This window comes from Monomorium pharaonis, chromosome 4 (assembly GCF_013373865.1).
Source record: "Monomorium pharaonis isolate MP-MQ-018 chromosome 4, ASM1337386v2, whole genome shotgun sequence".
In the NCBI taxonomy this organism is placed as follows: domain Eukaryota; kingdom Metazoa; phylum Arthropoda; class Insecta; order Hymenoptera; family Formicidae; genus Monomorium; species Monomorium pharaonis.
The window spans coordinates 8,459,218-8,592,504 of NC_050470.1; the positions used below are offsets into that span (position 1 = coordinate 8,459,218).

At 41.1% G+C, this 133,287-nt stretch overlaps 5 protein-coding genes across 14 annotated transcripts; 3 read left to right on the plus strand and 2 right to left on the minus strand.

The window, feature by feature from the left end:
- Nucleotides 1-1,258: 1,258 nt before the first annotated feature.
- On the minus strand, nucleotides 1,259-53,225 carry LOC105835500 (unconventional myosin-XVIIIa). Of its 7 annotated transcripts, none has more exons than XM_012678843.3 (27): nucleotides 53,105-53,225; nucleotides 50,001-50,641; nucleotides 48,611-49,255; nucleotides 47,671-48,138; nucleotides 44,323-44,457; nucleotides 31,816-32,004; nucleotides 31,504-31,680; nucleotides 30,842-31,042; nucleotides 30,594-30,746; nucleotides 29,914-30,497; nucleotides 29,540-29,722; nucleotides 29,128-29,390; nucleotides 28,884-29,046; nucleotides 28,623-28,797; nucleotides 27,790-27,948; nucleotides 27,066-27,281; nucleotides 8,889-9,017; nucleotides 8,366-8,509; nucleotides 8,103-8,192; nucleotides 5,517-5,876; nucleotides 5,289-5,443; nucleotides 4,493-4,616; nucleotides 3,948-4,402; nucleotides 3,511-3,823; nucleotides 3,009-3,272; nucleotides 2,525-2,862; nucleotides 1,259-2,398 (listed from the first exon to the last, which is right to left on the minus strand). In XM_012678843.3, exons 2-27 carry the CDS (start codon nucleotides 50,133-50,135, stop codon nucleotides 2,392-2,394), a joined length of 6,225 nt encoding a protein of 2,074 aa, XP_012534297.1. In that variant the 5' UTR covers nucleotides 50,136-50,641; nucleotides 53,105-53,225; the 3' UTR covers nucleotides 1,259-2,391. The 7 variants fall into 7 exon arrangements, with proteins under 7 accessions (XP_012534297.1, XP_036142194.1, XP_012534298.1 ...); XM_036286301.1 differs by having other exon boundaries at nucleotides 53,093-53,180; XM_012678844.3 differs by lacking the exon at nucleotides 53,105-53,225 and adding an exon at nucleotides 52,536-52,671.
- Nucleotides 53,226-54,044: 819 nt separating this feature from the next.
- LOC105835504 (MTRF1L release factor glutamine methyltransferase) lies at nucleotides 54,045-56,045 on the plus strand. The gene is made up of 5 exons (XM_012678854.3): nucleotides 54,045-54,445; nucleotides 54,900-54,988; nucleotides 55,074-55,290; nucleotides 55,386-55,639; nucleotides 55,715-56,045. Exons 1-5 carry the CDS (start codon nucleotides 54,179-54,181, stop codon nucleotides 55,956-55,958), a joined length of 1,071 nt encoding a protein of 356 aa, XP_012534308.1. The 5' UTR covers nucleotides 54,045-54,178; the 3' UTR covers nucleotides 55,959-56,045.
- Nucleotides 56,046-56,081: 36 nt separating this feature from the next.
- Nucleotides 56,082-64,630, minus strand: LOC105835502. Of its 4 annotated transcripts, none has more exons than XM_012678850.3 (10): nucleotides 64,366-64,630; nucleotides 61,808-62,123; nucleotides 61,432-61,609; nucleotides 60,613-61,369; nucleotides 60,275-60,531; nucleotides 59,448-59,626; nucleotides 59,013-59,238; nucleotides 58,766-58,925; nucleotides 58,026-58,326; nucleotides 56,082-57,001 (listed from the first exon to the last, which is right to left on the minus strand). In XM_012678850.3, the coding sequence occupies exons 1-10, from the start codon at nucleotides 64,490-64,492 to the stop codon at nucleotides 56,719-56,721; spliced, it is 2,784 nt and encodes a 927-aa protein (XP_012534304.1). In that variant the 5' UTR covers nucleotides 64,493-64,630; the 3' UTR covers nucleotides 56,082-56,718. The 4 variants fall into 4 exon arrangements, with proteins under 4 accessions (XP_012534304.1, XP_012534305.1, XP_012534306.1 ...); XM_012678851.3 differs by having other exon boundaries at nucleotides 58,063-58,309; nucleotides 64,366-64,628; XM_012678852.3 differs by having other exon boundaries at nucleotides 56,865-57,001; nucleotides 58,026-58,309; nucleotides 64,366-64,629.
- A 40,515-nt stretch (nucleotides 64,631-105,145) lies between these two features.
- Nucleotides 105,146-118,005, plus strand: LOC105835480. Its single transcript, XM_028189345.2, has 7 exons — nucleotides 105,146-105,751; nucleotides 107,713-107,897; nucleotides 109,268-109,506; nucleotides 109,852-110,133; nucleotides 115,770-116,112; nucleotides 116,735-117,023; nucleotides 117,107-118,005. Exons 1-7 carry the CDS (start codon nucleotides 105,545-105,547, stop codon nucleotides 117,326-117,328), a joined length of 1,767 nt encoding a protein of 588 aa, XP_028045146.1. The 5' UTR covers nucleotides 105,146-105,544; the 3' UTR covers nucleotides 117,329-118,005.
- Nucleotides 118,006-123,728: 5,723 nt separating this feature from the next.
- LOC105835481 lies at nucleotides 123,729-131,972 on the plus strand. The gene has a single exon (XM_012678801.3). It carries the CDS (start codon nucleotides 126,362-126,364, stop codon nucleotides 128,057-128,059), a length of 1,698 nt encoding a protein of 565 aa, XP_012534255.1. The 5' UTR covers nucleotides 123,729-126,361; the 3' UTR covers nucleotides 128,060-131,972.
- The last annotated feature ends 1,315 nt before the right edge of the window (nucleotides 131,973-133,287 follow it).

Below are 133,287 nucleotides of genomic sequence, written 5' to 3' on the forward strand. Positions count from 1 at the left end.
TAGAAAACTTTTGAAGTATTCTATCACACTTGACAATGTGATATGGTAGGAACGAAAACTGTGCGTCGTGGTAATTTCCTCTTTTTCCGCATTTTCCTCTGACGAGCTCTACTAACTTTGCTTTTGCGTTTTTCCCTGACTCGCTAATAGCGACAATTATGTGGTTCTCGACGCACACGCTTATGCTTTAGATCCCGTATGGCGTGATAATTAATCAGAGCACACAGCGTGTCGCGAATGGAAGTCGTGTGCATAATGTAATCTCTAATGAAAAATCATGCCGGGACTGAATTTTGGCTCTACATGAAATATATTACATATGTATATGTGTGTGTGTGTGTGTATAAATGGCCCGATCAAAGCTACTATAATATACGTTATATGTATATACTAATAATCAACGAAATAAAAGGTAATAATTTTATGCGAAGCATTAATCGACATCACGCCGAAATGATCAAGTTACGCAAGTAGATAAAATTACATTGTTGCTTGAACTGCATTGACATGATAGATACATTCCGTATGCTTATTTTGTGTGTGAAAAAATTGATGAAATTATCAAAATTTGTTGCATTATTTTTAAAACTTATTTGCGATGTGAAAAATTTTCGATTACGTTCAATTCCTTCTGAAAATTTATTCGCAACGCGATGTTATCATATTCTAATTATTTTCACTTATTAGACTGGCTTAATAGACTGGCAAGGACTTACCTTACGTAGAGAATGATTTCGCAATCCAAATGCACATCCATCTTCACTTGTCCTCGCTGTTGTCATGGAGGTGACAGCAACTTAGTCGCAATTTAATTGCCGTCCTTCACTTTATTCATCTAACTGAGAGAGAGTCTGGCTACGGAGGTGATGAAGAAACAGAGTGCGATGGAGCGAGTGGGAACGGAGTGCGGTGAACAGAAGGAAAAGAGCTTAACTTTACTTTGGAACTTGGGCGAGCTAGGCTATCCCGTGGGAAATCAATGTCTGACGGTTCAAAGAAGAAAGTCGAAGAGGACGGGGCAGTGATCGCGTGTATGCGTGACTCGATTTATGTGTGATGGTTAATTTGATAGCCAACTCGTGCCGGCTATCTCATCTCTCATCTCTGTTTCTTCCTCTTTGACTTCTTCCTGCGAAACTTTTTGTCCGCCGCGCCGCTTTGCCGATTAAACTTCATGACGGAGAGTTTGGGGAGGATGGGAAGGTGAAGGAGGGGGGGGGGCGCAGGGAATGCAATACGACGAAGAAACACTCTCGAGTAATTAAATAGGAGATCTGCATTTTACAAAGCAATAAGTTACAGGGATTCTTACACGAAACCAAAGCCCCAATTCGAGTCGTGGCATGCGTTTCTTGTTCTCCTATCGTACCTTTCCTTTCTTTCTTTTTTTTTTTTTTTATACAAATGTCAAAACGTAATCGAGCCTGAAGGCAGTGATTGCAAGATTAAAAAGCACAATGTGTTGTCATCCTTTCCTATGTAGAAGATCGTTCTCGAGCTAATTCTGTATCAGAAAACATACGCGCGATATATGTATACGTGCTGTCAAAACAAAACAAAAGTATGAATATCTAAAATTTAAATTCAATTTTAGCATCGGTATTAAGAACCGAAAATAAGTTTCAGTTTATCACTTCGCAGAGCCCCCTGCGAAATTCTCATTTACACTTTTCTCACGAAAAGCCATGAAACATTTTGTTTACTTGTATCGAAAGTGTTATAATTTCGATTTTTTGTTTGTTCGATAGCACGGATGCGCGCAATTCTCATCAACATTCACATTCGCATTTGTGAAAAAAAGTGGCTCGAATTCTCGTGGAAGACTGGAAAAGGACGACGTCATTATCGTCAACGATTTTCCAAAAAAACGGATAATATTAATAGCACCGCGGACGCACGGCCAAACGAGGCGTGCAGATATTAGCCACGACATCGAGATTTTCAGGGAATTATACATAGTTAGCACCTAAAGAAGTTTATCATCGCTCGTAGAAAGTGGCCATGCAATTAATTATCGGCCATTATTTCGTAAGTTTGATTTCGTCAACCACTAGCTTCTGTGCTAGTTTAATTCGCCTCCGAAATGACTTTATTCCCTACACAAAGAGAGAGAGAGAGAGAGAGAGAGAAAAGAAAGACCACTAACTCTCTCAGTAGCGTTATTCAAGTAGCACAAAATTGATATCTATCGTCACCGCCCTTCTGCGCCAGTCTTTCGTCTCTTCGAACTCTGATTTTAGTCTATCGCTTTCAGTCATATGTGAAATATCCGGCGGCTATAAGTTTCTACTCTCGGATACGCGGGAGTTCATCTACGATCTGATTCATTGATCCCGATTCAGTCGTGCCTTCGTCATTTTGATCGGACTCGAGGTCCGATGATGGCTCGGATCAATCACTGAAAAAAGATGTTTTTTTTTTATTTTATAATCAAATCGAGCAAAACGATTCTTTAATAGACGGAACGTCAATATATTTAAAACACATTTGAAATTGTTAGTACTATATATATTGAATATATTACCTGTCACTATTTTCGCTGGTGGCTTCCTCGCTGCAGTCTAAGTCAAGCTCCCCTTGAATGGCGCTCTGTAAATCATCGATCCTCTGAAGCGCCAGTCTGAGGTCATCTCTGGCCACTTTGGTCTCAGCCTCCGCGGCCTCCAAAGATTTCTCTATGTCGCGACGAGCACGTAGGGCCTCCTGCTCTCGCGATATCGCCGCGCTAGCCTCGTCTCGCGCGTCGCGCAGAGATCGTTGCAGTCGTCTGGCCGCGTCCTGGGCGGTCTGCTCTTTTGTTCTGAGTAAGGCTGATTCAGTTTGTAACTTTTCGACGCTTTCCTTCAACCGTGCTATTTGCGTCTGTGAAAATAGAGCAAAGTATATTTAAAAAGAATTTTTTTTAAGATTTAATGCTTAATTGAAATTAAGAGGGATACAATAGGTTCTTGTACGGCTGCAATCAAAATAAATAATTTATAATTAATCGTGAAGAATTTCGACAATACCTCCAAACGCGCTCTCGTAGTTTGTTCCAGTTCGAGCTTGCTTTCGAGTTCCTTGGCACGGAACTCCAGACGTCTAGTGGCAAGGCTGTTTGCGGTTGGATCGCCGAGCTGCTCCACTGATTCTAATCGCTGCGTTAGTTCCGCCAGTTGGTCCTTCAGCGACGACTTCTCTGCCTCGAGTGCAGCGATTTGCACTTGTGCCTCTTGCAATTGGCCTTGCTCCGCGGACACTTGCTGTACTGCGGCTCGATATTTCTTTAAAACCTTTAATTGGAAAATACAGTCCACTTAAAATTATTTAATCTTTAACACAATTTTTATTTTATAAAAAAAATATATATGTAATTGCTACCAAATTGAAAGTTTGTGAAAACCATTGCGCACTTCGTAAGTGTCAGAAATTACACCCCGCGAAAATTAATCACAATGATGAATTATTTTATAATATAATGAATATTAATTTGTTGTTTTTGAAAGTGAAGGATAAAATAATCTAACGTACCTCGGCAAGCTCCTCTTCGTTTTCTTCTAACTGCGACAGCAGCTCAGAGCGTTCGCGATTGGCCGCGTTGGCTCGCTCCTCTGCCTCGGAACGATGTCGCATAGCTTCTTCCAGAGTTGCTTGCGTTTCGTTTAGCTCCTGTTCCAATGCCTGTTTCGCTTTAATCGCAACCGCCCGAGCGCATTCCGCGTCTTCCAACTGATTTTTCAGTTGACGCAGCGCGGCTTTACCCGTCGAATCGCCCTTAGATCTCTCGAGCATTGTTTGCGCATCCCTGAGTAACGCTTTCGTTCTCTTCAAGTCCCTCTTCAACCTGTTTAATTAGATACACATGAATTTAGTTTTTTTAAATTTTTATCACAGCGAAAAAAAGAATTTTTGATAAAAAAATGATAGAGCGGAATGGAAAAGAAGACATTCAGAATCCTGGTGATCACCTTTGCATGGTCTCAGCTTCCGCCGCGCGGTCAGCTCGATCTTGCTCCTCCAGAGCCACTAAGCGGCGCTCCAATTCGTGCTTTTCCCTTAAAAGAATCGTTCTCTCTTCGTGTTCGTTCTCCAGCTGCGACTCGAGAGCTTTAACTTTCTTGTGCGCGTTTCCGCGAACCTCCTCCAGCTCCTCGTCGCGTTGCTGCATTTCCTTGCGCATCTCTTTGCGCTGCTGCTCGATGCTCATCTCCAATCTGAGTTTCGCCTGCTCGAGCAACTGCACTTGGCCAGCCAGATCATCCAACTCTTCCTCCTGGTCCTTCGCGCGTTTCTCCAGCTCGTGCTTCGCTTTCTTCAATTGCGCAACTTCCTCCTCCGTTTTACCACCGAAGGTGAGTTCCTCCAATTCTTGCGTCAACGTACGAAGTCTTTCCTCCTTCAGCTCGATCTCTAATCTCGCGTCCTATTATAATAATACACTCGGATATATAATATTGTATTCAACTTTCTTAAGCTGAGAAAACGCGTGGAACGAGAAGTAAAATGTACTCACGCTCAGATTCTGTTCCACCGTGAATTTTTCCGCGATCGCAATCTCCTTTTCCCTCGCTAATCTTTCACGTTGTGCTTTCTCTTGTCTAAGGTCGTTCATCAAATTCTGAGTTTCCGAATCAAACCTAAATGTAATCATTAGCATAATAAATAAAAAGTGTTTATTTTGTCATTGTGCACTAATTTTACGTGTCGTTAAAACTTGCACATGCAAATTTAATATTTTGTATATAAAAAAAATAGAGATATGAATACATACATATTTATAAAATTTAGAATTTTAATAATATTCTGTACAAAAGAAAAACGAAAATATTCTCGAATATTTACGATGCACAAATATCCCGTTGGGGGTAACAAATTAATTTATATTTGAATGTAAATCAATGATAGAAAGTGTATTGGAGAATGAACTGACAGGGGCAGAGATTTCGGGAACAAATCCAATCTCGCTGTTGTAGCGAGATCGGGTTTAACCACCAGCGAGCGCGTGCTGCATTTAGATTAACAGGAAGCTATCTTCGCAAACGGTCAATCGTGATTTACAGGCGCACCGGACGCGTCGCCAAACGCTGGCAATGTGCATTGGGTGGCGTCACCGGCCTGGCGAAGTGCCAGAGACACTTGTTGCCGCGAGTGAAATGAGAATAGAGCGAGCTACCATTCGATACCGACTCGCCGACCATTAGCCGTGGATTAAATGCGCGAGTGCGAGGTCTCGAAAGCATGACGGAGCGTGCAATTTGCGCATAGTCAATGTAATTTCGTTGATTTATTCGCGTTACTACGAGACTCACTTGCGCTGCTTCTTCTCGAGGAGGTTGTTCCTAGCGGTCTGTTCCTCCAACAGCAATCTTAGATCGTGCATCTCGCCGTTCAGTTTCTGAACTCGTCGCTTCCACTGGCCGACGACTTGCCGTTGCTCCTCCACTTCTTCGTAAGCATCGGCCAACTGCCCGGCGAAACGAGAAGAGCAACGATGAAGACGATAATTCGTCGTGATAATAGGAATAAACTTGACGTACCTTTTTCTCTAACTGTTTCTTCAATCCGACCAACTGCTCCAGATCGTCCTCGTGCTGTTGTGCCATTTTTCTCTTTGTGAATTCGAGCTCCCGGATAGCGTGCTCGTACCGTTGCCTGTAAACGCCGCCGTCCTCGCCCTCCTCGCCATCGGAAGCGACCCCGTTCAAGTCGGCGGCCCTCGCGTACAGCAGTTCCATCTCCAGCCGTTCGGTCGTTTGCTGGAGACTCTTGTTAGCCTCAGTTACATCCTGCAACTCACGCTCGAGCCGCAGCCGCTCCGAGGTCTCGGCGTCGATCCTCTCCGCCGCCAGCGTCGACGTAGAATGCTCCTCCGCAAAGTCCGCGGTCATCTCGCTCAACTGAAACAGTAAGACCACACGTTGCGTAAGGAAATTGAATACGACACGTTATACGGGAACCACGGGATCAACATTACTTGCGCCTCGCATTGTCCTCTGCATCTGTTTTAGTTTGAGATATTTCTAAAGTTGATGTAAAGTAAATCGCATACTTTATTGCATGAAAATTATTTTTCACCTTCAAAGGTTTTCGATAAAAACAATCGAAACCATCTGTTTCGCGCAGCTGTATACGTTACGTTACCTCCTGCATGCCGTCCGAGGTGCGGTCCTCCGAAGCGCGAGACAAGGAGCGCCTCGAAGAACTCTTCGCTACGCTGTTCGATCTGCTGTAATATTGATAGCCGCGTATCATGATATTCGTAGCGCTCTGACTCCTTCCTATCACGCCGCGAGATTTATCTCGCGCATACGGCAAACTCATCGGCTCGTCGTCCATGTCGTCCTTGTGGCCGAGGCTCCGCCACTCGTCCATGATGTGATCGGTACGTTTCAAAAATTGCGAGATCTTCGACGAGAGATACGACGAGGCGGTGGACGAGTCTAAGTGGGACGCGGTAGGTCTGAAGGACTGCTTCACCCTCTGCCGTTCGCAGCCCATTACGAAGTTGAGACTCGCGTCGAAGACGACCGGTGCTTGCTCCTTGATCAGAACATCATCTATCGACGGTGAACGCGTACTCTCGCGGGGATACGTTCTCCGCGGCGGAGTCGAGAAGGTCGGCGACTCCAGCTGCCGGCTTCGCGAGGAGGAAACTGATGGTGATCTCATCCCGGTAGACAGGGATTTCGTGCGATAAGAAACGCTGGAGGAGATGCTGCACGGGGAAGGACTCCGCACGGTGTGACTCGCGCTAGCAGCAATGTGTCCTCTGCCGGACGGTCTCCTCTGATGGTTAAAGTGCGGTGGTAAGGGTGGTCTTTTCGCCAGGCCCTTCGCGGAGCTGAGTAAATTATGGGATAGGCCATTGCTTATCGAATCGTTTCTCTCAAGCGTTTCGTCGGAACTGGTGGTTGTCAAGGCGTTCAGATGCCGATTACTGTGAGAGGGTGGAGGAGTACCTGGGTACCTCGTCGGTACGGAGGGCATCTTGAGCGAGTTGATGCAGGGATGTTAAAATCAAGATTATCGATTCGACGTGCGATTAATCCGATCATGGAAGCGAGAGATGGATTGGCTGAACTTTCCGAGTCCTGATGCCGTCGCGGTTGGCATTTCATCAGTCGGCTGGTTTCTTTCGCAGCTTCATTCGCGAAGCTGAACTCAACGGCCGAGATGCCGAAAACTCGTTACATTACTACGGCGAATTGCGTAACTCCGAGTGACGACGAGGATGTCCGTGTCGGCAAGGAGTCGCGATGCAACTGCCTCTTCCTGGGTCGGCCGATCCGTCGCCGGAGGCGTCCGGCAGTGGAGGCGGTCACCTCCGAGTTATTCTAAGGGGAGGACGGGCGAGAAGGAGAGGTCCAACGAGAGAGATGAAGACGGAGAGAAACGTGCGAGACGGTGATTCTGGCTGTTCGCCAGGTTCCCCGTAAATTTCGTGAGAAAAATATCGAGAAAGAGAGGCATAGAACTAGCGTTTCGCTAGAAAATCTAGCAACTATCGCGCTGCATTTGTAAAAATAGAATGAATGGAAAGAAAAATTACCGCAACCTAGAACGGTTTGACTAGATTTCAGTGCGCTAATAAAAATTAGCACGCGAGATTTATTGTTGTTCATTAGTTACTGACTAATAAAGGATGGTGATTTTATATAATCATTTATTGTTAAGAAGGTACGAAGTAAATATTTTTTCGAGCAACCGTCTCTCTTTATGAAGACGCGTTGATCGCCAGGCGTTTTTTGTGTATCAGAATGGTAATGTAACGCATAGTCTAATGGTCGAGTCACGATAATAGTTGCGCACGCTCGACACGAGCCGTCTGGCATGCTTAACCCAATTGCGCGGCGTGCGTGCCGCGAATGCCTAATCGGGCAGTTTGAGCTTAATGTATCCTTCGAGAGTGCCTCTATTAAGTTCATCATGCGGTCACACGCGAAATCGTTGTGGTAGATAGCAGAACGGGGAGGGGGAGGTGCAATTTGCAGCACGGGTCCCGGTTCAAGTAACGGGCGTTCAAACTACTTTAAGGTTTTTTTCAACCGTCGCGAGAACAAAAGATATTGCGCAATTAAAATCGAATATCTACATTGGATAGTAATCTCGTCGCGTTGACTCACCTTCGCCTCCAGCTTGTCGTTGTCATGCTTCAAGTGATTGCGTTCCTGTTCCAGGCGTTCCACTTTTGCCCTGAGAAGCTCGAGCTCTTCCTATTGGAAATGGAAAAGAAAGGTGTTTGAGATCAATCGTACGGGGAACGTGTGTGTGTATATATATATATATATATATATATGTGTGTGTGTGTGTGTGTCTGTGTGTGTGTGTGTGTGTGTGTGTGTGTGTGTAAAAATTTTACATTATATTATGAAAAATATTCTCTCACCGTTCGCGCCTTTAGCTGATCTTCGGTCCGATGAACATTCAACAAGGGCGCGACTTTCACGTACAATCTCCACCAAGGCCATTCGCGTACGGACATTAGCTTCCTCACGTTCCTTTGGATGCATCGCACTGCAAGATCTTGCAGCTGTAAGAGAATTTAATTTACAATTCGATCCGGATTGCCATTATATTTTATGAACTGCCGCTAAATTGTTATTATTAAAAATGAGACGCGAAGATATCTACTGGGCGATCTATCTTTCTTTCCGTTACTTAGCGGATTAAAAACACGAGAGATCTCTATAAACGCGCCGCAAATCCTTTACAGATTTGGAGCCATTAGCGCGAATGAGATTGCAATTTTTGCAACGACAGCTGTGATTTCAGTATTAATCGAGCAAAACAAGGGAAAGTGTTCGCTTGCAATTTTCTACGTGCATGCGCTAACAACTCCTTTCCTTCTAAATCTTAACGCGGTCATGTTTGCGGCGTGTTTCAATTTGGAAGGAGCATAGGCGACCCACTTTCAAAGTGTTGAGTTTGCGCCGCGCTAAATAGCCTCTGCATCTCGCCTGCAGCAGAATGATATGGCCCGTGAGCTTCTCGTCCCTCTGAGCTTCCAGCCGTTCCAAGGTGCCCGATCTGAAGAATATCTGCGAACAAGAATAGACGTCCGTCGATTTATTCGTCGATTAATATTAATTAGCGCTTAGAATAGCAGTCCGTCATTAAGTTCGTCTCAATTAAACGCGGTACTTTGCCTACATTTGCGTACAAACGGATAAGAAGAAAAAAAAAACCGCATGTCGAACCCGAGTTCAGGGGCGGCGGTAAATGTTAAAATATGCATGGCATAGTTTTCAGCTGCTTTCATCTCGTATGGTAATGAAGGACGAGCACGCATAGCTTCTGGAGCGTAAAGATATATTGTGTGCGATATCGCGATATTGCATTAGAGACGATGTGTTTTTACATAAGAGTATGCAACGAATATACGCGTATGGTGTAGGTACATTAACAGTTACGTTGACAGAGTCACTTTCAGTTTTTCATCTGTTATGCATCGTTACGAATTATTAATAATCGGCATGCTTCGAAAGAAACTCTAATCGTTCAAAGATATTTAGACAGTGTGATAATCGCTTTCTGGATGTATAAATAAAATTAAAATATCAATTGAAGAAAAATTTAATTCCAACGACTCAGGCAATTAATTCGGATCTCTTAATATTATGACCATCTTTTAGTTATTATCACAAAATCGCGATTCGTCCCGCGGCATATGTGATGAACGATACTCGACACGCACAGTACTCAACGTGTCCTAATTATCTAGTCAACCTATTAATTGTTACCTGTTACCGAGCGCTATCAATATTTAAAGCTAATGATTGCGTAATATCTACTTAGGACGAACCTGTCGTCCATTTTCCAAGCATTTGTCATCGATTTGACAACAATCGATATTGTTATCATCGCAAGACGTCAAACGATCCTCCTGTTTAAGGATGGCGCTCTTCTTTTCCGGCTTGGCTAGTCTATGAACGATCGTCGCGTCGAAAAGCTTCACATCGTCATCTCGATCGATCCTATCGAAGTATTGCTGTCCCTTGAAATCATTCGTCTCTTTTTGACTTTGATTCTCCATAGTTTCCTTCCACTCCACGTCGTTCTCGTTGCTTATGTGGCCGCTGTCCTCCGAACAGTTTCCGTCCGACGTGTAACCGCTGTAATCGTTCGCGCCTTTAGATTCCTTCTTTTTCAAGGTAGAAGTTTCGATAACAGGAATATCCGCGGGTCGCGGCTTGATCGGAACTTCCCGAGGAGATTCCTTGGAGGATTTGACGTTCTTGCAATTGAAGAAGTTGACCAGGTGCTCGATATCGTTGGCTCTCTTACCGATACACTGCTTCCTCTTCGTCTCCTGCGCGTTATTGACGATATCGTTTCCAATTCGAGTCGACTGATTGACGGCTTTTCCGGAATTTGCAACGTAGACCGTCTTCACGTCTTCAGAATTCTGGTTACCTTTGCTCTGTCTTTCCCAGTTACGTCTAAGTTCCTGAATGGAAGAGTCCTTACCTCTTCTCGATTTATCGGTTTCAATTTCTTCCGATTTCTTAGAATTCTTGATCTGATTAGGTGTATAATCTTTTACAACGCATTCCTTTTGCTTCGACTCTTCTTCCGTCTCCGTATTATCTTTAAAAATATCCACTGCCTTTCTCCTCTTCAGTTCTTCGTCCGGACTTCTCGGACTTCTCGGACTTTTCTTGCTTTCGTTATCGTCAGAGTTATATTTCTCTACAATAATATTAGTCTTGCTGTCGTGCAGGGCCTCTCGATCTTCGTAGACAATTTCCGTTCTACGGGGAGGAGCGACATCCACGACATCCACAGACACGACCGTCTCTTTAGGTTCCAAGTCGTCTTCTAGCTGCGCCATTAATCGTGCTGCTCTCTCTTCCAGATTACTCGTCGACGTTGAGATCCTCGAGGCGCTCAGCTTCGAAACATGCTCAAGGGTCTCGCGACAATTTTCGTAGATACGCTCATCCGATGCGACGTCGAGATCGAGTTCGAAGCTAATTATCTGGCCAGTTGGCTCTCCGACGCGATCTACTTGCGATAGATCGGCGAGAGATCGGCCGAGACCGGTAGATCGAGCCGCCGGAAGCGGTATCTTGCTTGGCCTGAAGACCGAGTTCAGCCTCGCGGGTGCACCGTAATTCTTCCTGCATTGATTGTAATCCACTTTCGGTGTCTGAACGTTCCAGAGACTGGTAGACCTGTTGATGAGCGATAAACTTTTTCGCGACGTCGGTTCCGCCTTCTTTCCTTTCTCCACCGAGCTTCTTTCCAACGGGATTGGAATCCATCGTAAGGATGCTGCGGGATTCGTTTGATTGTCCGCGGACACGGAGTTCAAACTGACTGAACGATCCAGAGTGCTCTTTCGCTGCAGCGCCTCGGGCTTAGCCGGCATCTTGTCGGGCGCGTAAGTGAGACCCTTTTTCAGCAACGCTCTGTCTTCTAATATCGTGCACGAGGACGACGAGCTGACCGACTTGCAAACCTTCTTCTTGTCGTTGCTGCGCGCAGGAGATGGGACAGTTTTTGCCGTATCCGGTCGGCTCTCGGTCGGGGATCGTTTTACAGGCTTCGAGGGCGAAGTGAGCCGGGGCTTCGAGGAATCCGAATTGTTGGAGCCACGACGGGGCGAGTTAATCGCGTCATTGGTCATCTTGATGGATATCCTCGAGGTTACCGACGATTTTATAGAACGAGTCGATTGGACCGGAGTAATCGTGGGATTCGCCGCCCGGTTTGATTGGTTCTGTTTTTTGGCGGATGAAAGTGATGCCTTTGAGACATTTGGGCTGCTCTTGGCCTTAACTAAAGGCGCACCACCGCCGCCGACCGCGCATTTAGATACGTTATCGAACATGATGGAAAACCTGAGGTCAAATTCAATAAGGGAAAAGAACAAATCGTTATCGCGGGGATAACGTATTCAATTTTAGTATCTTCTAATATAGTAATGTTATTATAACATCTGTTGTTATTATTAAGTTGTTCGTCGTATTGTAGTTTGTATACATTACTGAGTCAAATTTCTGATGTATTGGAAATAAATCAGTGCTTGACGCTTATTAGACGTGTAAACGCGTTTCGTATGTTTTCTTCAATAAAAATTAACTTTGAGGCTTCTTCGTGTTGCCTTACTTTTTCAATGCAAGTATCATGATTTTTAATGTGCCATTTTATTGAAATTTTTCTCATTATATATTTAATACAATTTTCCATAAAGAAATTGGAATGCACAAACTTTTTCCAATATTATCACGACTTCTAATTACATATTAATTAAACATAGTCTTGAATAGATCAATTTTGAAGCATCACCACTTAAAAATTAATCGTATTTTCTTGAGCGTTTGACTTAATTAGATATTGTACAAGCTAATTAGACAAAAATCAATTACAGTAAACACTGTTTCGAAAAAACATTGTTTATAAGCTTTAAGTGAATTACTTTAAATACTACTTATAGATTGTTTGTTTATAAACTATTAGTTTTTGTTTATAAACATGTATTCATATTTATTATTTTCACCTCTGTGATACTACAGCACTGTTTCAAATCGTGTTCTTCACATTCTTTTCGTACAGTCTAAAGCACGATATAAAGCAATATATTATTTCGTAAATTTCATATTACGAAATGAATGTGCTTCCGTACGTGCACGAACGATATGTGGCCGGACACTCGAAATTCATAAAGTATTGTAAAATCTGTAAAATACAGACGGTATATAATATATATAAATCACACGCGATATGGGATCTCGATACATTAAAAATTTAACGTCAATGCCAGATCGTTCACCGCACTTGTCGTCAACTCGAGATCGCACCCTCGATCACTGACACCAACGAGATCGCGATAATTCTCGCACTTGCTGACGCTGCGGGATGAATGGCTGTTGGAGAGGAGAGCTTTTTCTCTCCTCTGCCGCGCGCAGAACGAGCCGCGACTAAGTGCCGTAAAAGAGCCGCGTAAAAGTGTATACGCACCCGACTGCGAGAGCAGAAGAGCGAAGAAGCGAAAGAGAGAACGGCAGACAAGATACGGAGAGGCAGGAGTGAGGGAAATAAAGGGGAGAGGATTGAGGGCCCGGGCGAGGGGGAAAGGAACAGATTATCTTGAAGCCGGTTGAACGCAGCGGCCTGCAACTCTCAACTGGCAGGAAGATACAGCCGGTTAATGCTCGGGTTTGCCAGCTTATCATTTTCATTGAAGGGAGTACACGTCGAATTTTTTTGCTTTAACAAACTCGAAGACGCGGGAGACAAACCGGAAGGCGTAACAGCTAGAGAGAGAAAGAGAGAGAAAAATTCTCTTAATGTTTCGTTATGTCGAGAGGTTTTCGGGGCAAGCGATATCGGCGAGATTACGACGGAAGAAAGTTTTCAGAGTGCATTATATACCTTTGAAGATATATGATGACGAAACAAATATTTGTTTGTTGAGATGTTAAAGTTTCACCAAAATTATTGAGAATTTTTGAAAACGTGATTTAAAATCTTTTATTTTTCACATTATTTGTCATAATTATATTACTATTATTAAACCTTTTGTCATTTAATCTTTGTCATGAAGAAATCAATTAAGAAAATTATTTCAATATGGCTTGCGATTTGTTAGAATTAACTTTCCTTTTTATATGACGTACACTGATAGATTACGTGTCTTATAGCGAAATAAATGGCTTCTGAAGAAATGCATAATAGGTGCAACAGCCGCACGTTAAGTGTACTGTAATACTTGGTTAATTAAACACGCGCAACAGAGATATTGTGTAAAGCACATTTGGCAATTTCCGACCCTGTCTTCCTTTCATTAATTACACGGCGGGACGACTCGTTCCCGAGATAAAACACCCGTTAAACGAATGTCTGTACTAAAGTCGACAGAAACGAAACATTTGAGGTCTTTAGATGTTACACGCGCTGAAGCTTTAAAAGAAGTTACACGGTTTTGCAACGTATATTCTTACTCTCGAGTTAATTTCGAGTGAAACGATATTTCCTGCGTCGAGATAAAGTAACCGTTACGCGAATAAGCCAATCAGTGAATAAGGAAACGGTGTACTGAGAATTCTTTTAGATCTCTTACTTTGGTAAGAGAATCTTGTTATATTAATTACGTCGACTGCGCGTCCTTCCTCCCGTCTCTCTTTCATCTCTCAAATCGAAAACACGGTCGCTTTGTATGTAGATAAAAAGTCCATTCAGAACGGGGTTCGTTGATTAGCAATATAGACGACTAAAAGCAGTGATGATTTGATTGTAGCCGTTGACCAGATGTGAGAACGCTATAAGCCGACATTCAGAATTATGAAAGGAAAATTATGATTTACGTGTCGGGTAACGCTTGCTTTTATCATTTGCATCTTTTTACATAATAATATAATTTTTACGTTTACAGAAACAATTTCTTTGGCAAGTTTTTCAAAGAATTATTTATTGTACAATTTTTATTTGTGGACGGCTAAAATTGTAAAATATCGAGCAAAAAATTGCAAAATGTTACCAAGCTGTAAAATATTGACAGGTCAAAACGCCCATTTCAATCGGTTGCGTTCGAATAAGGCAAAGGCCAAACCGCAAAGTAAAGGCCGTCGATCTTCGCGTGGGTCAATTCGGCTGCATTCCCGGTAACGATCGTGCTAAGATCGTCCGTAATACCGGCGTCTCCATCGTTCGGCAATGAGAAAGCACTCGAGCGGCTCGGTGCTTTACTTACAAGCCGATGACGTTTACCGTTATCGAAGCTAACAGGTACCGGTGGCTATAGACTTTCTCCCTCTCTTTCTCTCGCAGGTTAATTAAGAAATCGACGACTTTCTCTCTTTTTCTTTCTCTCTCTTTCTCTCCCTTCTCCCCTCGACTGCGAACTTTGTTTTTGAAACGCGAAACGAACCTGTACCTCTCTGCCCCGCCGATCTTTACTTTTGCTAAGATTATAATGAACCGTATTCACCGAAATGAAGGAATTCCTCCGAGGTAACGTTCTCTTGAGAAATAATTACTAGAACAAGGCGTATAAAATTTACAATTAATTTCGAGCAGATTCCAAGTAGTTTTATTATTCCCGTTGCCGAAAGTTCAACGACACGAATCAAACAAATCGTGCTTCAATAATGCGAATCACAGCAGGTTTGGGAATATTCTCTTTAAATTTCCTAGAGTGAAATATCACTCTAAAAGAGTGAAAATCGAACATATCCATGTTCGAGTGATTTGTCACTCTAATAAAGTGAAAATGCACTCTATAAGAGTGAATTTTTACTCTTATAGAGTGCATTTTCACTCTAATTAGAGTGACAAATCACTCGAACATGGATATGTTCGATTTTCACTCTTTTAGAATAATATTTCACTCTAGGAAATTTAGAGAGTTCGGGCCGCATTTTACGTTCTCGTAGTTCGATGAAACGCGAGGGCTGTAATAGCTCGTGCAGTGCGTCGGCACCTTGTTTTCTCCTTCCTAAGACAGTCCTGAACAATTGACTATTTATCCCAGGCAAACATATCCACCCTCCGGAACGAACCGGAATCCCCGGATCGATCGGGATTTACGCGCTCGCACTTGTGGAAACCGCGTACGCGCGCACTCCGCGAACAATCCCGCGGCAAAAAGCGAACTCCTTCGCGTTCGCGTAATGTCAAGGCCGAAGGATCTGTGGTCGTCGCCCGGCGACCGACGACGTCTCGATCTCGACCGAGATCAACCGCGAACTGAGGTGTGCAGGAGTGGCCGTGCTACAGTCGTCGTCGTCCTCGTCGTCGCATCGTCGGAAAGCTCGTTCCGCATCAGGTGCGCGTCCCTCCATTTCGTTCCCCACCACCACGCAGGTGATGTGTCACCGACACATGCATAAATCTCGCACATTCGAATCTCCGCGTACCTTCGCGTCTCACTCCCCCGTCAACGCGACCGTTCGTACCGCGAGAGTTCGTACACAGAGAGAATTTTCTCTTAAAATTTACCCTTGAAATATAGTTTTTATTTGTGGGGTAATGTGTGACCCCAGGAATTTTATTATACTTTTTAGTAAATTTTACTAAAAGAGTGTAGTAAATTTTACTATACTTTTAATAAATTTTACTAAAAAGTATAGTAAAATTTCTCGAGTTCACACATTATCTCACAATTACCAAATTTTGAAGATAAATTTTAAGAGAAAATTCTCTTCGTGTACGTAAATCTCGTGTCGGAAGAGGCAGCAACTCAATTAATCAAAATCAATAAACGCGATTACGCGAATAATAAATGATAATAATTCTCTACACTGAGAGAAAAAATAGTTGCATTAACCATAATTTATAGTTATTTTTGGCCGTAACAATATTTTTATGGTTAAATTAACAATATAAATTATAGTTAACTTAACACTACATTATTGTTACAATAGCTATAGCATGCGTTTATACAACCATATGTTTGGTTAAACGTGCCATAATTGTGATTTATGTATGGTAGAATATGTATGGTAGAAATTATTATAATTTATAGTAAACTTTTTAGTTTATAGTAAAATTTTTATCCTGTTTGGCACAACTATATAGTTATTTACACTAACATTATAGCAATAATAACTATAAAAATGATATTTGCAACTATAATTATTTTACTATGCAATTATAGTTGCAAATACTAAACACTTTTCTCTCAGTGTAATGTATTCCGATTACATGTTTCCGAGTCTATCGACTCCGAGAGTTACTTCATTGTCATTACGATTTCCTCGTAGCCAGGCCGTGGACGTGCGCGTTTCGTTTTTGAATATGCATGAGAGATATGAGTATCGAGAAAATTTCACGGATTCGAAAGTGCAAGGGAAAGGTATCGGAGATTTGGAGTATCGTGACAGGTGGACCTTGAATGGAGGAGCATCGGTGCACCCCGCCAAATGGACTCAGGACCGGTCCGGACCGGCGGAGCCCTCCCCTCTCTCTCTCTCTCTCTCTCTCTTGTTTTCTTATCTACCCGAATAAGGCACTCGACGATTCCCCATTTCGCCCGTTCGCTTTTTGCCTTTCCGGCCCCCGCTCCTCCACTCGACGAAACGCGTTCGCTCTAGAGCCTCGCGTAATAGAAATTCAGGTAGCATAATTCACGGAGGAGAAGATCTCGCACATCTCACACATGATGCACACGTGGAGGATTTACGGCTTTACACGCGAGAAATCCAGGAAGCCCGGCTCTACTGTTCGCCGGCGCTTCGCTCGGCGCCGGCCTCGGCGCGAATTTTTCGAGCGTATTGCGGAAACGGGGACGCGGGGCCGTTCGCCTCGCTCGGACACGTAGAAAAGGTCCCACTGCATCTCTCGCCGCGCTCTCGTCCGTGCCGCGTCGGATCGATAGATCCTTCATCGCGGGGATGGCCGCCGCGATGAAATTCGAAGCAGACGCGCGCTTTGGAAAGCGGCGAGAATGTCCGCTGGCCTACTGACAGAGCGGGAGAAAGGGGAGACGAGACGGCGGGAGAAGGGAGCCGCATAAGAGGAGAAAAGACGGCTCTGGCCGCGTTACGAAATCGCGAACTTCTTCCCGAGACCACTACCAGACGTGCGTATACGTATTTCCACGTATTTCTTTTTTTTTTTTTTTTGCTTTAATGGAACGGACACCCGCCGTCTGCGCTCGAGTGTCCATTTTGTCGTAAAGTTTATCGGCGGCCACCGGCGGCGACTGCGTCTTATCGGGTCCATTCCGCGCGTAACGCGTCTCCCGTAAGAGTGAGGTAAGGACGGGCTTATAAAAAGTTTGCGACGCCCGAACGATCGAATTTTGCCTGAAGCATAGAGAGTAAAGAAGAAAGTAAAAAAGAACTCGTTTTCGTGCATTATGCTCGTCGCACGTCTGATTTCGATCGTGTTGTGATTTTCTTAACCGGCAATTATCTCTTAGAAAGTAGGAAAGCGTTACGTTTATTTGGAAAAATTTTGATAAAACGTCACTCGAAAAGTTCTCTACTAAATATCTAATACAATATATCAAACCCTAGTATATAATTTTGTTACAAATATACAAATAAATATACCTATATCACATTTCGCGTTAATCTTATCATGTCATTGGGAAAGTAGATAATTAGAAAATTATGCCGCAAAACACCCATAATGTGCGCCCGTACGCGTACGGAAAGTGAAAAAGAACCCGCTCCGCGCGCTGTACTTACGACCGGCGTCTGATTTAACGTAATGATCTTCTTAACGAGCAATTAGTCTTCTAGAAAGTAGAGAACGAGATCCAGATCCCTTTCGTAAACGACTATGCGAGGCGAGTCTTATCAGAGAAGGACATCGAGCACCTACGCGCGATAACCCGGTCCAATTAACGGCCGGGTGCCACCGTGCGGTGCTTCTCGCAACCGCGCTTCCTCTCGGGAGTATTACGGCCGAAAGAAAAGCACGAGGAAGTGCTTACGTCTGGCTTGTCGCAATTAACCGCGAGGTGGGTAGAAATGAGGAATCTGACCCCGAGCCCGGGGCTCGCGCAGACGACGCCGTGGTTGAGCGATACCGAGGAGCGCGGTATGCAGCGTTTCCGCTTCCCGGACAAAAGGAAAATAGCGCCTTGTGAGAAACTCGACGGCACAATGCACGCCCGACGTTTAGCTCCACTGGCAGCTCGTTCGGCCATCCTTTTGTTTCTACATGATATACATTTAACAGAATTCTTAAATTAATTAAATTCGGAAAAACTGTGAAAATGACTCTTAAAAAATTAAAAGGAACATAATTGGGGTCGAGTACAAGATTTATAATTTTGCATAATGTTAATGTTTTGGAAAAAATCGAAAAAAAAAATGAATGTGGTGCACATCACGAAAACGTATTGTGAGAACGAAATTAGCGTCCGGAAAGCTTGTTGAAGATACACGGACTGATAGTCATATATTGTGTGACACGTCAGATTCAATTTGTAACTCCTCCGCATTAAGGCGCCGATCGTGGGTGGCAGGGTAGATTCCGCGATCTCGATCTGGCTCGTTGCCGGGATTGTCGTGCGAACCTGACCTAGGCGCGCAGGCTTGTTGGATAACTAATCGCGTTTCTTCATCATGATTAGTAGTCTACCGTCACTCAAATCAGCAACTTAGCACCGCCGAGTGCGAATTGGTTGAAGTGCGCTCCAGGAGTAACATGAGATTTGTATGCACGTCCGTATCTTACTGTAATTTGCGATACCTCAGATAAGCCGTGATACATAAATATGAAGGCGCTCTTTCTCTTACACCGCGAAAATTAACAAAAGATTTAAAAGAATTTTATCCTAACAATAGCCCTCTGTTAATAAATTATCTTCGAACAATTCTGTTTTCTTTAAACGTTACAGACTAACTTGCCAATTTATTTAGATCAAGTGGCTTGTTTTTATTTATAACCCAATAGGGTAGGTGGTACAATTACTGTGCCCCTTAAGCCAGCTACTACCGCTTTTGGTCTTTTAAAAAATTAAAATTTTATTTTTTTATGTTTAAATAAGTCTTATTTATAATTTAAAATTTTTTCTCATAAACTAAATTTTTTTTCACTTGGAATATTAAGAAATCTTTGAATAATAATGAAATTAAAAAGGGAATGTTGATGCTATAGTTACTGTGGGTCTGAAAATGCCCATTTATAATTGCTGTGCTGTATATACTGAATATCCACACTGATTACTGTACCATAGAAACTGTGATTTATGTTAGTTTTTGTGCTTGAAATACTGTATACCATCTTAAAACTGTGCTATAGTTATTAACAGGATAGATTATGTTTAAGGTTAACTTGTTGCCGCGAGGGGGCACAGTAATTGCAAATTAGTCCGTAGATTAAGCTTAGATATTGTGCACAGTAATAAATACAAGACTTAAATTATCGTTTAGTTACTGAAATAAATAAATATAAATAAAAATATGTAAAAAATCAATTATGTTTATAATTTAATATAACATAGACGGTATTTGAAAACAGATAGAAAATTTTTTTCAATGTATAACATATTATCATGTATAATCCTTAGCCGTATGTTACCTACTTTTCCTTAAGGTTTCTGCTAAGCATTGTGAATAAGTCTCATAAAATCTATGTGAAAAATTTCAGTTATTTATTTTTACATTTGCAGCACTAAATTGTATTCTGCTTTCAGTTTAAAAATATTAATTGATACGTAAAGTTTATTTTAAAAAATTATAATTACCGATTCAACAATTACACATTCTTCAAAAAGTAGAAATAAGCAAAGGGACACAGTAACTGATCAGGGCACAGTAATTGTATCACCTACCCTACACGTTCTATTTTGTGTATTTTTATAATCGGCCAGTTTGCTCGGTACCTCAATTAAGTCTTCTAATTCAGATCACGTTGTAATACGATCGTTACGGCGTGGACGCGCATAATGAGGATCATTAATTGTACGGTACCTGCTCGGAAGAATCAATATTCTAATGAAGTTGGGGCACGCTCGCGCCGTTTTCCACTTGGCGCCTCGCGGAATTATTTGGCATGGTCGATCGCTCGTGATGCGGGACGCGCAGTTAATCGAAGGCACGCGCGTCCAGCAACGGTTTGCACTTCCGCCGTGGAATCATTGGCGCCGAATATTTCGGTAACTATGACGGCACCGTACGTTTAAACGGCCGACTCGAATAACGCTATGTCCGAAAATACGTCGACGTTCGTCGTAAAATCTATATAGCTCGAAAAATTCGACGAGAAACACGTTTGGAAATACCGCTTATGTTTCCTTTTCATTTTTAAACGAAAAGCCAGGAAATGATACCCACACAACAAGATATATCACAGAGATATCTTGAAAATATCTTTATGTCAGAATATCTGTTACATAGCATTGTCAGGATATCTTAAGAATGCTTCTTTAATTCTTATATTTAAAATAGTCTGAAGTTTATCTTAAGATATGTTGTTTAAATTATCGTGTTAGTTACGAAATATATATCTCAAAATAAACACGAAACAAAAATTTGACTAAAATAAAAAGTTCAACTGTTAATACCGACCATATTATACCCAAATATTGCAGAAATATCCTTTTACGAACAATACGTGATATCAAGTCATGATGTCCCGCAGAATTCTATGAATGTCTGGCAATAAGATGCTTCAAAATTGATTTAAAATTGCAAGTACAAAGATACCTGATTGTATACTGAAAAAAATGTAATACATCCAATTATGTAGTTGCGAGCTACCAACTACAGATATACTCAATACAATAATATATACTATCGCAGTATCAACATTGTACTTGCATTAATAGCAAATATTATTGTATCGAGTATTTTATGTAGTTGGCAGCCCGCAATCACATATGTTATTGGCTATATTACTTTGTTTTCTGTGTATCTAAGATATATATTTTGCTGCTGCACGGTTAAAAAAAAAAAAAGAGGATCGTGGACGATCTTAGGGACGGAAAACGTAGTTCATCGTGATTGCAAGGCTGCCGTGACCGACGGCACGCAATTACAGCCCCCGGACCAGAATGGAAAACAAGATGCGTACTGCGAACCAGATATACAGGAAAGAGCCGCGGTTTAGCGCAACGACGTTGCGCGGAGCATATTAATTCGCGGAGCTTTGCAGAGCTTCTTCGCGGAGACCACCGTGACTTCCCTCGCCTCGCGCGAAGAGGAACCGGCCGCGCTACGCGTGATTTAGTGCAGAGAGGCGGCTTATATCGAGACGGAAGTGAAGTTACCGTTTCCCCGGGCGATATACGCAACTCCGGGGAAAGACGTGGAAAAACCTCGTTCTCCCGGTCATTCTGGTTTCCTTTTTTTTTTTCCTTTCCTTCGCTTGCGTGGCGATAAGACGCCGCGAGCGCGGACCAGACGATTGCGCCGGCAACGACGGGAAGTGACGAAGGCAACCGTGGCGTCGCGCAAGACGGAAAGACGGCGCGCGGACACCCTCTCGAGGATGACGGAAGATTCATTTGACGGTCGTGTAATTTACACTTCGTAATTATAACGTTCCAGGAAGTGTCACCACCACGCGCGAACGTTGTTATGTCACGGATAGAGTAATGCGTGTAATTTGATCCTCGTATCGTGTTATTTTAGATTTTTAACGACTTCCGTGTCTCCGTGCGAGGTTCCCACTTCTCCCCCCCCTCCCCCCCCGGAGGGATTTTATTTTTCATCAATTACTCATTCCGAGAAGCTTTCGCGAGGTACCTCGGTTACGTGCGAGGGGTCACGTTTTGAAGCTCCCGCATCTCGTCCCGCAGGTGTATCTAGGTAATAGAAGAAATGAAAGGCCGAACGAGATGTAAACGAGGCTGATACATCCTCGCGGTGCGAAACTGCGAAACGGATCGGCGAATCAGTAAGGCCCAAGTACAGCGATTCGTATGTGGGCCACGAGAAAGTTACACAGGCGCGCTTTTTTTCCCTTTCTCGGGATATAACCCACGGTCGAGCGATCGGTGTATTGTCGATTTTTTTTTTTTTTTTTTACAACGAAAGCAAAAACTCAATTACCTTTGGAATTGAAACGGAAAATGAGGCTAACGTGGTGGAGTTTCATCAGTTCTGATAGTAAAATTCTGCTCGCTGTGTCTGCTGTAAAAATATGGAGGCAATGCGTATTGCAAATCACGCTCGTCGAACATCGGATATTATAGATCAGGCGTTACGGCGACTCGCCCGACGGCGCGGCGCGGCGATGCACAGCTTGGCCATGACGTCGATAGTTTGCAGCTGTCCCGATTGAGCTTCTGCTGCATCAGGAAGCGCCGGCGAAAACGCGGTGCGTACGCGTCGCCACGTGAAATGGCGCGATGACTATCCATTTGGATTACAAAACGTAGGATGCGCGAGAGAAATGGTCGCGCGTAAGACCTTTTATTATGTTAGAGATGGGGGATGACTACGGTCTTATAACGTCGCCAAACATTTAATTCGCATTTCTTACGGCACGCAGCGTGACCGTGACTTCACGCGGAGACACCTAATGTAGGCTTCCAAGTAGACTTATTTATAACCATTAGTGTGTAAACGTCTTGATGCGTCTCTTCTCTGGGCCTTTTTTTCCTTTTCAATAAGCGCGCTCTCCATTCTTTCTTTCTGTCTGTCTGTCTGTCTCTCTCTCAGTGGAACACACGGTTTCCGAGACACTTTATATGTCGCCGTCGTCATTGAAATTCCAGGCTACTAGGTACGCTTACACGTCCGTTGATTTCGATTTCCTCTGCGAGATTTAATTCGATAAACTCTTTAGAATTCCGCTCGCGAAGGCATTTAAATAATTATCAACAAATTTATATCTCATTGCATGGATGAGAGACTTATGATATTTAGCTTTCTATACTATTCTATGGATCTTCAAAATTTCCAAATATGAAAACCAAAGGAATAACTAATTAACTTATTAATTCGAGTAATTTTTTCTGTAAATATATCTTTCCGAATTATACATAACTGTATGACTTTTTCAAATAATTAATTTCTCACTGAATCTTATCATTTGCAAATATAGTAAATGTTTTAACAAATTCCGGGGAACAGGTGGTACCGATCGAAGGTGTGCTTTGCAAATCTCTCGTTTCTTTAGGGAAGACGGGGTGAATTTCGTGTAGTGGCGGCAAAGGTGAAACGAGGCATCAGGCAAGGCCAAGGTAAAGGTAAAAGGTAAAGGAGGGATACGGGAAATGCGGGACTGGAAGAGAAACCATGCGCGGCGAGCCACGTACATAAGTCAACGAACCTAAATCGGCGTGTACGTGATAATGCGTATAATTCACGGACTATTTCCCCCCCGTAAATTTCAATAAGTGAGATCCACGCTACATTTTTAATTGTGAAAACGTACATTTTAACGCGACGCTACATGCATAATCCTGACGTTTAGAGATAACTTACACTTGCGATAAATAATGTTTTTGGAGCACACGTATATTTAAATTATTTACATTATATGGAAAAGAAAATAATATCAATTTAACAATCATTGTTCATATAAGCGAGAATATAAAATATTATTTAGAGAGTTTGATAATTTTAAACTTTAATAGAATATATTTTATTTCAATATTATAATAATCATCTAAAGAGCACAGTATATATGCAATGATTGTTTTGATAATATGAGTACTAAAAAATCAGCACTAAATTCTAATTCTTTGTTTGAAGATATCGTTTTTTTTCTATTATCTTTTCTTCTTAATTTGATGAAAATTATTATTAAATAATGAAAATATGGGCAAAATTCTTCATGTGAGCAAGTTATGTGTGTTGAACAAATTCTTCGAAGAAGATTTTACATCTTTGCTTATGTACGAAACAATGATTGTAGATTTGAGGCTAATTTTGTCTGCGTATCAAGTGAAAATTGATAAATATATTTAAACAAAATACTTGAGCAATCTACAAATAATCGAGAAGTGGCTTAAAAAAAAAAAAACCACATACACTTCGCGTCGATTTTCATACAAATATGATCTTGCAATCTGTTTGAATTCCTGCACGTGGAGCGGAAATCTAACTTATATCTTTCGCTGTTAAAAATCTTGATAGCTTGAGAAGAATGATCGTATTTATGTAACATATGCACGGACGTCACAGGGAGCCTCGCTGTGAGCTTCTGGCCGTGTATGGTTTATCACAGACGGAGGCAAACGACCGCCGCATAACTTACAGCATGTACCGAGTCGTCCGCGAATAAACGGAGTTAACGGTTGATCGTTTCGCGTAAGGATTGCACGCAGGATTCAGTTTTAGATTTCGCTTTGTGACTGCTTCGCGTGACGACCGTCGTGTACTCCACCTTCTTAAAATAATATCGCAAGTCACTGTTGTGACACGTTCTTCCATTTAAACAGCATTCCCTCGCTAATAATGATACGATATAAAACGCGCGGGTCATGTTTCTGAAAAGTTCCAGCGCAATATTGACTGCGAATTCTTACGTACTTAAATTCATCCAACGTTAACTGTGCAGTAAAACGACGATTTCGTTCTAGAATAAACGCCATTTCCCGGGTAACGACTTTTTTTTTTCGACACGTGTACATGAATAACGTATCAGCACGGCGGAGAACATCCCGCGAAACGGGGAAGTGCGTTTCCTCGGAACGACGAATTTGAGGCGCTGACACGAACGGAAAAAGAAATCTCGACCAACATTGTTTCTCTCGGGTGAGAAGTGGTGCACTTGGATCGCGTGCCAAGTGCGTATGCCAATGTGTACCGCTTAATTCGTAGTCATGCGTAAAATTTGCATAAAGGCCGCCTTCCGGCGCGGCGACCCGTCGCGCCGCAAGCTACGAGCAAAGTGCAAAGTGAAAGCCGCGAAGCTCCGCCGGCGAAGCTGGTTCTGCCTGTCCAAGTACAGCTGGAGAAATGCACCGACCGACAGATCGCTTCGTTTGTGATCTTTTTCCGTAAAAATACACGAACCCAACAGGTGCGACAAGAGGCTATTACCTATTGCCGATCTGCGACAAGAAATATCGTAAAACTTTTAGGCATAAATGAGAGAAATTTACAACGATAAATGTCTTTCTTTCTTCTTAGCTAATTCTATAAAATCTCAAGGATAGAGTGACGAAGAAATAAAATCTTAAACCTCAATTACGAAAGTTAAATAGAAAATAATAATATTTGTTCAACAATTATTGTCTCATATATAAACAAGAATACAAAAATTTTTAAAAATTTGATAATCATTTCAATAAAATATTATATTTTTACATTTTTATATCTCAACATTGTAATAATCATCTAATATATATTATTTGATAATAATAAAATTTACAAAATCTAATTTTTAGTTGAGGATATTGTTAGTCTATGTTTTTCTCTCCCTAAATTACGGCATCCATAAGACAGAATACGATTTGCCGGCGCGTCATCAATCTTTGGAAAGTGTATTTCCGTGGGCGAAACCTACCGAAAGAATAAACGCGCGCGACCCCGTTGAACGATTCCATCGTCGCGCGATCTTGTTTCCATTTCTCCTGTTTTTTTACTCGGCACAAATCTTCCACTTGGCATCTTGTTCGATTTGACATGGTATCTTTATACCTCGTCAATCAATCTCCTGCGATTCTGATTCGCGAATAATAAGAATCGGAACATGAATTTAGAGTCACGATTGAGACAAAAAGTGATTCCTGTTCAAATATAAAGATCGCGACTAACGACGTGTTGCATGTTTTTAAAAACAGAAATATAGCCCTTTGAGAAGATAATGTGCCCTCTATGAATATATTGTATAAGTCATAGGTCTGAGCGTTTAGTCATGTTCCGCGGAACGTATGTTGATGGGCTGCGCCGCGAGTGGCGATGCCCGATCGTGACGAGAACAATTATAGGCTCGCGGAAGCGTCGGACGCGCCGATGATTTGCACAACGCCCGTCGCCGGACCGACTCGGACGGCCGTCATTTTCCCTTCTGAATTCCATTAACGACTTCTTGGTCAGCGAAAGTGCGTTGACACGTCTCTCGAGCCGCGAGACGACGAGCGCGTTTTCTGCGCGCGCGTCGCGTCGCAAAACGACGTTCGCTTCTTCGCCGAGCGAAAGAAAAAAAAGCCAACGACTATTTACGGTCGGTGTGCGGTTGTAAAAAACGTATAAGCTTCCCGGGACGTAAAAACTATTAGAAAGTGGGTATTATACTCCCGCGGTCGGGAAAAGAGCCGTGTGAGCGCGGCATGCGGGACGTCACGATTTCGTGAATAATACGACTATAGGATTATGGGGTACAGGGCGCATCCATAGCTTTCTAACGATCCTCGAGTGTTATGTATATAACTCGTTAGCATGCCACTTCTCGTCGTCTTCCGACATAAGCGTTTGATAAATTATTTATTAGTCCCCGCTAATTCTCCCGCTCGACCTTATTTCACCCGCTCGATCCTTTCATATTAAGTAACCTGACTAGCCATACCTTAATTTTTTTTTTTCTTCAGAGATCGCGTGTACTCGACACGAGGCGACATTTCGCACTTGATGAATTTCCTAACAAACTTTCTCGCAACGGATATATGTTTTAGAATTCTATAGGGTGATTAATGACGCGTTTTCGCTATTTTTGATAGCGCATCCACTTTCTACGGTTACACTGGAAGTTCGAGTTGCATGTTCCTCGAGAAAACGTTGTTTACTCACCTGGCTTTGACCGACTCTGTAGGACGCGGGATCGACGTCGACGGTGAGCAGCATGTCTTCCACGGCGCGACGTTCGTCGGTCACGGGACTTCCAGGTCGTGCGTTCACGTCACTTGACAGCAATCCGAACCGGCGTCTGAATTCGCCTAAGGCCATATACTTAGGGAATCCGACTTTGTGTAAACGAATAGCATCGATTATCTGGCTCCCGCGAATCTGTACGAAAATATTAGAATGTATGCATTAGACTTGCTATTAGGTCTTTTCTGAAAAATAATTATATAACTGGTAAAAAAGCATTTGTAGAAAATATTTCTAATGGCATGAAACTCATAGATTTTATTATTTCCGTAAGATTTTGTGTTTTATACATTTTTTAAAGGATTTTGTAGCAAAAATTTTTCTCATAATCCTGTATACAACTTTTTAGAATTTCTCTATATAATTTTATATATAAAATTTCTTTTTAAAAGTTTTCACAAAAGATTTTTCAATATAAATTAGAACATTTTCCAAAAGTGCTAAAAAAATCTTTTCCAGAATTTTTTTATATGAATTCCGAAATATTTCAAGATCTTTCTTAAAAAATATTTAAAGTTTCCTATTTTTTAATTTTCGAAGAAAACTTATAAAATCTGAAGAAGTTAAATTTAAGATATTTTTAAAAAAATCTATTTAAGTTTGAAATATAAAAAAATCTTATGAAGTATGAGAATTTGTTTACCTGTGACCGTAGAAGAGGCACATTAATGACGTTGTCCTCGCTCTGATTCGATTTCACAGAGAGGAGACTCTTATTGTCGGTACAGCCGGCGTTGTGTTGAGGCAGAAGGCAGTGCACAAACTTCACGCGAGTTCTCCGCAGTGTCTCCACGAGGCCATCCTGGAGACAATTAACGCTTATACTCTTTCGCTTGATGAGTCGTACGGGACGTATAAATAAACCGAGATAAATAAAGAATCGCCGTATTGTTCTTGCTAGATAAAGAGCGAGGAAGAGAAAAATGAACAGCAACAACGCAAGGTAGTATTCGAACATCGTAACGCAGATTTCACCGAGCATTTTCAGCGAGTATCTCGCATCTCGCTCAGGGCGAAGGTCAATTCGCCTTAAGCTAGCTTGCACGACGTCTGTGCGGCCTTGCGATAATGTTTTATGGAACACGCGATAATAGCTTGATCTCTGACACCGCGTCGACCAATCGCAAATAGCGGCAAGGGAACAGATCAACAATCGATTCGTCGCTCTTGAACGTTTCAAGAGTGATGCGAGAGAAATCGGAAATTTGACAACGAAAGAGCAAAAATTCAAAACGCTACACTGGGAAAAAAAAATTGTTGTTGATTTGACTAAATTTTACAACTTGATTAAATTTCTTTAATTCAACTATTTGTGTACTTAAGTCAAATATATAAATACTTAAATTGAAGTTCAAGTATTTAAGTTAATTGCATAAATACTTGACCTGAAGAGATTTAATCTAGTTGAAAAATTTAGTCAAATCAACATTTTTTTCTCAGTGTTCTTTGCCGGATCAGAAAGGGATTGATACGTACTACTGTGAATTTCACTTGCAGGCAAACGTTCTTTCTTTTTACGGCCGTGAATGTCCTTCGGATGCTCGAGGCTCGCCTCAGTGACTGCGAGCCTTCGAGTCCCGGCAGGGAACTGCATAGGGCACCGGAAACTCCAGCACCTCGTGCACTTACGAACAACATGCTTACATGTTCTCTAGAATTTTAATCACATAAAGATAAAAATTGATTTAGCTTATTATAGTTATTAAAGAATTTAGGTAAACGAGTCTGCGACATTACCGTGTGCTTTCTTGAAGTATCGTAATGGCACTCTTGGCGACGGGATTCTCGCGTGTAGCCTTAAGCCAACCGGTCGCGGTGTAAAGCACAGGATTCGTTCCCAACAGATGTTGCAGAACGAATTGATTGTTGCCCGGCGCTTTTCGCAGAAGCATTTGGTGATCTACAGCATCGATGTATCTCGTGTACATTAAATTTTTTTACAAAATTTATAATCAGCATAAATGTCGATCTTGAATCCTACCACGGTCTCCATAATGAGAAAAGAGACGATCCAAGAAGGTTTCGTCGCTGCCTCCGGGACACACGGTCTCCTCGTCCAGCAGCCAGAGCAAACCTTTTCGTTCCATCTGCCTGCTACCGCTAAGATCACTTTGACTAGTTCGCAACATCGTCGCGCTTTGCGAGCTTCCACGGTCCAGGAGAGAGACCAGACCTTGAGGTGACCCAATGCCCTCCTCATCATAATCGTCCTCGTAATCTACATCGATCCCTTCCTGGACGTATCTGATAAATTGAATAATCGTAATATAATTTTTTACGTAGTAACGATATAAAGAATATTTAAAAATTAATTTTATAAAGCATTATATGAAAATTTTACGAAAAGAAATTCATGATTAGAAATTGAAGAATCCATTTCTCATGTTTTGTACCTATCCTTCGGGGCTACCAACGTAGTGTGGTGGAACAATAATTGCAGACGTTCCTGCAGATAATTGTGACAAAGATCTTCGAAGGTTGCACCGGTTTGTCGGCCGCACGAGGCAGGATTTTGAAAACCTGGCGAATCACACAGCAGCAGTGATGAGACTGTATGTACAGCGGATGATATGGATCTAGAAAGTAACGAGGGCACTGCTAACAAGATATTCCGGATAAAAAGTAACGTAAATGCTGAGCGGAAAGCCTTTGTACAGTTTGATTTTTATGAAATAATATGTGAAATTTATTATAAAACATAAATATAATTTAAAAAATCTTTTGAAAATATTATTTAACAAGCAAAATTTATTTGTTATTCATTTACTTGTTAATAAGAGCCGCGACACAGTGGAAGACTTCGGAGTAGAGTCCGACCAGAAGTCCCTCCAGCGCGTCAAGCCCCGTGACGTCCTTGCCCTGTTCCGTTGGACTGGGTGTCCTCAGAGCAGCCCTCGGTGTGCTCGGTGTTCCGGCCCCCCCTCCATTAGTGGAGAACACCACTCGACTCAGTTCCTCCACCGTTGTGCCCAAAAGATTGGCGGCCTTCTCCGCGCATTCAACCCTCGTAAACTGCCACCTGCTCTGCGAGCTGGTACCAGCTTTCACGGCGCCGGCGCAACTCAAATGATAAATGCCAGCCAGCACCAGCCAGATAACCTTCTCGTCGGCCTCGGAGATACCAAGTATCCTGAACGCGGCGACGATACGGTTAAACTCGACCATGGCCCGCTGTTTGTCCTCGTGCTTTTGCAGAGGCGTGACGAAGGAGTTGTTCTCGGCGACTAGATTTGTGAGGTGTAACTCTTTCCTCAGCGCACCCTCCGCGCCCGCCAGCAGACGGTAAACGGCGTGAAACGTCGGATCCCCGTTCGCTCGTCGGCCTATTCTCGACTTCTCCAGCAGCAGCACCTTGCGAGAAAAGATGAAATGTCATTCGTTTTGCGAATTTTTCGCAAGAGAAGAATAGGTGGGACGAGGGATAAAAAATTCTATTCTTCTTCTTACCTGTAGAGAAGCCGATGCTATTTGACCCGACTGGTCGAAATCGAGGCTGAAAAGCTGTGTGAAACGCGTCGCATTCGAATTCATATGCGTTCTACTGTTTCCGAAGGCCTCAAGAACTGTGAATAGCGCATTCAGTTTCTCGATCGTCAATATCTGTAGAAAAAAAAAAAAATAAAGAGAACGACATTCGTTCAGAAACGTTCTACACAGAAAGTGCTGGCGCGTCGTATTTTCACGTTTTTACTCGCCTTGTTAACTGTACCAGCAGTCAGCACGAGATAATGAAGGGCGTGTTTGAAGTTCGTAGTTTTTCCCGCTCCACTACGCCCGAGGAAAACCAGAGAATGGTCCCTGCGTGTTGCCAGCATTCCTCTGAAAGCCGACTGCGCTACGGCATAAATATGCGGCGGCATGTCCTCGCTTTTGCAACCTCGGAACATGTGCGCGACCTAAAATAAGGGAAGTGGAAAGAATTTTAATTTAAAGATAAAGACAAGATACAGACCTATATAACGCCTATATAATTTTAATTCAGATAAGAATCTTAAATATGAAGAACATAATAAACACAGAAATTAATTGAACTAGAATCGATGCGAGATTCCGTCAAGTTCTTTCGTGGAGTATAAATACAATAATATTACGCGGAAAAAAATGTAATATATCCAATAAGATATGTAGTTGCGGGCTACTCAATACAATAATATATGCTATCGCAGTATCAACATTGTACTTGCATTAACAACAAGTATTATTGTATTGATTATTATCTGTAGTTGGCAGCCTGCAACTACATACTATGTTACCGGCTATATTACTTTTTTATGTACACTTTTAGAATTTAGTCGATTTATTACGCCGGAAGACTGTGTGTAATGTAAGTTTACGTAAACTTTTAAAACGGCCTTGCCTTTTCGGAGTAAATTGCCAATGGTGCGACCGGATTGATAACGATCATGCTGTCTCCCGCGTACGTGTGTATCAAGTTACTAGCGTAACGTTGCCGCAGCGTGTGGAGCACGGATGATTCATTCAGAAATCGCAGCTGGGAAAGTTCCTCGGCCTTATCGAACTGAGGTGGATTGGCCTAAACAGATGCAAACAGCGATAAATTATAATGATGAATGGAACGCAATTATCGAATCGCTTAGCTCGATTGGTCAGTAAGTACGCTTAATAAGCATGCGGCCGTGAGCTAATTGCAGGAAACGATCATAAATACCTTCTCCACGTCTTCCTCGTCCACGAGCAGCTCCTCACCGGAGGTGGTCAGTCGGATTCTCAGCTTTCCTGTGTCGGGATCGGCGGAACCGCATCTTGTGGCTGGTGTAAAACCTCCGCGATGCAATAACCAGACCCTCTCGGAAGTTAACCACGCTTGTTCCTGAGCCAGATGCTCCTCCGATCGCGCCTGTGCAAAAGGAGAAACGAAAGAGTGAAAAATATCAGCGCACGCAGATTATCTGCGTAATGCGTTCTCGAAATAAGAGCAAATGAAGCGTATCTCTTATATTGAGTTGAATATCGCCATAACAGAAATGAAGAGCTTGCTCTGAAGCCGTATGAAAAGTCCAACGTTCCTTTTACGTATGCCGATTCAGACAAATAAGTTCCTTTAGAGTGTAATTGAGGGCTATCGTCAAATATTTTCAATTCTCGAGCGCATCTTATTCGCGGAAAGATTCAACGTGCGTTACGTATAATGGAATCGTTTACGTTCTCCGAGACGTCGTCGAGTTTTGCAGTCACGTGAGCTCCTCGCCCTTTTTTTCTCTTCCACCGACGCGGATCATCGAGAACCACGTAGTCTCGAGCTTTATATTGAAGTTTCTGCCGCCGGCAGTTTAGTAAGCACGGTCTAACCGAGGACAACTCACACCTACACGATAAAGTTGAATCGGCGACGCGTCCTCGACGCGAGCTCGCTACCGGCGGCGGGGTCTGTCGTTGTGTGAATCGTTATGAAACGTCTTATTGCGTGGCTACGCGGCGTATTACGACTACAGACGAACCGGCCTGCGTACCATTAACTGCGGTAACTCATTAACATCCAAATGGCATTCGCTTGATCCTTTCTATTTCTATCTTCCCTCATTTCACGTGTCCTTCTATCCCCCTTCAGGATGAAATGACTACTATCTCGAAGATACGGAGAATAAGCTTCGTCAATTTGTTACTTTGCTATCCAAGCAACGTTTACATTGAGATTGAATAGAATACAAATGATCTTATTAGCAAAGGTTGAGAATTTTTACTATTGGCATATTTTATTATCGATTGCTTGTATTATAATTATGAGGGACTAATTGAAGTTACAAAATTATTTGCATGGTTTAGTTACTTTGGATTTTACACGAACGAAAGTTAAACGTATTCCGCGTACTTTCCATAAGCTCGTGAATCACTGTGTCGGTGCAGCTGTAAGTTCTCGCGTATCGATTTCCGCATCGAGCAACCGCGAAGCGCGGTGACTCGTACGGTTCCACCAGGTAAGGAAGACAAACAGTGAGTTTCCTGGTATATATATTACTATGCATCGAGTCTCGGGGCTCATTGGTACAGCGTACAACGCGCCATTGTTTTGCGGAATAAGCGACAAACGCCGCTCCTACAACGGCCTAAACGAGAGGGATTGTTTGAATATTACGGAGTTTGCCCTTTAAACGCGTTTCCCGCGCTCTCACGCGATGACAATTTGCCAGAGGTTTCCTGAATTCTCTGAAGACACATATTACATCAATGATGAAGCTTTATACTTTAATCGCGAGATTACACGGAACGTCTCAATTCGTTTGATCGAAATTAGTAGTTTGGTAAAGAATGACGTGACTGCTAAGGTAAATTAACAGAAGGAAAGTAACTTTTCTTTTATATCTCGTATTATTTCGAAATCCCTTGTATTTCGTAAAAATTATTGATATTTTTTTCAATCGTTTTCTATTGGCAAAAGTTATTTTCCATTGGTCCAGACCTTTACCATCTTGGATAAGTCATCAATCTCTTCCGAGTCTTTTTTTTTTCTTTTCGTAAAACGTACCTCTTCCGTCTGCGGCGTCACTCTGTTTTCCAAAAGAACCTCGAGAGGCTTCATGCACTCTCCTTCGTCCTTCGCGCGACCACTTTCTCCGCCACGTTTCACACTCTTCATTATATTTGATTCTACTTGTCCATTCTCCCGTATTTTCCGTCTTATCTTCCTGGCCAGGGCCATCTCGAACAGCTCTTTCCACTCGATAATGTCCTGAATCGGTTTCGCGCATCTTTGGTGACCTGGCCGATGAATTCGCTTCGCCACTTTCTTCGAATTATTGGCCCAGCTACCCTTGAGACCGAACATCCGTAGTCCATTGTCCGTGTTCGGCATTCGCTGTTCTATTTCCGCCGTGATTCTATGCCACTTACGTTCCTTTAGCCTGATGACATTACTGTCGTCCCAGCCCCTTTCCATTTTCCTAAACTTGTCGCTTATGTTTCCTACACGCAAGGTGTCCTCCCAGTTCTCCTTTCTGAAGTTTCTGGTTGCCCGTGGCGACGGCGAGCACTGATTGCCCCCTTTGATTCTCTCTTTGGCATTGGATCTGACGCTCGGCGTTCGTTCGAGGCCGCGATTTGCGTTGATCAGTCGATTTTCCGGGGAGCCGTTCTGCCCGATCTCGGAGGAGTGCATGCTGTCGCTGTCGCTGCACTCCCACGAGCTCGTGCTATTTCTGCTGTGCTTCCTGTCGAGGATGACGCCGTTGCTCGAAACACCGAACTCGTGCTGCTGTTGCTGCTTCGAGAAATCCTGCGCCGGTGACTTCGGCACCTTTTGCGAGGAAACATCTTGACGATTGTGTTTCTTAGCTATCCCGCTGGCATGAGCCTTGCCTTTGCAAGATCTGTGAAGAAGGTGATGCGCGCCGAGCGACATATTGTCAATCTCATCTCTGCCGCGCGGCATCTTTTTGATGTATCTCTCTCTGTCTGGTCTCAAGAAGCAGGTTTCACGTTGTCACTTTCCCAAAATAATTATCACTAATCCCGACGAGGTAGCCCGCAGGCTTTCTGAAGTTTGCTTGAGAATTCACATGTATAGAATTCTTCATTAACTGTCGAAAGTCGAATATTTCTTCATCACTTAGCGCGATAACGTGAGATTATTTCCTTAATGTGAGTTGTTTGATAATCATGATACTTCGTCCAGTGTCGTACCACTATATATATCCTCCTCGATTAGTTTGTCGTTAATGATTCATTATTCTTTTATTTGCTCCGCATTTTTCTTGCATTAGACACTCGATAGGGAAAAAAAAAACGCCAATCAGTCAGTTTCCACTCGCGATTCACCGCATGACAGATCTTTCCGCGCAGCGCCGCCGATTACCGTCATATCGAACTCCGTCGATCAAGATGTATCAAGATTTATAAAGACGCAAATGTCATCGCGCGAGTGCCTGTTCAATTCCCCGACGCGTTTCTCTCGGTGATTTTAAAGCGCTCCGGCGAATGGCTCGCATCCGCGAGAACTGAGGCGCGACTTCCTCCAGGTGGTCCTTTCATCGAGACGGCGGCGACGGTCACGCGGGCAGGACTCGATCACGAGGAGGAGCATCACGGGGGTCTCCCGAGTGTCGACTGAGGCAACGCTCCGTGCTCCGAGACAGAGACAGGTCCTCTCGTTGAGGAGAACCGAGGAGAACGAGAGAGGCGTGTGCCCACGAGAGCCGCCCGGGAGTTCTTTCTCTCCATCACGAAACGTAATTCTCCCGCTCGCTCTCCACGTTCCTCGTCTCCCGCTTCCGTCGTGCAGATGTCCCCCTCTCTGCCCCCCCCCTCTCCTATCGGTCGGCCGACCATACGCTCGGCTTCGGTTACTTCAACGTCCTTCCTCCGCGATTTGTGCGACAGACGGCAAACAGTCGGCTAGTAGGCCGATCCGAATTCTGGGGCGATTGCAGATCGAGATGCAATTAGCGCAAAATTCGAAGGTCCGAAGAGCGGACATCGGAAACCGCGTGTTTCTCGGTGACTTTATGTTTGAAGCGTTTTGTTGTGAGGAGACAGAGTCCAAAATTCTCTGTCTTTCAAAATAAAATATTTGACTATAATGTTGCCGTTTAACATGTCATTAAACATGAAAATGTTTTAATGTATTCATCCCCCGTTTAATCTACATAAAAAATTCAATTTGAAGCTAATGATATACATAGATGCGTTCATTGTCTGAAGTTAAATGGCAAGCTTCCTCTTAGAGGCCGCGGAACCCCAACCTACGGAAGCGTAACATGAGTACGAGAATTGTTTCTGAGAAATACTCGACTCGATCGTTCGCTTCAAATATATATGGCTGCCGTCTGCCGTGCAAAGCTCCCGCGCTTTCGAAAGCTTCGAACGCGAGAAGCGGAGGAAATGCCGGGTGTATTATAGAAGTGTTTATATATAGCTTTCCCCAGAAGGGAGTTCGGGCAGCCACGGGGAAATGTATTATTATTTGATTCCTCGGTCTCTGATCTCTTGCCTCCTAGCATGAAAATTGTACAACAAATCAAATTTTTTTTTCAATACTCTCGTGCTCCGCGTTTCGCATTTTTGCATTTTCTGAAAGATACGTTCGAGTTCTTCTTCAATTTATTTTACGTCCCGCGGCTATGGAGGATCGCATTCGACGCGACGTCTTTATTTTGCGCATGATTACAGTGTGGCGATAAGAAAATCGATCCTCTTCCCTCTCCTCCCCCCGAGGAGAAAGAACATCCGCGGATCGGTCACGTGCGGTGCGTCGAGGGCGACGACTACGGATGCGTGCCACCGCACGTGCTACACACGGGGAGAGGAGCGCATTCGTGAAGAGAGATTCGAGGGAGCACCGGACTGCTATTTTAAGAAACTCGTAACACGCGAGATTGCGTCCAAACCAAAGCGAGTTACCCGGGCGGGCATTGCCACAAGCATCTGTCTGCGCACGGAGAGACGTAATATAACGGCGCGGCCGGAGTTTAACTCTTTGCGGTTCGGGTATCAGCGCCGCGGCCATGTTGCTCGCCCAAGAAACAGCCGCAGAATTTCTCGACGTACGATAATTCGGTATCGATCAGCACGCACTATACGCACGCGGTGCGACGGCGGCGGCTGTAACGAGCCGTTAATTGATAAGACAAGTATTTTTTTTTTCTCCTCTTTTAGAGCTTCCTTCTTTCCTCATGTCGGACGGAACTCGCGTGGCGGACGAGAACTCGGGAGGAGATAATACCATTCAAGGACGTGCAGCGTTCGATTGACTGTTGAGGAAAGAGGCAATTAGTTTTCTGCACGCGTTATTCTAAGGTTTTAAATTATGCCAGGCCGATGACGCACCGCCGTTGTCATTACTGCCCGCGACAATGCGCATTCAATGCGGGGACGAGGAACGTCGTGAATCGATCGCGACGTGGGTGGATTGCTACACGACAATTTCTCCGTTACATTTTGTCGGCGGCGCGTGGGACGCGCCGGATCGGTGGATTAGACGGCAGGTAAAAAAGAAATTTACATGCCCGGAGCGTGCGTACCCCTGGGGCCAGATCTAAAAGGAAGAGCGATTCGGGCGCCGACGCGGGATCGTCGCGACTTCCAGTGACTTGGCACGATTTAATTAGACGGTTACACGGAAATATTTTTTTGCTTAGAATTTACCTTTGGAATCACGGCAGCTACCTGGACTTCGACAAAAATTTTACTACACAGAATTTTCTCTTAAAATTTACCTGCAAAATCTGGTAATTGTGGGATATTGTGTGAACTCGAGGAATTTTACGATATTTTTTAGTAAAATTTACTATACTTTTAGTAAATTTGACTAAAAGTATAGTAATTTCACTATGCTTTTAATCAATTTTACTAAAAGGTATAGTAAAATTCCTCGAGGTTACACATTATCCCACAATTACCAGATTTTGAGGGTAAATTTTAAGAGAAAATTCTCTCCGTGTATACCTTTAGTAAAATTTAACTATTTTAAAATATATTTTATTAAGTACTTATATTATAAAATAGTTTGATAAAATTATAACAAAATTATTTAACTGTCATAATTTTGAGAGACAGCCGGAAGGAAGCAAAAAATAGAAGCAAACGGCCGCGATTTATTTGCATGCGTAAGTAAATCGCTGATATAATCGGAGAGGCTGGAATTAGTAGCACGTTTAACGATGACGTAGGCATATCTGGTATGAATGTCTCGCGTAACAATATCGTAATTATCATCCTCAATTATCGTTCAGCAATATCGGCATTAGCCTCCTTCGTTGCGACATCCGTCGATCGAGGCTCGTTAGCGCTCGAAGCGCGTCTGCATAGCTGAGAAGTTTCCTGCCCGGAGTTAAGGTAGCTCTCCTGAGATCTCCCTCCCGTACGCGCGCCGTTTCTCACGGTTCTGCACGATGTGTGATCAGGCTTAGGCTTCACGGTTACATTGTTTCGTACGGCGGACTCGCGCTATGTGCCTTTTTACGCCGCGCGCTTTACCGGAGAGCGGAACGACCGGAGGAGAGATAGGTGGAACAACTGGAATTAAAGTGTAGGTCGAAACGGCCGGGTGATCCCTCGATGCGAATCGCGCGCATAACGTACGCGACAAACAAGGCAAACGTGATTAGACGCGCCGCATTCAACGCACAATTGGGTTTCAATAACCGTTACGTAGTCCTAGCGCAACGCGGCGCGCGGTTACCGTCCTGTTACGCTTTGATGCGAGCCCCGTCGCGTTACTGTCCCCCCGAAGAAATTACGATGCATTTTAGGGACTAATGAATCCGTCATTCTGCGTAATTAAACGTCGTAACGAAGGTAAATGCGGTCGTAAATCGCGTTGATATTTTGCGCTTGAGACTTACAGGGATAAATGCAGAACATAAATTTCGATGAGAAACTATCGAAAATGCCGATAGAATCCGGGGGAAGGTCGTTCGAGGCCGGCACCGGGTTCTCGGGAGAGGGAGAAAAAGAAGTGAAATGGAAAACGGGTCTTTTAGTCGCTCACGCTGCGCGAATTGCTAAACCGACCTTGTGTGTTGTAGCGATTGGCGTAGGCGTGGTTGCGGCCAATGAAGTCGTAAGTGGACTTGAGAAAGGCATTCAATTCGATACGAAGGAGAAAGAGAAAAAAGCTGAAGGAAAGAAAATTTAAAAAATTCACGAGAGTGAAGTCCAGAGAACAAGAAAACACTTTTTTTCTTCGAACGAAATGGCTGTTATTGATAATAACTTTTGGTCGGGCAGACTAAGTCCGAGAGAGGAAAGAAAAAAAAAACGGCGACAATGATTCGGTTCTGGCATTTGACCGAAAGCTGAATGTTGTTTTTGATCCGCGGCCAAAAAAAAAAAAACGTTCGACGACTCACGGATTGACGGACAGACCGGATTGACTGGTACGGTCATAGCAGACGCAGGTCGTAAATCTATAACAGCGCGCGCGTACTTGGAGCCGTACGGCGCGAGCGACATGCTTACATGCACGCGTCTAAACCATCTTGATCGGATTTGAAACAAGCCCTCGCATAGAATCCGTACATATATTCGTTTATATCTACTCGCGACATGGCTGCTTCATTTTCTGAGCGCCGTCCGTGCGTCATTTATCATTCCTCATCCGACAAAGCTGTGCTTTGTCAAATTCAAACTTGACCGCACGGTGCACAAGTTCCGTATAAACAATTACGTTTAAACACTATTTGTTTATACATGGGGTTTTTGTATACGAGAACGCTCGCCTCTTTTTTTTAGCAAGGAGAAAGAATTGAATTATGAAATAAGTGCTGGTTGGCTGATGCGTGGTACGAGCTTTATTTTTTTAAAAAGAAAAAAAGAAGAAATGACGGTGGTAAAGAAGTTGAAACTTTTTTCCTGTGTTATGCCCTGCATATTTTCTTCATCTAATTGTGTACAACAAACATCATTGCAAGCTCTTTTAGCTCAATATTGTAAAAAGTGAAAAAATTTGGTTACCGTTAACACGTCGTTAAAAAATCGCTCGATAAACTACATATGTCAAGTGTACACATACACTGAGAGAAAAGTGTCTAGTATTTGCAACTATAATTGCATAGTAAAATAATTATAGTTGCAAATATAATTTTTATAGTTATTATTGCTATAATGTTAGTGTAAATAACCATATATGTATAGTTGTGCCAAACAGGGTAAAAATTTTACTATAAACTAAAAAGTTTACTATAAATTATAATAATTTCTACCATACATATTCTACCATACATAAATCACAATTATGGCACGTTTAACCATACATATGGTTATATGAACGAATGCTATAGCTATTGTAACAATAATATAGTGTTAAGTTAACTATAATTTATATTGTTAATTTAACTGTAAAAATTGTTACGGCTAAAAATAACTATAAATTATGGTAAATGCAACTATTTTTTTCTCTCAGTGTAGTAAAATTGTGCTCGCGAAAAAAGAAAGACGAAAGTTTTTCGAAGATTCTTGAAAAAATTGGCCGTAATATAGGTATTTTCATAAATTTCGTGTAAAAGATAAATTATAATTCCGTAATTGAGAGATGAAAAGTTTTCAGTATGCGTCGTACGAGAAAATCTCGTTCATGTTAAGAATGATCATTTGCAATTCCTAAAAAGCGTCAAGTTTCAATTCAGAAAAAAAATGTTAATGCCAGCGTGTCACGAGGAGGATTAATTCCTCGTCGGAGTAAAAGAGAGCATCGGGAAGTAACCAACGCGGTGTCCACACGCGGGAGCGACGACGGAGGCAAAGAGGCAGTGTCAGAGAGGCGCCATGCACGGGAATCAGAGTCGGAGCGTAATGCACGCAGCATCTCTCTCTCTCTCATTTATCGCGATCGAGATGCCTCTCGCTGCGAGCCGCTGACGGCCGGCTCGCGCGGAGTGTAACGCGTTAACGCCGTGTCTCGCGTCAACGCGTGGGCAGATAAGAGGGCGGGTGCACGCATACGCGTGTACGTACGTGGACTTCCAAGTCACCGCGATTACGTGCATAAAATACGAATTACGCCTGCCGTGCTGCGCCGCGAACGCGGCGACCGACTTCGGCTCTTGTGCCCACCGATCGCAACTGCATGCTAATTTATTCGCAGCGGCTCGCACCGCCGCCGTTCGAGTGGCTTATTCATTTTTGCGAAATAGCGGGACGCCGATGTAAAGTTAAACGATTCGCGCTCACCGTTCCTACTCGGAGCTTACGTAAATTTTACGAGTTAAATCGGTAACGTTATTCGCCTCTCGAATTCATTAAATTTCGAGATGGCTCTGCAGTTATTCCCTCGATTAAAATTCAGCTCGCAGAAATCGTCGCCGACGTCCCACCCCAGATTTGGAAGCGAGGGAGAGGACGAAAGGTTTTGTTGTTTACGTTTTCGCTGCTGAAGCTCAATACGCCAGCAATAGCTCGCCAAATCGTAGACGACGCGTACGACGCGCGGGGCCGTTAAACTCGCCCGGCTCTCCGTTCGCGTGGGCAACCCACCTTTTTTCCCCGAACGCCCGATATTTATAGGCGATAAGAGCTGACGTCATCGCGAGACTGCAGCACGACGCTGCAGGTGCATGGTCTTTGGTGAGCCGCGTTTTCTTACCGCGAGGGAGAATTTCTCCTCCCCGAAATTCGACAACGACGAATTCCAAAGGATTCCAATCGGTCCGAAGAAAGATACGCGACGCGATAAATTTTTAATAAATCCGCAGACGCAATAAATTTACGGCGCAACGAGCCACTAACGAGTCGAAGGGGTTAACGACTCCGGCGGGCGCGGGCGATTTTCCGGATGGAAAAAGGAAACCCTCGCCCGTCCCGCTCGCACGCGGCCGCGGGGATATGATTATTGGCCTACATATCGCGATCGGCGCGGCGGCGCGCAGCGCGGGGATCCCCCGGCGATCGGCGATGTTATCGCCGCGCGTATACCCGGTACCTTCCTCGCGGGCGGGTAATAATAGTGCCGCGGCGGTAACGGCGTAATTACTCACCACGTAGCGCGTAACATGCAATTCTAATTACGTAATTTGACATTTACGTAGCCCGATACATCGAGGCAGAGCGAGCGAGCGAGCGAGCCGTCACGCCGAGCCGCGCCGCGCCGCGCCGTGAGAGAGCGGAGAGCTTGCACGAGGACGTTGCAAATCGTGTGCACCACCCCGAGCAACTGCCGACTTCGCGTTTTTGCAGCTGCGCGCACGTATCCGCGGTGTTCCCGCCGCGGTTTTCTTCGATTAATAAGATCGCAAGATTGTCGGCTCCGTGGTTTCGTTTTTTTTCCCTTGACCTGAGTCGACACCTCTCTCAGACCTTTAACATCCGCGCGAGTTGATCTCGGGAAATAAAAGTCCGCGAAACGACGAAAGGCAGAACGCCTGGGAAAATTTCATGTCCAATCCGTAAATTTAATTTTTCAATTAATATCGAGTGGAAATGTTTTTCAAAATGCACATCTTTCTACCATCTTTTCCCTCCCGTATAAAAATATAATACTAAGTGTTAAAAGTTTATTAAAAATACTAACGGCGATTTAAGATGAGTATTAATTACTCGCCAATTTAATACTGCTCAGTATTATATCTTTACAAGGCCGTGTAATCTATTTTCTTGTTGCGAACAGAACGAATTAAGAAAAAAAAAGCGTTGAATAGATGAATTCAAACAGAGTACTCAAATAGAGAAGGTCAGAATTTTTATTCAACGCTTTTACACGACGGACTTTTGCGAAAAGGCCGCTTTTACTGCAAGGCGGAAAAACTATACTATTGCCCGCCGCATTTCTCGATGTTCTCCACAACGGCAGCACGTTCCTTGCCGTGCCGTTGTATCGTCGGCTTTATCGACTGCCAGTAAGCGTTATCGCGCCCGTTCCGCGCTGCGCGTTTTAACACCAACGTAAGTCGCACTTTGTTAGAGCTAATTGCCAATTACGGCGCGTCGTTGCTCGCCGTCCGACATGCGTGCAAATTGCGCAGCGGGCAAAGACGCCCGTGTCGATCGTGCCCGTTTCGTTTCTCGGGATAATTGAATCTTCTTTCGCAATTACAATTGTACCTTTGTTATTCGAGCGAGACTGTCAGGCTGAGACTTGAAATCCCGAGATCGGGACAGAGAGGCGTAAACAACTGAATCAGAACTGAGATGATTACACAGAGAGCTCGCTATCGAAGTGAACCGTTTTGCGTTTACTGCATTAAGGCTTACGGGAGTATTTGGACACCTAACAGGTGCGTGTTATTCCTTCGCATCTCGCTGCTTCGAGTACACATTTAAATAGAACATTATCGAAGTCATTGTCGCCGAAGGGCGATTTAATAACGCACGAATGCAAATCCTATTACAGAGCGTTCCGTACGAAAGGATTTTGTACGAAAATATAGCTACGCGCTTAATTGTACAATGTTGTTTTGACGTAAACGCAATTCGCGTTTCACGCTTATCACGATGAATCCAGAAATGCGGATGCGATACCGCTCGTTCTTGACGGGCTCGTTTGCATTGGCGCCTCGATACTCCACTGCGATAAATGAACGCGTGGAATGCGCGTCGCGCGTCGCATGACAGTTTAATTTAATGAAGGCAGCTCGAAAGCCCGCAAGCTCGGGCGACGTGAGGCCGCGGAACGAAGGAGGACGGCGTCCAACGCATGCGGGAATAATGCGGCACACATGTTCATCTCTGCTGTAACAATGCAGGCGTCAATCACGGATCAATGTACGCGTCTACTCTCGTTCTGACGCACTTCTCTCTCCGTGATCTAGGCGCACAAAACTGTCGCCACGTTTATCAGTTAGCCGCAGCTTCGGCTGTCGCGAGAAATTTGTTTCCTCCGTCGAATAATAAAGTGAAATCCTTTTTGTTTTCCGTACGAGATTTAATCTCGCACGGTGCATTCCGTGTGCTCTGGTGAAAAATGTGACCGAACCGCCGCCTTTAAAGACATGCATTTTCTCGTAACGGGCTGCGCCCGTAGTTCAGATTACGGCTCCGAAGTTCGACGGAAACGAGGTATTACGGTGCGAGGCGGCGGTAGAGATGTACCGTTACGCGATTGCTATGCCACTGCATAGCTGGCTCTAGGGAATGTGGGTGGAAAGTGAGCGCCTCTCCGCTATTGTCTTCCCCTTTCCTCGCTGCCGCGTCGCTGCAACAGCCCTGTCGCATTCCGCTGCAATTTTGCGCCCCCTTTGTGGCGTCATCCTTTTATTTCTCCGCGTACCCTCCGCTAAGTCGATTACGTTTTATTTCATTACTCATGCTCTCTTTATTCCTCGGTCCTCGTTTCACGCTTGGCGCGCGCCGTTGTCGTAGAATTTATTCAAACTATAAGGCTGAGAATATACATATTGAAAGCGTATAAAAAAAAAAAACGAGCAGATAGGAACCTGAAGAAACCTGATGATGCGAATAATTTGACTCTGATGAATGAGATGATGGAAACTTAAATATTACAAGTCGAGAAATTTCTCATTTATATTTTCTAAAAATTTGAAAAAATAACTCGTGAAAAGGTTTTCATCTCAAGGATCAAATTATAGATCAAATTATATCAATCGAGTTAAATTAGATCTGCTCTGATAATTTGATCTGTAATTTAATCTCTATGATACAATTTAATCTATTTTGATACTTGAATATTTTTCCCTGAGAGTCTAAACTTCTCAATTTATTTCATTCGCGAAGAGAAATAAGCAAAGCTCGACTTATAGCATTTAAGCCGGGACGACGGGAGATGGCTTACTGTATTCTGATGAAACCGTAAACTGCCGGATCGCCGAAGCGTGCCGCCACGGATGTTCGCAGGTGCCAATTCGACTTGACGTCCGTCACAACTGCCGCGTCTCGATAATTCCGATAGCTCGGCGACCGGCTGCACCTGTAACGAAATTGACACGTTAATAATATTGTAATGCATGTGCGCCGCGCGCGGGCATGCCCTTGAGCTCGCCGACGATTGCGGTAAAATTCATTTATGTTCGCTTATATGATTATCCATGTCGTAAACGTTCGCGATAAATGAAGCGATGAAGGCATTCCCGCTTCCCCCGGAGAGATGGACGTGGATGGAAAATTATCCATAGGTACCTATGGATTAAAATTCCGTTGCGAGAATCTTCTTGGGAGTTTGGAATGGCATCTCGAGACTTTTATATCGAAAGACGATTCTCAGCTTGAATTGATTCCAATGGAAAGACTATTATTAATCATCCGTGTAACGGAAACGCAAAGTTTAACTCCCCCCCCCCCCTGGAGGATTTGTTTATATCTGAGGCCTTTTTTGGGGAAAAAATCGGGATTCTATCATCGGTACATCGATTCTATCTGGAATTCCAAAGACGGCATGTTAACTTCGCAGAAGTAATATTGAACCCACGCAGGTATCCCTAACTGTTGGTCTAATCCCGATTAATCACCGTTACGGACGGCTCCGCCTGTTATCGACGTGTCTGGGTGCCCCGATACGCACACACTACGTCTATCGCGAACGTGTGTATAACGGGGCACGCGTGCATACGCACGACGTAGCTCGTGCAGCGCACAGTGAACAGGAAGCAGGATGTTGACTAAGAGAGAGGGGCCTGTCGGCGCGGTTACCTATACATAAGTATGTAAATCACGTCACGTTCGTTTTGACGACGCGTCTGCCATGTCACGAAACGGGAGAGAGAGAGAGATGGGGGGAAGGGGAGGGGGAAGAGCGAGACCCGGTTCTTCACGAACATTGTGTTGGGACCAGGCGACACCCGGTAGATGTAGCCTTCCCCGCCGGTACTTCCCGCTCTTGCATCGTCGGCCATTCAGTTCCATGGAGTTACCGCGATGATAAATGAGAATTGCGAATTAAAGCGGCTATCTTCACGCTCTGATACGCCGGGACGGCTGCACGCGATATCTTCGGTTTCGAGAGATGCAATTTGTAAGGGAACGAGAGATACCTGTGCCGCGCGCACGCGCACGTTAAAGTTGCGAAAAATAACCATAATTCTGTAGATCCCACAAGAAGGAATCTCTAGCGAAGAGTATGTGAATTCTGGTACACCCTGTACATAGCGTATAATGCGCTCGATTTGTGAGTGAATTACATCCGGTTTCTCCCTCTCTGCGCGTCTCTCTCTCTCTCTCTCTCTCTCTCTCTCTCTCTCTCTCTCTCTCTTTCTCTCTCTCTCTCTCTTGTTCCTGTGCGCTCATTTCCTTTCTCTTCCTCTCATCCTCTCACGTCGTCCGGTATTTCCGGATATTTACGTACGTGTTTAAATTCTCTAACGATTGTGCTTGTGCTTCTTAATTTTTAGGCAAATAAACACTCGATCGCGCATACTATACGCGCGAGGTTATTACCGGGTTCTCTATAAATGCATCGCCGCGTTAGCTATTTCCATTTTCTCCGAGAAACGTTCCGTCATCGTTCTTCCGAAGAAATGCGTTTCTGTCACGGCAGTGACAAATACGGAGACGCGCGTTTCGATCGATCCTCGGGCGATTTTCTGATGCGCGCTGACGCACGAAATCCCCGGATTTAGCCCCGGCCATTCAATCACGGCCGCCACCACCCCCCGGAGATTACATTCTGTTCGCGTGAGGAAGCAGTGAAAGGGAGAACACGGTGCAACGGACACAACGGACGGAATTACACATTTCGTTTCGGGCCGCGGGAACGCGGTGGCATTTTTAGCATTCCGCGACTACGGGGCAAGGTCAGACACGCTTGGGCATCTTCTCCCCCTCTTCCTCCTGCGCCTTTTTACTTTTACATCTTCGCTCTCCGACTATGGGGCCCGCGCGGAGACGTTGGCCTCCTCTCTTTATGAGAGAGGGAGAAAGACACCCGGTCATAGTGGTCGATTTGGTTGGTGGTGACGATGAAAGAAGTTCGGATTCTTGGTAAGCCCGCTATTTTCACACGACAGTCCCCCGTGTCTCGTGTACAGTTTTATTAGTAGGGACCGTGACTCACGATCCCGCTATATTCGTATTGCCAGCAGTGGCAATGAACCGGCCGACACCGCACCGCAATCATTTGTCCCACCAAGCGTACCGGCCCGCACCTTTTGCACACCGTTCGCCACCGGTCAGTCATTTTCGATATGACGATAACAACATAACACGACGAGTGGTCGAACGTCAATAAAAAGTGTGTTGGTTGGCACGTGTCCATTGCTATTAAACATCGTATAATTGTTATCTATAAACAGTGCAAGAATACAGAGACTTTTGATCTTATCGGAAGAAACAAAAAAATATATTTATTCGGCCAAACGTTCAGTGTGTTGCGTCACATTTTATTTGGCAGAAAGAAATCGCGCGATAATCGCTGCTTCGTTGATTAGATCGCATTCTCGCCGACGCGACGTATCAAAGGTCTACGGAACGACGGTCGATCGACCCCTTTCTGTGACCTCCTGAAGAACCTAGGGATCCCTCGTCGCCTTTCACCACACGTTCGACGAATTTCCCAGTGCGACGCACAACAATTTCATTCAACATTCCCACACCCGTTTCCCAAACGATATTTTTACAGGCCCCCAAGGTTAGCTATGACGATAAAGAAACGTCCTAAGTGGTTGACAAAAGTGGATGATAAGGTGGAACTGATAGTCCAACGTAAGGTCGCTACAGCGTGGTGTCGTTATGTCTCGTCGCGTTCGATTATATTGGAGTATATTGGAGTGCCTGCCTTCTGGTAAATACCATCAGATTTATGCTAATAAGCTTGCCTCACGTTCGGCGGGAGAAAGGTTCGTTCACGGAGCACGAGGGGACACGACCGGTACGGTCTACAAAAGAGAAAAGTATAGAGAGTACTGTCGTCGATTGCGCAATGTTCAAATGTACTGCGCTCCGACTTAGCCGCATTGTGAAAACGAGCCGACACGAGAATCTAGGAAAGAATATACTCTCGGGCACTCTATGTAAAGTTATTTTTTAGACGTGGAAGAAGAAATAGTTGATTTTAATTCCAAAGTGTTTTTAATAAAATTGTGTATTTTGTTCGTCTCCTAAATTAATGTTATTATTATTGTTTTTTTTTTTAAGGGATGAGATATATGAATATTTCTTTCAACGATCGACTATTAATATCGAGGATTACCTTTACGGTGACGCTGCTACCGGAGCTTTTGATGAGATCGATGATCTCCTCGCGCGACTTGTCGTCCACATTGATCCCATTGACCTCGATCAGTCTGTCACCGGGCAATAGACCCGTGTCATTGTTGTGTTGCACCAGAGCGCCGGGTTCCGCGAAGATCACCGGTCTCATCTGCGTTACGCCGTTTGCCGCCCGCTCGACGATCACGGCGCGGCGGAGCGAGAAGCCGAAGTCGTTTCGCGGCGGAGGTTGCCTCTGAATGGTGAGCGCCCTAGGTTCGGGTAACTCGAGCGGCACGATCTCCGGAAGCTGCAGTTCAATCCCCTGTTCCTCGAAGGAGACCGACGATCGCCACCTCGAGAAACCCTGGGACTCGCCGACGGGCGACAGGCTGAATGGCGGCGTCGCGAAACTCGAATTCGTCGTGTCCGTCAAAGAATCCGCGGATGGACTAGCACTAGTGACAACCTGAGTGTAGTAGGAAAATATTTCGGTTACGCGTTAAAAATTTAATGCTCGTTAGTTATTTTTTATTTATGCGAAAAGTTCTTTAAAAAACTTGAATATATGAATGTGAAACAAATGGAATGGTGAATTATGAAATAACCATAATTTATTATCAGAGTTTCAATTAAAATAATAATTAATGAAAGTTACTTACATTCAGAGAGAATTTTTATTAATAAAGCTAATGAAATTTATGAAGATATTTGCAGAAATAGATTCTACAATTGCACGGAGAGAATTGCAAGATACATAATTCATTCTCGCTTACTTCATCATGCTGCCAACGGGATCTCAGTTGTCAGTGTCGATTCACGTCAAATTTTAAACAAACCACCCATCATTCAGCGTCTCATTACAAGTTTCGGAAACGATCCTAATAATTGGGTTTCGTCGCAAACGATGCGCGGAAGAGAAAGCGGAATTGTTATCTAACCTGGAGCAATTTGGCATCGATTTGATGCTGCTGCTGCTGCTGCTGCTGCTGGTGGTATTGTTGCTGAAGCGCCTGCTGTTGCATGGAGATGTGCCACGCGGTTTGACACACAGCTTCCTCCTCGCTGCAGTCGTTGTTCAAAACGTTGTTGAGAGGCAGATTCTGATAGGTGATCACCTCGTTCTGTAGGGTGTTCCTCACCAGCAGATTGCTGGCCTCCTGGTAACTGGTTTCGGTGCCGTTCGGCAACGTGCCCTCCTCCGAGAGAACGTTCACGGTGCAGCTGTTGACCGTCAGTCGTGGTCCTTTGAGGATTCCTCGCTTGGGCGGTTTTGGCGGTAGCGGCGGTAGACATTTGCCGCCGGACTGACTCGTTATCGTCGACGACGTGGTCGTGGTTACCGTTAAGGAAGTGAGTGACGCCTCCGACGAGTCGCTCTGCATCAAACCGTCAGGCGTTCTAGTGGCCCAACTGCTGCCACCGGCGCTGATCGCCGAACCCGGACCCGACCCCACGTTCTGCGTGGCATCTAGAAGATCGCGGTCCAGATGCGCGAAAAACGACGCGCTGTAATCCGCGGTGATGCCGCTCGGTAGTTTCTCCTTTTCCTTCCGACGACCGGGAATCTTCAGTGATCTACGAACCTGCAACGAAGCGCGTGAAGATGACAAGGTTTTCGCCAGGACGCGTTTTCAAGCCACCGAAAGTATATACCATGCAGAACCCTAGGAATTTTCTCAAGAAATTTCTCTTATCTTTTGAACAGTGTGATTGTGACGGCACGTTATCCATATTGACATAATTTTACAATTTTTATTTTACGTTTAATGTACAACGAGTGCGGCCAGCACCACTTATCGCGTGAAACCACATCCGACCGGCGATTGAATCTACAGAAAAGAAGGCTTTTCAAAATGCGAAATCTTATCGCATTTCTGTACTCTTTACGTCTATCTACAAGTTCTTTCATGACTGATTAGGTTCTAGTGTAGTCATTACCAATACAGACACGTTTTTTTTTCTCTCAACAGTTTATTAATAATTAATTTGTGAAACCAGCCACTGGAAAACGTTATCGCCTCGCGATATTGACAGTTCTGTTTACGTCGATAAGAAATGTAATCCGAACAAGATATCGGTAACATCGTGCAGCTCATGAATTCGTAAGCAGTATCGATATGTGTAACACCCATCTTGCTATCGGAGAATACGATAACCAAGTTTTTGCGCATTGTTTACGAGCTCGATATAAAAGATCAAACAACTGGCAGAATTCTCAAATAATGTAATTTGTAATAATCTGTTACAGCTTTGCAATTTATTTAAAGAAAATGGAGGAACAGGGCAGAGTAGTCAATGAAAGTTGCCGCAACGTTCCCGCATTTTTACCTCGTCCAATCGCAGAAGCTCCTCCGCGGACATGCTGCTGCGATCGCGCTTTTTGACATCCTTCCGCTCCTTCTTCTCGCGCTTCCGCTTCTCCTTGTCGTCCTTCTCCGCGGCCTTCTTCATAAAGTTAAACATCTTCCTCACTCGCTAAACGTCCCAAGAACGCGAACGCGAGAAAGAGATAACATACGATATCTCGTTTCTCGATTGCTCGATTGATCTTGTGATCTCGACGCGATCGCGGACAGTCTTGGCTTCTTCTCGCACTTCGTAGCATATATACGTGTACATATATGTGTGAATGTGTGTGTGTGTGTGTGTGTGTGTTATCTATCACCGTGATCACACAGAGCACCGCCCGTCAAAATAGCCGCGACTCGCGCGTGATCGACGCTATTGGTGTTGCGAGATACGCCGAGTCGCGCGCATCGCCTCGTCACCGCCGCCGTGATGCCCGGCACTCACGATGATTCGAAGAGGAGCGGCCGTCCGTCACAATTCGTTCCGTAGTAGGCCACGTCGTCTGTCCGGGTAGGAAGGGCTCTCCCAATGCTCGCCCCCGGCTCGCCCCGCAGCGCACCGGTGCACCCTATCGACCGGCAACGGCGCAGCATTCATCGAGTTGCCCTCGGGATCGTCCCCTAGAAAGTCCATCCAAGGAAACGTTAGTCGTGCTCTCGCTTAGGTTCAGTTCCACAATTTAATTTAACCGGTTAGTTTAACTAACCAATGTCCAATGGATAAATTTGCTTTATAATAAAACAAATTCTATTGGACAATGTTACCCTTACAATACACACACTGGAGTCCACAGTACCCCAACGATACCTGTTTCAGTATATGCCATCTAATATAATAGTCTGAGGCATACGGTTTTTTTTTTGTAAATAAATTTTTGTGCAAACACATTTCAAAGGGTTTAAAGTTTTAAATGGCACTTCAAAAACCGTTAGTGGGGTTTCCTAGACCCCAGTGTGTATAAATTAAAAAAAAAGATAAGTGTATATTTTAAGGGTTAATTAAATTCTGGGGTTAAACTAAATTGTGGAACTGGGCTTTAGCTTCAGTTTCACGGCTTATTGTTAATTTAAGCGGAGTTTAACCAGCGATGTCCAATAGAAGCATTTGTTTCGTATGTAACAAATCTTTCCATTGGACATTGGAATCCTAGGATTGCGTGCTCGACGCAATGATCAGTCTGATTGCGATCGAGTCTGCGGCACGGTGGTGCTTTGGCGTCGCTTCCGCGGAATAAAACGAGAGAATTCGCAGATTACACACTTCCGGGAAGTCTCCTCCACGTCTCCGTTTCTTCTCCTCCCCGCGCTGGAGGTCGCCCGCCGAAATTGGTGCGCGCGTACGCAAGGGCGTGAACCGAAACGCTTCCCCATGGTCACATAGCTTCCGGCACGAATGATTTGATACCGCGAGGAACGCGGAAACGGCGGCAGTAAAAGACTAAGAAGAAGCGACGATAACGCAACCGTTGTTCGGTGCTCGCGTTGTTCGGCAGCCGACTCACCGCGAAGGAGCGAAGGGGATTTCCTTTTTTGCTCTCTTTCTACCGCGAGGTGGAAATATACGTACGTATACGTATATACCGAGGCTCGCGCGGAACGCGCGAACGCGCTTCCCTCGTCGCGTGACGTAGCCGGGCCGCGCAGTCAGCAGAAATAAAGAAAGTTTCGCCGAAGCCGTGCATTATCGGGCGCCGATTACCTCAACGATTATCGACACGCGCGTTCCTCATTGAAGCGTGAAAACGGAGCTGACGAGCGAACGATCGGCCGTTTGATTTGTGGGATTCAATTAGGAGGAGGGCGCGATTTCTCACCCCCTTTTTTTCTCTTCATATGCACGAGCGAGATCCATCATTTGCACCCTCGTTACTCGTCCATTTACATGATCCCGCGGAGAACAATTAGGAAGTCATAACTGCGTCCTCCCCGGGGATTTGCGTAGAAAATTAGAAAGGCGACAATTAACCGCCGCTAATGAAAGCGGCGCGCACATTCTCGAGATTTAATTGCCGCACATGTGTGTGCGCGTGTTGTACGCGCACGCCAGTCGGGGAGGAGAGATAATTCCAATGTAATCGGGGCGACGCGGAAGTGCATTACGCAAACGCTGATCTTACATCATTGAACTATCACGCTCGCGTGGAAATGAGCGACGGATCTGTGACAGAAAAATATTTACACGAAGGACGTAGTGTATCGCACGCTCTATTCTCGCGCGTGACGCCCGGCGCGCTCTTACTTACTCGGCGCGTAACACGCTCCCTTTCCACCCCGCGCCTCACCCCGCCGCGCGCGTTTTCCCCGCTCCTCAAGGGCGGCCCGGAAAATCCCGTCGGAAAAGTACGCCGGCGAATCTACAGGCGTGACGAGATCGATCGGCACGGAGCCGGCGAAATTTTCGGAGCACGCGAACCGCTCCGGAAATCCCGACGGCGATCGATGCCCCGATTCGCGCCGATACGCGAACATATTCCGCATCGAGGAAACCTTATCGGTACACTCCGGTAAACTTTACCAGAAGGAGAAAAAGCATTCGGGACAAGGCTCTCTTGGGAAAATCCTAATCGTCTTTCTACAGTCGACTAGTCGTCCATGGTAGATCTGGCGATTCGACGGTGTGGGCTTCACCTTTATTTGATAAAGGCTATACTACCGATGAAGGCATGCGACCTTTTCAGCGAGCCGCGCTTCACCGCGATCGATGCCGCGCACTCCGCTGTGTGCTTCGCACCTCGCGCTTTACGAGTTCGCTTTTCACGGAACTGAAGATTCAAGGCCGGCCCCTAATCTAATCGGGCGTAAGCGCTCTATCTATGGGGTCCCATCTTTCGACGGTCGAATCCAGGTGCAGGAGGGCGGGAGCGTCTGCCTGTTGTCATACGTTCGCTTGTTATATACGCGTATCCGCGTACGCGGGCGTAGATCCTCGCGGTGTGAGCTCGCCGATAGCGGGCACGGGACACGCGTCGTCACATCAACGGCACCGCCACACCACAAACAACAACACCCGCCATTCGCACCACGCGCCGCTACTAGCCAGGAGGACGCGCGCGCTCGCGATGATCAACGCACCCAGGAAGGCACCCAGGAAGGCCGTGCCGTGGTGAACGACCTGGTAGTAGTAGGCGCGAGAGCTGGCCCGCCGCAGCTCCAGCACTGACGTGACAGCACGGCCGACAGGTCGGAACTCCTCGGTCGACCTCCTCGCGGTGGTGCAACGCGCGGCGACGCGAGGAGTACGCACAACATCAGTCGGGGTGGGGGGGGAGGAAACGGCGCTCTTTAAACGGCGTTAACCACGACTCGCACTCGCTGCTCCGACACGGACGAGGACTGTCATGGCAGTCATGAGTTGGGAGCGGGGCCGGTGGCGACTGCCAGCGCCTTCGGCCAGACAACGGCCTGTTAGCCAGCACCCTTCTTTTTCCAGACAGCTAGTCCAACGTCGGCGCATGCGTACCGCGCTCTTTAGACCTTTCGATCCACCGGCGGAGCACGGCGGCTTTAGCGGCATCTTCCACGGCGGTTCGGGTCTTTGACTCCTCGCCCAGCCGCCGCTTTACGAGTTACCGCACGGAGAAAGAGAGCGATTTCACCGTCAGTCGGTTGAAGAACCGACCACATATGGCTCTTTATGAGAAAAAGACTGAATCGGAGTATTTGTAGTTTCAATGAATATAGTATAGCGAATAAAAAGGACACAATAATTTTGATAATTTAATTAATTAATAGCATAATTGTATTTTTTTTTAAGATGAAAAATATATTGATAACATAAGAAATATGTTTTAGATTGTACGCGTATGTGTGTTACTTTAACGTACATCTATGTTCCGCACTCATATGTGAAAAATATAATTTGCACCAATCTGATTGATTCTCTATATTTGGAGCATCTCACTCCGATGTTCTTTTAAATCATTTAACTCCCATCTGTACCATATTATATCATCTTGGTTTATAATATTGTCGATAAACGTTCAATAGGACTCCGTTCCGCCAGCTGGCAGCAGTTTCTATATACAAATGCCGAGCATGAATTACAATACGTCTACAACGAGTTGTAGTTTAGTATCAGCTGATGACACAGACGACGACAACTAATTGATTGAATCTCTGTATCGTACACTTGCGTTCCAAAGTGCCTAATAAAGCGTCATGTGGTGTCGTAACATTTTGAGGACATGTACCACCCACGATAAGCCGACTACGTTTGCCTGCCTACATTTTTTGACGAATAACAATTTCAATGATGTCACGTTGAAATATCCAGCGGGGTATCCACGTTTGCTTGCTTTGAATGCATGTGAACGTACAATTGGCGATGTCATCGATCAGTGGAGTCGTCGATTCGAGAACGACGGCATACCGGAACCAATAGAATCGATAATGCATATAGTAGCGCATGTTATAGGCACTAAGAAGGTATCGGGCAATATCTTGCTATTTTCCAATTTATGACATCTCATGTTACATATAATATTTAGCGAATAATAATTATTAATAATTAAAAATTAATTTTATATTGTGTACGCGTCTTTCTTTTCAACGCAAACATGAAAATTTTCCGTTTATTAGAATTATTTGTTTGACCTATCAATTTTGCTTGTCATACACTTGGTGAGACTCTGTGGCTCGCTACTTATTTGCTAAATATTTTAGTACAATATATTAAATTAGAAAAAATATAGATAATGTATAGTGTATTATAAACAAAAGGATACAAACATACTTTGTAAAAGGATTTAAAAAAAAAATACTGAAGCTTGATCTAAGCAAATTCACAATTATTTCGTCGTGATTTATCGTGTTTGGGTTGAAAGTAAGATATAGGTCGCACGAACTAAACGTGTGATATAAACTAGACTATTATTTGCAGGTAATAGATGTCGAGAATGCTAAAAATAATCGGCTCAATGTAAGACAGATCGAGAAATTGGAGTCGTTATGCCAATGTCGATTGTGTAGGTAAGAGATCCTTGAAAGAGTCTTTACAGTCTACCGTGGATCGTATCGTCATTTGTACTTGCTTATGAATACCAAATTCTTGCAGAATGCCAGTTCAGTATATTATCGGCGAGTGGGATTTCCGGGACATTACCTTGAAGCTCGAACCACCGATTTTCATTCCTCGCCCGGAGACCGAAATACTGGTGGATTATTTGTTGAAAAGATTAAGTTCGTCGCATCAAACCGATAATTGTGAAGTTCTAGAAATTGGTTGCGGCTCAGGCGCAATATCGCTGGCTCTCGCTCACGCTTGTAAAATAGTATGTAAGATGATCGTTTTATTTTCAATTATTTTGTACTCTGCTGGAAGCAAGCGCTCACAATTAATGGAAGAAACGTGCCAATACTTTTACAGATCAAGTGCACGGCGGTTGATGCAAATCCGCACGCTTGCGATTTAACGGTGACAAATCGAAACAAGCTAAACTTAACGGAGCAAGTCACTGTAATAAACGCGATCCTGAACTCAGACGCGAGTATCGAAGTTTTGGGTAAATTGAATGGTGCCGGTGACACGGATTTGAATTCAAGACTGTTTGATTTTGTGGTCAGTAATCCACCGTATATAACATCGAAGGGAATATCCAAACTGCAACCTGAGATAAAGATGTAATGCTCACACTGTTACCGCGAACATTGAGTTATAAATACGTACTTAATTAATATATGACATATTATGTACAGTTATGAGGATCTCATAGCGTTGGATGGTGGCGACGATGGACTGAAGGTGATCAAACCGCTCTTAAAATACGCTGCCAAAGTATTAAAACCCGGCGGACGTCTCTTCATGGAAGTTGATTACGATCATCCGAAATATATACAATTTTTTACAAATAAGTATTCCGATTTGAAGCTTCATCACGAACATACTTACAAAGATTTTAATAATATTGATCGTTTTGTGGAAGTAGTGAAAGTCTCTTGAAAAGCAATTCTTAATGCCATATTCACTGTATTATTTTGTATAAATATGTATATTTTTTGTATATATTATATATTTTTATTTATAAAAGAGTCTTAATGAAACTGACACACACACACGTATATATTAGATTACACATATTATACGAGTTTATTGCATTTTATCTGATAATGAGTTACAGAGATATTCATATGTTGAACTAATCAGTTATAGAAGTTTTTCTCTTAATATTTTTATAGTTTAATCAGTCAAACCTTCTATGCATGATTTTATTGTATTAAGTTTGTAAATGCATTCTATGTTTAAAGTAATGATATATATACAGTGATTAATAAGTTAAACTTGCTGGCACAATTTTGATTTGTAACAAGAAAAAGTACGATATGAAAACTACGGCTTATTTTTCGTTTTTTTACTGTAATGCTTCTATTTTCGTGTAAATATGATATGTGTAAAATGTGTACAAGTAATATACTAGTACACATACATAAAAGTCGTAGTATTCTTACCCGTAAATCATGGGAGCGAAAATGAAAGGGTGTTAGAGCCCAAGAAGTGGCTTTTCACTCTTTCTTGAAGAGATATGTGTAAAATGTTTTGCTTCGTTATATTATAGTCCATGTATAATGGAAAACGTTGATATTGAGTTATAAAATTTTGTGGAAAAGATTGATTGAATATTTACACTGTTTTTCAACTTAAGATTAGTATATCACTTAGCGAGGATTTAAATTATTAATTCTATTGCACTTGCTGCTAGGCTCTACTGGGGTGAAAATTTTTCAAGTTCTTTTTTGATTGACGCGATTAATGGTACCGCGGGATCTTCCGGTGGAAGCCTGCTGTCCGCTAATATACGCCTGGTGTCCACTTCCGGTAAATTCGGTCTATGAAATGGACCCGCGCTGAGTGGCCTTGATCCCCATGCACCGCGAGGCTGAAGTGATTCAGTTTGGCCGGTTTCCGGGATATCCTCGTCCAGACCTTTACGTCGTACTGATGTACGGGGTCGCGTTTTCATTTCCATCGTTGGCGTTGCTACTGGGCTGCATAATTATACAATTATTTTTATTATTCGATTAATTTAATAACTTATTTAATACGTAGTGTACGTATATATAAAATGTCCAATAATAATCGCATTACTTGTCGTGGACAGGTAGAACAAATTAAGCTCAGCAAAAAACTCCTTTACCATTTTGCAAACTTCAACATAATTAATGAAAAATTCATTAATAAAGACATGTGAGTCGGCTTGCCTTCGCGCTATTCGATCAGAAAAGACAGCTCAGCGTTTACATGCGTTCATGGTTGCTAGGAGCGCTAAATGTTTGGATGTGTGTGTACGGACAGCACTGGCTATAGTAGGGGCGGCGTATAACTATAATTGCGCCGTTTGTAGAGCACACCTTCAAACATATCATAGCGCTCCTAGCAACTGTTAAAGTGTAAACGTATGGAAACGAGTTGTTTCTTATCGCGGAATCGGGCGGACGTACATTGATTGGCGAATTTTTATAAATTAATTTCTTATTAATTATTAAGAAAGTCGTAAAACGATAAAGGATTTTCTTTTCTATTCTTTTAATCTATTTACAAAAGAAGGTGCAATTATTATCGGACATCTGTATAATAAATAATAAAACATATCGTGAGGATTGTTTATTGCAAGCCTTACACGGAGAGAATTTTCTCTTAAAAATTACCATGAAAATTGTGGTAATTGTGAGACATGTAAACTTTGAAGAATTTTACCATACTTTTAACAAAATTTACTAAAATTTACTAAAATTTTAATAAAATTTGGCAAAGTTTTAGTAAATTTTGTTAGAAATATAGTAAAATTTACAAAATTTTGCCAAATTTTATTAAAATTTTAGTAAATTTTATTAAAAGTATAGTAAAATTCTTCAAGGTTTACATTGTCCTACAATTACCACGATTTTCAGGGTAATTTTTAAGAGAAAATTCTTTCCGTGATATGAAAGATATTTCTTGATTAAAATATAAATGAATGTGCATTCTTGATGTTATAGTAATAATTTAGCAACTTTTAATAACTGTAATTACCTGTTAGAAGAGGAGGAAGAAGAAGAAGGATATGTACCTGACGTGGGCGGATTTGCCTCTGGTTTCCGAAAGTATCGCGAGTGTGTCCGCTGTACGTGGAACGGGGATCGGCGGCTGCGGCGATCGGTGCGGCGATCGTTGCGGCTCTCTGATTTTGACGTCTCTACTTCCGAAGAGGCTGAAGGAGTCCTCGAGCAACTCGTGGAGTCGCCTCCTGGCGCGGCCCACGGGTCCGGATGGTAGATGGTACACTCCATCGACATCTGCTTCGGATGTACCATTACCTTTAGACAAGTGGAATCTTTCGAGAGATTGTGAAGAGACAGATATTCCTTGTAATCTTGCAACAGTCGATTGCGAACGAATAAGTTAGTGTAATTTTACCATTGTTTTGAATTAAAATAATTCGTACACTGAAAAAAAAATGCAATATATCCAACAAGATATGTAGTTGTGGGCTGCCAACTACAGATATACTCGATACAATAATATATGCTATTGCAGTGTCAACATTGTACTTGCATTAACAGTGAATATTATTGTATTGAGTATTTTATGTAGTTGGCAGCCCGCAATTAGATATGTTATTGACTATATTACTTTTTTTCTGTGTACAAACTTGTTACTGATTCGTTCGTAATCGATACTTAGAGAAATACGTTAGAGTCGCCAACGGAACATTTTTTATTAATTAATATTGACATTAAATACACGCCCACAGAGTTAGAGAAGTAATATACCTTCTGTCGAAAATATTTGCTTCCTGAGACTCCAAACAATCGGCCCTACAGCTCCGGGATCCTTTGAAGCACTCGACGTTCTTGCGAGGAACGTGTCGTCGGCATTGTCGTCTCTATCGTGACGCACTAACTCGGGAGAATCGATGTCTAAGTGCCTGACCTAGAGTACACGTTATCGTTAGTGCAGAAAGTGGCTAGGGATTTATGTCGATTGGCATGATTTGGCTTTCATTCCATCGGAAATTACCGTGACGGGTTCCAACACTCTTGACAGTGGTTCTACGCTACGCATACTAGGAAACTGCTTGCACGAGGGCATTGATAAATAAGATCGCGGTGAAGCGGTAGACTCTTCCTTGTGTTTTACATAACCATTCTCCAACGACTCCAGTGTCTCTATATGATCGGTTAACGAGTCCGGTGACCCGGTCCGATCCATCGCGTTCCTTCTCGTCATTCTTCCACGAGATACTCTATATTCCGTGTTTAAAATATACAATTATTACATTTATATTTTATCCCTTATTATATATAATTTAATATTAACTTTTCTCTATATCAATTTAATATTATTAAAATATTAATAGATTATTATTACTAATTCTCTTATAAAATCGTATAGCTTAGCGTATTAACGATTGATCCTGCATCTGATTCAGTTGCAGGAAACTTCGTAGATCACCTTGCTTTTTTAGCTGCGTGTTCAGTGTCCCAAGGGATCGACTCGCGGGTTCTCTTTGGTTCTTCGTCGTCGTCGCTGGAGATCTCGTGAATACCTAATTCCATACTGTCGGGCGTGTCGGGCGTGATCGGAGTACGGGATAAAGTATGCGGAGTCTGCCGCTGACTGGTACCATCGGTCTGCGAACAAGGGTGGGCCGCATAAGGAAACGCGATGATACGCGATCCGAAGAGTAACAATTTGCTCGACAAAGCGGGAGTAATATTTTGTTGGAATCGATATTATCCTGACGTCGTGGAACCGGAATTGTCTTCCCCGTAATTCCCGACGTCGTTCCGTTGATCGTTCGCGTGCCGTAATGGTTTTATTGCGTCGAGTTTGTTTCCCCATAGTACTCCGTAATCTTTATCACGCAAGCGAATAACTTTAAAAATTATGAAGTATCTCTCTTTACGAGAGAGACTTCCGCGATTCTACATGGTGTAATTTAGCAGTTGTCACTAAAAAAAAAAAACAGCCTTGTTACACATTAATTGGTAATCTGATAGATTTAACCAGTATGTCTGTCTAAAAGCAGACGAATCAGAAATCTTATAGGAATTACAGTAAAGTCTGTCAAAAGTTCTAGTTATAAAATCTCAAGCCTTATACCCAGACATTCTTCTTTCATCAAAACGCATTGAATCCTATATATCTTGTTGACGTAATTAAACCATTTTATAAACTGTAAATGTACAGTGATTTAAATCAACGCTGACTCGTACGAAAGCTCGCACTCTTACTTTGAAATGATTTTTTAGCTAAAAAGTAGGACTCGTATGGCGTACTTTAATTTCCGTTTCCGACGTTGAGAATGCAGCATTATCGAGACCGGACATCGCGCTTGCATGTTCACGTTCCTTTTTAAGAATACTTTTGTTAGGCGGTGCGACGGCAGCGCTGTGTGCCCTTTTCCTTTTGGCAGCCAAGATTAAGCCGGCGAGAACGAAGATTAACATAACGACGCCCGCGCTGGCAGCACCAATCAGCAGCCACGCGTCTCTCCTCCTCGACAGGGCCAGAGGTCTGCTCTCTTTCAGATAAGCTACGAGAGAATCCAATGCAATTTTTGTACATTCGCAGCTTTACGAATTTCTTCCTCGTGAGATTATTGTTATTTACTTACGTTCGCTTTGAATAATTACCGGTGCACCGAGCTCCAGAGCGACTTCCTGGGGCGAGATGAGCGCCATGTCTCTCGCGGCCGTTTCAGCTGGAACGGGCTTATCGTCGAGATGAACAGAATAAATCAATCTCGTTGCGCCACCCTCGATAACGCTCGTGTTCTGCATTCTGACCTTCACGACCCCCGGAATCGAACCGTCCGCTAAACGCAATCTTGAGCGTACACTCGCAACTTCGTTATCATTAGATCGATTTCTAGAGATGCTGTCAGCATTCGGTTTTGAGTTAGACGTGGGAGTCGGCGTTACCTCTGGCGTGGACTGCTTGCTGGAATTGTCAAGTGCATTGAGATCAGGATGCGCTGAATCGGCGGTTACAGATTCATCGTCCTGTGTAGACAAGGATTTCGTTTCCCCTTTCAACGTTTTTGCGAGCGTTTTTATCTTCTTCAGAGCGACATCGTCTTTCGTAGATTTTTCGTAATCGTCGTTTGCTGCGTCGACGTCCAACATCGGTAGCAGCATCTTTTTCGGCCTGGGGATTTCGATCATCCTCATAGACTGGACGTGCGAGACGTTCGAAGGGTATTTGTCGTCGACTACATTTGACACGCTCGCTTCGGTTCCTGCGTGAGTCGATGGGCTCTCGGCGGTGCCAATCGTTAATTCGGGTGATTGAACTTCGGTTGTATTTGCAGAAACCTCTTCCCGGAGCGGAGCTCTCACTTGGGACGAAGTTCCAAGATGTTCTTGTATATTCTGTGGACATTTTTTTGAAAGGAAATAAGACTGATAAAGGAAACGAAGATCTAAACTTTTACCTTTCGATTAATTAAGCTACGTAACAGGGCATCTCTTCGGGACCGTGGATCTGTCGACAGTAGACCAAGATGCCGTTGCTGCTGTCTGGAAAATGCAGCTCGATACAAACGAGCTAAACGAAGCTCGACTTTGGGTGGTACGGCTTCACCTGGTCGAAGAACCGTCAACAGCCAGTACCTATGAACATAAATTTACATTTCTTTGCTTTACCCTTAAACATTGCAGAGCGATATTTATGTTAGATTAATGTAGCAAGCGTATACTTAATCTTAATTTATATATTTAATCCATTTATCGAGATATTTATTACTTATTATTATATAAAATACTCTTTAATTTAAAAGTACGTATATTATTCGATAACAATTAATCTACCTTGGGCCCGGATCATCTCCGATAAGGACTCCGATGCTCTGATCGTCATCATCGTCTAACCTGGGTGTCGGTTCTATGCACGTAACGCATTCTGGATTGTAAGTGTCTGGGCGATGAGGAGATATAGGGTCTAACGGACTCTTCTCATCGGTCGGGGTGTGAACTGTGACGGTGTGAACGACTGTTTTCGTCTCGTAGAATGTTAAGCCCTGATTGGGATCCATCCACGGTGGAGCGTCTTCCAGGCCGGTCCAAAAGAAATCCTGAAGATGCACCCTCCGTCCCGGCAGATGTTCGATTAGGATAATCTCGTCTTCTGTACATAAACGAAAATCGATTTCCTTGCTTTCGATTTTATTGCGTGTATAGAGTCCGATGAAAGACGAATGTACGATGAATGTACAATGAAATAGTTATTATTGAAATTACAAAAATGACTTCGTTTACCATCTCTATACCTTTGTACATTGCATTATTCTTGCCAGTGTTGCCTTCGTAAGATATAAATTCTTGATGTCCTTCAATTACGATGAATACCAATTGTTATCAATGAGTTGTAAAACTCAAGGGTTTCATGTTCTATCGATGAAAACTCACGTGGGGGTTTTTCTGCGAGAAAAGAGGGGCAAGAAAACACGAGTGTTTGTACTCGGAAGCTTGTTCAGGTACCTCGTCGATGGGGCCAATGACCGGCCGTCATGCGACTTATCAGCGTTGTCACGACACCGCTGAGGATGAGCTGATCATAATAAATGCGACAATAAAGGCAGAGGGCTAAGATAGAGATTTCTTATCACGCGATCACGTGATTGAAGATAATGAAAGTTGTACAATCCATTCACATGCGTGAGCGAAACCTTCCTTGCAACTACAGATCAGAAATGTAGTCCCTGTTGTTTATTATGTCATTCTAAGAATCCCAGTAATTAGGGAGTAACGTACTCTTGAGTTGGAAGTTTTATATTTATTGTTTCATTAATGGTCGAATGGCCACGGCCGCGGGAGCAAGAAATTTACGTTTTAGCGAACGGCACGAGTTTCGCAGGGAAACTAATTCCGAACATTTTTCAACAATTTCAGATTTTACAACTGGCCATCGCTCAAATTACGAATCAATTATGACACTACGTGGAATGCGTGCGCGATCTATTCTTCGCGCGGAATTTTTTCACGTTGTTACGACGACCTGGTTTCACGCTTCGTTTGAATTTCCGGTACGGAAATATTGTTGAAGTTCCACGTATCCGATCGTTCGCAATTTCGCAGCTCCGTACCTACGAGCGAGTAATTTATCCCTATCTTCAAATTCATCCATTCAACCCATCAATGATTGGGGGAACGTAATGGTTCCGTACGTAAATACAGTATACGCCGCATTTAACGTAGATGTATATTCTTTTTTTATCGTTGGCGAACTTCATTCAATCATTCCATACGTATGCAGAGTTCACAGTCATGCGGCATACCTCAGGTATTTTTAGTATACGTGATGGTAGTGTTAAATCAATAGAAAACGGAGTTCCTATGGTGAGAATGAGTCGAATTGATCGCTATTAACCCCCGTACAGCCGCGCTGCTCATTCCATTGCAATCTCGTTAGGGTTACCAGTAAATTCACGCGTTCCGGTAAATATATCGCGTTAATATTTTCGCGATTTTAGTATCAAATATTAAATGTTTTCAATACAATGTGTTTTTAAGAAAAAAAAAAAAAAAAATTTCTTTAATGACAGAAATACTTGTAATATTGCAAACTGTCAATAAGTTTTGACAATCTTATTGAACGAATATCGATGACTTTCGACGATCAAAATAATAACGATAACCATATTCGCATACACATATAAGTATACTGATAGTAATATCGATTACTTGACGCGCATCTGCATGAGAACGCTGAATTACTTAAGCTGTCCCTTAGACTGAGAAAATCGCTTAATCGGCAACCAGCTTAATTTTAAATAACGCGATTCCATTGACAACAAGGTCATGGAAGAATGCACCCCGCGCGGAAATGAGATCACGGAGCGCGCAGCTTATGTTTTCACGTGCACGTGTATCACAATGTGAAAGAACGGTTTTGAATCGATCGAGCACGTGGGACCTTACATACATATACGCGATCTGCCACTGGCTGATTCACACACGCTACCTGTGTACGCGCGTAAAATTTACCGCGAGACATCAGCACTGAAGTAAAAATATGCGACTTAAGTTCACGGCAATAACGCAAGCTCGTAATTGATGTACATAATAATTTCGATAACTTATGAAAAAAAATTATCCCGATAATTCTGCAGTAAATTAAAAGGGATAACAGCGTTCCGATTTCAGGCAAATAATCAAAGGCGTATGAAAAGAAATGCAAAAAAAAATTGAATTCAATTAAAAGTTGAAACCAAGTGCAATCTGAAAGTTGATCTAAATACAGAAGTGAACACTGTAGCCTTAAAGACACAGAACAATGAGTCTATGTATTTTTTTGTAAGAAGATAGTAAAATCTATCTTTATATACTTGGATTAGTAATAAATTATTTTAAAAATACATCGCACTAACCGGCTCCTGGTGGCATGGACGCGAGCACTCTTGAGATATTGGCGTTTTGCAGTAAAAAGATCGCAATCTGCACAATGGTGCCGAATGACGCGGATAACGCTCCACGCAATATACTGCATAGTAGCATCGCGTCAAGCGCTCCCCGCTATACTGATTCGACTACGAGGGGTGTTCCTCATGGATGAGTGATAGTGTTAGAGCCGAGTAGAACCTGCGCAGAAGTTGCGTAAGTGAAATAACTGGTGTGTAACGACAGGTGAATGGGATTACACAGAAGAAAAAAGAGTCATTAGTAATTATGATTTTTATTATTAAATTTTATGTTTATTATTTTTTTCTCTTTCTTTTCCATTTTTGGTAGTTATTTTATACATTTTATCTCGTAAAACTGCGAATTTATATTTCGATCGAATATTCCAAGTTTACCTGTAATCCTTTTTACCTGCTGTCGCTACGTATACCAATATATGTGTATCACGGCTACTTAACATATTACGTCTGAAAATTAGTTCTATGATAATTGATCAATTAAAATATAATCTCAATTAACATAATTTTTATTATTTAGAGTAATAACAGTAACAAATTCCAAAATTTAATAGAATATCTTAAAATCAAGAGACACGGTAGTGTCTCGCGCCAAGTGAACGCGCAGCGCGAGACCGCCCCGTGTATTATACGCGAGTACGCGACTTGCGAGCACCTGAGATTACTAGATCTCAATAACGACTAAACCGATCGAGTTCTAATTAAGCTCAATCGAAAGTTTGGGTTTGATATATTTCTATAAGAAAACTTTTTTTATTTTTACTCTACGTGCCTTACGAGTGTAGATATTTTGACGCAAATACCGAATTTTAAATTTTTTATTTAAGATACGTCATCGTCGTTGATGTCCAGTACATGAATTTAACACTAGAGGGCATTAAGATTTACCTGTGACAGGTCTCTTATAAGATGTTGATTGTATACTATAAGTATATTGATATGATGATAAATCGCTGTTATTCGCTTTGCGAGAGTAAAAAATAAATAAATATTAAGTAATATGTCTATAAATCGTACGATTAATAATAATAATCTCTTATAAGAAAAGTCGTATAGATCCATAGAAGTGCACGTTTTGTCATCGCTTTTCCACGTAAATGATTGACGGTCGAATCCGCTACGAGTTTCACGGCGGTGATATGACAGTTCGTAGTTAATGATGTGCGCGAGGTTAATAGCGAATTATTTGTGTTTCTGTACGTGTATTATATTGCAAAGGAAAATACGGCTGTGCCGAAATTGGAAATTGGATTATACATAGTTCTAGTAAATTATTCGTTATTACTCGTATACTATATTTATTATGAGTAATTATTTAAATTATTAGAACTTTGTATAACGTACGAAAAAAAAGAAGAAAAGCATTACTTACAAAAAGAAAAAAAGTGAGGGAAAGATAAATAAAATTTACAAATAACACACACACACAGACACACATACACACACATATTTAGATACATACATCCTTTTATGTACGAACATATGAAAATACTTACTTATATGTATATATAAACATACTTATACATATAATCTAGACAATCTAAGACATTATTTTTTCCATAAATTAGTATGTAGAAATATAATATGTATATATGTATACGTATTTTTTTTAGTAGAAAAAAACATTCAAATCATGGTGGCTGTTCTCGATTATCTGCTGAAAGAGAAGAAAAAAGAGAGAAAAAGAAAATAATAAACACAGCCATAAAAAACTTTTTAACTGTGATAATCAGTGAATATTCACTGTCTTTCAGTAATTTTCACTTTATTAGTGTATAATCACTGAAAGATCAGTGTATTTATTTCACTAATTGTCAGTGAAATAAATACACTGATAACCCATAAAAAAATTATTAAATATAATTATATATGATGTCATATACAATTATATATAATTATATATGATTTATATATACTAACATATATAATTATATGTATATATTTTTATATATAAATTCCATTGTTCTTGCCGAGTTATATCTGAAGAACTGCAAATGCTTTATATGATTATACTAGAACACAACATTGCGCGCGCTTCGCGCGCGCCGCTTAGCATTTTTATATTGAACATTACACTTTTTTTTCTTCTGTAATATTACTCTCACACACTTTATCATATTTAATGCCTTTCTCTATCTCACGCTCCTTCTCCGCCTCTCTAAATTATTAATTATATTATTAATGATATTAATTATATTATTTTCATATTATTCAATATTACTCTTACACTTTACTTTCTTATTTAATCCTCTTCTTTATCTCTCACGCTTTCCCACTCTCCCCCTTCCCCCCTCTCTCTCTCTTTAAACACAAATTAGTAATTATATTATATTTTTATGTTTCTTAATATCACTCTTACATACTTTATTTCCATACTTAATCCCCTTTAAATAAATTAAAAATTATAATATATTATTGTAGGAATTATGTGATAGGATGGTCAAAATCACCACTTGTTATATAAAAAGAGTAACTTTAATTTATATAATATTCCAAAGAGTTCGTTATAAAGATTCACTATTACGGAGAGATCATAAGAGAAACTTGATCATGCTTCTAACGCGTGTTGACTGTTCGACGTACATCGCAAGAGAGAGAGCCTTGCTCTCCGCTTCGAAAATTCGGCTAGTCCTCCTTTCTCCCCCTCTTTCTACCACGCATGTTGTTATCTCGGATCTTGAACTCCGTCAGTCAACGTACATTTTGAACGAGTCGAAATTAATGCCTAATTTAAAAGAAAATTCCATATCTTTATCCTACATTATATGTAATGTTACCTGTTAATTTTCAATCAATTTTCAAAACTTTCACTTTCTGGCTTTCTTGTTCAATCTCTCTCAATAACAATTTCCTTTTATCTAATTTCTTTCCTTTTCTAATCTCTTTCGACAAAACTCACTGTCTCTCTCTGATCATTTCAACAACTTCTAATAATAAGCATTCAACAACTTTAAAATTAAATTTTTTTAAAAATTAAAATTTATAATATTACATGTATTGTTACTTGATAATTTTCAATCAAATTTCAACACTTTCACTTTCTGGATTTCCTTTTAAACTCTCTGGATCTCAATTCTTTCTCTCTGATCTCATTCCTTTTCTTCTATTAAAATACACAAAATGTCCAAATAATTAAAACGCAAATGATACTTAATGCAAATAATAATTAATAAAAAATAATAATTATTAAGAATGATAATTAATAAGAAATGAAAATTAAGAGTTTAAGATTCCTTTTTTTTTAAATATTTAAAACGCAAATGTTACCTTCCCGAAATCTCTCTTTCTCTCTCTCTCTCTCTCTCTCTCTCTCTCTTTCCTTCTCTCTCTCTCTCTATTTCCTTCTACCTATCACTTAATTCTTGCAATTTTTTTAAACTTTTTATTTTTTATAGATATTTATGTATATATACACTGGCGCAAAATAAAACGAGCCAAAAATTTTGACCGCATTTTAGGCAATCTTCAAAGTGATGCAATTTTGCGAAAAATCATCTAAATTACATGTACTTTTTTTTAATTAAAGGGCAAAGGCTCTACTTTAAAAATTCCTAGGCGAAAGTTTGATTTGTTAAGTGCGAATACAATGCTCTGTGTATTGTAAAAACTCGATAGTTTCTGCAATTGTCAGCCTATTGCAGAAACTTAGTTTTTACAATACTCTGTGTATTATAAAAATTCGATATTTTCTGCAATGGTCAGTCTATTGCAGAAAATAATTTTTACAATGCTCTGTGTATTGTAAAAATTTGATATTTTATGCAATTGTCAGCTTATTGCAGAAAATAATTTTTACAATGCTCTGTGTATTGTAAAAATTTGATATTTTCTGCAACACTCTGTGTATTGTAAAAATTCGATATTTTATGCAATTGTCAGCCTATTGCAGAAAATAATTTTTACAATGCTCTGTGTATTGTAAAAATTCGATATTTTCTGCAATTGTCAGCCTATTGCAGAAAATAATTTTTACAATGCTTTGTGTATTGTAAAAATTTGATATTTTATGCAATTGTCAGCCTATTGCAGAAAATAATTTTTACAATGCTCTGTGTATTGTAAAAATTCGATATCTTCTGCAACACTCTGTGTATTGTAAAAATTCGATATTTTATGCAATTGTCAGCCTATTGCAGAAAATAATTTTTACAATGCTCTGTGTATTGTAAAAATTCGATATTTTCTGCAATTGTCAGCCTATTGCAGAAAATAATTTTTACAATGCTCTGTGTATTGTAAAAATTCGATATTTTATGCAATTGTCAGCCTATTGCAGAAAATAATTTTTACAATGCTTTGTGTATTGTAAAAATTCGATATTTTCTGCAATTGTCTGCCTATTGCAGAAAATAATTTTTACAATGCTCTGTGTATTGTAAAAATTCGATATTTTCTGCAATTGTCAGCCTATTGCAGAAAATATTTTTTACAATGCTCTGTGTATTGTAAAAATTCGATATTTTATGCAATTGTCAGCCTATTGCAGAAAATAATTTTTACAATGCTCTGTGTATTGTAAAAATTCGATATTTTCTGCAATTGTCAGCCTATTGCAGAAAATAATTTTTACAATGCTTTGTGTATTGTAAAAATTCAATATTTTCTGCAATGGTCAGCCTATTGCAGAAAATAATTTTTACAATGCTCTGTGTATTGTAAAAATTCGATATTTTATGCAATTGTCAGCCTATTGCAGAAAATAATTTTTACAATGCTCTGTGTATTGTAAAAATTCGATATTTTCTGCAATTGTCAGCCTATTGCAGAAAATAATTTTTACAATGCTCTGTGTATTGTAAAAATTCGATATTTTCTGCAACACTCTGTGTATTGTAAAAATTCGATATTTTATGCAATTGTCAGCCTATTGCAGAAAATAATTTTTACAATGCTCTGTGTATTGTAAAAATTCGATATTTTATGCAATTGTCAGCCTATTGTAGAAAATAATTTTTACAATGCTCTGTGTCCTATCTAAAAAAAGGCATGTAAAGTCGATTGCTCGCATTTCTCGAAGATCATTGTTGTCGCTTTTCCGCGATGCCAATTGGTTCTCTCGCTGCGCTTACTTTGTGTTGCAAGAGTAGCTGTCATTGCAATTGAATTTTGACAGCTGTCAAATTTGTATAAATATTATTTATACATTTATTGTTGTAATTTATTTTTAAAAGGTAAAAAATAAAAAGTTAAATAGTGCGCGCGAAGCACGAGTCTGTGGTGTCTAGTGATATATAAACTTGAAATATTTTTTATATTCTTTGATAATAATGGTATAACTATTTATTTTAAATATTTTTATAAATATTTATCATAATTTTTTTAATACCTGACAAACTCAGACATAAAAATATGTACAAATAATTTAGCTTCCGAAACGGATCAATCTCCAATTTAGTTCAAATTTTGGAGGTTTTATTTAGTGAAAAAAAACATATGCAAGGATTTTTGACGACTCAACAAAAATTTTTTTAAATGTCGGTAAATAGGAAATCCATAATTTGTAGACAAAAATTTAAATGTGTGTGTGACCACAGCGAAGCAATGTCTTTGTTTACTTTTCTTATGGGTGTACTTGTAAAATGAGTAAGTGTTAATTCCGTTACCAGACGTTGTATTAAAAACCTGCAAACACATGTGAACTTTACTTTGTTTGCAGTGTGCACATGGGTTAGCGACTTGGATGGGGTGCGTGCGTGAGTAAGTGAGTGAGTAAGTGAGTGAGTGAATGAATAAGAGTGAGTGAGGAGTAAGTGAGTGAGTGAGTGAATGAGTGAGTGAGTGAGGAGTGAGCGAGAAGTGAGCCGGGAGTGAGCCGGGAGTGAACCGGGAGTAAGCCGGGAGTGAGCCGGGAGTGAGCCAGGAGTGAGTCGGGAGTGAGCCGGGAGTGAGCCGGGAGTGAGTCGGGAGTGAGCCGGGAGTGAGCCAGGAGTGAGCCAGGAGTGAGCGAGGAGTGAGCGAGGAGTGAGCGAGGAGTGAGCCGGGAGTGAACCGGGAGTAAGCCGGGAGTGAGCCGAGAGTGAACCGGGAGTAAGCCGGGAGTGAGCCGGGAGTGAGCCGGGAGTGAGCCGGGAGTGAGTCGGGAGTAAGCCGGGAGTGAGCCGGGAGTGAGCCGGGAGTGAGCCGGGAGTGAGCCGGGAGTGAGTCGGGAGTGAGCCGGGAGTGAGTCGGGAGTGAGTCGGGAGTGAGCCGGGAGTGAGTAAGGAGTGAGTGAGTGAGTGAATGAGAGTGAGTGAGGAGTAAGTAAGTGAGTGAGTGAGTGAGTGAGCGAGGAGTGAGCCGGGAGTGAGCCGGGAGTGAGCCGGGAGTGAGCCGGGAGTGAGCCGGGAGTGAGCCGGGAGTAAGCCGGGAGTAAGCCGGGAGTGTGTCGGGAGTGAGCCGGGAGTAAGCCGGGAGTGAGCCGGGAGTGAGTCGGGAGTGAGCCGGGAGTGAGTCGGGAGTGAGCCGGGAGTGAGTCGGGAGTGAGCCGGGAGTGAGTCGGGAGTGAGCCGGGAGTGAGTCGGGAGTGAGCCGGGAGTGAGTCGGGAGTGAGCCGGGAGTAAGCCGGGAGTGAGCCGGGAGTGAGTCGGGAGTGAGCCGGGAGTGAGTCGGGAGTGAGCCGGGAGTGAGTCGGGAGTGAGCCGGGAGTGAGTCGGGAGTGAGCCGGGAGTGAGCCGGGAGTGAGCCAGGAGTGAGTCGGGAGTGAGCCGGGAGTGAGCCGGGAGTGAGCGAGGAGTGAGCGAGGAGTGAGCGAGGAGTGAGCCGGGAGTGAACCGGGAGTAAGCCGGGAGTGAGCCGGGAGTGAACCGGGAGTGAGCCGGGAGTGAGCCGGGAGTGAGTCGGGAGTGAGCCGGGAGTGAGCCAGGAGTGAGTCGGGAGTGAGCCGGGAGTGAGCCGGGAGTGAGCCGGGAGTGAGCCGGGAGTAAGCCGGGAGTGTGTCGGGAGTGAGCCGGGAGTGAGTAAGGAGTGAGTGAGTGAGTGAATGAGAGTGAGTGAGGAGTGAGTGAGGAGTAAGTGAGTGAGTGAGTGAGTGAGTGAGTAAGTGAATGAATGAGGAGTGAGCGAGGAGTGAACCGGGAGTGAGCCGGAAGTAAGCCGGGAGTGAGCCGGGAGTGAGCCGGGAGTGAGCCGGAAGTGAGCCGGGAGTGAACCGGGAGTAAGCCGGGAGTGAGCCGGGAGTGAGTCGGGAGTGAGTCGAGAGTGAGTGAGGAGTGAGTGAGGAGTAAGTGAGTGAGTGAGTGAGAGAGTGAGTGAGGGAGGAGTGAGCGAGGAGTGAGCCGGGAGTGAGCCGGGAGTAAGCCGGGAGTGAGCCGGGAGTGAGCCGAGAGTGAACCGGGAGTAAGCCGGGAGTGAGCCGGGAGTGAGTCGGGAGTGAGTCGAGAGTGAGTGAGGAGTGAGTGAGGAGTAAGTGAGTGAGTGAGTGAAAGAGTGAGTGAGGGAGGAGTGAGGGAGGAGTGAGGGAGGAGTGAGCGAGGAGTGAGCCGGGAGTGAGCCGGGAATAAGCCGGGAGTGAGCCGGGAGTGAGCCGGGAGTGAGCCGGGAGTGAGCCGGGAGTGAGCCGGGAGTAAGCCGGGAGTGAACCGGGAGTAAGCCGGGAGTGAGCCGGGAGTGAGCCGGGAGTGAGTCGAGAGTGAGTGAGGAGTGAGTGAGGAGTGAGTGAGTGAGTGAGAGAGTGAGTGTGTGAGGAGTGAGCGAGGAATGAGCCGGGAGTGAGCCGGGAGTAAGCCGGGAGTGAGCCGGGAGTGAGTCGGGAGTGAGCCGGGAGTGAGTCGGGAGTGAGCCGGGAGTGAGTCGGGAGTGAGCCGGGAGTGAGTCGGGAGTGAGCCGGGAGTGAGTCGGGAGTGAGCGAGGAGTGAGCCGGGAGTGAGTCGGGAGTGAGCCGGGAGTGAGTCGGGAGTGAGCCGGGAGTGAGTCGGGAGTGAGCCGGGAGTGAGTCGGGAGTGAGCCGGGAGTGAGCCGGGAGTGAGCCAGGAGTGAGCCGGGAGTGAGTCGGGAGTGAGCCGGGAGTGAGTCGGGAGTGAGCCGGGAGTGAGTCGGGAGTGAGCCGGGAGTGAGTCGGGAGTGAGCCGGGAGTGAGCCGGGAGTGAGCCGGGAGTGAGTCGGGAGTGAGCCGGGAGTGAGCCGGGAGTGAGCGAGGAGTGAGCGAGGAGTGAGCGAGGAGTGAGCCGGGAGTGAACCGGGAGTAAGCCGGGAGTGAGCCGGGAGTGAACCGGGAGTGAGCCGGGAGTGAGCCGGGAGTGAGCCGGGAGTGAGTCGGGAGTGAGCCGGGAGTGAGCCGGGAGTGAGTCGGGAGTGAGCCGGGAGTGAGCCGGGAGTGAGCCGGGAGTGAGCCGGGAGTGAGCCGGGAGTAAGCCGGGAGTAAGCCGGGAGTGTGTCGGGAGTGAGCCGGGAGTGAGTAAGGAGTGAGTGAGTGAGTGAATGAGAGTGAGTGAGGAGTGAGTGAGGAGTAAGTGAGTGAGTGAGTGAGTGAGTGAGTAAGTGAATGAATGAGGAGTGAGCGAGGAGTGAACCGGGAGTGAGCCGGAAGTAAGCCGGGAGTGAGCCGGGAGTGAGCCGGGAGTGAGCCGGAAGTGAGCCGGGAGTGAACCGGGAGTAAGCCGGGAGTGAGCCGGGAGTGAGTCGGGAGTGAGTCGAGAGTGAGTGAGGAGTGAGTGAGGAGTAAGTGAGTGAGTGAGTGAGAGAGTGAGTGAGGGAGGAGTGAGCGAGGAGTGAGCCGGGAGTGAGCCGGGAGTAAGCCGGGAGTGAGCCGGGAGTGAGCCGGGAGTGAACCGGGAGTAAGCCGGGAGTGAGCCGGGAGTGAGTCGGGAGTGAGTCGAGAGTGAGTGAGGAGTGAGTGAGGAGTAAGTGAGTGAGTGAGTGAAAGAGTGAGTGAGGGAGGAGTGAGGGAGGAGTGAGGGAGGAGTGAGCGAGGAGTGAGCCGGGAGTGAGCCGGGAATAAGCCGGGAGTGAGCCGGGAGTGAGCCGGGAGTGAGCCGGGAGTGAGCCGGGAGTAAGCCGGGAGTGAACCGGGAGTAAGCCGGGAGTGAGCCGGGAGTGAGCCGGGAGTGAGTCGAGAGTGAGTGAGGAGTGAGTGAGGAGTAAGTGAGTGAGTGAGTGAGAGAGTGAGTGTGTGAGGAGTGAGCGAGGAATGAGCCGGGAGTGAGCCGGGAGTAAGCCGGGAGTGAGCCGGGAGTGAGTCGGGAGTGAGCCGGGAGTGAGTCGGGAGTGAGCCGGGAGTGAGTCGGGAGTGAGCCGGGAGTGAGTCGGGAGTGAGCGAGGAGTGAGCCAGGAGTGAGCCAGAAGTGAGCAAGGAGTAAGCGAGGAGTGAGTGAGTGAGTGAGCCGGGAGTAAGCTGGGAGTGAACCGAGAGTAAACCGGGAGTGAGCCGGGAGTGAGTCGAGAGTGAGTGAGGAGTGAGTGAGGAGTAAGTGAGTGAGTGAGTGAGAGAGTGAGTGTGTGAGGAGTGAGCGAGGAATGAGCCGGGAGTGAGCCGGGAGTAAGCCGGGAGTGAGCCGGGAGTGAGTCGGGAGTGAGCCGGGAGTGAGTCGGGAGTGAGCGAGGAGTGAGCCAGGAGTGAGCCAGAAGTGAGCAAGGAGTAAGCGAGGAGTGAGCGAGGAGTGAGCCAGGATTGAGCCGGGAGTGAGTAAGGAGTGAGTGAGTGAGTGAGTGAGGAGTGAGCGAGGAGTGAGCGAGGAGTGAGCGAGGAGTGAGCGAGGAGTGAGCCAGGAGTGAGCCAGAAGTGAGCAAGGAGTAAGCGAGGAGTGAGTGAGTGAGTGAGCCGGGAGTAAGCCGGGAGTGAACCGGGAGTAAACCGGGAGTGAGCCGGGAGTGAGCCGGGAGTGAGCCGGGAGTGAGTCGGGAGTGAGTCGGGAGTGAGCCGGGAGTGAGTCGAGAGTGAGCCAGGAGTGAGCCAGGAGTGAGCGAGTGAGTGAGCGAGGAGTGAGCGAGGAGTGAGCGAGGAGTGAGCGAGGAGTGAGCGAGGAGTGAGCCAGGAGTGAGCCAGGAATGAGCCAGAAGTGAGCGAGGAGTAAGCGAGGAGTGAGTGGTGAGTGAGCGAGGAGTGAGCGAGAAGTGAGCCAGGAGTGAGCCGGGAGTGAGTAAGGAGTGAGTGAGTGAGTGAGTGAATGAGAGTGAGTGAGGAGTGAGTGAGGAGTGAGTGAGTGAGTGAGTGAGGAGTGAGCGAGGAGTGAGCCGGGAGTGAGCCGGGAGTGAGCCGGGAGTGAGCCGGGAGTGAGCCGGGAGTGAGCGAGGAGTGAGCGCGTGAGCGAGCTGGCGAGTGAGCCAAGAGTGAGCGAGAAGTGAGCGAGGAGTGAGTTAGTGAGTGACTGAATGAGTGAAAAAGGGTGGAAGGGAGGGAGCAAACGAGGGAACGTAACTAGATAAATATGTAGCTAGGTAGCTAGATAGCAGTAAGTATGCAAGTAGGTATGTATGTATGTATAATTAAACTTTACATTTTTTTTTTTTAAATTGCAGAAGACATTTGATTAATGTAAACAAAAGATAGAGAAAATCAAATTGCAATTATTATTTTTAAAGTAAAAAGTCAAATAGCGCGCGCGCAGCGCGCGCTTGTAATGTTCTAGTCCTATCTAAAAAAGGAGATGTTAAATCAAATCGAATTTATTGTTGCCGCTTTTCCGAGATGTTGATTGGCTGTCTCGCTATCTTGTTGTTAAGTGCGTTGTGACTTTCTTCACTTCGTGTCATTTCCAGCTGTCAAACTACTTCGTGTCATTTTCAACTGTCAAACTGTCATTTTTGATAGTTGATTGAAATAATTACAAAAAATTAGGGAAAAAGAAAAAAGAGCCAAATAAAAAATATACGAGAGGAAGAGAAAGAGAGAGAGAGAGAGAGAGAGAGAGAGAGAGAGAGAGAGAGAGAAGGGGGGGGGGGAGTAAGAATTCTTTCTAAAAAAGGGCATGGCATCGATACTCGCATCTCTCGAAGTATTGTTGTCGCTTTTCCGCGATGCCGATTAAACGTGTGTGAAGTTAGCATCTCAAAGTTTAGCATCTCATAAAAATACTGCAGAATTACTTGCATCCAGCATAGTTCTACAGTTCTTGATAGGTATCAACAATAGTTCTGTTGAATTATCTATTTTAATTAAAATTTTATAAATGAGATGCTAACTTCCAAAATCACATAATAGCATCTTACCGTATCGTTTAGAGACGTTCTATCAATAGTTCTGACAATTAAATTAATGAAAAAATAATTTTTTGTTACAAAACATACGTATATATGCGTGTACGTCTGCGCACGTGGATTTGGTGTAATTGGCATCTCAGATAGACAAAATTAATTAATTAAAAAATTTTAAAAGTATTTTTCAACAACTATCTAGATGGGAAACTTATATTTATAGGTCTAGACATGAGATACTGGTTGAATATTGATAGTTCTATTTTTTTTAACGCAGTTCCCATATAGATACGGACGCGTGCAATAGTTTTAAAAAAAGTTATGGTGTTATAATTAATAAAAACATTTTTTTTTAAATTATTTTGCCCGGAAAATTTGAATTTTGAAGGCTGGACGTGAAGTGCTAATCGAATATTGACAGATTTATTTATTTTAACGCAGTTTTCATATAGCTCCGGACGCGTCCAATAATTTTCTAAAGAGTTCCAGTGATATAATTAATTAAAACATTTTTTAAACAATTATTTTGCCGAAAAACTTGACTTTTGAGGGCTAAAGGTGAGATGCTAATCGAATATCAACAGTTCTATTTATTTTAACGCAGTTTTCATATAGTTCTAGACGCCTACAATAGTTTTTTAAAAAGCTACGGTGTTATAATTAATTAAAACATTTTTTAAACAATTATTTTGCCCGGAAAACTTGAATTTTGAAAGCTACACGTGAAATGTTAATCGAATATCGACAGATTTATTTATTTTAACGCAATTTTCATATAATTCTGGACGCGCACAATAATTTTCGAAAGAGTTCAGGTGAAATAATTAAGTAAAACATTTTTTAAACAATTATTTTGCCCGAAAAACTTGAATTTCTAAGGCTACACGTCAAGTGCTAATCGAATATCGACAGATCTTTTTATTTTAACGTAATTCTCATATAGTTCGGGACGCGTACAATATGTTTCTATAAAGTTCAGGTGATATAATTAATTAGAACATTTTTTAAACAATTATTTTGCCCGGAAAACTTGAATTTCTAAGGCTACACGTCAAGTGCTAATCGAATATCGACAGATCTATTTATTTGAACGTAATTCTCATATAGTTCGGGACGCGTACAATATGTTCCTATAAAGTTCAGGTGATATACTTAATTAAAACATTTTTTAAACAATTGTTTTGCCCGAAAAACATGAATTTTTAAGGCTGGACGTGAAGTGCTATTCCAATATCGACAGATCTATTTATTTTAACGTAATTCTCATATAGTTTGGAACGCGTACAATATGTTTCTATAAAGTTCAGGTGATATAATTAATTAAAACATTTTTTAAACAATTATTTTGCCCGAAAAACTTGAATTTCTAAGGCTACACGTCAAGTGCTAATCGAATATCGACAGATCTATTTATTTGAACGTAATTCTCATATAGTTCGGGACGCGTACAATATGTTTCTATAAAGTTCAGTTGATATAATTAATTAACACATTTTTTAAACAATTGTTTTGCCCGAAAAACATGAATTTCTAAGGCTACACGTCAAGTGCTATTCGAATATCGACAGATCTTTTTATTTTAACGTAATTGTCATATAGTTCGGGACGCGTACAATATGTTTCTATAAAGTTCAGGTGATATAATTAATTAAAACATTTTTTAAACAATTATTTTGCCCGAAAAACTTGAATTTCTGAGGCTACACGTCAAGTGCTAATCGAATATCGACAGATCTATTTATTTGAACGTAATTCTCATATAGTTCGGGACGCGTACAATATGTTTCTATAAAGTTTAGGTGATATAATTAATTAGAACATTTTTTAAACAATTATTTTGCCCGGAAAACTTGAATTTCTAAGGCTATACGTCAAGTGCTAATCGAATATCGACAGATCTATTTATTTGAACGTAATTCTCATATAGTTCGGGACGCGTACAATATGTTTCTATAAAGTTCTGGTGATATAATTAATTAACACATTTTTTAAACAATTGTTTTGCCCGAAAAACATGAATTTTTAAGGCTGGACGTAAAGTGCTATTCGAATATCGACAGATCTATTTATTTTAACGTAATTCTCATATAGTTCAGGACGCGTACAATATGTTTCTATAAAGTTCAGGTGATATAATTAATTAGAACATTTTTTAAACAATTATTTTGCCCGGAAAACTTGAATTTTTAAGGCTACACGTCAAGTGCTAATCGAATATCGACAGATCTATTGATTTGAACGTAATTCTCATATAGTTCGGGACGCGTACAATATGTTTCTATAGAGTTCAGGTAATATAATTAATAAAAACATTTTTTAAACAATTATTTTGCCCGAAGAACTTGAATTTCTAAGGCTACACGTCAAGTGCTAATCGAATATCGACAGATCTTTTTATTTTAACGTAATTGTCATATAGTTCGGGACGCGTACAATATGTTTCTATAAAGTTTAGGTGATATAATTAATTAGAACATTTTTTAAACAATTATTTTGCCCGAAAAACTTGAATTTCTGAGGCTACACGTCAAGTGCTAATCGAATATCGACAGATCTATTTATTTGAACGTAATTCTCATATAGTTCGGGACGCGTACAATATGTTCCTATAAAGTTCAGTTGATATAATTAATTAACACATTTTTTAAACAATTGTTTTGCCCGAAAAACATGAATTTTTAAGGCTACACGTCAAGTGCTAATCGAATATCGACAGATCTATTTATTTTAACGTAATTCTCATGTAGTTCAGGACGCGTACAATATGTTTCTATAAAGTTCAGGTGATATAATTAATTAGAACATTTTTTAAACAATTATTTTGCCCGGAAAACTTGAATTTTTAAGGCTACACGTCAAGTGCTAATCGAATATCGACAGATCTATTTATTTGAACGTAATTCTCATATAGTTCGGGACGCGTACAATATGTTTCTATAGAGTTCAGGTGATATAATTAATAAAAACATTTTTTAAACAATTATTTTGCCCGAAAAACTTGAATTTCTAAGGCTACACGTCAAGTGCTAATCGAATATCGACAGATCTTTTTATTTTAACGTAATTGTCATATAGTTCGGGACGCGTACAATATGTTTCTATAAAGTTTAGGTGATATAATTAATTAGAACATTTTTTAAACAATTATTTTGCCCGAAAAACTTGAATTTCTGAGGCTACACGTCAAGTGCTAATCGAATATCGACAGATCTATTTATTTGAACGTAATTCTCATATAGTTCGGGACGCGTACAATATGTTTCTATAAAGTTGAGGTGATATAATTAATTAGAACATTTTTTAAACAATTATTTTGCCCGGAAAACTTGAATTTCTGAGGCTATACGTCAAGTGCTAATCGAATATCGACAGATCTATTTATTTGAACGTAATTGTCATATAGTTCGGGACGCGTACAATATGTTTCTATAAATTTCAGTTGATATAATTAATTAACACATTTTTTAAACAATTGTTTTGCCCGAAAAACATGAATTTCTAAGGCTACACGTCAAGTGCTATTCGAATATTGACAGATCTATTTATTTGAACGTAATTCTCATATAGTTCGGGACGCGTACAATATGTTTCTATAGAGTTCAGGTGATATAATTAATAAAAACATTTTTTAAACAATTATTTTGCCCGGAAAATTTGAATTTTGAAGGCTGGACGTGAAGTGCTAATCGAATATTGACAGATTTATTTATTTTAACGCAGTTTTCATATAGTTCCGGACGCGTCCAATAATTTTCTAAAGAGTTCCAGTGATATAATTAATTAAAACATTTTTAAACAATTATTTTGCCGAAAAACTTGACTTTTGAGGGCTAAAGGTGAGATGCTAATCGAATATCAACAGTTCTATTTATTTTAACGCAGTTTTCATATAGTTCTAGACGCCTACAATAGTTTTTTAAAAAGCTACGGTGTTATAATTAATTAAAACATTTTTTAAACAATTATTTTGCCCGGAAAACTTGAATTTTGAAAGCTACACGTGAAATGTTAATCGAATATCGACAGATTTATTTATTTTAACGCAATTTTCATATAATTCTGGACGCGCACAATAATTTTCGAAAGAGTTCAGGTGAAATAATTAAGTAAAACATTTTTTAAACAATTATTTTGCCCGAAAAACTTGAATTTCTAAGGCTACACGTCAAGTGCTAATCGAATATCGACAGATCTTTTTATTTTAACGTAATTCTCATATAGTTCGGGACGCGTACAATATGTTTCTATAAAGTTCAGGTGATATAATTAATTAGAACATTTTTTAAACAATTATTTTGCCCGGAAAACTTGAATTTCTAAGGCTACACGTCAAGTGCTAATCGAATATCGACAGATCTATTTATTTGAACGTAATTCTCATATAGTTCGGGACGCGTACAATATGTTCCTATAAAGTTCAGGTGATATACTTAATTAAAACATTTTTTAAACAATTGTTTTGCCCGAAAAACATGAATTTTTAAGGCTGGACGTGAAGTGCTATTCCAATATCGACAGATCTATTTATTTTAACGTAATTCTCATATAGTTCGGACGCGTACAATATGTTTCTATAAAGTTCAGGTGATATAATTAATTAAAACATTTTTTAAACAATTATTTTGCCCGAAAAACTTGAATTTCTAAGGCTACACGTCAAGTGCTAATCGAATATCGACAGATCTATTTATTTGAACGTAATTCTCATATAGTTCGGGACGCGTACAATATGTTTCTATAAAGTTCAGTTGATATAATTAATTAACACATTTTTTAAACAATTGTTTTGCCCGAAAAACATGAATTTCTAAGGCTACACGTCAAGTGCTATTCGAATATCGACAGATCTTTTTATTTTAACGTAATTGTCATATAGTTCGGGACGCGTACAATATGTTTCTATAAAGTTCAGGTGATATAATTAATTAAAACATTTTTTAAACAATTATTTTGCCCGAAAAACTTGAATTTCTGAGGCTACACGTCAAGTGCTAATCGAATATCGACAGATCTATTTATTTGAACGTAATTCTCATATAGTTCGGGACGCGTACAATATGTTTCTATAAAGTTTAGGTGATATAATTAATTAGAACATTTTTTAAACAATTATTTTGCCCGGAAAACTTGAATTTCTAAGGCTATACGTCAAGTGCTAATCGAATATCGACAGATCTATTTATTTGAACGTAATTCTCATATAGTTCGGGACGCGTACAATATGTTTCTATAAAGTTCTGGTGATATAATTAATTAACACATTTTTTAAACAATTGTTTTGCCCGAAAAACATGAATTTTTAAGGCTGGACGTAAAGTGCTATTCGAATATCGACAGATCTATTTATTTTAACGTAATTCTCATATAGTTCAGGACGCGTACAATATGTTTCTATAAAGTTCAGGTGATATAATTAATTAGAACATTTTTTAAACAATTATTTTGCCCGGAAAACTTGAATTTTTAAGGCTACACGTCAAGTGCTAATCGAATATCGACAGATCTATTGATTTGAACGTAATTCTCATATAGTTCGGGACGCGTACAATATGTTTCTATAGAGTTCAGGTAATATAATTAATAAAAACATTTTTTAAACAATTATTTTGCCCGAAGAACTTGAATTTCTAAGGCTACACGTCAAGTGCTAATCGAATATCGACAGATCTTTTTATTTTAACGTAATTGTCATATAGTTCGGGACGCGTACAATATGTTTCTATAAAGTTTAGGTGATATAATTAATTAGAACATTTTTTAAACAATTATTTTGCCCGAAAAACTTGAATTTCTGAGGCTACACGTCAAGTGCTAATCGAATATCGACAGATCTATTTATTTGAACGTAATTCTCATATAGTTCGGGACGCGTACAATATGTTCCTATAAAGTTCAGTTGATATAATTAATTAACACATTTTTTAAACAATTGTTTTGCCCGAAAAACATGAATTTTCTAAGGCTACACGTCAAGTGCTAATCGAATATCGACAGATCTATTTATTTTAACGTAATTCTCATATAGTTCGGACGCGTACAATATGTTTCTATAAAGTTCAGGTGATATAATTAATTAGAACATTTTTTAAACAATTATTTTGCCCGAAAAACTTGAATTTCTAAGGCTACACGTCAAGTGCTAATCGAATATCGACAGATCTATTTATTTGAACGTAATTCTCATATAGTTCGGGACGCGTACAATATGTTTCTATAGAGTTCAGGTGATATAATTAATAAAACATTTTTTAAACAATTATTTTGCCCGAAAAACTTGAATTTCTAAGGCTACACGTCAAGTGCTAATCGAATATCGACAGATCTATTTATTTTAACGTAATTGTCATATAGTTCGGGACGCGTACAATATGTTTCTATAAAGTTCAGGTGATATAATTAATTAGAACATTTTTTAAACAATTATTTTGCCCGAAAAACTTGAATTTCTAAGGCTACACGTCAAGTGCTAATCGAATATCGACAGATCTATTTATTTGAACGTAATTCTCATATAGTTCGGGACGCGTACAATATGTTTCTATAAAGTTGAGGTGATATAATTAATTAGAACATTTTTTAAACAATTATTTTGCCCGGAAAACTTGAATTTCTAAGGCTATACGTCAAGTGCTAATCGAATATCGACAGATCTATTTATTTGAACGTAATTGTCATATAGTTCGGGACGCGTACAATATGTTTCTATAAAGTTCAGGTGATATAATTAATTAACACATTTTTTAAACAATTATTTTGCCCGAAAAACATGAATTTCTAAGGCTACACGTCAAGTGCTAATTCGAATATCGACAGATCTATTTATTTGAACGTAATTCTCATATAGTTCGGGACGCGTACAATATGTTTCTATAGAGTTCAGGTGATATAATTAATAAAAACATTTTTTAAACAATTATTTTGCCCGGAAAACTTGAATTTTCTAAGGCTACACGTCAAGTGCTAATCGAATATCGACAGATCTATTTATTTGAACGTAATTCTCATATAGTTCGGGACGCGTACAATATGTTTCTATAGAGTTCAGGTGATATAATTAATTAAAAACATTTTTTAAACAATTATTTTGCCCGAAAACTTGAATTTCTAAGGCTACACGTCAAGTGCTAATCGAATATCGACAGATCTATTTATTTTAACGTAATTGTCATATAGTTCGGGACGCGTACAATATGTTTCTATAAAGTTTAGGTGATATAATTAATTAGAACATTTTTTAAACAATTATTTTGCCCGAAAAACTTGAATTTCTGAGGCTACACGTCAAGTGCTAATCGAATATCGACAGATCTATTTATTTGAACGTAATTCTCATATAGTTCGGGACGCGTACAATATGTTCCTATAAAGTTCAGGTGATATAATTAATTAACACATTTTTTAAACAATTGTTTTGCCCGAAAAACTGAATTTCTAGGCTACACGTCAAGTGCTAATCGAATATCGACAGATCTATTTATTTTAACGTAATTCTCATATAGTTCGGGACGCGTACAATATGTTTCTATAAAGTTCAGGTGATATAATTAATTAGACACATTTTTTAAACAATTATTTTGCCCGAAAAACTTGAATTTCTAAGGCTACACGTCAAGTGCTAATTCGAATATCGACAGATCTATTTATTTGAACGTAATTCTCATATAGTTCGGGACGCGTACAATATGTTTCTATAGAGTTCAGGTGATATAATTAATAAAAACATTTTTTAAACAATTATTTTGCCCGAAAACTTGAATTTCTAAGGCTACACGTCAAGTGCTAATCGAATATCGACAGATCTTTTTATTTTAACGTAATTCTCATATAGTTCGGGACGCGTACAATATGTTTCTATAAAGTTCAGGTGATATAATTAATTAGAACATTTTTTAAACAATTATTTTGCCCGAAAAACTTGAATTTCTAAGGCTACACGTCAAGTGCTAATCGAATATCGACAGATCTATTTATTTGAACGTAATTCTCATATAGTTCGGGACGCGTACAATATGTTTCCTATAAAGTTCAGGTGATATAATTAATTAACAACATTTTTTAAACAATTGTTTTGCCCGAAAAACATGAATTTTTAAGGCTGGACGTGAAGTGCTATTCGAATATCGACAGATCTATTTATTTTAACGTAATTCTCATATAGTTCGGAACGCGTACAATATGTTTCTATAAAGTTCAGGTGATATAATTAATTAGAACATTTTTTAAACAATTATTTTGCCCGAAAACTTGAATTTCTAAGGCTACACGTCAAGTGCTAATCGAATATCGACAGATCTATTTATTTGAACGTAATTCTCATATAGTTCGGGACGCGTACAATATGTTTCTATAGAGTTCAGGTGATATAATTAATAAAACATTTTTTAAACAATTGTTTTGCCCGAAAAACATTGAATTTCTAAGGCTACACGTCAAGTGCTATCGAATATCGACAGATCTATTTATTTTAACGTAATTGTCATATAGTTCGGGACGCGTACAATATGTTTCTATAAAGTTCAGGTGATATAATTAATTAAAACATTTTTTAAACAATTATTTTGCCCGAAAAACTTGAATTTCTGAGGCTACACGTCAAGTGCTAATCGAATATCGACAGATCTATTTATTTGAACGTAATTCTCATATAGTTCGGGACGCGTACAATATGTTTCTATAAAGTTTAGGTGATATAATTAATTAGAACATTTTTTAAACAATTATTTTGCCCGGAAAACTTGAATTTCTAAGGCTATACGTCAAGTGCTAATCGAATATCGACAGATCTATTTATTTGAACGTAATTCTCATATAGTTCGGGACGCGTACAATATGTTCTATAAAGTTCTGGTGATATAATTAATTAACACATTTTTTAAACAATTGTTTTGCCCGAAAAACATGAATTTTTAAGGCTGGACGTAAAGTGCTATTCGAATATCGACAGATCTATTTATTTTAACGTAATTCTCATATAGTTCAGGACGCGTACAATATGTTTCTATAAAGTTCAGGTGATATAATTAATTAGAACATTTTTTAAACAATTATTTTGCCCGGAAAACTTGAATTTTTAAGGCTACACGTCAAGTGCTAATCGAATATCGACAGATCTATTGATTTGAACGTAATTCTCATATAGTTCGGGACGCGTACAATATGTTTCTATAGAGTTCAGGTAATATAATTAATAAAAACATTTTTTAAACAATTATTTTGCCCGAAGAACTTGAATTTCTAAGGCTACACGTCAAGTGCTAATCGAATATCGACAGATCTTTTTATTTTAACGTAATTGTCATATAGTTCGGGACGCGTACAATATGTTTCTATAAAGTTTAGGTGATATAATTAATTAGAACATTTTTTAAACAATTATTTTGCCCGAAAAACTTGAATTTCTGAGGCTACACGTCAAGTGCTAATCGAATATCGACAGATCTATTTATTTGAACGTAATTCTCATATAGTTCGGGACGCGTACAATATGTTCCTATAAAGTTCAGTTGATATAATTAATTAACACATTTTTTAAACAATTGTTTTGCCCGAAAAACATGAATTTTTAAGGCTACACGTCAAGTGCTAATCGAATATCGACAGATCTATTTATTTTAACGTAATTCTCATGTAGTTCAGGACGCGTACAATATGTTTCTATAAAGTTCAGGTGATATAATTAATTAGAACATTTTTTAAACAATTATTTTGCCCGGAAAACTTGAATTTTTAAGGCTACACGTCAAGTGCTAATCGAATATCGACAGATCTATTTATTTGAACGTAATTCTCATATAGTTCGGGACGCGTACAATATGTTTCTATAGAGTTCAGGTGATATAATTAATAAAAACATTTTTTAAACAATTATTTTGCCCGAAAAACTTGAATTTCTAAGGCTACACGTCAAGTGCTAATCGAATATCGACAGATCTTTTTATTTTAACGTAATTGTCATATAGTTCGGGACGCGTACAATATGTTTCTATAAAGTTTAGGTGATATAATTAATTAGAACATTTTTTAAACAATTATTTTGCCCGAAAAACTTGAATTTCTGAGGCTACACGTCAAGTGCTAATCGAATATCGACAGATCTATTTATTTGAACGTAATTCTCATATAGTTCGGGACGCGTACAATATGTTTCTATAAAGTTGAGGTGATATAATTAATTAGAACATTTTTTAAACAATTATTTTGCCCGGAAAACTTGAATTTCTGAGGCTATACGTCAAGTGCTAATCGAATATCGACAGATCTATTTATTTGAACGTAATTGTCATATAGTTCGGGACGCGTACAATATGTTTCTATAAATTTCAGTTGATATAATTAATTAACACATTTTTTAAACAATTGTTTTGCCCGAAAAACATGAATTTCTAAGGCTACACGTCAAGTGCTATTCGAATATTGACAGATCTATTTATTTGAACGTAATTCTCATATAGTTCGGGACGCGTACAATATGTTTCTATAGAGTTCAGGTGATATAATTAATAAAAACATTTTTTAAACAATTATTTTGCCCGGAAAACTTGAATTTCTAAGGCTATACGTCAAGTGCTAATCGAATATCGACAGATCTATTTATTTTAACGTAATTCTCATGTAGTTCAGGACGCGTACAATATGTTTCTATAAAGTTCAGGTGATATAATTAATTAGAACATTTTTTAAACAATTATTTTGCCCGGAAAACTTGAATTTTTAAGGCTACACATCAAGTGCTAATCGAATATCGACAGATCTATTTATTTGAACGTAATTCTCATATAGTTCGGGACGCGTACAATATGTTTCTATAGAGTTCAGGAGATATAATTAATAAAAACATTTTTTAAACAATTATTTTGCCCGAAAAACTTGAATTTCTAAGGCTACACGTCAAGTGCTAATCGAATATCGACAGATCTTTTTATTTTAACGTAATTGTCATATAGTTCGGGACGCGTACAATATGTTTCTATAAAGTTTAGGTGATATAATTAATTAGAACATTTTTTAAACAATTATTTTGCCCGGAAAACTTGAATTTCTGAGGCTGTACGTCAAGCGCTAATCGAATATCGACAGATCTATTTATTTGAACGTAATTGTCATATAGTTCGGGACGCGTACAATATGTTTCTATAAATTTCAGTTGATATAATTAATTAACACATTTTTTAAACAATTGTTTTGCCCGAAAAACATGAATTTCTAAGGCTACACGTCAAGTGCTATTCGAATATTGACAGATCTATTTATTTGAACGTAATTCTCATATAGTTCGGGACGCGTACAATATGTTTCTATAGAGTTCAGGTGATATAATTAATAAAAACATTTTTTAAACAATTATTTTGCCCGGAAAACTTGAATTTCTAAGGCTATACGTCAAGTGCTAATCGAATATCGACAGATCTATTTATTTTAACGTAATTCTCATATAGTTCAGGACGCGTACAATATGTTTCTATAAAGTTCAGGTGATATAATTAATTAGAACATTTTTTAAACAATTATTTTGCCCGAAAAACTTGAATTTCTGAGGCTACACGTCAAGTGCTAATCGAATATCGACAGATCTATTTATTTGAACGTAATTCTCATATAGTTCGGGACGCGTACAATATGTTTCTATAAAGTTCAGTTGATATAATTAATTAACACATTTTTTAAACAATTGTTTTGCCCGAAAAACATGAATTTTTAAGGCTGGACGTAAAGTGCTATTCGAATATCGACAGATCTATTTATTTTAACGTAATTCTCATATAGTTCAGGACGCGTACAATATGTTTCTATAAAGTTCAGGTGATATAATTAATTAGAACATTTTTTAAACAATTATTTTGCCCGGAAAACTTGAATTTTTAAGGCTACACGTCAAGTGCTAATCGAATATCGACAGATCTATTTATTTGAACGTAACTCTCATATAGTTCGGGACGCGTACAATATGTTTCTATAGAGTTCAGGTGATATAATTAATAAAAACATTTTTTAAACAATTATTTTGCCCGGAAAACTTGAATTTTTAAGGCTACACGTCAAGTGCTAATCGAATATCGACAGATCTATTTATTTGAACGTAATTCTCATATAGTTCGGGACGCGTACAATATGTTTCTATAGAGTTCAGGTGATATAATTAATAAAAACATTTTTTAAACAATTATTTTGCCCGAAAAACTTGAATTTCTAAGGCTACACGTCAAGTGCTAATCGAATATCGACAGATCTTTTTATTTTAACGTAATTGTCATATAGTTCGGGACGCGTACAATATGTTTCTATAAAGTTTAGGTGATATAATTAATTAGAACATTTTTTAAACAATTATTTTGCCCGAAAAACTTGAATTTCTGAGGCTACACGTCAAGTGCTAATCGAATATCGACAGATCTATTTATTTGAACGTAATTCTCATATAGTTCGGGACGCGTACAATATGTTCCTATAAAGTTCAGTTGATATAATTAATTAACACATTTTTTAAACAATTGTTTTGCCCGAAAAACATGAATTTCTAAGGCTACACGTCAAGTGCTAATCGAATATCGACAGATCTATTTATTTTAACGTAATTCTCATGTAGTTCAGGACGCGTACAATATGTTTCTATAAAGTTCAGGTGATATAATTAATTAGAACATTTTTTAAACAATTATTTTGCCCGGAAAACTTGAATTTTTAAGGCTACACGTCAAGTGCTAATCGAATATCGACAGATCTATTTATTTGAACGTAATTCTCATATAGTTCGGGACGCGTACAATATGTTTCTATAGAGTTCAGGTGATATAATTAATAAAAACATTTTTTAAACAATTATTTTGCCCGAAAAACTTGAATTTCTAAGGCTACACGTCAAGTGCTAATCGAATATCGACAGATCTTTTTATTTTAACGTAATTGTCATATAGTTCGGGACGCGTACAATATGTTTCTATAAAGTTTAGGTGATATAATTAATTAGAACATTTTTTAAACAATTATTTTGCCCGAAAAACTTGAATTTCTGAGGCTACACGTCAAGTGCTAATCGAATATCGACAGATCTATTTATTTGAACGTAATTCTCATATAGTTCGGGACGCGTACAATATGTTTCTATAAAGTTGAGGTGATATAATTAATTAGAACATTTTTTAAACAATTATTTTGCCCGGAAAACTTGAATTTCTGAGGCTATACGTCAAGTGCTAATCGAATATCGACAGATCTATTTATTTGAACGTAATTGTCATATAGTTCGGGACGCGTACAATATGTTTCTATAAATTTCAGTTGATATAATTAATTAACACATTTTTTAAACAATTGTTTTGCCCGAAAAACATGAATTTCTAAGGCTACACGTCAAGTGCTATTCGAATATTGACAGATCTATTTATTTGAACGTAATTCTCATATAGTTCGGGACGCGTACAATATGTTTCTATAGAGTTCAGGTGATATAATTAATAAAAACATTTTTTAAACAATTATTTTGCCCGGAAAACTTGAATTTCTAAGGCTATACGTCAAGTGCTAATCGAATATCGACAGATCTATTTATTTTAACGTAATTCTCATGTAGTTCAGGACGCGTACAATATGTTTCTATAAAGTTCAGGTGATATAATTAATTAGAACATTTTTTAAACAATTATTTTGCCCGGAAAACTTGAATTTTTAAGGCTACACGTCAAGTGCTAATCGAATATCGACAGATCTATTTATTTGAACGTAATTCTCATATAGTTCGGGACGCGTACAATATGTTTCTATAGAGTTCAGGAGATATAATTAATAAAAACATTTTTTAAACAATTATTTTGCCCGAAAAACTTGAATTTCTAAGGCTACACGTCAAGTGCTAATCGAATATCGACAGATCTTTTTATTTTAACGTAATTGTCATATAGTTCGGGACGCGTACAATATGTTTCTATAAAGTTTAGGTGATATAATTAATTAGAACATTTTTTAAACAATTATTTTGCCCGGAAAACTTGAATTTCTGAGGCTGTACGTCAAGCGCTAATCGAATATCGACAGATCTATTTATTTGAACGTAATTGTCATATAGTTCGGGACGCGTACAATATGTTTCTATAAATTTCAGTTGATATAATTAATTAACACATTTTTTAAACAATTGTTTTGCCCGAAAAACATGAATTTCTAAGGCTACACGTCAAGTGCTATTCGAATATTGACAGATCTATTTATTTGAACGTAATTCTCATATAGTTCGGGACGCGTACAATATGTTTCTATAGAGTTCAGGTGATATAATTAATAAAAACATTTTTTAAACAATTATTTTGCCCGGAAAACTTGAATTTTTAAGGCTATACGTCAAGTGCTAATCGAATATCGACAGATCTATTTATTTTAACGTAATTCTCATATAGTTCAGGACGCGTACAATATGTTTCTATAAAGTTCAGGTGATATAATTAATTAGAACATTTTTTAAACAATTATTTTGCCCGAAAAACTTGAATTTCTAAGGCTATACGTCAAGTGCTAATCGAATATCGACAGATCTATTTATTTTAACGTAATTCTCATATAGTTCAGGACGCGTACAATATGTTTCTATAGAGTTCAGGTGATATAATTAATAAAAACATTTTTTAAACAATTATTTTGCCCGGAAAACTTGAATTTCTAAGGCTATACGTCAAGTGCTAATCGAATATCGACAGATCTATTTATTTTAACGTAATTCTCATGTAGTTCAGGACGCGTACAATATGTTTCTATAAAGTTCAGGTGATATAATTAATTAGAACATTTTTTAAACAATTATTTTGCCCGGAAAACTTGAATTTTTAAGGCTACACGTCAAGTGCTAATCGAATATCGACAGATCTATTTATTTGAACGTAATTCTCATATAGTTCGGGACGCGTACAATATGTTTCTATAGAGTTCAGGAGATATAATTAATAAAAACATTTTTTAAACAATTATTTTGCCCGAAAAACTTGAATTTCTAAGGCTACACGTCAAGTGCTAATCGAATATCGACAGATCTTTTTATTTTAACGTAATTGTCATATAGTTCGGGACGCGTACAATATGTTTCTATAGAGTTCAGGTGATATAATTAATAAAAACATTTTTTAAACAATTATTTTGCCCGAAAAACTTGAATTTCTAAGGCTACACGTCAAGTGCTAATCGAATATCGACAGATCTTTTTATTTTAACGTAATTGTCATATAGTTCGGGACGCGTACAATATGTTTCTATAAAGTTTAGGTGATATAATTAATTAGAACATTTTTTAAACAATTATTTTGCCCGAAAAACTTGAATTTCTGAGGCTACACGTCAAGTGCTAATCGAATATCGACAGATCTATTTATTTGAACGTAATTCTCATATAGTTCGGGACGCGTACAATATATTCCTATAAAGTTCAGTTGATATAATTAATTAACACATTTTTTAAACAATTGTTTTGCCCGAAAAACATGAATTTCTAAGGCTACACGTCAAGTGCTAATCGAATATCGACAGATCTATTTATTTTAACGTAATTCTCATGTAGTTCAGGACGCGTACAATATGTTTCTATAAAGTTCAGGTGATATAATTAATTAGAACATTTTTTAAACAATTATTTTGCCCGGAAAACTTGAATTTTTAAGGCTACACGTCAAGTGCTAATCGAATATCGACAGATCTATTTATTTGAACGTAATTCTCATATAGTTCGGGACGCGTACAATATGTTTCTATAGAGTTCAGGTGATATAATTAATAAAAACATTTTTTAAACAATTATTTTGCCCGAAAAACTTGAATTTCTAAGGCTACACGTCAAGTGTTAATCGAATATCGACAGATCTTTTTATTTTAACGTAATTGTCATATAGTTCGGGACGCGTACAATATGTTTCTATAAAGTTTAGGTGATATAATTAATTAGAACATTTTTTAAACAATTATTTTGCCCGAAAAACTTGAATTTCTGAGGCTACACGTCAAGTGCTAATCGAATATCGACAGATCTATTTATTTGAACGTAATTCTCATATAGTTCGGGACGCGTACAATATGTTTCTATAAAGTTGAGGTGATATAATTAATTAGAACATTTTTTAAACAATTATTTTGCCCGGAAAACTTGAATTTCTGAGGCTATACGTCAAGCGCTAATCGAATATCGACAGATCTATTTATTTGAACGTAATTGTCATATAGTTCGGGACGCGTACAATATGTTTCTATAAATTTCAGTTGATATAATTAATTAACACATTTTTTAAACAATTGTTTTGCCCGAAAAACATGAATTTCTAAGGCTACACGTCAAGTGCTATTCGAATATTGACAGATCTATTTATTTGAACGTAATTCTCATATAGTTCGGGACGCGTACAATATGTTTCTATAGAGTTCAGGTGATATAATTAATAAAAACATTTTTTAAACAATTATTTTGCCCGGAAAACTTGAATTTCTAAGGCTATACGTCAAGTGCTAATCGAATATCGACAGATCTATTTATTTTAACGTAATTCTCATATAGTTCAGGACGCGTACAATATGTTTCTATAAAGTTCAGGTGATATAATTAATTAGAACATTTTTTAAACAATTATTTTGCCCGAAAAACTTGAATTTCTGAGGCTACACGTCAAGTGCTAATCGAATATCGACAGATCTATTTATTTGAACGTAATTCTCATATAGTTCGGGACGCGTACAATATGTTTCTATAAAGTTCAGTTGATATAATTAATTAACACATTTTTTAAACAATTGTTTTGCCCGAAAAACATGAATTTCTAAGGCTACACGTCAAGTGCTATTCGAATATCGACAGATCTTTTTATTTTAACGTAATTGTCATATAGTTCGGGACGCGTACAATATGTTTCTATAAAGTTCAGGTGATATAATTAATTAAAACATTTTTTAAACAATTATTTTGCCCGAAAAACTTGAATTTCTGAGGCTACACGTCAAGTGCTAATCGAATATCGACAGATCTATTTATTTGAACGTAATTCTCATATAGTTTGGGACGCGTACAATATGTTTCTATAAAGTTTAGGTGATATAATTAATTAGAACATTTTTTAAACAATTATTTTGCCCGAAAAACTTGAATTTCTGAGGCTACACGTCAAGTGCTAATCGAATATCGACAGATCTATTTATTTGAACGTAATTCTCATATAGTTCGGGACGCGTACAATATGTTTCTATAAAGTTTAGGTGATATAATTAATTAGAACATTTTTTAAACAATTATTTTGCCCGGAAAACTTGAATTTCTAAGGCTATACGTCAAGTGCTAATCGAATATCGACAGATCTATTTATTTGAACGTAATTCTCATATAGTTCGGGACGCGTACAATATGTTTCTATAAAGTTCTGGTGATATAATTAATTAACACATTTTTTAAACAATTGTTTTGCCCGAAAAACATGAATTTTTAAGGCTGGACGTAAAGTGCTATTCGAATATCGACAGATCTATTTATTTTAACGTAATTCTCATATAGTTCAGGACGCGTACAATATGTTTCTATAAAGTTCAGGTGATATAATTAATTAGAACATTTTTTAAACAATTATTTTGCCCGGAAAACTTGAATTTTTAAGGCTACACGTCAAGTGCTAATCGAATATCGACAGATCTATTTATTTGAACGTAACTCTCATATAGTTCGGGACGCGTACAATATGTTTCTATAGAGTTCAGGTGATATAATTAATAAAAACATTTTTTAAACAATTATTTTGCCCGAAAAATTTGAATTTCTAAGGCTACACGTCAAGTGCTAATCGAATATCGACAGATCTATTTATTTGAACGTAATTGTCATATAGTTCGGGACGCGTACAATATGTTTCTATAAATTTCAGTTGATATAATTAATAAAAACATTTTTTAAACAATTATTTTGCCCGAAAAATTTGAATTTCTAAGGCTACACGTCAAGTGCTAATCGAATATCGACAGGTCTATTTATTTGAACGTAATTCTCATATAGTTCGGGACGCGTACAATATGTTTCTATAAAGTTTAGGTGATATAATTAATTAGAACATTTTTTAAACAATTATTTTGCCCGGAAAACTTGAATTTCTAAGGCTATACGTCAAGTGCTAATCGAATATCGACAGATCTTTTTATTTTAACGTAATTGTCATATAGTTCGGGACGCGTACAATATGTTTCTATAAAGTTCAGGTGATATAATTAATTAGAACATTTTTTAAACAATTATTTTGCCCGGAAAACTTGAATTTCTAAGGCTACACGTCAAGTGCTAATCGAATATCGACAGATCTATTTATTTGAACGTAATTCTCATATAGTTCGGGACGCGTACAATATGTTCCTATAAAGTTCAGGTGATATACTTAATTAAAACATTTTTTAAACAATTGTTTTGCCCGAAAAACATGAATTTTTAAGGCTGGACGTGAAGTGCTATTCCAATATCGACAGATCTATTTATTTTAACGTAATTCTCATATAGTTCGGAACGCGTACAATATGTTTCTATAAAGTTCAGGTGATATAATTAATTAAAACATTTTTTAAACAATTATTTTGCCCGAAAAACTTGAATTTCTAAGGCTACACGTCAAGTGCTAATCGAATATCGACAGATCTATTTATTTGAACGTAATTCTCATATAGTTCGGGACGCGTACAATATGTTTCTATAAAGTTCAGTTGATATAATTAATTAACACATTTTTTAAACAATTGTTTTGCCCGAAAAACATGAATTTCTAAGGCTACACGTCAAGTGCTAATCGAATATCGACAGATCTATTTATTTGAACGTAATTGTCATATAGTTCGGGACGCGTACAATATGTTTCTATAAATTTCAGTTGATATAATTAATTAACACATTTTTTAAACAATTGTTTTGCCCGAAAAACATGAATTTCTAAGGCTACACGTCAAGTGCTATTCGAATATTGACAGATCTATTTATTTGAACGTAATTCTCATATAGTTCGGGACGCGTACAATATGTTTCTATAGAGTTCAGGTGATATAATTAATAAAAACATTTTTTAAACAATTATTTTGCCCGGAAAACTTGAATTTCTAAGGCTATACGTCAAGTGCTAATCGAATATCGACAGATCTATTTATTTTAACGTAATTCTCATATAGTTCAGGACGCGTACAATATGTTTCTATAAAGTTCAGGTGATATAATTAATTAGAACATTTTTTAAACAATTATTTTGCCCGAAAAACTTGAATTTCTGAGGCTACACGTCAAGTGCTAATCGAATATCGACAGATCTATTTATTTGAACGTAATTCTCATATAGTTCGGGACGCGTACAATATGTTTCTATAGAGTTCAGGTGATATAATTAATAAAAACATTTTTTAAACAATTATTTTGCCCGAAAAACTTGAATTTCTAAGGCTACACGTCAAGTGCTATTCGAATATCGACAGATCTTTTTATTTTAACGTAATTGTCATATAGTTCGGGACGCGTACAATATGTTTCTATAAAGTTCAGGTGATATAATTAATTAAAACATTTTTTAAACAATTATTTTGCCCGAAAAACTTGAATTTCTGAGGCTACACGTCAAGTGCTAATCGAATATCGACAGATCTATTTATTTGAACGTAATTCTCATATAGTTCGGGACGCGTACAATATGTTTCTATAGAGTTCAGGTGATATAATTAATAAAAACATTTTTTAAACAATTATTTTGCCCGAAAAACTTGAATTTATAAGGCTACACGTCAAGTGCTAATCGAATATCGACAGATCTATTTATTTGAACGTAATTGTCATATAGTTCGGGACGCGTATAATATGTTTCTATAAAGTTCAGGTGATATAATTAATTAAAACATTTTATAAACGATTGTTTTGCCCGAAAAACTTGAATTTTGAGGGCTTGACGTAATATGCTAATCGAATATTGACAGTTCTATTTATTTTAACGCAGTTTTTATATAGTTCTGGACGCGTACAATAGTTTTTAAAAAAATTACGGTGTTATAATTAATTAAGACATTTTTTAAACTATTATTTTGCCCGGAAAACTTGAATTTTGAAGGCTAGACGTGAAGTGCTAATCGAATATCGACAGATTTATTTATTTTAACGCAATTTTCATATAATTTTAGACGCGTACAATAATTTTTTAAAGAGTTCCGTTAATATAATTAATTAAAACATTTTTTAAACAATTGTTTTGCCCGTAAAACTTGAATTTTGAACGCTAGACGTGAAGTGCTAATCGAATATCGACAGATTTATTTATTTTAACGCAGTTTTCATATAGTTCCGGACGCGTACAATAATTTTCTAAAGAGTTCGCCAGAAAGTGAAAGTTTTGAAAATTGATTGAAAATTTACAGGTAACATTACATATAATATATTATAATTTCTAATTTATTTAACGGGGATTAAGTATGGAGATAAAGTATGTAAGAGTGATATTAAGAAACATGAAAATATAATATAATCATTAATTTGTGTTTAGTGAGTGAGAGAGGGGTGTAGAGGGGAGGGTGGGAGAGCGTGAGAGATAAAGAAGAGGATTAAATAAGAAAGTAAAGTTTAAGAGTAATATTAAACAATATGAAAATAATATAATTAATATCATTAATAATATAATTAATAATTTAGAGAGGGGGAGAAGGAGCGTGAGGTAGAGAAGGACATTAAATATGATAAAGTGTGTGAGAGTAATATTACAGAAGACAAAAAAGTGTAATGTTCAATATAAAAATGCTAAGTGGCGCGCAATGTTGTGTTCTAGTATTGTAAAAATTCGATATTTTCTGCAATTGTCAGCCTATTGCAGAAAATAATTTTTACAATGCTCTGTGTATTGTAAAAATTCGATATTTTCTGCAATGGTCAGCCTATTGCAGAAAATAATTTTTACAATGCTCTGTGTATTGTAAAAATTCGATATTATATGCAATTGTCAGCCTATTGCAGAAAATAATTTTTACAATGCTCTGTGTATTGTAAAAATTCGATATTTTCTGCAACATTCTGTGTATTGTAAAAATTCGATATTTTCTGCAATTGTCAGCCTATTGCAGAAAATAATTTTTACAATGCTCTGTGTATTGTAAAAATTCGATATTTTCTGCAACACTCTGTGTATTGTAAAAATTCGATATTTGTTGCAATTGTCAGCCTATTGCGGAAAATAATTTTTACAATGCTCTGTGTATTGTAAAAATTCGATATTTTCTGCAATTGTCAGCCTATTGCAGAAAATAATTTTTACAATGCTCTGTGTATTGTAAAAATTCGATATTTTATGCAATTGTCAGCCTATTGCAGAAAATAATTTTTACAATGCTCTGTGTATTGTAAAAATTCGATATTTTATGCAATTGTCAGCCTATTGCAGAAAATAATTTTTACAATGCTGTGTGTGTTGTAAAAATTCGATATTTTCTGCAACACTCTGTGTATTGTAAAAATTCGATATTTTTTGCAATTGTCAGCCTATTGCAGAAAATAATTTTTACAATGCTCTGTGTATTGTAAAAATTCGATATTTTATGCAATTGTCAGCCTATTGCAGAAAATAATTTTTACACCACTTTGTGTATTGAAAGAATTCGATACTTTCTGTACTTGTCAACCTATTGCAGAAATCAAGAGACACGGTAGTATAATATAATATAAAATAAAATAATATAAAAACTAATATAATATAAAAAATTGTGTAATGTAAATCAATTTAAGTCATATATAATAATTTTTTATTGCAAAAATATATATATACTCTAAATAAAATGTTTAATACTACAAAATGCGTGATATTCGAACAAAATTATTTTTTTTTTTAAAGTTAAAAAAAAATGATCCAAGTGTGCGTATGTGCGCCCCTAAGAAAAAAACTATTATATTAGGTAAATTGTCTTATTGTTTTTTCTACGCAAATACTAATATATAATAAATGCGCCAATTATAAGAATATTTATACAAAATTTATTTATTATAATGTTTTATTAAAATGTTTAATAATAAACGGGCTTGATAATCAAATAATTGAATGATTAAAATCAATTAACGGGATTATAGTGAAGCAAAAACTTGGTGTGCCTGGGTCGTTAAATCGCAATAAACCATTAATGTTAAACAATAAAAATATGGAAATTATTTGTACAAATAAAATAATGAAAGAATGATAACCCATCAAAAATTTTACAAAGAAAATATGTCAAGTACATAAACGCATTGGAAAATGGGACAAAATCAATACAATTAGACAATTATATTTGAAAAAAGACTTAGAAAAATCTTATACAATCTATTAAAAACATAATTATTTGTACAAATAAAATAATAAAAATTATAACCCATCAAAAACATAAACACATTTAAAAATCGGATGAGATTAATTAGCCAAATATATTTGGTAAAAAGACTTAAAAAAATCTTTTAAAATCTATCTAAAAGTTATTTAACAAATGGAAATGTTATCAATAATAACTGATAATCAAGCAAAAACTGATAGATAGTAAAACAAAACCACAGTAATCGCATTCTTGTATATATATCTATTGATATCAATAACATAGTCTTGGAAATATTGAAAAAATGCGACTCGGGCACGCCAAGTTTTTGCTTTACTATAATCCTGTTAGTTGATTTTAATCATTCAATTATTTGATTATCAAGTCCGTTTATTATTAAATATTTTAATAAAAAATTATAATAAATAAATTTTGTATAAATATTCTTATAATTGGCGCATTTATTTTATATTATTTATATTTGCGTAGAGAAGATAATAAGACAATTTACCTAATATAATGGTTTTTTTCTTAGGGGCGCACATACACACACTTGGCATCTTTTTTTTACCTTTTTTTAAAAAAGGTAATTTTGTCCGGTAAAGTTAACACAAAACTATTATATCAAGTAAAATTTTTTTATTTATTTAAATAAAAATAAACTTTCGCGATCAGGTTCTTAGGCGATTCAAAATTTTAATATTTTTAAATGTGAATTAATATACTCTACTTATATGTTTATATAGCCTTTTTCAATATAAATTTATATATACATTTTTTAATGCAGCAAACTGCGAATATTTTTTCGATCTTAAACCACAAATCTAAACTGATGCTGTTTAATGCTAATAAATGATATCATAAATTAAATTAATTGATAATCAGTTTAATAGTATTGATACTAATAAGCATCTTTTTTAAACATTACAAAAAATTTATCATGTATTAGAATACATATTAGAAAATTACATATTTGAATTCGAACTTTCTTACTATTTGGAATAGACATTTTTATAAGCTTTTAATATATACGTTTGATATACATTTGTAATTTAAAGAAATGACTGGGTGACAATAATGTATTTAATATTCTTATAAAAACTTAATAAATTATGTAGATATGCATTTATATAATATTCATATATTTTATTCAGATTACAGGTTGTCAATTCCTGTACAACATCGATTTTAATTTTATCTACAATTATTATAATCTATTAACGTAAACCGCTCTTTATTCTAAACGTTTTCATTCTTACATACATTCTCATTTTTTTCCATATTAATATGCTTTCCCGTTTACTCATACGTTGAACTCTTATTATATAACACCACAGAGTTTAATAACTGTATTTTATTCATACCTTTTTTGTACTCTACGCAGATTCCAATCACAATCCTGATATTTCTTAAGTTTATTATTCAGCATCAGTAATAACGAAATGATGAATCTTGTTGAAATGTTTTCGTGCTTAGAAGCTATTGATATGCAAAGTAGGATGCTTTTATTTCATTAATAGTCCGGCACACATATCAATTTCACAGAAAAATTCTCGAGACCCACTAACTAAGTGGATCGCGTTACTTTTTAATCTTAGCTTTCACAGAGAAATGAAAATCATTAATAAGTATATACCAAGAATGTTTTTATAATTAAGCAATTTGTGTAATGCAAATGAATATAAGCATTTAATTAAATACGCTAAAATGTAAAATTTATGCTATAAGGCGTTCACAGTATCTAATTTACTTTTACTTTCGATGACCTAAAATAATAATTAGTATTGCTATAAGAGTAAAGTAATGTTCTATCGCAACACAACATTAAATTACAATTACATTGCTTAGGCTTCCATGAAGTTAGAAGCTACACGGTGCTGCAATCTATTACCGAACTGTTGAAGTTACATAGCTTCATACTTCTTGAGTTGATGTGTTTATACAAATCAATCTTGATCATAAATATTTATGAAATTATAATCCAATAATAATTATATAATTTTGATGTTATGTTTTAACATAATATGTTACTGATATTTTTCCCATATGGACAATAGCTGTTTTTATGTTTTTTTTGTCACACAATTTTTTACAATACTAATGTAACTTATTAAAAAAAGGTAATAAAAGGCGCCAAATGTATATGTGTCTCTTTAAGAAAAACGTCATAACGTTGCATAAATCCAAGTAATGATGTTTTTATTTTACATTGTTCTCATTTTTTACATAATGCAAAATGAATGTAATGTGTGAAATTACAAGAAATTGCCTTTTTAAATAAAAAGACAAAAATGCATCTTTTCTACAAAAGTAATATGATATGAAGAAAATGCGCCAACTATAAAAATGGATTTTTTAAGAGCGACGATGATGACGTATCTTAAATGAAAAATTTACATCTTGAACATTCATAATATCTCCATTTGTAGGACTCGTAGAAAAAAGTAAAAACAGTTTTCTTACACAAATTAAATCTAAACTTTCAATTAAGCCTAGTTAAAACTCGATCAATTTAGCGGATATTCACATCTAATAATCTCGGATGCTTGCAAGTTGCATACACTTTACTTGGCGCGAGACCGTATTTCTCGATTTTTCTTTGTTATTTATTCTTATTTTTAAATCTATTTTAATACCTTTTGTATCATTAGTTGTTGTCGCGTCTTATTACAGAATAAATCTTGGAAGTAAATTTACGTGTACAAATTTATTTTTATTAAGGACTACTGCGTATATGAGAAAGTGAAAATCAGGAACTATCAAGGTGTACAAGAATAATGCAAATTAAATTGCATGACCTTACGCGATCAGCAAAATGTCAGGGCTGCGGGTGAGTCTTAATACTCTTTACAGATCTTTCTTAAGTTAAGTTAGGTCGATGACGACCCGGTCGCATTTCGTATTGAATATCACGTGAAATTATATGTTGTTAGTACCAAAATTTATACAAATTTATATTAATTTCTATTATAGCATCGATAATTTGTTTTCAAAATATAATGCGACGCTGATATTTTAGTTAAAAATATTATTATGAAAATGTGTGATATTATTATCCGTTATAATTATTTCTTTATCTATTATTCTTTCATTATATCTTACGCGTTTTGTTCCATTTCTTCGTTTTATCCTCGAAGCTTCTCGTGGATGCGCTCAATCATCACGATTTTACATTACGTCATATACCGTGACTTTCTACATCTTCATATGGTACAGTGATAAAAAAAGATATTTAATCATACTAAAGACATTCTCAAGGCTTGGATTCAAACTTTGCCGACAAGATTCGCGTCGTAAAATCCAAAAATTGAGTTCCGCTCTGCACGCAAATGGCGATGAAACGACATCAACATCAGTATGAGTAATTTTATTGTTTAGCAACGGTATATTATTTCCGCCGTTCCCATAAATAGCATGATCTTTTAAAAATATACTGCAACAAAAAATTTATCTCGTATCATCTCTCCCTTATTACAATAAACAAAGGATATTACAAATTATTTTTGCAAAAAGCAGCAAATCTGTATGTAATAATACATTTTCGTTTATACAGATATTTGCAAAAAAATTTTCAATTTTTAATTTCAGCATCAGGTATTCAATATTGGGACTTTCTAATTTCAAGAAAGACATTATGTTTCACAATTTGCCAGCAGCTGCTCCGCGCGAACTTTGTGCGAGTTCCATTATCGACCGTGTGCACTTTCTCAATGTGTTTAATTTCAACGTCGCTTTACCCAAAGACTCTTCCGGTATCTTCGCCCCGCGATTATGCACTCAGACACCTTACATATGTTAAGTAAAACGCGTTTCCACGAGCTCCAGAGCGCGGCAATCGCTACAAGCCGTTACTTTGATTAGATTGAACTTCCCTCTGTGATGCATACGCCACTATAAAATGGCAGGCTTCCTGTCTCAAGAGAATGAACCCGTTTTACGATAATTTTTTTTTACCTTCTAGAAAGAAATCACTGAATAATTTCTTCGTGATTTGTCACTCTCTTAGGAATCTTTTAGATTCATCGATTATAATGAGCGTTTCAATCAGCGGATAAATACTGATACTTACATAAATCTTGATGATGTTAAGAACTCATATTCCCAGCTTCGTAATTGTAAGAGATTGTAAAAGTACCTAGAGAGTATTCTATAAATACGATCGTTGTGAGAGGAGATAAGTACATAAGATTTACAGTATTTATGAATTATGTATGATTCGCCGAGAATGAAATGCCACGCGCGATCAAATGGTGAGGCAATATTTACACCAGATGATTCCAGATCGCAAATATTTGTTAAATCCCTGGATAAACCTTGAACATTATGTGACTCATTGACCGATCGTCGATTGAAGCTGCAAATTAGATTCGCTTATGCAATAGATATCATTTAAATACCGTTCATCAATCTTCTCAATTTCTCAATTTGCCTTCGATATGAGGCAACTAATCTACTTAAAGTCATCGATCACTATATCGTCGTATTTTGAAGTATCTGGTCTTTGGTTAGGCGAGAGGCATATGATGTCTATATACGGTTGTACGGAGGGAAGAAGCATTCGCATTTGAAGTTAGAGGCCTCATTCCTTCTCTCCTCTTTCCCGTGCCGTCATTCTCTTCTTTCTCTTTCTCTTACTTTTATCTTTCTATGTATTTTTGGCAAAATTTTTGGCAATAAATGACGTGAAGAAAAATCAAGAGAAATAACTGATAAAATTTTCATATATATCTAACTAAAAGAGAAATCATAAAAATGATTTTTTGGGGGTTTTCGTTTACCCTTTCGTTTGGGCCTGTATCCCGTCGCAATCGGTGTAGCAAAGGTCCAAAGAAAGGCAGGTAGAATGAAACACGAGCAACATAGTAGAAGGTAGACGTGAACAGGTAGATAACCCGAGAGAGAAAAAGAGAGAGGGAGGGGGGAGGAGAGAAAGATGGCAGAGGGAGAAAGAGAAATAGGGAAAGGAACAAAGAGACGGGAGGAAAGAGGAAAAGATCTGTCCCTCTCTCTTTCTTCTTCGAAGACAGGCGAGAGGGGTCCGAGACGAGACACGAATCCAGGACGGAATCTGTCCGGCAGCGCCGGTTAGAAATCGCCGGCCTCTCTCTTTCTCTTTCCGAGAGCGGAGCGCGTTACCATCGCGGCCGATCCCAAGTCGATCTTCGAGAAGGTGTGGCGGTCAGATAGAGAGCGAGGGGGGGAGAAGAGGGGGATAGGAGAAGCGGGAGAAAGGGCAAAGAAGATCGGGAGACGTCAGGGACCTTCGGAACGAGCGTGAGAGGTCGCTATAGGGCCGGGCAGAAGAAGGCCCCCGCGGCCAAATCTCTGATCCTGAATCGCGCTCGCCCGTTCCCTCATCGTTCGCCGGTTTTCTTTTTTTTTTCTTCTTCTTTCTCGCACGCGCGCGGTATCCTCGCCGTGGAATTCAGCATATCGATATGCCCGAAATGAGTTTCGGCGCGTCCTCGGTGCGCAGCGGGTCGGCGAGCTGAGCCGAGGGGCCTCGAAGAAGGCCGATTTCGCTTCCTCGGCGAGCCGCGAGGGGCCCGCTCTCCGCTGGTCCCCCCGTTGGTTCTCGTTCCGTTCCGTTCCCGTCGTTCAGAACGGCGAGCGTCACTCGGCAGAACGGAGCGGCCTTACGGCCCCGTGCCCCGTGGAAAAGTGGTTAGGTTCCCGCAGCTGTCAGACGAGGCCGCGAGTTACAGGTGTGCATATCGCGTTCGTGCGCCCACGGACGTCGTGTACATGTGACGACGAGTGGCGGGACGACACGCGTGTTTCGCTGCGCAGGAGGACCAAGGGGACAGCGCGCGGATTTCGCGGATTTTCCTCGGGATAGCTACGAAACGCGGGAGGCGAAGACCTCCGACATATATACAGGCAAGTAGCGACCTACGGTAGTGTGTTGGCGTAGGGTCCCAGTATGCTTCCTCGCTGCGAGGACTCTGAGAGATATCGAGTTCGGATCAATTCCCGCGATAAGATGCCTTTAAATGTCTTCAAATATTGATATACGTTTGGCTCATCCCTGTTTTTTTTTTAATTTAAATCGGGATTCTTTTTTTTTTAACTGGCTACGCTTTATTTAAAGAAAAGGACGTTCGTGCGAAAAATGATCAAGCTCTCCCGAAAGTATTTTCTCAGAAAACGCCATTCATACGACGGTACAATCAAGTTATTTGAAATTCGGTGCGTGCACGTATTATCAAGTGGAAGGGAGACGTGCGAGGTACGCTTAAGCAGTTGAGTGTTGATTTAAGGATCAAAACGGCGGAAGGATAGGCGTTCGCACGAGCACGAATCTGAGGCCGTTTAAAATACGGTGCAGCAAAATCTTCAACGAACAAGGGGAATCCGCGCTTATCCCATCGCTAATGTGAGATACTTCATATCGCGACGATTGAAATAACGGAGACGTGGAACTGACGTTCTAAAATTGACGTTCTCTCCCGTCGAGAATCGTACGATCCGTCCCGTCGATCGCGGCGCATGCATATCGGCGCACATTCAATATCGCAAAATATTTTCATTACGCGGCACCGTCGTCGAGGGACCAGCGCGAAATGATCCGCCGCGAGATGGATAACATGGAAACGGGTTTAAGCGTGAAAGTAATTGAGGAAGTGGATGAATCCCGTCAGGCTCGCTCGCTCGCGCGCGCGCGGCGGCCTGGCTCGGTGGAAAATTGACGTTTTTCCTCGATCGTGAGAGAGGCGCAGAGTAATTAAAGAAAAATTATCCAGGAAATAGTGTCCGCTTACGTTCCACGCGATAGTAAGGTTATCCACAATTTCCGCGATTTCCGCCGGCAAGCGCTTCCGCGCGCCGCTCGTAAGCATGCGCTAACGTTCGCATCATCGAAAGGCCATATCCTCGTTTATCCATCGTACGGGAGACTTGCGATTTGACAATTATAACTCTCTCTTTGTCACGACGCTTAATTTTATTATCGTGACATCTCTCAGCCGTAATGTCAAGAGATCCCGTCGCAGCTGTTGAGGACGACGAACTTTTCGCGACGCTTTGGACACAATGCCGTAATCGCACTTTGCATATAATAATATTTCGTCACCGTTATGATATTCATTTATTAAAACGACGCCAGAGTCTCATGACCGGCATCCAGTATTTATGCTAAAATTGATTTTTGTTAAATTTTTTCGTGATGAATTTGTAACATATTCAATTGTTAATTGACATAATGCGTAAATTATGTTGTTTGAATATTTTGTTAAATTGATATTCAACATTTCTTAATATTAAAACTTAATAGTAAAAATTTATGGATAAGTAAGCAAATAACGTAAAAAAATAATGTAGTTTTAAAACGTAAATTCTAATATTAATGAATGAAATGTATGTGTCAATGTATATTATAAATGTTAAAATTAATTTTAAAAAATATATCGCCACACTCTCCGTTTCAAGGCGTTACATCTCTCTGTTAATTTTTTATTACTTTTTTATTATCTTTACATGATATTTATATCGTCTTCTAACATACTTATCTTGCGTTGAATTGGCACAAAAAAATTTGAGAGACTGGACCATTAATTATGCAATCGAGATTCCTCTCGATTGCGAGCTCGAATTTTTCTTCTTAAAATCAAATAAATCGAAGCGGCGCTCACATCCGACGAGTCGATTAAGTATTCGAATACGCCCATAATAACGGGCCGTCCACCTATCCAGTGCATCCACCGTATCAATCTGTTTCCTGGATAACAAGTCCCCGGTCGGCGACGTCCCGATGATGAGAACGAATGATGAAATCCGTTTGTTTCCGCGAGCAGTGATGGCCCTGCGCCTGAGGGGCAGCAAGGATGTCAAGAAGAGCTTCTATTACGTCTGGTACCTCGGCGCGAGGGAGGCCAAGGGGGTGGACGCGATGCCCGGTGCCATAGCCTACCTGCTGGAGCGGGAACGACTTCAAGAACCTTTCAAGGTCACACTGCAGGTGAGCTGGGTAGGATCTGAAATCCGGTTTCGGGCGGCACGCTTAACCGAAAATATCGCGGAAACGAATCTCGCCTGACGACGACGACGACGACGACGACGACGACGATCCGCGTGATCAACCGACCGGAACCTAACTCGCGTCGATATACCGCGGCGTCGTAGTTGCCTTCTTCCTCCTTCTTCTTGCTCTTCCTTTTTTCCTTCTTCCCGCACGCGTGACAGTGAAAGCACTCGCCGCGGAGAGCGCAAAAATCGCAGCGAAATAACGACCTTATCCCGCGGCCGCAGGTTCGCTCGACAGGTTTTCCCGTCCGGTCGAACGTGCGGCGGAACGAACGAGTTCCGATGCAGTTTGACGGCGCTTTTGCGTGCATTTCAGGAACGTGGGAATTTTCGGTGAACGCGTAACCGGGGAGAGAGATGGAGAGAGAGAGAGAGAATGCGTTAACCCCGATGGAATCGCACACGCGTTGCGGAGGTGGAGGAGTCATCCATATAGCGCGTTTTAATAGTTCCCGTTAAAAGAATCCCCGGGTGCCCGTAACTGAGACCGGTGAAAGGACGCGCGATTCTCTTCAACGTATCTCCTTTCGAGACGTGATGCAGTTACGAAGCGCGCGCGCAACGAAATCGTTTTCCCGAGGGCTTTGATTGTGTGCATTATTTGTAACGCGTTACGCGTTCGCCGCGCGCTCGGGTAACATAAGTAATAATAAATTCACTGACCCGAATCTTTTTAGCGGGAACGAGCGCGCGGCGCGCTAATACGCTACTTTTTGACGGAGAAAAGAGAAATTAAACGCGGGACGACGCGCCAAAACTGTTTCGCGGCCGTTAAACGCGGACACGTGGCACGCGCTGCTGCCACCCGGCGCATATCAAGTGGCGCGTCTGAAAAAGGATACGCTCGCTCGCTTTAGAAATCGCGTTTGCGACCGCCGCACCGCCGGCTAAGTACGTGATGCAATAAATCTCGCATCGAGCCGCAGTTTTCGAATCCGTACGGCGCGAGAAATGTGATTTAGCGCTCGCATTAACGGTGTCAAATGAAGCAAACGGGTTTTCTTTGTAGCGAATTTTTAGCCTACGCCGCATTGGGGTTTCACCAGATGCGCCGGCGCTGTTAAAAGGAGATTATTGCGCGTGAAAGGCGATAAAAAAACCTGGCCGGCCGTTGAACAACCGATTAAGTTTTATCTCTAACTGTACCCCGCTGTTATCGGAATTTCGTTCGATATATTACTTCTTGCCGCGGCTAGAAAGTAAAACGGAACAAAAAGGGTATCGAAAAGAAGGAGACTCGTTATGAAACGAGAATCGTCCGTCTAATCGCTGTGTGTATAAAGTTTAACTCCGTTCAGCGTAGTAGCGACGAGGAAAGCTCCATCACGTGGGTGGGAGAGACATTCATAACCGCGCGGCTCTCGGCGAGCGTTTCAGCAACAATCCGAACAATCGTCGCGATGATCGACAGCGCGGTAATTAAGTGCTTTCGCGAAGTGGAACACACATTACGCACGCGGCAATACGCCTCCTCGCATATATCTGCGCTCACGTGATTCAACTTAAGTACAAGGACGGACGTTTGCGCGGGACGCGGGATGATGAACAAGGCAATCAAGAGAGAAAGACGGGAGACGCTGAAACTGTCCGACTCCGAGAAACTCCGATTTATTATAAATCGATTGCTAATTAATACGGTGTCGTCGCGTTTAAAAAAATTCAAGGACCACGAGAGTCTCATCGCGAGAGATATTATTGCGCTCTCTGTATCATTAATCTGTATCTATTTCATTAGTCATGCATTCATACGCCATCGACGGTCATCCGGACGACGTATCGCGAGGTGCGAAACAAAGCCGCGGTTTGCGCAAGGGACTCGCTCGCTCGCTCGCTCGCGCGAGCGAGCTTCGCAATTGGCGACGTGAACGGCGTGCATTTGTATATAATTTGATATAGGTGAGCAACAAAGGACTGAAGATCATACAGACCGTTCATCCCGGTGGCTCGACGAGGTCGGCGGTGAAGCACCTGGTGCCGGGACACGCGGTGCTCGCGGCGGTGCAGCGGGAGGACATCGTCGCCGCGACTCTGCTCCTGCCGAACCCAGCGACCAACAATCCCGTGCACGTGCACGCGTACAGGTTACTACATTTTAATTAATTTATCACGCAGACCTAACGACAAAAAGAAAGAGTGAGATTCGACGAGTGTAACGACCGATAAATCAATCGTACCGACTAAACTTGCCGCGCGTAAACCACGTCAACATTTTTATTACGCGTACTAATGGACGTGCGCTTTAACGAGCGTAATATAGCGACAAATGAATCGTATATCAGTTAAACCAGCTAATCCGAGGAATCAATTTTCAATGCGCTCTAAACATCAAGACAATCTTATGCTGATTACAACTCTGTTCTCTTTCCCTAATCGATTAGACGTATTCGAGCCGTTTAATCAGACCAGAATATAGTCCTTTTGTGTAAGAGTGCGGATGCGACACGGGGAGCACAAGATGCCGGCGTTGTTATTCATTCGTCAGGTCCGCGCTAGGGATTCGCGGTTAAACATAAGGCCACTCGGTTCATCGCCTCGATCTCAGCCATTGCCGGGGCGTACGCTACGTTCTTTAATTAACGACTTTCGTAATTCTAACGGATCGCTAATGATTTTCATAATCCCGCGCGGCGCGGCGCGTAGTGTTGTGCCGTCGCTGCGAACGGATGGAAGTATTCGGAGCAGCCTTGTCATTAAATTGCAAATTATCAGGGCTATTAGTTCAACGATCTGCTTCACAGCGGTACGATAATTAGCGCGCGTTCGAGTTTAATTATTCCGGGGGCTCGAAGACTCTCGCGGCGGAATTTTATTTCGATCGCAGGCGGCGAGGATGGGAAACGGGGGGGGGGGGGTTCCATAATGTAAATGTCGCTCGCATGAGAATCGACACCGCTTGGTTTCGATTGTTCAATCGAAGTTAACCGCGCGGGCACGCGATCTCTTTGGTATGCTCAATGAAAGTCCCGTTGAGGAACATTTCGCCGTAAGGAGAGGAGCTCGGACGAAATATTACGGCTATAACGTGTCCCGCGACGCGTATTGTTAACGCTCGCTTGTATACGGCCGAAATGAAAAGAGGTGGCCGATCCTTTTCTCGCTGGGAACGCCTGGGAATTGTACTTGATATTATCGCGAGCTTGCATCTCTACGCGTAACAAGATGCCCACGTTTTTCATAAACGTATTTTTCACAAACGGAGCGTCTTAATCCCACACTTGTCGCGCATGGAAGTCTCGCTCCGTATCCCATCCGTCTCGATTGTTTCGCGACACCCGGTACAGCGTTTGCGTGCGACGTTACGTAAAGGAAGGCAGAGGTAAATTATAACTCTGCAGTGCATATCTGCTATGGGGGCCAACAGGATGAGATTACATCTGTCGCTCCCTCGTCATCGTTTCGATAATGGCAGAGCTTCGTTAATCTTTCCGCCTTGCTGTCTGGCCCGTTCTAGATGCGACTCGGTCGAGACCGCCGAACTGTTAGGCGGCCAGTTGAAAGCGCTGGCGTCACACACCGACAATCTGGCCAGGGTCACGGCGAGCGAGGGCAGAATCCGCAGCAATCTAGGCAGCGACGGCCGAAGTACCAGGGAGTCCGAGTCTTCCGAAGGTAGCGGTGAGCTCAGACACGATCCGGTCCAAGCCACGACCATTTACGAGTCTTTGGCCGCTGAGTTGCGGGCAAAATTAGGTGAATACCTTCCCATCCGGACGTCGCTTGACGTTTGTCCGCCGTACAAAATTCCGTATCTGTACATAGGAAGGCAGACGAAATATTTCGAAGAATACCGGTTGATTATTTGAGATTAGAAGGATTTTATTTGTAAATAAATACAAAAAGAAATAGAAATGTAAGATACGATGTTTTCGTCATTTTTTTTTTTTTTTTTAACATCTGAGAATTTTATTTCTCTCTCATTACGTTACGAAACGCTGCAATCGGCGATATTAGTCGCGCGCGAGCGAACGAGCGGCCAACGTCATGCGTGTCAAGGCCAACGTACGATGGTACGAAGCGGACAATCGTGTGTTTCAGGCAGAGGCAATTCCGGCGATAACGACGTCGGCCCGATATTGCTGCCGCCGCGCGACTACGATACCGTGCACAGGCACCGCGGCAACCTGGCCGGCATCGAGTTCAGACGTTGCCTGAATCAAACCATCGTGGGCGGCAACACGGCAGTCGTCGACAGGGGTGGCACGAGAAGCGCGGCCAGCAGCGGCATAGGATCCGACAGCGCGGCGACGCCGCCGCCCTATCAGACCCACCATCCCCTCGGCCAGAGACCGTCCAGACCATCCAGAGATTCCTCCTCCGGTGAGTGACCTTCTTCATGACGATGAGTCCTCTTTAATCCTTGAATTATCCTCGGTTTTAATCCGGTAAACAATTTTTTATAAAAATATATATAAATATATAATATATTGTATAATTATATACAAAATATGTCCGTATATTAATTTCTCTTTTTGATAAAATTTCTATTTGGTATAAGAAAATAATAGCCATACTGAAAAGGACAAAAACTAATGAAAAATTGTTTACTGGGATGAATCTTCTGTTTGATATCTTGAGTGATTCTCTGTTTCGCAAATCATTTTACGACTTCGTAAATAAAAAATAAATTTATTTATTACGCTGAGAAAAAAAAATTGTTGATTTGACGAAATTTTCCAACTAGATTAAAATTTTGTCAATTCAAGAATTTGTACTTAAATGTACAAATTTCAAATCAAGTATTTATATAGTTAACTTAAATATATAAATACTTGAATAGATAAAATTTAATCAAATTAACAACATTTTTTTCTCAGTGTATAAATAACTGTGATTATCAGTGACTGTTCACTGTTCTTCAAAAATTTCAGTGACTAAGAGAACAAAATTTCGAGAGACACATTTCTCGCGTAATTACACTTGACAATTAAAATTCGCGATTGGCGCAACACGGCAGAGATAATGTTGGCTTGCGTTACCGACAAACTGGAGCTCGTACGAGATACAAGCTGATATTAAGAGGCACACGTATGAAATTAGGCGTTAGCAAGTAGGCCGTTGCAACGCGACGTACAACGTCTGAGAGAGGCATTTTCGCGACTCGGCCGGTTGCGTCAAGTTAGTTACGATGCAACATCCCATTTCAAGTAAGAAAGCCTGCGTTCCGAGGAGCGTGCGTAAAATTGGCTGCGAGCGTGACAATTGCGCCTAGCGAGTGTGAAACTCGCCGTGAATATTACGCTCGCTCGGTTCGTAGAAATTCCGCGTCATTGCGCCAATACTCCTCCTCCTCCTTCTCCTCCTGAGAGGAGTATCGTTGAGTAGGTATCGTTATACGGCCGCGAAAATAGGTTTTCAGGACGTAAATACCATACGGATTTACCTCGAGACGCTGCCATTTCGAAGACGCGATTACCTTCTTATTTCTGGCATACTTAATGGAAAATTTATTATTTACCACGCCGTCGACGCCGTCGCAATTAAATTTATTGCAGCTTTATGCGGGCGCGCGCGCGATAGCTGTATTATTTCGAAAGCCGTACAATTCCCGCTCGATTCCCTACTCTAAGAGCGAGAGATCTGTAAATCGTAAGATATCGAAAGTCGACGACACGGAGAGATCGATCGCGGGAGAAGAGGATCGAAATTATATAAATCGCGCCGGGCGCGCGCGGAAGGAAAAAAAAAAGGGGAATTCAGGCATCTCTCGTTGCATAATTCGCGGCTAATTGCAAAATAGAAAGTTTTAGAATAATCTCTCGCGGGACGTGCTGTCGACTGGACGCATCATTACGTCGGCTAAACGATAATGCAAGCCGATGCTGGGCGCCGTACGAAAGTGAAAGTCTTCGCTTCTTCTTTTCGCGATCCATCTCTCAGGAAATGATCGCGCACCCAATAATCATTCCTCCCGAAGCGAGGAGAATCACCGAGATCAGGCGAAATTAGCTTCACGTGGAGCAATAATCGTAGAGAGTGAAATGATTACTCTCGATAAAAAAAAAATCTCGCTGTGACGAAAACTGATAGAATAGCAGCGTATCTGCCGCCAATTGTCACCGTCAGACATCACGAAGAGACAAACCGACCGATCGAGTGGCTTCATCGTTTTGCTGTTGTCTCGGAAAAAGTAAAAAAAAAAAAAAGTATCGAGCGTATCTCCTCGCGTATCCCCACGCGTTTCCTGCGCATGAAAGCGGAAATGATTCCACGGTCAAAGATTCATAGCCGATCGGCGACGACAAAAATTTGGGCGCTTTCTACTCGCCCGTGTGTGTGCGCGCGCGTGCCAACTCGAATCTTATCGGTTCTCGTAGAAAACTGGGCAGTGGCAAACCGAACGACCTCGTAACCCAGTTCGCCGGTAGCTACGAAAAATCGTTTCGCGTCACCGTCTTTGAGCACCGTCCGCTTTTTCCTTCCTTCTTTTCCGGCTGTTGAGATGTCTGAACGTATTGAATACGAAATCGAGCCCGGCCCGGTTAGATTTGTCCACGCGCGGTCTTCCTCAACGATAAAGTCGTCCACTTTCACCCGATCAACCCCGAAAACTTTGCATTCGCGAAATTACATGCATCTATTCAGTAAAAAATTGTTTATATGAAAAAAAAAATTTTTATATAATTATGTACGAAATATGTACATATATGTTTATACTATTTCTTTAAATTTCTGTTTGGTATAAAAAAATATAATTTTCGCATTGTTTCTTTTATAAAAAATTAATATAAAAAGAGGAGAAAAACTACCTATAATCAAATTTATGATTTGGAATGCAAACATATAATAGTATAATATAAACATATTTTACAAATGAATTATACATGTTTATACATATTTTTATATAAATTTTTACGCAAGAAAAAAAATTTGCAGAATCGCATTGTCTTATGTGACAAGATTCAGGCGCAGCAATAATTAATTCATCGAGTCTCAGGCAAGCTCGACGCGGAAGAATCATTTCTCTCCATAAGCTCCGACGTTCAAGCTTTTCGCGGCTGAAGTTTCCTGCGGTTAAATCAAAGCCGTGGACGGAGGGACCGCGCGAAGACAATAAATCTTCCCCGCGTCCGATGAGGAGGGAGGCATCTAAAGCCTCACGATCCGATTAAGAGAAATTCATTTCATTTACGTTATACCCCTTGGAACGGTGGGAGAGAGGGAGAGTGTCCTGAGAACGGGGACGCAGCGCGATAAAGCGACGAGTAACGGTGATGTATAGTATAAGTGTCTTTTTTTTTTTATTGGCACTCTTTCGCGTTCGCGCGCACGAGTCTAGCCTACTTTGCTTTATCCTTCGCACAAAGCAGCTCGCGTTCCGTCCGATATCGGCGGTGCACATTAAGATGCACGCGACGCGCGTATATCAGAGGAGCTTCGTCCTCCGGGGGGAGGGGGGGGGCGTGCCTACCTCGAGAGAAACATGTTTTTAACGACTGACCCATATAACGTCGCTGAATAAATTTCGTGATGAGAAGGACGAAACGGAGAGGGGGATGGAAGAAGAAAAAAAAGATAAATTCGATATCCCCCGCCGCACCGGCGTATACTGGTGGATACGTTCAGCTTCGGCGTCAAGCTCTCGTACGCGAAAGAGAGAGAGAGAGATTGTATTTGAGCACCTGTTACAGTGGAAGGAATACCGTTAGGACGTCGTCGTGTCAGCGGCAGGTACCACGACGGCACACGACGACGGGCGTACGTATCTCGGTTGGCTCCAGGGCTTTCGTATACGTATGTACGGCCGCAAAAAAATCGGCCAATATCGGCGGCTGGACTTTGGCGCGGAGGCTGAGGTACACTCGCGCGGCTGTGTACTCGATGGAAGTCCCCAAGTTTGAAAAATTCGAGTGTCCCACGCAATTATGTACCGCTAGCGCGGCGTCGGTTCCCCGCATTATGAGGAGTAATTAGCAAGCGATGCCGAAACAACGGCTCGGAATCTGCAGTGGCGCTGCTGCAGGCGCGCAATGATGACTCGAATCGAATAAATGCCGTGAAGCGCAATTTGTATGCAGCCCTTGAGTCTTTGACAATCTCTAGATTAGATTGGAAAGTTGGAAACCCACGAATTCCGCGCGGTTTCACGGTGAGAATTTCGAGACGCGTTAAGGCGGGTCAGTCACCGTGAATAGTTAAGTGGAGGGATATATAATACTTTTTATTTGACTGCTGCCTGTTGACGATCTTATTTGGAAATGAGTGAGTCAGTGAACACATAAAAGCAACCTAATAATAATTACATTTTCGAGTAAAAAAAAATAACGTTTCGTTCAAGACTGTATGGAAATTAGATTCAAACAATGTCCATTAATACGCAATTTATAATTTTGAAGCCTTATTATTTTAGTTTTTTTTATTAAACAGTTTATTCGGTGATTATGCCGATCCTTTGACTCAAATTTCAGGAACTTCGCGCGACTTTAACTGTTTCCCCCCCCGAGTGTCGCGACGCCGATATTCGAACAGTCATCGAAGCTCTCTGCGCGACTTTTGCGAGCGGAAGGACGGTGCTTTGCTTATTTAACAAATAAATGAATCGACAATGTCGACTTACTTCGACAGGGGGATATAATCGAGGAACGCGACACGCAGATGATACGCATCCTCCTTCCGTCACGTTTACGTTTTGCATGATTAGAGAGGACGCGACAGATGCTGGACCGCGGATCAACACCTGATCGCGGATTTTTTTTTCTCCCGCGCCGCCGCCGCCGTTCCACCGTGTGAACGGCGTCTCGTTTACTCCTACCAGAAATCCTTGCGGTTTTAAAGCGACGTGACACACTTAACTGCCTTCGCATGTCTTACAGTCACGATTCGCATCGCCTCTGCATCGCCTTACGTGACGTGGCCGCGCTTCTAAGCCGCGAAACTATTCTAACGCTGCTTAAGATCCCAGCCGGGAGATTAAGAGCCGCAAAGCTTATCGTTTCGCGGCGATGCTAATCAATTACGCTCCCTCGTCGGCGTCTTATTGTGCGCGGATTTTTCAGTTATCTCGTTACCTACGTACCGTTATCTGCGCATACCGTCTCGATATATCCGTCGCCGATATTCTGACAAGCGAAAATTGCACAAAAACACTTGACAAACTGAATTATTCGCGCAAAATGAAAAATGAAAAAGGAAGAGAGAGCCAATTGCGTTTACAAAATTCTCAGAGCGGGCTGACGACACTTTGGGATTTCACCCTCCGATTCTTCTTACATAATACAGTAACGGCACACTCCGCCTCTGCGTTTTGCTCCGCGTATCGTTGCGCAAAGGAGCTCTTCTCCGAAGAGGTGCGTTTTCCACGCGCGGCCAAGGGTGGGAAGGCGGGGGCCGAGAGCGCCGCACCGTGTCGTCGTTGTTTACGGCAACGGGTAATGACAGTTATACTGATGATTATGATGACGATGAGACGTTGTCTCGACGACGACGACGACGACGACGATAACAGCGACGGCGGCAGCAGCGCATAAATTCGTGCGTGAGTCGACCTCGTGGGAGGCCGTTGTACGTATACGGAATAAGGTTCCGCATTCTCGGCCCACAGCCCGAGGCATCTCTCAGCCTTCTCTCGTGTCTCTCTGAACTTCATCGGTGTTACCTTCTCCTCCTCCCCCCCCCTGCGTCCCCCTAACCCGCTACCGCTCTTTAAATCTTCCTTGACCTCACCGAGATGCCAGATTCCGCGAGAATTACTGCCGACCGATTTTTCACGGGGACGAGAGACTGGAAGGGCAAATGGATCGGTGGACGCTGCTGCTTGTCAGCCTTAAGCGATATCGTCGCTCGTTGTTGTCTTACAAATGCGAGAAGAAGAGGCGAAAGATTTAAATCATCATCAAATGTTATTAAAGAAACATTAATACTTTGTTGCTTTACTATTTTTTATAATCGAGCTCCTTGTCTTCAATGTAAATGAAGCGAAAGTACAAATATAATTTATATGTTAATCTGTGTTCCAGACGACGATTGGGGTGCGCCGAACGAGGATAATGACTACATACCGGAAGTGGAGACGACTGCGAGCCTCACGCTGCCGCGGCTGCCGCGAAGCCCCGAAAGATTGCCCAGTCAAGCGAACAACCGGGGAGTTTCGCCGAGCTGCAACAGGAATCGGCGAGCGGCGGAATTTAGACAGCGCTCGCCGAGTCCTCAATATCAGCCCAGGGTCAATCCCGGCGAGGTGACCAGTCCCAGAGAAAGGTTCCAAGATGCCAAGGAAATGTTTAGGGCGATGGAGAGGGAGGCCATCGCCAGGCCCGTTCTCCCCAGGCAGAGAGACATCGAGCATCATCCCGTGCACAGGTGCGCTCCAAAGAAATGTTGTTCCTGCAAATTGGACAAAATTTATTACTTAAGAGTCGGGAAAATTTATCGCCCGTCGAAGAAGAGATCTATTCTGTAACCAAGCAGTTTAACACAAAACGGACATTCCGGTTGCGCGCGGTTTAATCGCGAGTAAAAGTCGATAACGTCGTCGGGAGCATCAATCCGGAGAGTATCTGAATGCGACATCGATCGCTATCGCACTTTTCGTTTTGCACACATACAGTCCTGTCCGGCTTTCCACGCTCGAACGGGTTTCGAGTAACAAACATTTTCACCGATCAAACGCGTTCCCGCGAAAGAGAGAGAGAGAGAGAGAGATTTATGACGATATTGATCTTGATGTGTTCGAAAATATTTATGGAAATTATAGTTAACGCCGGTATCTCGCATATCTCCGCATTCCTTTCATAGAGATTTCTCATAGAATATCCCTCTTGAGTGCTTTTACGGAATAAGACTTTCGAAATACTTCCTGGTTTTAATGAATAAGTGAAATAATCGTATTCCGTGATAGACTTACATTTAGATTTTTAGCGTAGAAATGTTACATTATAATTTATCGTTGATGAAATTGTAACGATTTGTTATTTGCTGATAGAGTCCAGTCGGCCAGACAGAGTCACGAGGATCGACCTGGTCGCCAGTATCCGGCCAGCTTGAACTCCACGTCCTCCCACGAGCATGCAGTCAGACGAACTCAGCCAGATGTGCTTGAGCGCGAAAATGTTGCGTTTTACAAGGGCAGACCTCGACCTAGGACTCATCATTATGCGATGGAACGTCCACCTGAGCAGGAGACTTCGAGGCCGCGGCCAAGGAGCTTCTACGAGAATCCGTCGGTCGGCAGAGATTTCAGAGATCAGAGGAATCTTGTAGATCAGAGAGATGTAAGAGTCATTTTCGCTAGACGCGATCTAAAGCACAATTCTAAAGTTGTGATGACTTTTTGTTTCATCTTTTTATCAAACAGATGCGAGAATTTCGAGAACGTACGCAGCACTCGCGCGAGTTGCGCGACAAGTTTCGAACGAGGAGCACGACGTACCAGGAGCTGTCGGAGCACGAAAGATATCCTGGGCTCGATCGTGAAAGTGCCAGACCGCCGTTGGAGATGATCCCAACATCCGGTAGATACCGTCACAGCTACGCCGAGCCACCGAGATTGGGTTTAGCTGCGCTTCATCCGTACTGATGCGTCAGCATGTATTAATTGGTGAATTATTTAATGAATTAACCGATATATCGCGCTATCGTTATTATTCATGCACTGCGCCTTGACCGTTCAGTATGTTCATGGCCTTTATCCTGCCTTTATAACAAAATGAGGGAGGAAAAAGGTGATAGAGGACTGCGATATGGATACTTTTATTTCTCGACTCTAGGTTAACAAGGAACAGTTTTTGATTAACATTAATATCATTTTTCACTATGTTGGCCGCTTATATTATTTAGTACGTGCAAAAACGGATTATTTAATGTAATTGGCAAAATAAATTATAATAGTTACTAAAGAGTGAAGTAATTTGGATAGTATTTTAAGATTAACATATGACTTTGACGATTTGCTCATGTATCGTGCCACTGAACAGTCAATGCCGATTGGAGATTGTATATGTATGTAACGAGAGAAGCTTGTATATGTATTGCATATTCGATGAATCCAATTTCATGATTTTGCGTATCGTTGTTATCGAGTACGAACGCAGGATTTCGTTGACAGGATGGTTCTTGTTAAAAGAACAAATTCTAACACGATCCCGTGTGCGTACCGTATTGTTATGCGTCAGATGCCACACTAACAATATAATAATAATAATAGTAACAACTTGATAATATCGATAACAGTATCAATAATAATTGTAACAACAATATCTTGCATTATTTATTTCCTCCTTCGAAATCGTCGAACACCGAGCATGAATAAATATCAGTTATACAAAAATCTAAAAAATTTATTTAAAATTTTAGAGAAAATATTTGTATACTTTTGAACTTTATTGTTGTACAGTTTTATTTATAATCAAAATATGCGAAATTCAATTATTTATTAGAAACTGGTTATTACATAAAAGTTTCTCTTCTTTACTAATAGAAAGTTGACATCTCGATGTCTTTACCATAAAGATATTTCTTTTTATTAAATAAGATGCAAAAGATAAGCATTAAAAATGATAAACATATAATATTTTGTCATATATTGAAAAAATATTTAATTGAATTTTTTTACGTCAACTATTACATAATATAGTAAGTTTCTCTATCCCAGATTATAGTGATACATCCTAATTTCTAGTTGTATGATGGGAATTTTAGAAGATAGCGCACATCACATGAATCTTCGTTTAATTTATTCCGTGATCATATCCTCGCATTAACACCGGTAGTTATGTAAGGGAGACATTCAGTTGTAATAAAATGAATTCAGAGAATCCTGTGACGGGATACTTACATACATACAAGACGTAGAAGTGAAAATCGTACAAGTATGGCGCAAGCAATAATCTCTCCGGATTTCCAGGAAGACGTTGCCTCCGGGCTGTGTTACATTTCATCGAATCTTACTCCCTGAATGCATCGGGGTGTTCCACATTTACAGCAGCGTTATAGAAAAACGTAAAGCACACGCGAAATAAATGCATATGTCTGCCCGCCAAGATTTTATAGCTTAGGAATTTACAGAATACATACCAGTTAAACGTTGTTCAATAAAATTCAAATGATTTCAATCTTAACATTTATCGCAGAGATAAATTAGCAGGTTAGTGCCGAAAGTTAATCCTGATACAAACATAACGTTTTACTCGGTCGAACTTATTGCAAATCAGCTGTAATAAAGCAATTTCGCGGTTGATGCCAAGCGGATAAGGGCAACGTACATTGTTTCGTGTATTTTCGGAACTTTTTTTGCGTACATAATGAAGAGAAAGTCTCACCGATCGACAGATGAATAAATTTTTCTCTCCAATGCGATGTATGTACACGTATTGTACGTGTATTTAAAAAAAATGCTAACAGCTAGAGATGGCCGCGTATCAGCTTTCGCACTAAGAGGAGAAATTGCTTAAACTCAGTACGAAACGGTCTCGCACAGAAATTGATACATATCGCTGTTTACGAAGGAAAGTACAACAAGCGGCTAAGCGTATTATAATTTCGTGAAAGTCTTTTCGTCTGAGACATAACAACGTCCGAGCATATTATTTCAATATTCGCGATTTATTAATATCCCTCGTTTTCACTCGCATCCCCCTTTCGTTCGTTGTCATTCAATTTGCGCGTAGCTTGGCAATTGCTCGCGCACGCGACTCCGCAAAAATGCCCGCGCGAATAAGTTTCGCAAAACCGTAATCACGGGGAGCCACGGCTGCAATTTCGCAAAGGTAAGTGCCGTGATTACGAGACTTATGGAATTGTCGTTTGTCTCTGATGTCTTTCCCGCTGATGAGACCCCCGCAATCGCGCGGAACATTGCTTCATCCTCAGTGCCAGAGCGTTATACCGGGTGACCGTTATTAAGAACGGTACCGAGCCGTGTCGTTCCCTTGTGGTGTAATTCGCACGCCGCCTAATGTAATTCAGAAATTCGATTACCGTTGCGTTGCCGCGCTTTCCGCGTTTAAGTTCCCAGAGACACGGATGGTGTTTTCACATCTCCTGAATATAAAAGCGAGAGACAATTTCCCCCTCCCCGAATCTGTTGAACCTGGAATATGCGTATGCAAATTGATTATTTGTCCTGTACGTTTTTTTTTTTGTTTTTATCTTTAACGATTTTACGCGACGCGAGAGCGCTCTGCTTCCCCCTGCGAGATATTCAATTCACAAATGTACAATGTTCGCATGGCGATGCGTGGCGGTATGTGCGTGTGAAATGCAGCGCGGATAAACAGGCTCCCCTTCTTCTGTAAAAGGGATTCAGCGCCTCGAACCTGCTCGCCTCTCTCGATGGCAGTGACCTGTTATAGGGGTCTCACGGGCCCCAGGGCTTTCATACTCGCGCGCGCACGCGATAGTTCCTGGTTAAATGCCAGGCAGACTATATTGCGCGCTCTAAACCTATATATCATGATCTTGTCTTATCCTTTATTCACACACACACATACACACATACATACACGCACACACCGCGCGAAAGTTACAAAATGTCTCGAGATTTTTACTGTACGCATCTTAAATGTCATCGGTTTGATCAATAATATCGATATCGATTGCTCAATTTAGAATTTTTTCTTCAAAGGCCGTCTGGGAAGCACTTTTCTTGTGTGAACGTAAATCTATGAGAAATAAAAAGAGAAATATAACTTTATAAATGATAATTGAACACAGTTAGAAATTCCGAACGAGTGCTTTGCTACGTAAGATGATTTGGCTTTCACGGATGATTTCGTCATCAACGATAAATTAATTTGAGCTACGATGACCTCGTGTCTATCTAAAGATAAGAGTTAAGTACGTGACGGGAAAGCGAATGCTATGCGTGCGGAAGTGCCGTTGTTGTTTCCGATGCGCATACGGGAAGGAATTTTATAAACTTTTCCTGCGCGACTATGGCTGAATATATGTGTGTTTGACTGCCGTTTGTACAACTGTATTTAAAGAAATTATTACTTAGAATTTATGAATACTGCTGAACACTTTTAAATATTACTTCTCTGAATAACTTTGATAGTCAAATCATCAATTATATTATCTAATAAAATCTAAAATATCGTAAAGAGTAATAAAAAGTTTACAAAACAACTTACAATAACGAAAAAGAAAACAGAATAATAATCGAACGGTAATTTAGATTTCTTGTAAAAGTCTTGCAGTATACTTTACATTTACATAGTCATCAATGTAATAACCTACCTTCTAAATTATACAAATTTAAATTTTTCCTAAACCTATGACACGGAATATTTGCAACGTTTGATTCAATTGCCGTTTTAATCAGTAAAAGTGAACCGTCTTGATTATGGCAGAGCGACGCTCGAGCGGCGAATATCTACATCGTTTAAGTCTCCCGTTATTCTACTCAACCCGGCGACTTCGATGCCCGGTCACGCTATCGCCAAGTGGACAGCACGAACGCAATTGAGCGCATGGGATTGATAGACACAAGAATACTTAAGACACAACTCCGTTCGTAGAGGAGAAAGAACGAATCGCAGTCTTTTATCATGGCGTTCCTCGCAATCGGTAACTAATCTTCTGTAAAAAACATTGCGGTTTCAATGCTTGATTCTCAATATTTGAGTTAAGTTTATAACATATATTTGTATCTTGTATTTTCCAAGGAAATAATGATTAAGCACTATGCAGAATTGCAAATTTGCTATAAATTGTTAGCCATCGCAAATCATAAATTATTAAAGAAATTTACATTTCCGAAAAAGAAAGATACTTATATACACAAGTAAATATAAATATTTAAAAAATTTAGAAAAAGCATATCTGTCACACATTATAATTACAAATTGTCATATATTGAAGCGACTTGCAGTTCACAACGCTCAATCGTCTTTTTCTTAACGTTTCACCGAACTTTCTCGTCGTCTAATCGTGTGCCGACGCCATCATTTACGCATCGTGGAGGTTTCAGGCACGCGGAAAACAATTACCTGTCGCATGTGAAAGAAAGTACCGCGCCTCGACAAAAATGGCAGCGACGGCGGCGGCGCGCGGATATTCGTGCCGGGTCGACAAACTTGCGCATTTCACGGATTTTTATAAGTACGCGCGACAAGTCCTCGACCATCGCCTCTATTTGCATAGAACTTTCGAATTATCTGCTTGGCCGTCTGCTAGAAAGCTATTACAATCACCGGCACAAAGGCTTTCTCATTGCCGGACCATGTTATCTTAATTTTAAAACTTTCCGGATATACCTGTTGTATACCACAAGGCTTTATCCGTAAGGCTTTGTCCAAGATTATCAAACTGAGAACAATAGAAAATTTTAGAAGCCCAACTATCATAAACTTCAGATTACATTTAAAAAATAAATTTTTTTTCTAAATGTTGATACATATAGTAAAAAGTATAAAATACTCATTCCATCTATTTAAATCGTTAAATTTGTTTAAAAAATTGTACAATCAAAAAAATAAGTAAGAAACAAAAAAATTATTTTTTATAAAAATTATAACACATTAGTTTTTATAGTGTATCGTGTTAATCTTTTTTTTAAAATTAAATTTATTAAAGTTTATTAAATTTTATTAAAAAATTTTTTAATATAACCGCTGGTAAAATTTGTAATAATAAAAGATAGTAGATTGTTAGAATTATTCCGGTTTAATGTACGATTTATTTTGTATTATTTATATTGTACTACATAGCTATATAATTGAGAGAGAGAAAAAAAAAGTAGCATCATCGATAAGTGAAGCAGTCACAAGCGCACGTCATCGAAGAGGGGACTGGAGAGAATTCTTGGACAGGAGGTGATTGCACTGTACACGCGGCTTTTGGAGTCTTTGTAATTAACGTGACGGCGACCCACTGACCCACTGGACGAACGATTTTTTCGTTCAACAATTTGAGACAAACGCTTTTTTTTTGTATGTACTTCGATTTCATGAGAATTAAGTGTTTTTACGGAATAAGAAAGTTTTTGAGCTTGCTAAGAATTCAGTTTTCGTTATAATTGCAAAAGGGAAAGGATCGGATATCGCGAATTCTGAATTATGCACACTAGTCGTCCTTCGCAAGGCAAATCGGAGATCGGCGTTTCCAAGTCCTAAAATAAATATTTGCGAGATTCTATAGTAAAGAAACAGCTATTTGCATACTGATCGGCCCCACCTTAGATTACCTTGAATATCTATCTCTTTTCCGAAAACTCGATTCGAGATTAGGCACTTTTGTCTCAATAAAACGCATCTTCATCCGATGAGACGTATAAGCAATCGCTGCAAAAAAAAAACATGCCAACAACGAAAAAAACCGCGATCAAAATAAGAAATAAATAGACTTATAAATTGATTGTAAAACGTACATTTGCATTCTTCAAATCTCTCGAGAGAATGGAGAAATAATTCTCGGCATGCATGCTTAATGTCATACATTATAAGGCACAACAACAGGCAAGATCTAAAATTCTTGTTCAGGAATGTGATCCGTTGGCCTCTCAAAAACGCAAATCTCGAGGAATGCAAAACAGGAAATCTTAATTGGATCCCCAGTTCGCATCCTTATCGTTATAAAATTGTGATACAGTTACACGCAACAGTACTCAGGTTAATTCGTACGTTTCATGTCGAACGGAAATGACTCCGTCGTATTCGTCTTGCTACTAAATGTGTCAGCTGTGCGAAAGGATTCGAGGAGAATTCCCACTGTGAAAAATGTCGACATTGGGTGGCCACGGTCAGGGTCCCGGTCACGCGACCCTGATTCCGCGTCTCCGCGATTTCACGCTCGCGACACGAACACGCTACCGGATTTTCTCGTCTTCCTGTCGTGTACAGCTCGCGGTTAATTGCGTGGAAAATGCATTGACGGCATTTCATTTCTGTGCGGGCGAAATCGAATGAAATATGCGGAAAATATGTCGTTCACAGGGGACAAAATTTGAGACACGACGGGAGAAAAAGGACGCGTATCGAAGAAAAATTTTATTCTTCCGTAACTGATTACACCATTAAGTAATAATTAACCGTTAAAATGTTTTACTTTGCGTGAGGTTTACTTTAATTTCTGCATTAATTAAAAATATTCTGTAGCTAAGACTAGGGACATAGAGATAATTGCACGTTTTTCTCCGATTAAAAAGGGTGAATGAATTAAACTGATTAGACGCAGACCAAACAAAGATCATTTAAAGGACCCTTGTACTTGTTATTCGTCTGGTATGGCAGACGATTCAGTTCATGTTGTTACACAACAAATTTGTGATTTCACCTTCGTGGCCATGTTCTGCTTCGTCGATATGAAGAGCGACCTAGAGAACGACGAATCCCATCTCTCGTTAAAAGACAATCGTTCATTTCCCATGCTCAGGCAATTTGTATGTGAAAAACGTGCGCCGGGAGGCTTTCCTTGGCGGTACCTACGCAATCTTTGACCTATAAAGGGCAACGTGCATACACCACGCCGCTAGATATACGACTTCGCGGATTCTCGTTGTAATAAACAACAGGTTTTGTACGAGGATATGCGTGCTATAAAACTGTAATTGTTCGCTTTCAAATACAATATTTCAAATACACTTGAAAATACAATATACAAGATACATAAAATTGGTTACTACAATTTACATTACAGTTTGATTTCCGCCTCAACGGAATTCCGTAAATTTACATCGTCCGCTATTAACATCGACGGCGTTGAAGAGTTAGCTTTCAGGCGACATCCCGACGCGTACGAGATTCCTACGTGCTAAAATGTCACATCTCGAGTCAAGGTACTAACTAGTATATTAATAGCAAAGCAGCACGTTGCGTCATTCGCGGGAAAGGGGAAGCGCCATTAACGTTTTCACATAAAATGGAACTATTGGAATGTCCACATTTCCCTTATCTTATGAACGGCGACGGCGCGTTCGGCCACCGAGGAGGTAGGTACGGCGACAAGATCGGAGTCCAGGGAGTGACCCGACGATGAAAAGCGCAAAAGGAGGAGAGTGGGAGAGTGTGTCTGGTAGTGAAGCGGAGTGGGACCCAGTCACGAAGTCTCACGCCTTCCACCAGTACTCAGTCCGAAGACGAGCGTACTGGCAGCTAGTGGTTCGCCGCTCCGCTTCGAGACCGTCCGTGCGCGTGTGTGCGTGTTGGCGTGGTGTATGTGTGTACGTGCGGGCTCGGGACGGCACGAGAGGACGGCTACCCCGCAACGGCCGATGTGTCGGTGTCGATCTTGAGGCCCGTACCGTCGCGCCAGTTTCTTCGAGCCATCATCGGTCGCGGGGAGGTCGATTGATCCGCAGCATCGAGTCAAACGAGAGCAGCATCCGCCATTTTCGCCATCTCCGTGAGGCGTGAGGCCCAATGAGGCCCACCGGTACTGGTACAGTGATTCGCGCGGCCGACGCCTGCGGCCGCGCCTCTGGATTCCACAGACATTCAGCACACGGCCCTCAGGAATAGTCGTTAAATTCTCGCCGCCGGGTTATCGCCGGGCCGGGTTTTCACCGCTTCGTCGTTCTCCAAGGGTGTCCACGGCGCGGCCCTTGGTCGCGAGTGTACCATGTGCTGAGTGTGCGTATATACATATGACAGCGGCTACACGTGGAGGTGCTTTCAGTGAGGGACGGCTACGACGACGGCTACGCCACTGCGCCGCATACCAGCGAGGGCCCCGGGTCTGGTAGCGGAGAAGGGGATAGAGAAGCCTAGAGAGAACTGAAAGGAAGCGACAGAGACGGAGCACGGGAAGGGGCCACGATAGAGGAAAGAGGCACGAAAGGAAAGAAAGAGAGGGAGACGGAGACAGCGAAGGAAAAAAGAAAAAGAGAGAAGAAAGAGAAAAAGAAAGAGAGAGAGAGAGAGAGAGAAACAGAGGGCAAAGCTGGGCCTGATACCGGTGGAGAGGGAACTCGCAAGAAGGCGGCCATAATGGCCTGACGCGATCTCGAGCGAGCGGCTACAGCTGCTGCGAAATATCCGCGCCATCGAGTTCCTCTCCCGTTGCTGCGCGCACGTATTTTGCAACGTCGCGCCGCCGCCGCCGCCGCCGCCGCCGCGACGACGTGTACACGCCGCTTGTCCGCCTGTCTTTGGAAAGTAGCGACTGCGTAATCGACTGCAAGTGCTACCGGGCGGAGCGTAATCGCTCAATGAGCTCCTGAGTCACATCCGCGATTTTATGTTGCGCGTGGGAAACAAATTAGCCGCCGGCTAACAATCGACGTTACAGGGATCATATTCTCGGATATATCGCTGTCGCTAATCGGGAAGATCGACCGTTTGTCGTGGGACCAACGTATCACACGCATCGAAATCTCTAAATGGTTTTCTCACTTAAAACTGTTCTGGACTATTTTCGAGTGTTCTTTCTCTATAGCGATGCGCGATTGACTCGATAACTTTTTTTTATTAAAAAATAATCAGCTGATAAAATTATCTGTAACTGAATTAAATGAATGTTTTTTTTTTTACTTTCTATGACCACAGAGTATCGATTGTCAAAGACAGTTTTGATTATCAACAGATATCCATTGCGTTCACAATTTCCAAATTGTGTCACGAGGTTGAGTCTTTCTAATCAATAAGTTAGTTGAGCTTAATAACAACAACAAAAAATGAGAGGAGCCAATCAGGACACGGCGACGCCGTATTGTCGCTGTAGAGTACTCTATTTGGGTAGCTCGGTACCTCACGCGAGCAAAGAAGGACTCCTGGGCGTCCAGGAACCCCTGAGGGAGCTCTACCCCGAGCAGGGTGCGCTGGGTGCGCGCGGGATCGACTCCTGGCTGAGTGTTTGGAGCAACGGCTTACTCTTGGAGAATGTCGACGAGCATCGCAAAAAGATCACGCGATTCTTTCCTATCGAGTCGCTCCACTATTGCGCCGCGGTCAGACATGTCAAAGGTGGAAACGGCGATACGTCCAACACGCGTTTCCTGCCGTTGGACTCGCCGTTCGCGCGGACGCCCAACGCGAATCATCCACCTCTGTTCGCCGCCGTGCTGCGTAGAACCACCGGTATCAAGGTTCTCGAGTGTCACGCGTTCATCTGCAAACGGGACATGGCGGCCAACGCCCTGGTAAGGTGTTGCTTTCACGCTTATGCCGATAGTAGCTACGCGAAAGGTCTAGAGCCGTCGTCGGGAACGACGAACGGGGTCGCGACTGGTCATCAGTCGAACAACAGTCTCTATCACACTCTGGGCGGTTCGAGCACCACCTTGGACAGCCCTCAACCGACCCGTTTGGACACGGCCTCGACCGATGACCTCAGTCTGTACAACGGCGATGAGAATCACAAGGTTTGGGCTAAGGGTCGCGATGAGGTTGACGGTCTTTACCAGGAACAGGGAACCCTGCGAAGCACGAAGGGATCCAGACCACGCCAGTTGATTGCCCCACCACCGCCGCCACCACCGCCGCCCCCTCCCGCTCAACCATTGTTGCTGGAGGAATCTTCTTCCGCGCGACGGAAAGCTAATAAGAAGCTCAAGAAGATGAAGACTCGTTCGTTGCACGAGGACGCGTTGCAGCAGCAGCAGCAGCAGCAACAACAACAGCTTCTTCATCATCAGCTGCATCAAGGCGTGTACGCCAACGGCCACGGGCACCACACTTTGGGTCACCCCATCAGGCAGCAACATTATCATCCTGTCCCGCTACCACCCAGCAGTCGATCCGTCGCCGGTACCTTGGCTAGACCAGCACCGGTGCTTTTGGTACCAGCGGCCACCTTGCCGCGGAAGAGTCATCATCATCCGCGTTTAAGGCCTATTCCGGCGGCGACACCGATAGTCCCGGTCTATGCTCCTTTGCCAGTGGTACCGCCGACAGCGGCACCAGCGGCGGCCATTTATCCACCGGCCACATATGGTACCGCCGGAAACAGAGGCAGACGACACCCGGAGACAGATAGCTCTACTCTGGGCACGTCCAGAAGGCTAGCCGCCTCTCACGCGGATCTTACCGCGCCAGAGGTCGCCCGGCAGGCGGACAGTCCGGAAAACGAATCCCGCTTTGGTACCGGCATATATCGGCGGAAGGGTCATCTGAACGAGAGAGCCTTTTCTTACAGCATTCGGGCGGAACATCGTAGCAGGAGCCACGGCAGTCTGGCCTCCTTGGGCTTCAGTGCGCAGAACGGCAACGCGCTGCCGAAGGAGGATAAGAAGGATCGCGAGATCGCCCAGATGGTCGCAGGATTGAGCCTCAACGATGGACCAGAACGGACACAGCTTCCGAATTCAAGGGGAGGATATCATCATCACCAACAGCAGCAGATTCAACCGCTGCCCAGGCCGAGACCCCGTTAGAATCACTTCTTGAAATTGGTCTCTTGCAGTGTCATGCAGTCCGAAGCTTTCTAGGTGATCCAGATTTCTGGATATTTTTTTACAAAAGGAAATACTGAAAAAAAAAAACGGAGCATTTTTATGTTAAATTGACATACTCATCTTCTTTATCTGATATCTTGATCATAGGTTCGATGTGTGTCCAACTAACGATTTGCTAATGTCCCTCATTAGATTAGAATGCTAACAGACAAACGTGGTGTGTTTGAACGTCAATCTGGCTGCCAATAACGACAAAGTTATAATTAATAATTAATATCTTATCGTTCGATCGCAGATATTGTTCGTGGAATATTCACTTCTTTTATCAATGATGCTAAACAATTGTTTGAAATGAATCTTGCCTTTTCCGGTCGATCGCGTTGATGCAACGGCGACTTTGTCTGGGTTAACAAACATCTTGCAGCTTGCTTCTCCAAGCGTGACATCGGTGCTACAGTTACGAGCGATTTCACGTTCCGTCGTCATGTCACGTGGAAAAAGACTGCATTGCAAAACGTTGCAATTCCAACTCTCCGTAGCAAGTTTTGCCTAACGGTACTATGCAGCAGCAAGCGTATTTTAAATTGCATTTCTTAATTAATTCGATAACATTATAATTTATATCGATTCTTAAGACAAAAGTATAATTTTGTGTTGGGCATAATCATTAATTTAAATTTCCCGAAAGCATTTTATTGAATGGGATTAATATGTGCAACATAGAAATAGAGAATCAGCGAAACGTCATTTACACGATGACATAACGTTCTGAGAAACGCAACGACCTTTCTGTCGCAGAACAAACTAATTAAGTAGTAATTATTGTCGGCTTAGAAAGAAGACAGTTCTGCTTAGTCCGAAACTCATTAGATGAACGCGCGAAGCATGGCGGAAAAGGATACTGCTATATATATTTTTTTCTCTACAAAAATAAGTTAAAACGTTTGTGATTAAATTAACTAAGATTTCAATGTCGCCAGCATCAAAAATTCCTCAGATATTTAGGCACGTACTACTTTAAATACTAAAGCTTCAGTCGACTCTTAAGTTTTTATCTCTCTCTTTCTTATTTTCGTACAAATAAAGTAATATTTGAAAAACACTTTATTTTCAAATAATATTTTAATGATATATAATCAGAAATTAATTGACTGCGTGTAACGCATTTGTGCGATTTATGGAACAAAGCAAGACGATACGTTATATAAAGAACAGATAAAAAGTCTGGTCATATGTCTCGATATTTGCACTCGCAAATACGAAAAATATGCGAGTCGCGTACGTCACGTTGACCGAGAAAAATGTCCTTGATTACGACATTTTGCGGCCACACACTTGTTAAAGTTTTATCATAGCATATTAACACGAATGTCGTAAGCAAAAGCTTAAACGAAAAAGGAATTGCAGTCTCGTTCGAAAACGCGTGTTTTTCAATGCTTGAAAGCTCTCCAGAAGTCATGCATAAATTTATCACGTATTTATTATCAAATAAAAACTTCATTAAATTTTATTACTTTTATTATCGTGAAAAAAATTTATACCAAGGAAAAAATTATCTGCGTTGTTCACGATATTTCCGTTTGAGGACATTATTTTGCGAGAACGTTTTCAAAGAGGAGAGGATGACTACATATCGTATATTGTAAAAGATATTAATTCTCTATAAATAATACGAATGTCCTCACCGATTAAAAATACTTTTAATGCATCGAGATGCTTTTGCATAGACGTCAGTACCGGTGATGATCACGGCGGAGATCTTAATCGCTCAATCGCTATAATTAACACTTTCGCTTTACATCATTGAGATGCGGTTACGTAAATCGTCGAATCATGGGAAACACATTGATGTTGCCCACAAATTTTCGAAACTCGCTGAAATTTTGTCAGTTTCAATTCTCTCAGTTTCACATAAATGTCGCTCGAGGTGGAAAAAAAACGGCGAACTGCGAAGATCCTGAATGATTCACATACACGTATCAGTATTCAGTGATTAGTAATCAGGAACAGCGTAAGAACAATTATCCCGTCATTACGCAACTGGGACATAGCATTCAAATGCCGCTTAGAGGTTTCTCTTTCGATCGGCACGTCACCGAGCGCGTCGATTATGAGCGATAAAAAAGACTTCACCTTTCGCCATAAATTTCTCCGAGCCGTATAATAATAGGTGTTGCGGGGAAAAATGCGCGACGAAGGACAAACGAAACGGAGAAGGTCTAAAATTCGACATTCGTAACTTCCTCTAAATAAAGATATTGAAGAAATTACATTTAAAATATCATTGGGCACAACTTCCAAATAATATATTAATGAGATTTCGTAACACGCGTGAAATGAAACGAAAATAAACATAATCCTATGTAATATCGACTTTGCACTTTCCACAGTGGCATTGCATAATCGCCACGTTACCGTCGTGCCAAATTAATATTCAAGTGGGGAAATAATATGCAAAGCGATGTATAAACTTGGAATAACAAGCAAGCAACGTATTTATAGTAAACATATGACACCGCTGCTTAATCGAGGCGGGTCTTCGAGCAGAAAGTTGCGGCGACACGTAGGCATTGTTAATGCGTCGCCGCGTGACTTGCGCGCGCCGGAAGTGTTATGCAAATCGGGAAACGGCAGGTAGAGGCCCCTTCCTCCGAAGCGATCCTTCCATTAAGATCCTGCCGATGAAAGAGAGCCGCAAGTCATATCGGTAATGTGCATATTCAAAGATTAAATCCCCGCGAGACTAAATTCCTTTCTTCGGTCGATCGATTATCCGAGTGTAAAAAGAAAAGAGAGAGAGAGAGAGAGAGAGAAAGACATTTAGGAGAAGACATCGGCACAAATGCGACAAACGTAAAAATGTAAATAAAAAAAAAAACGAATTCCACGCCACTGATTGTTATCACTCGCGCCGGCTGTGCACACGGATGCACTTTATTAGTCACCGACTATCATTATCGCGTTGTTTTCACGCCAAGGTCTGCGACGCGGTCGCACAATTCCCTCTTTTCTTTTCTTTTCTTTCCTACCGTGCTCATTCCATCGAAATTTCGCGACGTCTGATAAAATAGAAATGTACCTCGTTACATTGCTCCGCAGCCACCTGTGTTGCTGAAGTAGAAAGTGAGTGTAAAATATTTATGAGCCCACCGCACCACGAAAGTGCAGGTGCGGGCACATGCGATACGAGCAAAGAGACCCACATACGTGTCTATCCACCAAATCAGCCAGTCAAAGCTTATTAAGCGAGCATGCCATTAAATCGCGCAGAAACGCCGGAGAGTGTCTTGATTTTAATTAATCGACGCGCATAACGAGAACCATTTAGCGATCGAAAGTGTTTCGCGAGGCGCGAGATTTATTTTAAACCCGTACCCACTCGGGCAGAAACGATTCGAGCGATATAGAATCGCATGGAGCGCGTTTTGCGCCTCTGGGAAACGGCCTCGTCGATGCACAACGGACAAATTTCGATTCGCCGGGGCATCACGGTTGCTCGGACGCGAGACGCGTTATTTCACTTACGGTGCACTTACCATGCGCCGTGCACGCGAGCCGCAGCCTTTCCGTCGCCGGCCACATTCCGTTCTCCCGTGTAATTTTCAGGGTTAACCGCCAACCGTCGTACGCGATACTCTAGTTTCAGGGATTGCAACGAGCGCTACCGGCGGAATGCAAATTACCTTGATTGGCGAGCCTTAAGTGGAGCGCGTTCTTTCTTTCCACGCTAATGAAAGGGCTTTTTGCCCGGCGAGTTCACCGATTTTCCAAATGAAAGTTTAGAATCTTGGGCGCTCTCCGAGGAAAGTCTGCGCTCTAAATGCTTTTACCTACCTGTACGGGAGAAAAATTATCGAATTACTAGACTATAACGAATTTCCAAAAAAAAAAATGGAGGAAAGGAAAATGCGGTGCAAGAATGTTAAACGATACGTGTATCCGACAGGAAGTGAAAAAGTTTTATCTAGCGGAAAGGAGAAGATGAGACGAGGTAAAAGGCTCTTCGGGTTCTCTTCTCTTTCATCGATCGACGACGCGTCAATATGGAAAATGTAATTATTTATCGGAGCCTTCGAAGGGAAGGGAATGTTGAAGGGACCTTCTTTTCCTGGTGCTTGGAAGTAGCATGTCGCGTTTCGTTGCGATTTCCAAGCCCGTTTGTTCTGACGTTTTGTCCGCCAGGATGCAGCCATTGTACTCGAATATATATATATATATATATATATATATATATGTGTGTGTATGTATATAGGATAATAAAATATCGCGTGGGGTTAGCGATTTATAATTTGCGATTATAACTCATAACTATAGAATGTAAACGGCGCGCCAGCATAAATGCGCCACGAGCGGTACAGTTATAGCGCTCCGACATTTGTAACTGTAAACCTCTACGTCGACTTAATCGCTCTGTATTCATCCGGACACAATCATTTATCGTCTTCCATTTGATTATCTCTTTCTGGGATACGTTTAGTATGCCAAATACAATTAACTCGGTGTATCGATTGTACTAACCGCGTATAACATTTATCTTAAAACTCAATCTGCGTTTATCGTGCGGTAAACAAGCAGCTGGCTCCGAGAAGATGGCCTTAGCAGTCACGTGCAACGCAACGACAGATTAAAGAAGCGACGCGCTGTCGACGGGTCAGCCGCGAAAGGACGACCCGTCTCTCCCCGTTATCTTCCACCCTGTCCATTCCGTCCATTCGCCGTGTTGTTGCTGCACTCAGGAAAAAAAAAACTGTTAATTTGACAAAATTTTCCTGACTAAATTAAAAATGTTGTCGATTCAAGAATATATGCATTTAACTTAAAATGCACAAATTTCAATTCAAGTGTTCATATAGGTAATTGAAATACATAAATACTTGAATAGGCAAAATTTAATTTAATTGAAAAATTTAGTCAAACCAACAACAGTTTTTTTCCCTCAGTTGTTGCTCGCGTTCGTGTAATTCTTATATTCCGCGTCGTATCGCGTCCTAAGGCCTTGAACAATACGCGCGTGACAAGCCACGTTACCAGTCGATCGCGTAAGGCGACACGCGTATAGCGGTACAGGAGCGTGTCCGAGAATAGTGCCTCACCGCTCCTCCCCTTCCCCTCTCGTCGCCCTTCCGCCGCGGTGCATCGAGTACAACAACCGCCGGAAGAGCGTGGCGCGAGATGAAGGGGACGAAAACGCATTCCGAAGGAATGCG

Bases quoted from the DNA above. Each gene is read 5' to 3' on its own strand.
- LOC105835480 (XM_028189345.2), top strand. From the start codon at position 105,545: ATGATGAGAACGAATGATGAAATCCGTTTGTTTCCGCGAGCAGTGATG. The intron at 109,507-109,851 runs GTGAATACCTTC...CGTGTGTTTCAG, and splicing joins TGAGTTGCGGGCAAAATTAG to GCAGAGGCAATTCCGGCGAT. The intron at 110,134-115,769 runs GTGAGTGACCTT...TCTGTGTTCCAG, and splicing joins ATCCAGAGATTCCTCCTCCG to ACGACGATTGGGGTGCGCCG.
- LOC105835500 (XM_012678843.3), bottom strand. From the start codon at position 50,135: ATGTTTAACTTTATGAAGAAGGCCGCGGAGAAGGACGACAAGGAGAAG. The intron at 49,256-50,000 runs GTAAAAATGCGG...GCTTCGTTGCAG, and splicing joins AGCTTCTGCGATTGGACGAG to GTTCGTAGATCACTGAAGAT. The intron at 29,723-29,913 runs GTAAATGAATAA...GTTACTTTCTAG, and splicing joins GTCGCGGCTCTTATTAACAA to ATCCATATCATCCGCTGTAC.
- LOC105835481 (XM_012678801.3), top strand. From the start codon at position 126,362: ATGAGAGGAGCCAATCAGGACACGGCGACGCCGTATTGTCGCTGTAGA.
- LOC105835504 (XM_012678854.3), top strand. From the start codon at position 54,179: ATGTGGTGTCGTAACATTTTGAGGACATGTACCACCCACGATAAGCCG. The intron at 55,291-55,385 runs GTATGTAAGATG...ATACTTTTACAG, and splicing joins TCGCTCACGCTTGTAAAATA to ATCAAGTGCACGGCGGTTGA. The intron at 55,640-55,714 runs GTAATGCTCACA...TATTATGTACAG, and splicing joins CTGCAACCTGAGATAAAGAT to TTATGAGGATCTCATAGCGT.
- LOC105835502 (XM_012678850.3), bottom strand. From the start codon at position 64,492: ATGCTACTATGCAGTATATTGCGTGGAGCGTTATCCGCGTCATTCGGC. The intron at 62,124-64,365 runs GTTAGTGCGATG...GTTTATGTACAG, and splicing joins GTCCATGCCACCAGGAGCCG to AAGACGAGATTATCCTAATC. The intron at 59,627-60,274 runs GTACGCCATACG...CCTTGTTCGCAG, and splicing joins CGTCGGAAACGGAAATTAAA to ACCGATGGTACCAGTCAGCG.